Source organism: Nyctereutes procyonoides, unplaced genomic scaffold, assembly GCF_905146905.1.
Source record: "Nyctereutes procyonoides isolate TBG_1078 unplaced genomic scaffold, NYPRO_anot_genome, whole genome shotgun sequence".
Classification (NCBI taxonomy): Eukaryota; Metazoa; Chordata; class Mammalia; order Carnivora; family Canidae; genus Nyctereutes; species Nyctereutes procyonoides.
In genome coordinates this window covers 37,532,961-37,675,788 of record NW_026575043.1, presented here as the reverse complement: position 1 = coordinate 37,675,788, position 142,828 = coordinate 37,532,961, and the positions used below count along the sequence as shown (strand labels likewise).

Sequence of the window (142,828 nt, the reverse complement as noted above, 5' to 3'; positions counted from 1 at the left end):
CCACAGAGTTCTCAGGGCTCAGGTGGGGCATAACTGACAGCCCAGGAGAAGACCTGACCATCTTCTAAATGGCCCATGTCTCCAAATTGACATCCTGGCCCATCCCTGTTCTCTGATTTTCACCATAGTGAGCGAATGACTGACATGACTAGGGTGGACTCCACATCCTCCCACTCAGATCATGAGTGAGACAAGGATCTCCTAATCATCTGTAGATGGGGTCCAGCGCCAGCTGCCTTGGTGATAGAGTCCCCACAGAACAAGAAGCTGATCTGCTTCTCATCCAACTGCAGGTCTAGGTCTTCCTGAGCCCACCTCAGCTCTGCTGTGGACATAGCATGTGTAGAGCCTGTTAATGCCGCATTGTGCTTCTCCGGTCCCTATTGGGGTCCGTGTGAGATGTCCTGGTCTGTCTGCCCCACAGTTTCTCCCCTCAGTGCCACCAACCCCAGCCTTGAGGCCCCCCAGCCCTCCCCTGTCCACCCAGGCCTCCATGCTGCCCTCTGTGGTCGAGTCAGAGGATGCACACTGACTGTCAATCCCTGGGATTTAGTCTCTACACAACTATGTTCTCCTTCCTAGAACTAGGAGGTAACAAGTAGGGCCAACTCCAGTGCGACAACCAAGATGAGATGACACATAATGACAGAGTGGACCAGCATGAAGTAGTCCTGCTCTAGCTCTGCTGGGACAACCATATTGTCTTTGTCTCTGTTAGAGAACCAAGACCATGTCCCTGTCCCAAAGACCCAGCATGCAGGACAGCAGCCTGAGAGGATGTGCCCCCTGTGACCTATGCCAGAGGTGAGGGCCTCTCATGGCCTGTGGTGCTGTACATGTGTTTCTTTATGTGTCTGTGTGTGTGTGTGTGTGTGTGGGAGAGAGAGAGAGAGAGAGAGGGTAGAGATAGAGACAGAGGAGTGAGAGGGAGAGAGAGGGATTTTAGGGAAGTGAGAGGGAGAGAGAGGGTTTTCAGGAAATCTGCCAATTTTAAATGTCCCAAACCTAAGATACACTATGTTTCCATACTATCCTTCATCCTCTAAACTCCAGTGACTATTCTTTATGTTTAAGGATAAAGGACTTAAAAAGGGGAAGAAGGAGTAAAACATTTTTATGTGTTTAACACATATGAAGCACAATTGCAAGAACTTCACATTTCTTGAATTGTTTAATCGTAAATACTCTATATATAAGCATTCTGAATATCACCCCGATTTGCAGGTGCAGAAGCTGAGGCACGTAGGATGTGTAACTTGCCTGAGGTCACAACTAGCAAGTAGCCAATCCAGCAGCAAATCAAGATCTTCCTAAGCTCGAATCCCTGGTATTCACCACCACCTTGTGGCCTCTCATTGTGCTTTCAAAGCTAGGACATGGCCCATATTGAATGCTCCAGAAGGTTCTCTCACTTTTATCCAAAAAGCAAGTAACTACTACTGGGGCTTTGCAGAGCAGCTGGTCCATCAGATATAAAATTCAGGGCAGCCAGGGTGGCTCACCAGTTTAGCGCTGCCTTCCGCCCAGGGCATGATACTGGAGACCCAGGATTGAGTCCCACATTAGGCTCCCAGCATGGAGCCTGCTTCTACCTCTGCCTCTCTCTCCCCCTCTGTGTTTCTCATGAAGAAATACATAAAATATTTCTTAAAAAAGAACTAAAATTCAAAACAAATATATAGGGAAAAATTTTCTAGTAGCTATATTTTTTTAATTTTAAAAATCCTTTTTTTTATTTTGTCTAATTTTATTTAAAATCAATTAATTAACTAATAATGTATTATTAGTTTCAGAGGTAGAGCTTAGTGATTCATCAGTTGCATATAACACCCAGTGCTCATTACGTTAAGACCCCTCCTTAATGCTCATCACCCTGTTACCCCATCCCCCCACTCACCTCCCTTCCAGCAACTCTCAGCTTATTTCCTGTAGTTAAGAGTATGTTATGGTTTGCCTCCCCTCTGATTTCATCTTATTTTCCCCCGTCCCTTTCCCTATGTTCATCTGTTCTGTTTCTTAAATTCCACATATAAGTGAAACCATATGATTATTGTCTTTGACCAATTGAATTATTGCACTTAGTGTAATACCTCCAGTTCCAGCTAAGTCGTTGCAAATGGTAAGATTTCTTTTCTTTTCTTTTCTTTTCTTTTCTTTTCTTTTCTTTTCTTTTCTTTCTTTCTTTTCTTCCTTTCTTTTGATGGCAGAGGAATATTGAATTGTATGTATATACCAGATCTTCTTTATCCATTCATCTGCCAGTGGATGTTGGGCTCTTTCCATATTTTGGCTATTGTGAACATTACTGCTATAAGCATTGGGGTGCATGTGCCCCTTCATATCCCTGTTTGCATCCTTTGAATACAACATACTGAGAAAGACACATAGCCTGACTTGCAGCGCTGACATCAATCAAGATTGTACAAGTTTCTTCCTTCTTCCACTAGAATCCTTATTCTCCATTATGGAGCCCTTTCTTAAAACTTAGACATTCTACAAGGGTCTCCTTAGATGACTTCATCTATTTCCAAACTTTCCTTATATCAACTCCACTCTGATTCATGCTTTGTTAATTTTGCTGGGATACTTCATATCTTCACTGTACAATTTACTGAATACTTCCACAAGACTGTGCCACAGGAACTCTTTAAAATCTGCCCTAAGTGGAAATAATTACAAAAAAAGTACTCTCTTCTTGACTATTTTCATTGGAGGCATTCTTAACTGTCATAAAAGTTGCTCTATTCTGTTTTTTCTATTTCTTTTTTTAATAATAAATTTATTTTTATTGGTGTTCAATTTACCAACATACAGAATAACACCCAGTGCTCATCCCGTCAAGTGTCCCCCTCAGTGCCGTCACCCATCACACCCACCCCCGCCCTCCTCCCCTTCCACCATCCCTAGATCATTTCCCAGAGGTAGGAGTCTTTATGATCTGTCTCCTTTTCTTATATGTCCCACACATTTCTTCTCCCTTCCCTTATATTCTCTTTCACTATTATTTATATTCCCCAAATGAATGAGAACATATAATGTTTGTCCTTCTCTGATTCACATACTTCACTCAGCATGATACCCTCCAGTTCCATCCATGTTGAAGCAAATGGTGTGTATTTGTCGTTTCTAATGGCTGAGGAATATTCCATTGTATACATAAACCACATCTTCTTTATCCATTCATCTTTCGATGGGCACCGAGGCTCCTTCCACAGTTTGGCTATTGTGGACATTGCTGCTAGAAACATCGGGGTGCAGGTGTCCCAGCATTTCATTGCATCTGTATCTTTGGGGTAAATCCCCAACAGTGCAATTGCTGGGTCGTAGGGCAGGTCTATTTTTAACTCTTTGAGGAACCTCCACACGGTTTCCAGAGTGGCTGCACCAGTTCATATTCCCACCAACAGTGTAAGAGGGTTCCCTTTTCTCCGCATCCTCTCCAACATTTGTGGTTTCCTGCCTTGTTAATTTTCCCCATTCTCACTGGTGTGAGGTGGTATCTCATTGTGGTTTTGATTTGTATTTCCCTGATGGCAAGTGTTGCAGACCATAGCTACGTTTTAAAAGGAGAAAAAAAAATGGATAGCATTTGATTTCATAGTATAGTTTGTTTAGTTCTACTACTTGAAAATATAATGCAATATGAATTAAATGTAAAAACATTTGATGTATTTTACATTATTTTTATACTAAGTCTTTGAAATCTCATGGATCCTTCATAACTACAGCCCATATCTATTGGGACTAGGCACATTTCATTCTCAGCATCTATCTACACCTTGAGGCTGCACATTGGACAGAGCAGGTCCAATGCATGAGGTTTCCTTAGGGTAAATGTCCTTGCAGTATAGACTCACAGCCAACAAGCTGTTTTTCCCGGGGATACACTAACTCCAACGCCATGAACATCCCAGCACTCTTCTGAACAGACTCAGGGAGAACATACACTGGAAGAAAGAAGAGAGGCTTATGATTGGAGGGTCCCAAAAACGTTGGGATGAGGGGAGAAGGAGCATAGTAAGAGGGCAGGGCAGGGACGTATGGTAACTCGGGCTCTGGGTTGTGTCCTGCATTGGAAACCACTTGCTCATCACTCGGTGAGGCTGAGAAAACATTCTCTCAATGTTAGCGTCCTCATTTAAACAATTGGTGGAACATTTGTGCCTGAAGCATGCAGCTATTTATTTTTTTAAAATTCCGAATTTAGGTGGAGCATATAAACACTCATCAAGGGTCTAGCATCTCTTGGGGACTCAAAAGGAGTCATTATGAGGAACTGCCAATACATGTGGGGTGACATTCTCCCAGGGTACACCAGAGGGAACTGTGGTCTTGGTTTGTGACCCCAATTAGTCCAAATCCCCTTGTCTATGCTCAAGTGCAAACAGTGTGACTGCTGCTTCCTGTAAAGATACTTGTGTTGTGTAAAATCATCTCTCCACTCTTGAAACTCACACCTGGTCCTTCTCCTAACCTCAGGAAATTACCAGGGTGAGGCTCTTGGGTACAGGGTTCAGACAAGAGCTTATTTAGACAGACACACTGAAGGACAGAGAATAGATTTGCATCTGATGCTCCTCCTTCTCTGAACTGCACAAAGAGGATAAGATGGGTGTTGGAGACTACAGACCCGGGTGAGAAGTCTCAGAGCAGAACTCCTTGAAGCCTCTCCCCACCATGGACTGGGTCCCCTTCTACCTCCTGCCCTTCATTTTCTCTCCAGGTCTGGTTTCCCCCTCCCTGACCTTTCCCTTCAAGCACAGAACCCCTGGACCCCTGGCCAGTGTCTGCTACATTCAACATCATTCTTGTCTTTTGTATTTTCAGGTTTCTGTGCTTCGCCCGTGCTGACCCAGCCTCCAAGTGCATCTGCCTCCCTGGAAGCCTCAGTCAAGCTCACCTGCACTCTGAGCAGTGAGCACAGCAGTTACTTTATTTACTGGTATCAACAACAAGAACCAGGGAAGGCCCCTCGGTATCTGATGAAGGTCAAGAGTGATGGAAGCCACAGCAGGGGGGACGGGATCCCCAGTCGCTTCTCAGGCTCCAGCTCTGGGGCTGACCGCTATTTAACCATCTCCAACATCCAGTCTGAGGACGAGGCAGATTATTACTGTTTTACACCCGCTAGTAGCAATAGCCACAGTGACACAGACAAATGAGGAAGTGAGCACAAAACCTCTCACCCTCTCTCTTCTCTTCCCTGTGGGGATTCAGGGGGAGCTGCCACCTGTCCTTCTCCAGGGCCCTCAGACCTATGAGTCTTCCTGCAAACTCTGTCATGCTGTACCTCTGTTCCAAGAGGCAGGTCAAAATTTAGGTAATTTTGGCAGAGAGCATTCTCTTTCCTCTCCATAATTTTTGAAAAGACCTGAACTACGCAGGCAAGAAATTGAGTCTACGGGATATCTGGGCTGACATGACCCCATGAGCCGTCAGACCCAGTGCATCCATGATGGGTCCCTATTCAAGGAATGGATATAGATCTCCGGGTTGTAGTGTTGATGGAGGAGGTCTATTCAGTGAATATCTTCACTGTCACTTCATCATGAAGTATAGGACCCCTGCTAGTGTTGAACATTCAAAAGGAAACATTAGATCCCTGAGTTAGGCAGGACCAAGAACCTTGAGTCCATCATGGGTGCAAAGCTGGGACCTGATTAGGAACATAGTGTGTATGTTAGGATGTCTGTGGCAATACCACCATGGAGCATGGCATGAGTTTCTCCATCTATAGTTGACTCTTAACTTCTGGTGCCAGGAAGTGGTCCACATGCTGCCGACAGGACTTTTCCAGGTTCTCCCTGGGACCACATCAAATAGCATGGAAGGGGGAGCATTGCAATGATAAATATAATAACTCCACTGAATCTCAACCCAATGAGTGATCCACCTCTAATCATATGATCGGGGGTGGGGCAAGTTACTGGGCATATAGATTTCCCCTATCATTTGAGCATTTAAAAACCAAACATTTTCATGTACACCCACACTTGTGGGTTAATGTTGAGCAGTTGTATCAAGGAAGATAACCCTGTTCCCCGGGCAGTGACTTGAGCAGGGTTGTGAGAGTTTTTGGTGTTGGAACACAGAAATTCATGTTGGGTACACCTAGTGATGGATCTCAGCGATGGAAAATCCAGGAGCAGCCCATAATGGACAACTCCCAAGTAGGTAGGAAGAGTAGAGTTTTTCTCGAGAGAGAGTGTGGGCAGAGATGCAGGAGGAGTGGGACGAGAAGTGAACACCAGGTCTCAGAATTGTAGTGTCTCTTTCTAGCTTGTGGTTGGCTGGAGTCACAACGGATCCCAAGAGACTCCTGCTCACTCAATAAAATATTATTCTCTGCCAAGTGCTTGCAACATGTTTTCCACAGGTGACTTTAGTGGGATTTTTCTCCACGACTTCCATTGGTAGGGAAGGCAATCAAAGAGGACCGTAGGGAAATAATTTTCAAAACTTTAGTGTGAATCATGCCACTTCCCAGCCTACCTGGGCCTTCTGGTGTTCATAATGTGGGGAACAAAAGTAACCCAACAGTTTGAACGGACACACAGATGGACAAACTGTAGAAGTGATGACAGTGAATGAAAAAGAGAGGGAGGGATCTCTGGGTGGCGCAGTGGTTTGGCGCCTGCCTTTGGCCCGGGGCGCGATCCTGGAGACCCGGGATCGAATCCCACATCGGGCTCCTGGTGCATGGAGCCTGCTTCTCCTCTGCCTGTGTCTCTGCCTCTCTGCCTCTCTCTCTCTCTCTCTCTCTCTCTCTGATGTGTGTGTGACTATCATAAATAAATAAAAAATAAATAAATAAATAAATAAATAAATAAATAAATAAATAAATAAGAAAAAGAGAGGGAGAGGGATCCCTGGGTGGCGCAGCGGTTTGTCGCCTGCCTTTGGCCCAGGGCACGATCCTGGAGACCCGGGATCGAATCCCACGTCGGGCTCCCGGTGCATGGAGCCTGCTTCTCCCTCTGCCTGTGTCTCTGCCTCTCTCTCTCTCTCTCTGTGACTATCATAAATAAATAAAACAAAAAAAATTTAAAAAAAAGAAAAAGAGAGGGAGATAAAGAGCTTTCCCTGTTGTCCTTAGATGATAACCAACTAGTGAGGGAATGACAAGTAAAAAGCCTTGGTTGAAAGGGTTCAAAGGACATTAGTGGTCATTTCTGTTCGTCAAGTTTACAACAGAACCAAGGTCACAGTCAGAGACCCCTGGTCAGCTCTTCTGGTGTGAAAGTAAGTAATGAACAGCTTCAAGAATGAGTGTCACTTGCTGGATTGGACTTTTGGTGCCTGTTGGCTTCCGAGATTGACCCGAGATCTTGAGACCAGGAATGAAAATTTATGTCAAAAGATCTTGTGTAGCCTGTGACCTTAGCAGAGTGCTCCAGATTGGAAGTCCTTTAGCATCACTGTCTCATTCAGGGATCTTAAAGGTTCGTGAGCTATTTATTATTTAACAGAAGGAGCGCCTGAAACAGGTGACAAGAATAGTCAGGAGGAGAGATGGAGGTGATGCCACTGACACTGTGACACAAGAGGACAGACAGACTGAGCGACAGTGAGAGTATGTTCATGAGATCTACTCTCCCAACACCCTGACCCCTTCCTCATTCTGCATCTCCCACCCTTCTTCCCTATACCTCTCCGCCCTTCCCTCTGCCATCACTCATAAACTAAAGGTCTCACTTTCAATCTCTTTCTCTGGAGATGTCTAGAATATTATCCAATAGTCATCTCCTACTGAATTCTGCTTCATTCATTGTCCTATACTGTGTGTTCCCTTTACATGTATTCTATTCACACTTTTTTTTTCTGCCCTAGAGCATGTATGTTTGTGCATCATGTCTGCCCGCCTGACTTGATTCTCCAAGGGTCACAACAGGAAATATAATGATACTGAGTCTGTCATTGTCTAGAAGTCATGGGTGAAAACCAGAATTCCTAACCTTTATAGGATTAGAGCCCTCTTTACCCCAGAAGTGAGGCTTGTTGGAAACTGCTGCTCCATGAATTAGTTCTGCTGAAGAGAGCTGGCACAGCAGGGACATGCCCCCTTCTTGTTTGCAGCCTGTATCTGGTGACCCCTGCATGCGGGTGGCAGAGAAGCAGGACCTTTACCCACTATTCTGTATGACTCTGGAGATCACACCCAGCACCAGGGCTCCCAAAGGTTCTATAGCAGCTCTGGCTGGGACAATCTGACACCTCACTGTCCTTCTCTGCTGATGCCTGCTTCTTCATCTTTTCTTTCACTCAGGCGTGTGTTTCCTGTAGATCTAGATTTCCTGCACAGCACTCTCTAAGTGAAAGTATGCTCTTGGGAATCTACACATCTGTCTGGGGGATTGCTCTGGGTACCATAGACATTTTAGCAAAGTGTATTCTTCCAAAATGAGCATGGTAATTTTTTCCATCTCTTTGTGAATTCATCAATGTCTTTCATAAGTGTTTTGTAGATTTAAGGTACAGATCCCTTACCTCTTTGGTTAGGTTTATTCCTAGGTATCTTATGGGTTTTGGTGCATTTGAAATAAAGGGTCCAGGAATTGAGCTCTGTATCTCACTTCTTGCTCAGCAAAGAGATTGCTTTTCACTCTCTTGCTGCCTCTCCCCTCACTCATGGGGTCTCTCTCTCTCTCTCTCATTGTCTCTCTCTCTCTCTCTCTCTCACTCCCTCTCTCAAATAAATAAATAAAATCTTAGAAAGAACAGAAATACAAATGGAATTTGCACTGTTTTTCCATCTTTATTTACATATAGATATATAATACTGTGTGATTTGAAGGTATAAAACATGATGTGATACACATATATATTGTAACACGATGACCCCAAATATGGGTAGTTAAAACATCCATCACTTCACACACTTGACTTTACGTACTTTGTGTGTGTGGTGAGAACATCCAAGATCTACCATCTTCACAACTTTCAAGTATACAATACAGAATTGTTACCTATAGCCACCAAGCTGCACATTACACCCCAATAACTTACTCATCTCATAACTGGAAGTCTGTACTCTTTGATCAGCATCTTGTCATTTCACCCACCCTCTGTCCCTGGTAACTATCCATCTACTCTCTGTTCTTATGAGTTACGCCCTTTTAGATTCGACATACAAGGAGATCATAGAGTATTGATTTTCTGGCTCACTTATTTCACTTAACATATTGCACTCCCACTTCATCCAAGTTGTCACAAATGACAAGATTCCCTTTTTCCATTAGAGCTAAATAATATTCCCCTCTGCATGTGCATGTGTTTGTGTGTGTGTGTGTGTGTGTGTGTGTGTCACTTGCTTTATCCATTCATCTATGGATGAACACTTTGATTGTGTTCTTGTCTTGGTGATTGTGAGTGTTGTTACAATGAATATAGTGATGTAGATATTTCTTTGAGATATGATTTCGTTTCTTTGGATTTATATGCATAAATGGGATAACTGGGTCATAGGGTGGTTCTGTTTTTAATTTACTGAGGAACCTCTATGAGTCTTCCATAGAGTCCCACCAACGAATGTTAGATTCAGATTTGCACATGTAGAATCTCCATTGACCAGCCACCACCAGATGAATGAACATGAGGTAAATATGGGTTGATAGGGTTAGAAGTGAATAGGATGTTGAGGTTTGTGCATTCTCTACTATCATGCCTTTGGGTTATATAACACGCCCATTTACATGGTGGTCTACAAATAACTTGCTGAAACATAAGAGATCTGAAGGTGGAGATGTGTGCAGTGACCAGCTCGTCTGGAGACATATTCCATGGCATGAAACAGTAAACACACGCCACAAGTGCTGGATTTCCAGTGACAAATTCGTGGATTTAAAAGCAAAGTAACCTTTCAGGGCAACCACATTGCAAAAATGTGGCAAACCACATTTTTGCCACTTTGCCAGCTGCTTGTGCCTCAGAGAGGAAGGGATTCAACAAGACCAAGGTCATGGTGATCTTCAGTGAAATCCACATTAGAAAACGCCAGTCCTTGGGCAGCACAGGTGGTTCAGCAGTTTTGCACCACGTTCAGCCCAGGTCATGATCCTGGACTGGAGATCGAGTCCCACAACAGGCTACCTGCATGGAGCCTGCTTCTCCCTCTACCCATGTCTCTGCCTCTCTCTCTCTCTCTCTCCCTCTCTCTCTCTCTCTCTCTGTTTGTGTGTTTCTCATGAATAAATAAATAAAATCTTTAAAGAGAGAGAGAGAGAGAGAGAGAGGAGCCAGTCCTGACAGGCGCCAGAGCACAGCATGTGACAAGAGAAGGGATCGCTCTCTGACCTCCTGCTTGTGAGAAATTGGCATTGAGAGAAAAGGGAGCATTTACCAGCTCACCAGAGCCATGACGGAAATGTGACACAGATGTCCTCCTCTGCTGGCACACAATCCAACTCTGCATTCCCAGATAGAGGAGCCTCCTGCCTGGGAGCAAAGTGAGCTTCCAACAGGTGTGAGAGGACAGAGCCATCTTGTTCATGGGGAAAGATCATGTGGGCTTAGCTGAGGTGTGACCCACATGGACTCACATCCACATCGTTGCTGACCCTGTGGGAGGAAACATCTACATTTGAGAATCATCTGTCACTAAGAGAGTTATATCTTTTTCCAAGACTTGAATAAATTTGTTATAAGCTGTGTTTATATTCATGATTCTGACTTTGAAATGGATTTTTAGGACACCTACATGAAGTAAAAACAACAGAGGGAAATATGTTAGAAAGGAAAAGGAGAGGTTCAGGTTATTTCCATTTTTGGATTACATCCAACTTGATATCTCAGTAAGGATAGGGACACACAGGAGAGAAAATATTTTCTCCTCAAAAAAGCATGGACACTACAATTTGAATATTCAATCTGCAACGTAGCTATTGACCTGATCAATTATGACACATCCTATAATTTTTAGGGGAATCTCTAGGTCTAAAATTATAATCCCAGGAATTTTCCAGGTTAAAAGATCCTGAAAAGGTCTACATCATGGATTATAATTGAAAGACTCAAATCACTGGCTTTCTCAGGAACAGCACAATGAATGGGCTGCCACCATCCCTTCCAGGTAGTAGGTGTCACTGTGGCCAGGTGCAGCCGCGACCCCCATAGGCAGCTGACAGAACAGAGAGGAAGAAGCTCAGGACCTGGAACATTCTGGCTGAGATTGCCCCACCTCCCCTCTCAGCCTGGGCAGCCTTCCTCACCTGGTGCAGGGACTGCTGGTGTCCTGTCCGTGCCAGCACCTGCTCCTCTATCTTCCTCTCCAGGGACCCTGGACCAGACCTCCCTCCTCTCCTCCTTTCTCTGTCAGTCAGGTACACTCCTCCTCCTCCTGTTCCTGCTTAGCTCAGCTAGTCTGTGAGCGGTTGGTGAAAGCAGTGACAGATCACCCACCGGGACCCCAGAATAGGAGACAGGGGGTATGAGGTGTCTGTTGGTCCCTGAGACTGGAATCAGATAAGAGGGGAGGGCGAAAGCATAACCATTCTCCTGAATAGCCCCATCCCCAAGTGACTTAGAGAGAATTCAGGACCTGTCTGATCCCTCCTGGTGTCAAACATGTCCCCACCCAGCAGCTTCACAATGGGGGCCCCTACATGCTCCCAGCACCTTCCAAGAGAACTTGACTGATTACCTGGGAATGGCCTCTCCCCACACCTGACACATCACTCTGTGCCCAGAACACTCACCTTAGGAGAAAGGTCCAGACTAGACCTGAACTGGGGTGGAATCCAGGCCCCTCAGCTTGGTCCTGTTCTCCCAATCCTCTGACCACCTGTACCGTGCTTCCCAGGGGCACTGACTGGGCTTCTCCCACACACAGCTCCCTGCGTATTTCTCTTCTCATCACAGGAGCAACAGCTGAGTTCCCTGTTCAAGAGGAACTGTGGCCTGTTCATGCAGCATTCCCAGGATGGAAGGTGGGCCAGACCAATGTGGGTCTGAAGAAATGTCTTTTTGTGGGTAGCTCTTCTGTTTCTGCTTTTGGGGCATTAGTCCTTAGCCCTTTGGCCCTTCATACCTGAAGTTGAGGCAGCCAGGAGCCATGCATAGGGGTCATTCCACACCAGCACAGCATAGGGGGATGACAGTTGCAGGAGCTGAGTGGAGTTCACATCTGTTTTGTCACAATGTTAGGGCATGTTGGTGGCGATGCCCAGGTACTTGTGCACATCAGCCATGTGACCATCAATGTCCTTGGCTGAGAACTGGGGTGAGCACAGCGCCGGTCCAGCTGGAGGCTCCCATGGTGATGGCTGGCAGGGCTGCCTCGGCCCAACACACCAGCGCTACCCATCGTGATCTCCCTAATGTTCTACTTCACAGCACTTTTTTCTGGACTTACTGTTTTAAGACAATACAATGCATAATACATATAATATACAACATCAATGTGATTCCACAGATTATGTTGTCAGTAAGGTTTCTGGTCAATAGGACGTTATTAGAATACAAGGTTTGCAGGAATAAGAGTTATGCACCTTTCATGGCATGGGTGTCACCATCCCAACACCTGCTTTGTGCAAAATCAACTGTAATAGGCAGTTTTTCCTGACGTGTTCCAAAATTAGAGGACTGTGGTAGACTTCCCAACTCGTTTTATGTACCATGTGTCAATGATACCAATAGTACACACCACTAGGCAACTTCAGATCAATACATTTTATATACACCTGTACAAACATCCTCAACAAAATGCTATCCAATCAAATTCAGTAACATATAGAAAGATATTGACAACACTAGCAACTGGGATTTCTTAAAACAATACAAGGTGTTTTATCAGAGATAAAGCAATTAGTACAAAATATCTTATTGATGGAGTAAAATACTAAACTCACATGATTATCTCAATAGATGCAGAAAGAGCATTTGACCAATCCAATAATCTCTCCTTAGAAAAAAACAATAAGGAAGGCACGTAAGGCAATTTTCCTGTGTCTGATAAAGGACACTTGTCAAAGTCCTGTAGTGAAAACGCTATGTTGGTGAAACACTGCATCCTTTTTCTCTAAGATCAGAAACAACAAAGACAAGCATGTCAAGTACAGAAATCTCTGTAAACCAGTCACATATCTTCCTCTACCGCAGCTGTCACAGGCTTGTCCCCACTGGCCGTAGTTGTGCAAGACAGAGAATAGTTAATGCAGCAGGGGTTAGGGTTCTGGGTTCAGGCCTCTCACTCAAGCAACTCACCTGTGGCTTCCGGACATCATGAAGCCTGATGTTCATCTTGCTTCTGTTAGATGATGGCCGGCTGTGGTGAATGCCTGGATTCCTGGCAGGATTGAGCAGATGCCACCCAGTCTACGCAGGCAGTCAGGTCACCTGGTGATTTCGTGGCTCATAGGGAATACAGAGCATCTGTAACGTTCAGTAGCAGCTGAAGTGCTTGCCAGATGGAGCTTTCTGATGATACAGATATGAAAAAGTTAGTAAGCTGCGATGTATTCCAGTTCTAGAAACACCGTCACCAACTGACAGATCCCAACCTGCTCTGCAAATGAGTCTGCTACTGATTTGGTCTCACTGCTCATTGTGATAATGACACCCCCCTTCTCATTGGTGATAAATGGAACTGCGTGTCTCATAACAATGTGAAGGTCTCATCCACTACAGCTTTGCTACACAATTCAGAGTTCACAATCACGGGGATCCCTGGGTGGCGCAGCGGTTTGGCGCCTGCCTTTGGCCCAGGGCGCGATCCTGGAGACCTGGGATCGAATCCCACATCGGGCTCCCGGTGCATGGAGCCTGCTTCTCCCTCTGCCTATGTCTCTGCCTCTCTCTCTCTCTCTCTCTCTCTCTCTCTCTCTCTCTCTCTGTGACTATCATAAATAAATAAAAAAACAGAGTTCACAATCACTAGAAAGCGCACCACAGTATATATGTGCACATGCACACACAAGTATACTCATATATGTGTATGTGCATAAATATAAATATCAAGTGATGTGTGACAGGAGCTTGAGATCATGCAAGACACACTGGGGTGAGCCGCAGAGAAGCCACAGTGACTGTGGCTGCAAACGGGCTGCTGCTTCCCGTTGGGGGCACAGAGAGGTTCACACAGGGTCCTCTTGTGACTCACCTGTCCCGAAACATACAGCGGGAGATTTCTAACACATCACGCCTGCCCCTCAAATTTTTAACCTATGAGAAAACATCATCTTAGAACTCAACGAGTTTTGAATCACAGCCACTTGAGCTCCTCACTGTCACTACGTCGTCAGACCACCCAGACTGTGCTCCAAGGGACTGGCTCCAAACACACTTCAGGTCTGGTCCCTGATTCCCATCCTAACAGCAGCCCCACTGTCACCCCAGCAGAGAGGCGCCTGCAGCCTCTGCCCACACACGGCCTGCCTGTCATTATGTCTGATCTCACTGCTTTCTCTGCACATCCTCCAACACTACTCGTGTTCATCTGTCATTATTTTATCCATTCATTGTCTTTTATTATCCTAATTAGTCAGGAAGTTTTGACACATGAAGCCGAATGTCCAAGGACCAGGAATCAGGATGTGAGCAGTGGGTTCTGCAACCCCATTTGGACCAAATGCTTTCCTGAACCTCCAACAGCCCTCGTGGAGCGGCCACCAGGGAGCAGCAGAGATCACCTGGCAAAGCCACCTGCACAGGGGGAGGGCCTGGGCTTCAAGGATTCTGAAGAGGGAAATGGGTCACCCTCCCTCACCACTGAGACCTGAGGGAAAAAGTGTACATTTTCTGCAGTATCACCCTGACGTGGATGCAAACTTCTGATTCAGTGTGTCTGTAGAATGTGATTTTGTCTCTAGCACAGGTCTAGGAATCGTGCCTCCCCAACTCACCCTATTCCTGCTATGCTCAGCAATGGTCAAACCATTCAGAAGCACTGGGCCTGTGTCTGGCACTGAGTGCAGCCTCGGGATACTGAGGCATCGCATCTAGGACCTGCCTCAGGAACTCTCCCCAAGGAGGGCCACCGACAGCCCCTCAAGGACTCCATAAAACTCTCTGTGCACGTGCCCAGCATGACTATTGTTCACCCTTTGCCATGATGACACAACTTCACTAGTGGGGATGCAAAATGGATCGTCTGAGTCCTAAATACACAGCATCTGATGGCTTTTGGACATCACTCAGTATTGTCTGCACATTGACCCTTTTCAAATGGACTACACTGTAGCCTGCTCTCTGCTTTGTGTAAGAAGACAGTGGGCTAGGCCAGGGCATTTCAATCTGGGTCAAGCACAGGAATTGCACTCGTCCTGCTTCCTGCACCATGTATTAGAGCTGTCTCGGTTGGGTAGGGCTGGGCAGGGGAGGCAGCTGCCTGAGGGACACTGGGCTCCCTGGTCCTCACATTTCTCAGGTGGCAGGGGCTGCAGGATGACCTGCAGGAGGGAAGCTCCTGGGCTGAGTCCTCCTCCACCAGCCAGGACAGCACAGCTGCATCAAGAGCAGCAGGACAGAGGCTGGGGCTGCCCAGGGAGCACCTCCCAGGGACACCAGGCCCGGGGGTCAGCAGGGGTCCAGGGGTCAGTCCTCACAAGCAAGTTGGGATGATCCCTCCTAACTCCAAGGCTGAAATGACCTTGTTCTGAGAGTTCACACACAGTGACTCCCGAGACACTGCCCGAAGTCATGACCCACTGAATGTCTCACATGGAAATACAGCTCCCCCCCCACTGTCCCCCAGTGCCACATGGAGCTGACTGGTCCATGCTGGACACTTGAGAACACCCTGAACACTCTCCTTCTGCCTCTCCTTCTCATCTCCAGGCAGACTCTCCCCTAGGCTGTAACTTCTTTGCTCAAGAGTCTCTCAGGTGGAAGGAGGCAGACCACTCAGAGTCCCTCATGGCTTGAATGAGCATCCAGGTCTCCTGTGAGACTGTCTCCAGAGTCATGTGGATTCTCACTAGGTGGGGCCACTACTCGGGTTCCTGCCTGTCCTTGGTTCAGTGACAGGATCCAGTTCCTGCAGGGAACCTGGCTGTGGTGGCAAAGCTCACATCATATGGGAAGACAGACCCTGGGGACCCTAACAACACATGCATCTTGAGGCTGGTTTTCAAAATTTATTTTTTATTGGTGTTCAATTTGCCAACATATAGAATAACACCCAGTGCTCATTCCATCAAGTGCCCCCCTCAGTGCCCGTCACCCATTCACTCCAACCCCCCCGCCCTCCTCCCCCTCCACCACCCCTAGTTCGTTTCCCAGAGTTAGGAGTCTCTCATGTTCTGTCTACTGAGGGTGATTTTTAATTCAGGAATGATTTTTCATGAAACATGTATGATTGCATCTAATACTGATACATGAAAAAAAAGAATGAAAGAAAGAGCAAAAGGAAAAATAAAAAGAAAGACTAAAACAGAAACAAAAGAAGAAAGAAGGAAAGAAAGAAAGAAAGAAAAACAGAGAAAGAAAGAAAGAAAAGAAAAGAAAAAAAAGAGAGAAATCAAATTGTTGACAATAGCAATTGCTCCTCTGTTGTAGGATTGGGAGTGTCACAGACACAAAATCACAGTGTGTCCCTAGACTAGAAGTTGTGATGAATCTCCAAGAGCAGATGGTGATTTCACAAGTGAACTCCTGAAGACAAGATGATGCACAAACATTCTAATGAGAAAGTTCTACGTTCTTTTTATTTTAAATTTTTATTTATTTATGATAGTCACACAGAGAGAGAGAGAGGCAGGGACACAGGCAGAGGGAGAAGCAGGCTCCATGCACCGGGAGCCCGACGTGGGATTCGATCCTGGGTCTCCAGGATCGCGCCCTGGGCCAAAGGCAGAAGCCAAACTGCTGTGCCACCCAGGGATCCTGAAATTCTATGTTCTATGCAATGGAAAGCACAGGACCACAGTGCCTCTGGGGGACGCAGTGAGGACCTGATGTAGGACGAGGAGGGACTGAGGCCACAGGTCTGCCCTCTATCAAGGGTTGTCTGTGACTCTCAGAGGGCCCAGCTCAGCCCCATGGCCAGGGTTCCTAAAGACCACAGATGGAGCCCAGGACAGAAGCCCAGCATGCTGGGGCGGAGGGTCGTCATGTGGTCTGATCCCCAGGAGGTAAGTGTGATTCCAGACCTGAAGTCAAACACTACTGATCTGACCTGAGAGCTGATGAGGGAATCTGAGGATTCCCCTCTTCCTCCTCAGTCACAAGTTGTGACCTCACCACTGTTTGGTGAGTAGGAGCCCCAGAAATGGAGGACATTTGCATAACTACTAAGACTCACAGTCCCAAGGGCCTGGAAGGGAATAAGAGGGGTCAGGGTGGAGCCCAGCGGTGCTGTGCTTCTCAGGAGGCAGCGCTCTGGGCACACCCACCATGGCCTGGACCCATCTCCTGCTCCCCGTCCTCACTCTCTGCACAGGTGCTGACCCCGGGCCTGCCCACAAGCTCAGCCACAGCAGGATGGAATTGGGTCTGACCTGAACCCTGACTTCAGACCAGCACAGGATCAGTCTGGGCTCCCTGAGATGAGGCCTTGAACTCACACCAACATTTCCTCTCCTGTCTTTTCAGGCTCCATGGCCTCCAGTTTGCTGACTCAGCCTCCCTCGGTATCAGTGTCCCTGGGACAGACAGCGACCATCTCCTGCTCTGGAGAGAGTCTGAGTAAATATTTAGCATAATGGTTCCAGCAGAAGGCAGGCCAAGCCCCTGTGTTGGTCATATATAAGGACACTGAGAGGCCCTCTGGGATCCCTGACCGATTCTCCGGCTCCAGTTCAGGGAACACACACACCCTGACCATCAGCAGGGCTCAGGCTGAGGACAAGGCTGACTATTACTGCGAGTCAGCAGTCAGTACTGATACTGCTCACAGTGACACAGTGACACAGGTTGATGGGGAAGTGAGACACAAACCCACAAACCCCTTCCCTGTCTCTGTCATCTTCTGCAGTCCCAGGGCCTGTGCACAGAGCCTGAGCAGGTGTGTCCCAGGTCCTATATCTCAGGCCCCCAGTCCGCCCCTCCTAACACCCTGGATGGGGGTTCTGCACAAGGTGTATTGGCCTATGATATGGACACATTTATTATAACTATATTTCATTATGACAGTAAGCACAGCAATTTTAGGATATATTAAGAGCCTGATATAGAACATATTTTTCAAAGACCATATCTTTTAGAACCTTTGGAATGACAAACATATGTTCTGAGATGTAAAAATGCAGACATGATACTGACAGCAGATTACATGCTGCAAAAGAAGACATTAGTCACTTTCTGGTCTCGGCAATAGCAGCTGTTCATAATGAAGCACAGAGAGATATAGCTACACAATGGAATAAAGCCTCAATTCAAGGAGGACAACTACACTCCCCCTAATGAGGTGTCACTAGAGGCACGGAAGCAGAGGAGGTGAGTGGGGGTGCTGAATGAAAATATGTCTGAGGGGATCCCTGGGTGGCACAGCGGTTTAGCGCCTGCCTTTGGCCCAGGGTGCAATCCTGGAGACCCGGGATCGAATCCCACATCGGGCTCCCGGTGCATGGAGCCTGCTTCTCCCTCTGCCTGTGTCTCTGCCCCTCTCTCTCTCTCTCTCTCTCTGTGTGTGTGTGTGATTGTCATAAATAAATTAAAAAATATATATTTAAAAAAAAAAGAAAATATATCTGAGGGATGCCTGGGTGCCTCAGCAGTGAGCATCTCCCTTTGGCTCAGGGCGTGAACCCGGGGTCCCAGAATCCAGTCCCGCATTGGGCTTCCTGCACGGAGCCTGCTTCTCCATCTGCCTATGTCTCTGTCTTCTCTCTGTGTCTCTCATGAATAAATAAATAAATAAAATCTTTAAAAAATATGTCTGATGAAAAAACAGCTAACAAGTTTTAAAATTTGGAGAAAGCCATGAATAATATATCCAAGAAGCTTAATGAAGTTCAAACAGGGAACTTGAGAGACAGCACAGCACACCCCATCATGAAAGTGCCGCACACCAGCAAGGCAGACACTCTCACAGATGCAGAGGAGAGTCGTGTTCCCTACAGAGGAACCAGCATCGTGGAGGGAGCATATTTCTCATCACAAGCCACAGAAGCAAGAAAAACGCGAAGCAGTAACTTCAAAATACTAAAGAAAATACCAGTCCACCATGATGTCCACCCAGGAAAATGTCCTTGAAAATTGAAATGAAATAAAGCATTTTCTGTTGCAAACCTCACACACTTAAGACCAGCAGAGCCTCATTCCAAGGAAGCCTCTAGGACGGAGGACATGACGGTAGAGAGAAATGTGAATCTACATAATGTTACAAAACAATCACATATCATAAGTACCTGGATAAATATAAAAACATTTGTATTTGTTGATGTATACAAAAGATAGTCAGTTGCTTACATCAGAAATAACAGCCATGTGTTGTGATTTATGACAGAAATAAAAATAAAATATGTGACTGAGAGCAAAGATGACAGGGGATGCCCTTATCCTGCATGGGAATGGGGTCCTGTCCCGGGGAAGCAGTTTGATCTGTTAGGAGGTGAGGAAAAGCATGACACATAACTGTACGATCTTACTTAAAATGCTTACTTGTGTAGATAGATACACACACAGGACCTAGAAGTCAAACTGCAAACTGCTTGTGATTATGGATGACTTTGTTCTTTGCTTCTTGTGTTTTTCAGTTTCCTTTTATGCACATATTAACTTTTAAAAAATAAATTTTTAAAAAACCAAAAAAAAAAAAGGAGGTGAGGACTCAATCCTAAAGAAAACATTAAAATAAAATCTCCTCACAGCAAAGAGCGCCAGCTAATGAGGTCCATCAGCTAGGGTTCCCCAGAGAATACAAATCCAGTAGAACAAGTACCTCATATCTACCTGTATGTGTGTGTATACGTGATACACAGGGAGAGAGAGAGAGAGAGATTAGGAGAAAGAAAGACTCCCTCCTTGAGAAATGGCTCACCCCGTCCTAGGGTGACAGGTCTGGAAACTGCAGGAAAGAACAGAAGGCTGGAGATGCCAGGAAGAACCATACTGCAGTCTTAGTCCGAACTCAGTTGAACAACAGAAACCAGTAGCAGGAGAAGAAAGTGAAAGCACCCACTGTAACCCCTACAGAAGAAATCTGCACATCTCAGATCACAAATACCAGCGTTGAGATGTGGAGCAGACACGATAATATGAAAAACACACGGGGGAAAACGAACATGCAGCACAGATGCTGCAAAGTGGGAAAAAAAATTGTCTAAAACATGAACAGAGGGGGGAGGGGCAAGATGGCTGAAGAGTAGGGTCCCCAAATCACCTGTCCCCACCAAATTACCTAGATAACCTTCAAATCATCCTGAAAATCTACGAATTCGGCCTGAGATTTAAAGAGAGACCAGCTGGAATGCTACAGTGAGAAGAGTTCGCGCTTCTATCAAGGTAGGAAGACGGGGGGGGGGGGGGGGGGGGGGGGGGGGGGGACAAAAGGCCTCCGAGGGGGAGGGGCCCCGCGAGGAGCCGGGCTAAGGCCGGGGCGAGTGTCCCCAGGACAGGAGAGCCCCGTCCCGGAGGAGCAGGAGCTGCACCAACCTTCCCGGGCGGAAAGGGGCTCGCAGGGAGTTGGAGCAGGACCCAGGAGGGCGGGGATGCCCTCGGGCTCCCTGGGACACTAACAGACACCTGCGCCCCGGGAGAGTGCGCCATACCTCGCAGCTCCCTAAAGGACTGCAGCGCGCACGGCGGGACCCGGAGCAGCTCGGAGGGACTCGGGCGGCGGCTCCGCGGAGGGGGCTGCGGGGCGGGAGCGCGAATCCACCAGCGCAGGCCCCGGAGCACAGGGCGCCGGGACACAGCCCAGGATCCGGCCTCCCCCGGGACAGGCAGAGGCCGGGAGGGCCCAGGACAGCAAGGACGCTCCTGCCCCGAGCTGAGCAGATCAGCGGCCCCGCCCCGGAGCCTCCAGGCCCTGCAGACGGAGAGCTCAGTAGTTACTGCGGGAACTGACTCCAGGGCTCCAGAGCTGCCGCAGCCACTGTGGTTGTTCCTCCTGGGGCCTCACGGGGTAAACGAACCCCACTGAGCCCTGCACCAGGCAGGGGCAGAGCAGCTCCCCCAAGTGCTAACACCTGAAAATCAGCACAACAGGCCCCTCCCCCAGAAGACCAGCTAGATGGACAGGGGAAAAACAAATTATTGACCAAGCTGCACTGGATACAAAATCAGAGGATACTCCCCTTGTTTTCTTGTTTTTTGTTTTTGTTTTGTCTTTGTTTTTTGGGTTTTTTTTTTTTTTGTCTTTTGTTTTTTTTTTTTTTTTTTTGCTTTTTGTCTGCCTGCCTGCCTGTCTGTCGCCAAAACACAACGTGTCAGCTTTTTTTTGCTTTTTGATTTCCGTTTGCTTCCCCCCTTCTTTTTTCCCCCCTTTTTCTTCTCTTCTTTTTTCTTCTTTACTCTTTTTTCCTCCTTTTTTCTTTTTCTTTCCTTCTTTCTCTTCTTTCTTTTTCTCCTTTTCCCAATACAACTAGATTTTGGCCACTCTGCACTGAGCAAAATGACTAGAAAGAAAACCTCACCTCAAAAGAAAGAATCAGAAACAGTCCTCTCAACCACAGAGTTACAAAATTTGGACTACAATTCAATGTCAGAAAGCCAATTCAGAAGCACTATTATACAGCTACTGGTGGCTCTAGAAAAAAGCATAAAGGACTCAAGAGACTTCATGACTGCAGAATTTAGATCGAATCAGGCAGAAATTAAAAATCAATTGAATGAGATGCAATCCAAACTAGAAGTTCTAACGACGAGGGTTCACGAGGTGGAAGAACGAGTGAGTGACATAGAAGACAAGTTGATGGCAAAGAGGGAAACTGAGGAAAAAAGAGACAAGCAATTAAAAGATCATGAGGATAGATTAAGGCAAGTAAATGACAATCTGAGGAAGAAAAACCTACGTTTAATTGGGGTTCCCGAAGGCGCCAAAAGGGACAGAGATCCAGAATATGTATTTGAACAAATCCTAGCTGAAAACTTTCCTAATCTGGGAAGGGAAACAGGCATTCAGATGCAGGAAATAGAGAGATCCCCTCCTAAAATCAATAGAAAATGTTCAACACCTCGACATGTAATAGTTAAGCTTGCAAATTCCAAAGATAAAGAGAAGATCCTTAAAGCAGTAAGAGGCAATAAATCCCTGACTTTTATGGGGAGGAGTATTAGGGTAACAGCAGACCTCTCCACAGACACCTGGCAGGCCAGAAAGCGCTGGCAGGATATATTCAGGATCCTAAATGAGAAAAACATGCAGCCAAGAATACTTTATCCAGCCAGGCTCTCATTCAGAATGGAAGGAGAGATAAAGAGCTTCCAAGAGAGGCAGGAATTGAAAGAATATGTGACCTCCAAACCAGCTCTGCAAGAAATTTTAAGGGGGACTCTTAAAATTCCCCTTTAAGAAGTTCAGTGGAACAATCCACAAAAACAAGGACTGAATAGATATCATGATGACACTAAACTCATATCTGTCAATAGTAACTCTGAACCTGAACGGGCTTAATGACCCCATCAAAAGGCGCAGGGTGTCAGACTGGATAAAAAAGCAGGACCCATCTATTTGCTGTCTACAAGAGACTCATTTTAGACAGAAGGACACCTACAGCCTGAAAATAAAAGGATGGAGAACCATTTACCATTCAAATGGTCCTCAAAAGAAAGCAGGGGTAGCCATCCTTATATCAGATAAACCAAAATGTACTCGGAAGACTGTAGTGAGAGATGAATAGGGACACTATATCATACTTAAAGGATCTATCCAACAAGAGGACTTAACAATCCTCAATATATATGCCCCGACTGTGGGAGCTGCCAAATATATCAATCAATTAATAACCAAAGTTAAGACATACTTAGACAATAATACACTTATACTTGGTGACTTCAATTTAGTGCTTTCTACACCCGATAGGTCTTCTAAGCACAACATCTCCAAAGAAACGAGAGCTTTCAATGATACACTGGACCAGATGGATTTCACAGATATCTACAGAACTTTACATCCAAACTCAACTGAATACACATTCTTCTCAAGCGCACATGGAACTTTCTCCAGAATAGACCACATACTGGGTCACAAATCGGGTCTGAAACGATACCTAAAGATTGGGATCGACCCCTGCATATTCTCAGACCATAATGCCTTGAAATTCCTGCAGCATGTATAGGACCTGTCTGTGCTGGGCTGGGCACAGTGGGGCTGCTGCCTGTAGGAGTTTGGAAACCCTGGCACACATCTCTTCTCATAGGACAGGGGCTGTGGGGTGACCAGCAGGAGGGAAGCTCCTGGTCAGGGTCCTCCTCCACCAGCAGGGGACAGCAGAGCTGCATCATGAGCAGCAGGACAGAGGCTGGGGCTGCCTAGGGGGAGATTCCTAGTAACACCAGGCCTCAAGTCAGCAGGGGTCAGGATCAGTCCTCAGGGACTGTTGGGATGATCTTTCCTCTCTCCTCAGGCTGCAGAGACCTTATTCTGAGAAACACAGCGTCATTCAGAGTATTGATGGGAGTCCTGACACAGGAGGAGGAAATGCAGCTCCTCCCACCATCCACCAGTGATCCTGGGCACTTAACCTCTGTACTGGGCACATCCAGACACCCCAATGACTCACTGTCAGCCTCCTCATCCCTCTTCCAGGCTGACGCTGACCCTGAGCTGCAGCTTCTTGCTCAGGAACAGCCGAGGGAGGGAGAGTTGGGAACAGGGAGACCTTGGTCCCTGGAAGGGGTGTCAGCAGCCTCCCTGTGAGACTGTCTCCAGAGTGAGGTGCGTTCTCCTAGCTCAGGCCACAGCCCTGTCACTGGGCTGTCCCTGTGCAGTGACAGGATCTGCTCCCTGCAGGGACATTGTCTCAGCCCCACAGCTCACACCTGTGGGAATGTGTGACCTTGGGGACCCACACAAAGATCAGGAAGTCTAAAGACTGCTCCCAGTAGCTCTTCATGCCCTTCACTTGTTTCATGGAACACTGATGAAAAAATTAGGATGGCCAAATTCTGGTCTCTTGTGGGATGAGGGCTGTTGTAGGGATGAAAGCAGCACGTGTCTGCAGGTTAGACTTGGGAGGAATCTCCAACATCTGGGCATTGGTGAACACGTAAACTCCCCAGTAGATGAGATGAAGGAACCTCAGAAGCAGTGGGTTTCCCATTGTAATGACAGGCTAAGCTTGGTTCCACAGGGACTGTGGGGGACGCATATGGGACGTGAGAGGCAGGAGGAGGTGAGTATTGAGTCCCCAGGACCCCCATTTCCCTGAATCAGGAGTTTTCTGCATCTCTCAGCCGACCCACATCACCCCACGGACAGACTCCTGCAGGGCCCTGAGATAGCCCAGCACAGCACTCAGGCAACAGCTTCCTACAGAGTCATAAGGTCAGACTCCAGGAATTTGACTGTGATGCCAGAAATTGGAAACCAACGGGTGCTTTTCATTTTTTTTAAAGAAAAAGATTTATTTATTTAAGAGAGAGAACAAGTAGGGGGAAGGGCAGAGGGAGAGGGAGAAGACCCTGCTAAGCAGGGAGCCCAATGCAGGACTTGAGCCCAAGACCCTACCAGAAGGCAGATGTTTAACCAACTCAGCCACCTAAGTGCCCCTCAAAGGTGCCTTTTGGACCAGAAAGCTTCGTGGAGGCAGCTGGGGACTCTGCTATCCTTCTCAGTCACCTGTTCTGCCTCCCAAGTGACTAACCCAGTTAGAGCCCCACGGAAGATTACATTTGCATAACTACTAAGGATCACTGCCTCTTGGGCCTGGAGGGAGTAAAAGAAGCCTGGGTGAGCCTGCCCTGCACTGGGTCTCAGGAAGCAGAGCTCTGGGCACGCCCACCATGGCCTGGACCCCTTTCCTGCTCCCCATCCTCACCCTCTGCACAGGTGCTGTCCCTGGGCCTGCCCAGCCCCTCGGCTCCCACAGGATGGAGATGGGTCTGACCTGAACCCTGAGCTCAGCCTCAGCACAACCTCACTACTGGGTCCCTAGGATAAGCCCCTGGGCCTCACACCAAGCCCTCCTCTCCTGTCTTTCAGTCTACAGGGCCTCCACTGGGCTGAATCAGCCTCCCTCCGTGTTGGTGGCCCTGGGACAGATGGCAACAATCACCTGCTCCGGACATGTCTTAGGGAAAAGATATGCATATTGGTACCAGCAGAAGCCAAGCCAAGCCCCTGTGCTCCTAATCAATAAAAATAATAATGAGCGAGCTTCTGGGATCCCTGACCGGTTCTCTGGCTCCAACTCGGGCAACACGGCCACCCTGACCATCAGTGGGGCCCGGGCGGAGGATGAGGCTGACTATTACTGCCAGTCATATGACAGAGGGGAAATGCTCACAGTGACACAGGCAGATGGGAAAGTGAGACAAATCCCCTTCTCCGTCTGAGTCATCCACTCCTCCCGTGACAGGAGGCCCATGGACAAGCAGGGAGCAATCTGGCCCAGGCCCTCATATGTGAAGTTCCCTGGCCTCCACCCCCACCCCCTGCTTACCAGGAGCTCTGCACAGGGATGGACAATGGGGCATTTGTGCTGACAGACTCAGTTGCCCTGGTCTCTGGGCCTGGGTATGAACTGGAAATCTAGGGCCTGGGTGGGGAAAGACATGGGGAGCCTTTTCTCTAGTGCGCATTATCTCTACATTCTCCGAGTGCTATGAGCCACTGTTCACACAACTGACCAGGATCAGTGTCCAAATTTCCCAGAACAGCTGAGCTGCTAAAACCCTAGGCCATAAGTGAAGACCCCTCCACCTGCATGGAACAGATGGGGACAGTAGACACGGGAGTCACCCACACTGCTCTTCAAGACTCACAAGCCCCCCACTGCTACCTGGAGCCCCTGACAGCTCACAGGGTTGCAACTTGTGGGGAAGTGCTGTTGGCCCTGAGATCTGCTGCCCCCCGATCTGTCCCTTCTCAGAGAGCCTGAGAAGAATGATGTCCTGATGCCTGGATCCCTGTCCTGCCTCATGCTCCCAGGTCCTGAGATGTCCCAGGGATAGAGCTCTCTGCAGGAAGGAGGCCTCATCTGAAGGCTCATCTCTGTGGGTTGCTCTCCTTCTGCCATAGCTGATATCCCTTCTCCTTCCAGATTTTTTACACAGGCACTTCTCCATCTCAGAGTCTGCCTCCAGGAACCCATTCTGGGGTGGCTGGCATCACTACCACAGTCCTCAGGGAACAGAGAAGGCCCCTGATATACCCATGACCTCTCGGGTTCTCTCCCCCAATCCCCAGTGTGCATGTCCAACCTCCCTGGAGATGAGATCATTTCAACTATTTTTATACAGTGAGAAAAGGACCAGACACACCAGGTGCTCTGGGTTCTGACAGACAGTTGGAGAGTCACATCCCCCCTGACGGTAATTTGGGGTGGATGGGGACAGTGTCCTCATCCTACAGAATGGCCAGAAGATATGCCACCACAGGAGACACACAATGGGTGTGGCCACAGGTCTACCCCACATCCTGCACAAAAATATCTCTTTACACACACCTGACCCAGAAATATGGACAGAAAACAATGATGTGAAATGAGTTCAGTCTGTCAATGCAACACATAAGAAGCCACCGAGTCCCCCTTGTCCACAGGAGATCCACTCAGATCCATTTGTCTAGTCTCATTCTTTCCCTCAAAGGAGGCAATGTCCACAGGAAGGACCCCAGACAAAGACACTTCTTTGGGCAAGTGCTGCACCACAGGGTCGATCCTGACCCAGAGGAATCTCAACGTGGCAATGGTTTGGATATTGTATGAATATAGGGGAGAAGCTGGTAGAGACTGTGTGCTGTGTCACCAGAGCAAGGGTGTCCACCCTGCTCCCCCACTCACAGCATAAATCTATGAGGCAGGGCCTCTGTCTCCTTCACGCTGATCCCCAGGACAGAATGTCTCCCAGACCAAAGTGGGGCTGAATGAATGTTCACAGAGTGTTCTCAGAGCCCTATATGTTGAGCAGGAGCCACCACCACACTATTTGGGCCCAGCACCCTGAGTCTGCACCAGTAAGAGGCAGTCTCTGTGTCCTATGTCCCCCAGGCACCCAGTCCTGCACCCCACCCATGACCGCCCAACAACCCAGAAGTGTGTGCTCTGAGGCCCCAGGGGCTGTCACCTCCTCAGCTGAGCTTATACCAATGTCCAGGGAGAATCTGATCACCGCCTGCCTGGTCGAGGGGCTGTCAGGGTCCATGAAGAGAAGAGTAACTTCTGCCCTGGGTCAGCAGGGCAAGAGCAGGGAACCAGGATGTGAGCAGTGGGCTCTCCATCTCCACCTGGACCAGGGACTTCCCTGGGCCTCCAGCAGCCAGTGCGGAGCGGCCATCAGGGGGCAGCAGAGATGACCTGGTGAAGCCACCTGCACAGGGGGTGAGCCTGGTATGAGGGGTTCTAACAAGAGGGGGGCTGAGTCACTGGGCCCTGAGACCTGCGGGGAAAGGTGCAGGATTTCTGCAGTATAACCTTGGACACTGAAGTGAGTTCTGACCTGTGTCTCTCAGACTCAGGGGTTTCATAGATTTGCCTCTGTCACTAGCCCAGCTCCAGGACTTCACAGCTCTCCTGCCACCCCCTTCCTGCTACATCAGTCACTGCCAGACTTAACTGAAGGTCTGGATCTGTCTCTGGCACTGAGTGCACCCTAGGGACACTGAGGCACAGCATCTATGTCCTGCCCTAGGACAACCTGCATAGTCAGAAAGCTACAACACCTACAGGGCTCACAAGACCTCCATGTGCCCTTAGCAAGAGAGAATTTTGTTGAGGCTTGATGCTCACAAACAGGGATCTGGGTAGGACACTGCACTGCCCTCAGGCTCCTCGTGTCTCCAGGTGCAAAGGCTACAGAATCTAAGGGAAGAAACCAGACCTCATTAGACACAGAGGTTAAAGCACAGTCCCTGGGTCTGAGTCTGGGTCTGCAAGGGGCTTCCCATCCACTTCCTTGTCCCTTGGGTCTCAGCCCTGCTCTCAAAGCACAAGCTCTTCAGGAGGAGCCCCTGAGCCCTGGCTGATTTGCATGACCAGCAGGTGTCTCCAGCCAGGGGATAAGAGAGGCCTGGGGGGAACCTCTGCCCAGGCTGGGACCTGGGGAGCAGAATCAGGGCGCCTCCACCATGGCCTGGAACCCCCTCCTCCTCAGCCTCCTGGCTCTCTGCACAGGTACTGAGCCCTGGTCATTCTCAGGACAGCAGCAAGGTTCTGAGACCAGCCCAACACTGACCCTGAGTCCAGAACAGGGTGCCTGGAGAGGGTAGGACCCAAATGAAAAGGCTGGAGGAGTGGAGTCTTACCACTTGCTCACACACTCTGTGAGAGCCTGAGGGGCTGACCCGACCCAGAGAAAATTAATGTTGTCTCCTTTGTTCAAAGGCTCCATCCACCAGCTATACCCACGGTACCAGGGGTGAGATTAGGGGAGGTAGAAACAGACCCCCCAGAGACTTGTTGGGCCTGAGGTCAGGCACGTGGGGTTCTCTTTGAATTGAGACCTAGAGCTGGGAACCCACCTCTCCTTTTCTCTCTTGCAGGTTCTGTGGCCTCCTATGTGCTGACACAGCCGTCATCAGTGACTGTGACCCTGAGGCAGCTGGCCCACATCACCTGTGGGGGAGACAGCATTGGAAGTAAAAGTGTTCAATGGTACCAGCAGAAGCCGGGCCAGGCCCCCGTGCTGATTATCTATGGTGATAGCTACAGGCTGACAGGGATCCCTGAGAGATTCTCCGGCGCCAACTCGGGGAACACGGCCACCCTGACCATCAGCGGGGCCCTGGCCGAGGACGAGGCTATTACTGCCAGGTGTGGGACAGTGGCACTAAGGCTCACAGCGACACAGGCAGATGGGGAAGTGAGACACAAACCCTTTCTCCCATCTGTGTCACCCTCCCCTCCACCCTGGAGGCTGTGCACAGGCTGGAGCGGGTCTGCCCCAGGCCCCCTCATCTGAGGTCCCCAGACCCTCCCTCCTACCCAGTCCTCAGCAGGTCTGCACCTGGAGGTTCAGGAGAGTATTTACAGCTCACAGCACTAAGTTTCCCTGGTTCCCTGGCCCTGGCTGTGAACAGGGGCCTGAGGGGCTGGGGAAAAAAAGACACAGGGGGACCTGGGCCAGGGGCCATGCGCCTGCATTTCCATCGCCATCTTGGGGTAATGCTCTTCCAAATGACCAGGCTGAGCGCTCCAGTGTTTCAACTGCTGAGCTCCTGACGCCCTGGGGACCTTGGTGGAGCCTTCCCTCCCTGAGTGGACCTATCAGGAGCAGGAGACATCAAGGGTCACCCACACCTCTCTTCTGGCTCACATGGCCCCCCACTGCCTGGAGCCCCTGACAGCTCACACGGGTGCAACTCGTGGGGAAGTGCTGTTGGCCCTGAGATCTGCTGCCCCAGGCTCAGTCCCCTTCTCAGAGAGCCTCAGATGAAATGATGTCCTCTTGCCTGGATTCTGGCCCTGCCTCATGCTCCCAGGTCCTAAGAGGTCCCAGGGATGAGCTACTTTGCAGGAAGGAGGCCTCATCTGATGGCTCATCCCTGTGGGTTGCTCTCCTTCTGCCCAAGCTGATATGCCTTCTCCTTCCAGATTTTTTACACAGGCACTTCTCCATCTCAGAGTCTGCCTCCAGGAACCCATTCTGGGGTGGCTGGCATCACTACCACAGTCCTCAGGGAACAGAGAAGGCCCCTGGATATACCCATGATCTCTCAGGTTCTCTCCCCCAATCCCCAGTGTGCATGTCCAACCTCCCTGGAGATGAGATCTTTTCATCTATTTTATAGAGTGAGAAAAGGACCAGACGCTCCAGGTGCTCTAGGTTGTGACAGACAGTTGGAGAGTCACATCCACCCTGATGGTGATTGGGGGAGAATCGGGACAGTGGCCTCATCCTACAGAATGGCTGGAAGATATGCAAGGACAGGAGACACACAATGGGTGCGGCCACAGGTCTACCCCACATCCTGCACAAGAATATCTCTCTACACCCACCTGACCCAGAAATATGGACAGAAAACAATGGTATGAAATGAGTTCAGTCTGTCAGTGCAACACGTAAGAAGCCACCGAGTCCCCCTTGTCCACAGGAGATCCACTCAGATCCACACAAACCACAGTCTGCAAATAAAGGGAATATCGGGTCCTTGTTTCCACCAGATAATGTGCAACTGTCCCGACACAACCACACATAAGTTCTTTCTCCCATAGGAGGATACAAGCTACGCTTCTCTCTGCTAGGGATATTGATCTCTGCCTCACCGGATTTGTCATCCTCAACATCGATACTGAGAAAGTTTGCTCCTGTGAACACACCTGATGTTAGGTGCTGATGGGCTGACACAGGTGGAGGAAACAGAAACATCTGATGACAATGTAGCCAGGTGCATTCCTGCCACAGAAGGAGAAACACTGGATCCTTCTGTCCTGCTCATTTCAGCCACTACCCTGTGCTCAGAGGGGGTCTGTAACTACTCTCCTCACCACGAACCCCACGAGCACCTTCCTTCAGAAAACACCTGAGCTAGTGATCATCCCAGCCACTGGGTGGGACTACAGCTTCCTTGGGGAATTCTGGTCCATTATCGGACCTGCTGAACTGGAATGTGGTACAGTCATGACTTTATCACAAAACCAGGAGCCCCCGGGATCCCCTGAATTCATACATACCCTTGCCTGCCCCAGGTGTGCAGAGACACCAGTTCCCCCGCGACAGCACAACTCACCCCAGCCAGTGCCCTCTCTTATCCTGACTCATCCCAGGAGGAGCTGAAAGGAGACTGGGTACACTAGGTACCCCCATAGCCAGGCAGGTAGTGTTCCCGGGGGCATCACCCAAACACAGAACACACTCGTGTAGCTGGACACAGACTATATTTTTTTAAGATTTTCTTTATTTATTCATGAGAGCCACAGAGAGAGATGCCGAAGCGTAGCAGAGTGAGAAGCAGGCTCCCTGCGGGGAGCCGGATGCAGGACTTGATCCCAAGACCCCAGGATCAGGCCCTGAGACAAAGGTAGACACTCAGTCACTGAGTCACCAAGGCTCCGGACAGAAACTAATCTTGAACCATTCTTCCCACATCAGTACAGGCTCCGAACTGAATGAAGCTCAGGTGCCCAGAGCAGGACGTTAAGGCCCTTGTCCCAGGGGCCCCTAGGGAGATAAGCAGAGGAAGTGAGATTTTCCATGGAGCATGGACCGCCACCCTGTGAGGCTCAGTGTGCACACAGTCCCCAGAGGAGGGGGGAGCCCCAGGATGCAGGTGCAGGTGGAACAGGTGAGGGAGGGTGAGGCCAGGGCATGGGTGTGTGGAAGAGCTCCCAGTGGAGCCAGTGGCACTGATCCTCTGAGGACCACACTGTGAGCAGATTCACCTGTACGCGACCGCTCCCAGCACAGGTGACAAGACCCCAGGGAGACACAGTGTGAGGCACCAGGGTAAGCTATCCTTCCCAACAGACTCCATGGGGTCAGGGCCCTGTCGTCACCTGTGTCTACATGGCTCCCTCCTTAGGGCTGGGACAGTCACTGCAGACTGAGCCTCCCTGTCTCCCTCAGACCCTCTCTCCTCGCCCCCTCTCACTTGCAGGCCCTGCCTCCCCTGACCCGAGGCTGACATTCACTCCGTGTCCATCACCCTGGGCGGGCACAGGATCCTCTGCTCAGGGAATGAGCTCAGGCGTGAACATGCCTCTCTGCCCAGCAGTAGCCAAGCCCGTCCCCCAGCCGGTCGTACACACATGAGTGACCATCCAAGCCCGATTCTGAAGCTGTAACACGGGGCCTGGCCCCACTGAGGACGAGCAGACTGAGGGCCAGGAGAGAGCTGACCCCTGATGTGACAGTTACTGTGGCAATGGGAGCACCCATCAGTGACGGAGGTGACACAGAAGGTTGGGCGGTGGGACACACACCCTCCTCCGTGGACCTGCTCTCCCTCTCTCCTGCCCTCTGAGCAGCTGCTGGTCAGGCCTCAGGATCAGGTGTCCTCCCTGGTCCCAGACCCACCCCTGAAGGGAGGAGACTCTTGCAGGCTCTCTGCCCTCCCCCTTCCCCTCCTTTTTCACCCCTCGGCCTCTCAGGGGACAGGTTCAAAACTTATCCAGTGCAAAGCTGGCTCTCTTGTCTCTAGAGACTTTACATCATACATCATGTGGGCGCAGAGGTCACCACGTGTCACTCAGGAGGGGAGAAAGGTGTCTCAGACAGCACGGTCTGGCGGGAATCCTCTTCTCTGGGTGCAGGTGGCCTGGATGGGCCCCAGGGGCTGCGTCACCTCTGAATCTTGGGTGAAGGGTGCCCACATCATTCAGGGCTGCCTGGGGCTTCCTGAGAGGGATACACATCCCTGCCGCCCCAGGCCCTTCTCCCCTGGGGTTTTATAGAATCTGTGGAGGAAGTGCAGACACTACCTGGGGGCTACCTGGGGACTTCCTCCTGCACCACTGTCCTCCCCGGGCCCAGGGCTCATCACCTGCACCAGCTCAGGTCTGACCCACATGGACTCACACCCATGACCAGGTGACCCTACGTGGTGGCCATGCCTACATTCGGGGCACTTCTGTCCTGCTTAGGGCAAAGACCTTCTTCCAAGACTTGAATAGAACTTTTACATAAATGGAATTTCTCTTCATGATTCTTTGAATTGTTGTTTTGAAGTTGATGTGTACACAATTACTTGAGGTTCAAATGACAGTTGAGGAATTTATTAAAAGGGAAGAGCAGAAACTTCCCCTATTTCCACTCTGACTCTTCAGAGGGACACCTTCCTGGGAGTGAGAGACACAGGACAGAAAATCATTTTCCCCTCACTCATAAAAGAATGGCAGGTACAATTGGAATCCTCCCTCTAAAAATTACTTACTAACCTGATGAACTAGAAAGTCAGTCTTAGGGGCAGCTCGGGTGGCTCAGCGGTTTAGCGCCGCCTTCAGCCCAGGGCCTGATCCTGGGGACCCAGAATTGAGTCCCACATTGGGCTCCCTGAACAGAGCTTGCTTCTCCCTCTGCCTGTGTCTCTGCCTCTCTGTCTCTCATGAATAAATAAAATCTTAAAAAAAAAAGAAAGAAAGAAAGTCGGTACTAGATTGGAATCTCTTGCCAGAAATAATCATTCCAGAGATTTTTCAGGTTAAAGGATGGTGGAAAGTTTCCTCTAGAGAATTATCATCTGGGGATTCTCTCCATAGTTTCTCAACAACAGGACAGTTATTGGGTGGTGCCTCCCTGGTCCCCAGGTGGCCCTCTGACCACTTGCCAGCGTCTCCAGTAGGCAGCTGGCAGACTGAGAGGAAGAAGCTCAGGACCTGGAACATTCTGGCTGAGGTTATCCCACCTCCTCTCAGCCTGGGCAGTCATTATCACCTGGTGGAGGGACCGCGGCTGCCATGCCCGTGCCAGCACCTGCTCCTCTATCTGCCTCTCCAGGGACCTGGGACCTGCTCTCCCTCCCCTCCTCCCTTCCCTGTCAGGTGCACCCCTCTCTCCTGTTCCTGCTCAGCTCAGCCAGGCTGTAGGGGGTTGGGGAAAGAAGTGACAGGTCATCCACGAGGGACCCCACTCAGGGACACAGGAGGCACGTGGTGTCTCTGCACAAGTCCAGGATGTCACGCTTCTCCAGCCCAGCACATTCCTGCTAAAACCCAGTCACTGTCTAACCTTGCTCAGGACTGCATCTTTCCCAGGAACTGAGTGCACACTGGGGATACTGAGCCACAGAATCGATGACCTGCCCTAGAGGCTCTCCCTGGGACATCACATACAGCATCTCCATGGCTCCTTCAAAATTCCATGTATGCCTTGCCAGTGAAGAATTTTTGAGAATGGGGAAAATTAACAAAGCTGGAAACCACAAATGCTGGAGAGGATGTGGAGAAAGGGGAACCCTCCTGCACTGTTGGGAATGTGAACTGGTGCAGCCACTCTGGAAAACTGTGTGGAGGTTTCTCAAAGAGTTAAAAATAGATCTGCCCGACGACCCAGCAATTGCACTGCTGGGGATTTACCCCAAAGATACAGATGCAGTGAAACGCCGGGACACCTGCACCCTGATGTTTATAGCAGCAATGTCCACGATAGCCAAACTGTGGAAGGAGCCTCGGTGTCCATCAACAGATGAATGGATAAAGAAGATGTGGTCTGGGATGAGCACTGGGTGTTATTATGTATGTTGCAAACTGACACAATTAAAAATAATTTATTATTTAAAAAAATAAAAATAAAAAATAAATTAAAAAAAGAAGATGTGGTCTATGTATACAATGGAATATTCCTCAGCCATTAGAAATGACAAACACCCACCATTTGCTTCAACGTGGATGGAACTGGAGGGTATTATGCTGAGTGAAGTAAGTCCATCGGAGAAAGACAAACAGTGTATGTTCTCATTCATTTGGGGAATATGAATAATAGTGAAAGTGAATAAAGGGGAAAGGAGAAAAAGTGAGTGGGAAATGTCAGAAAGGGAGACAGAACATAAAGACTCCTAACTCTAGGAAACGAACAAGGGGTGGTGGAAGGGGAGATGGGCGGGGGGTGGGGGTGACTGGGTGACGGGCACTGAGGGGGGCACTTGACGGGATGAGCACTGGGGGTTATTCTATATGTTGGCAAATTGAACACCGATAAAAAATAAGAAAGAAAGAAGAAGGAAAGAAGAGAAAGAAAGAAAGAAGAAAGAAAGAAGAAAGAAAGAAAGAAAGAAAGAAGAAGAAGAAAGAAAGAACGAAAGAAAGAAAGAAAGAAAGAAAGAAAGAAAGAAAGAAAGAAAAAAGAAGAAAGAAAGAAAGAAAAATAAGAATTTTCTTCAAATTTGGATACAAACAGGGATCAGAGTGGAAACTGCATTGACCTAAGAAGCCTATGATCACCCAGAAGCAAGGATCAGACAATATCTGAAGAGGAGATTTCAGAACCATGTAGAGGATGAGCAGGTGAAGTCCAATCCCCTGAGCTGTTGTTAGGTCTGCAGGGCCCCACCTTCCTCTCCCTGTCCCCTGTGGCTGAGCCTTCTCTGAAACCACAAAGCTCCTCAGCAGTAGCCTCTGAGCCCCAGATTATTTGTATACCCTGCAGGTGCCTCCAGTAAGGGGATAAGAGAGGCCTGGGAAGGAATGCGCCCAGCCTAGGCCCTCAGGAAGCAAATCAGGGCACCTCCACCATGGCCTGGACCCTTCTTCTCCTTGGATTCCTGGCTCACTGCACAGGTGCTGAGCCCAAGCTCACACCACCCAGATCCCAGAACTGCCCCAAGCCTGGTCCTGACACTGAGCTCAGCAGCCACTGCCTGTGGGGGGCAGGATGCTCATGACCCTGCTGCAGGATGAGGGGTTGGAGGGTGAAATCCCCCCACTGTGCTCACTGACTCCATGTGAGGCTCTGAGGGACAGCATCTGGCCAGGGAAAGGGCCTCAGGGTTCTTATTTGTTCAAAGGCTCATCCACCAGCCCAGTGGCCCAGGGGCTAAGACTGATGGGAAGGGGTGTCCTGTGCCCAGAGTAGCCCTAAACCCCAATCCAGGTCAGGCAGGTGGAGACTTCCTAAGATGAGACATGAGTTTGCAAGCTCACTTCTCATTTTCTCTCTTGCAGGTTCTGTGGCCTCCTATGTGCTGACTCAGTCACCCTCAGTGTCAGTGACCCTGGGACAGACGGCCAGCATCACCTGTAGGGGAAACAGCATTGGAAGGAAAGATGTTCATTGGCACCAGCAGAAGCCGGGCCAAGCCCCCCTGCAGATTATCTATAATGATAACAGCCGGCCCTCAGGGATCCCTGAGCGATTCTCTGGGACCAACTCAGGGAGCACGGCCACCCTGTCCATCAGTGAGGCCCAAACCAACAATGCGGCTGACTATTACTGCCAGGTGTGGGAAAGTAGCGCTGATGCTCACAGTGACACAGACAGATGGGAAATGAGACACAAACCCCTTCCCCATTTGTGTCACCCTCCCCTCCAGCCTTGGAGGCCTGTGCATAGAGCATGAGCAGGTGGACCTCAAGCCCCAGGTCTGATATCCACAAGCCTCAGTGTCCTCCCTGCCTGGCAGGTCGGCTCTGCACAGATGTGTGAGGGATGACACAGAAATTCCCAAGGCCAGGAGAGTCCACCTGTTCGAAAGAGGCGGAGTCATGACTGATCATGTTCAGTGCAGACGTAGATGACACTTGAACTGGGCCACATCTCACTTCTGGAGAAGAGAACCACAATCAGCATCTGAGAGTAAAAATGCTCACGATGATGACACTGAGAACGATTAGATGGTGTAAAAGGGAAGATTAGCAAACTGCACGATGTTGAAATAATAACTATTCAAAATGAAATAAGATCTCAAAATGCCTGAAAGAAATGGGCAGAGCCCCAGTTGGTTGTGGGGCACCTCGTGCAGTAAGAGTCATCTACGAAGCACCCAGAGAGAAGGTGCATGTCACATGCAGATGAATAAATATGGTAACGGAGCTTCTTATTATGTGCACGGCAGGGAGCAAGACACTGGCAAAATACTCTTTAAAAGAAAGCTATTAAATTATGTATCTGTAACAGAGAAAAATCTCTCAACCTGAAATTCGTTCTCCAGGGAAAATATCTCTCAACAGTGAAGCAAGATAGAGTTTTCAGACTACACAGTTTTATAGAATTGGTCACCCACAGACCCTGTGACAGAGAGTGACAGACACCCCTCGGACAAAAGAAGAGTCTATCAGAGAACAATGTGACACCACACAAAGGAATGAAAAGCATCAGCTATGAGAACTCCATGGATAAACGTAGAAACATCTGTCTCATATTCTTGTCTCTGGATAATAACTGTGTGAAGCCAAACATAAGAACAAGATGCCCTGGCTGGTGATGACTCTCAAAATAACACACATGAGCAGCATAGCACACTACTGGGGGGTGGGGTGAGACGAACACATTAAAGTAATTTTATGCTCTATGTGAAGAGATATAAACTCACTGGAAGGTAGACTTTGGGAAGGTAGATTGGTTCTGTAAACCCTAAAGCAACCACTAAAATAAACCCTTTCGAGAACAAAGATGTGTATCTAATGAGGTACCTTCCTTTGGGTTCTCCAGACAGAACCAGCAGGAGATGCACACAGTTGACCCTTGATCAACACAGGTTTGAATGGCTTGAGTCCAGTTACTTCCAAAGGTTTTACACAACAGTAAATGTATTTTCTCTTCCTCATGGTTTTCCCCAAAATCTGTATGTTTTATTCCCATAAGATAGCCATGGGGTGGCGGGGGGGCAGTGCTGAGCAGCCAGACAGCTGGAGGGACATTCATAGAGGGTGCCTGCCTCTCCAAGGTCTACCCCACAGCAGAGGCCTGGTTTCAGGGAGACAGTAAGGGCCATCCATGGAATGCTCCAAGGGGCAGTGGCTTAGAGAGGGGGCACATGCCTGTGAAGCTGTGGGAAGCAGGGAAAGTCTTCCTTTACTACCAGGGACCTTCCATGGCACAGACTGTGTCACTACACAGCCTTCTGGTCAATATGGAACTTGGGAAAGGTCCATTTGATGGCATTTCTCAGCCTGCCCCATCTGTTGGCTGGGCTTCCATCCCCTTCCACAGTGGGTGGGTGACCTCCCTATTCACACAGATCTTGCTGTACTCAAGGAATTTGACCTTAGAGCCAGAGGCAAAGTCTTCCATTTGCACATGACTCCCTGGCTAGGCCTCTCTCACTGGTCACAAGGCAAGGACAGGCTCCATGATCCACACTCAGCATAGGGGGATACCAGGTGCAGGAGCTGAGTGGAGTTCACATCTGTTTTGTCACAATGTTAGGACATGTTGGTGGCGATGCCCAGGTACTTACACACATCAGCCATGTGCCCATTGATGTCCTTGCCTGAGAACTGGGGTGAGCACAGCACCCATCCTGCTGGAAACTGACATGGTGATGGCTGGGCAGGGCTGCCTTGGCCCAACACACCAACGCTATCCATCCTGATATCCCTAATGTTCTTCACAGCAATTTTTTCCTTGACTTACTGTTTTGAGACAATACAATATAAAATACATATGCAAAATCTGTGTTGATCTACTGTTTATGTTGTCAGTAAGGTTTCATGGCCTCCAATGTACTGACACAGCCACCCTTGGTGTCGGTGAACCTGGGACAGAAGGCAAGCATCACCTGTGGAAGAAACAGCATTGAAGATAAATATGTTTCATGGTCCCAGCAGGAGCCAGGCCAGGCCCCCATGCTGGTCATCTATTATAGTACACAGGAAACCCTGAGCGATTTTCTGCCTCCAGCTCCAGCTCAGGGTACACGACCACCCTGACCAACAGCGGGGCCTAGGACAAGGACGAGGCTGGCTATTACTGTCAGTCCTATGACAGTAGTGGTACTCCTCACAGTGACAGGCAGATGGGGAAGGGAGACAAAAACCCCTTCCCTGTCTGTGTCACCCTCCCCTCCAGTCCCCAGACCTCCCTAGTCACTGACCCTTCAGGCAGCACCTAGAGAGGGTATATCAGGGTTGACTGGGGCTCCCAAAATTGGGCCTGAGTATGTTTGGAAATGGAGGAACCAGGTGGAAGGGCAAACAGAAAGAAACATCCATCCATGTAAAGACGTCTTTATCCCTGCATTTCCACATGGTGGTCATAGGCTGCTCCTTTACCCCACTGACCAGGACACGAGCCCATAATTTCCAGCTCAGCTGAGCTCCAGAAGCCTTGCCACCATGGCAGCTGGGATTCTGAGTTGAGCAGACCAATACATTACTCACTGTGTTGTTACCCCTCTTCTGAGCTCACACATCTGTCCACCACTGCTGGAGACCCTGGCAGGTCACAGGGCTGCTCCTCACTGGGAAGTGCTCTTGTTTCAGAAAAATGACTCCTGAGGTTTCTGCCCCTTCTCAGAGAGATTCAATTAAATGATGGCCTGAGCCCAAGATCCCAAGGCCCTGCCTCAGGGTCAGAAGTCCAGGAAGGTCCCGGCTTTAGAGCCCCCTGCAGGAAGGAGGCCTCATCCGATGGCTCACTCTCTGTGGACCCCTGCTCCTAAAACCCAGTCTGGCCTCCCTCCACCCTCCCAGATTTCCTACACATGCGCTTCTCCATCTTGGAGTCTGCTTCCAGGAACCTGATTCAGGATGGCTGGCATCTCTGACACAGTTCTCAGGGAACTGAGGAGGCCACTGTATACACACAAACTCTGGTTTGGCCCCTCCCAAACCCCGTTACATGTGTCAAAATCAGCAACAGATCAGTTCATTCCTTGTATTTTTAAACAATGAATGGGTGACGGGCACTGAGGGGGGCACTTGACAGGGCGAGCACTGGGTGTTATTCTGTATGTTGGCAAATTGAACACCAATAAAAAAATAAATTTATTATTTAAAAAAAAGAAGCAGACACACTAGGTGCTCTGGGTTCTGACAGACAGCTGGAGAGTCACATCCATCCTGACAGCAAATGAGGGACATTGAAACAGTTGCCTCCTTCTACAAAGTGGCCTGAAGATGCACAACCACAGGAGATGCACAATGAGTGCTGCCTTACATCTACCCCCCACATCTTGCACAAGATTCTCTCTTTAAACCCACCCAACCCAGAAATGTGGACAATTCTGTGGACAATTCTGTGGATACAGCCAGCCCGTCAATATCGACACTTCATAAGCCCCCATGGTCCACCCCTCATCTACGTGAAATCCACCCTATCCAAGCTAACCTAACTAAATAGAATATTGATAACCTTGCTTCCACCTAAATGATGCATTTTATCCAATGAAAAATTACAAACATGCTCAGCCTTTCCCCACAAGAGGATACAAAATATACTGTGGTCTGTAGTGATAGTTATTTTTGACCCAACTGATTTGATATCATATGACTTCTATATTGAGACATAAAGTTAACTGTGTTAACTCATCTGATGTTGGACAATAATGGAATGAGATAGAAGAATAGAACAAAAGCATATTATTAATATATATCCTAACATATTCATGTCACCATAAGGAAAAAAACACTTGCTCCTTGCATCAGGCTCATTTCTGCTACTACATTGTGGTTACTGTGGTGTCTGTAATTACCTTCTTCACTGGCCACTCCATATGCCCTTGCCGTCAGCAGATACCTGAGCTTGTCATCATTCCTGCCAGTTGGGATCACCAAACCTTCACTCTGGAAGATCTGTCCATTATCAGACCTGCCGAATTGGCTTGTGGTGAATTTATGACTGTAATCACGGCCCCAGGTATATTAGGGGATCTCCTGAATCCATACACACACCTGCTTACCCCAGATGGGTAGTAGAAAACCAATTCCCTCTTGGTAGTCGCCATGAATCACGGCAGCCAGTGTCCCCTACTTTCCCAGTGCCCCACTGCAAGGAGGAGCCAGGAAGGGCCATGGCACACTCTTAACCAGCAGTGGGGCACAGTTAAGCAGAGCACAGAATGCCAGGGATGAGAAGGGAACATTTTGTTGGTGGCTTACTGGGGATAAGAGTGAGTCTGTCACTCCCATTTCCACTCCAATTCCTAGACCCATGAATCCTGACCAGGGAGAAGCAAAACCACACAGGTCTAATGCATGACCTACTGAAAGCATATACAGCATCCCAGAGGACATGACATGAGGCCCTCAGCGATTGCCATGGCCCAGAGGAGCAGCAGAGATCACCTGGCTGGCCATCTGGTGATGGAACGGGCCTGGCATCATGGCTTCAAACATGCAAACCGTGACCTGAGATCTGAAGGAAAAGGTATCCATCCTCCTTCTTGAGTGTCATGTTTGACACTAATGTACAAAATCTTTTGGCTCCTTCCTATTCTGATCCAGATCTTGCAGTAATTACCCATTTCTCTGGCACAGTATTGGGACTTCAATATCCTACACACACCCCAGTGGTGCCAAACCTCTTGAAAGTCTATAAAACCCACTACCTCTGAGAACACATATCCCACCCACCCCAGCTCCCCCACCTCCCACCCACCCCTCTTTGCTCTGAGAGCCTCCCAACCAGCCACAAGGAAAATTTCCTCCTTTCCTCCCTCTCTAGGGGGCTGATGCCAAACACTTTTTCTTTTTTTTTCTTTTTCTTTTCCTTTTCCTTTCTCTTTTCCCATTCCAAGGATACAGCAGTTATTCAGGAACCATTACTCAACCTCATAAATTACATTAACTATTTTTATCGCTTAATGCATTTTTGCTAGCAATGAAATTAAAAATATAATTTTAATTTCACATGAGGTATTCATATAATTCACAACCAAATTTCATTCTCTTTTACTCAAATCTTATCTTCTGAGCACAATATGTGTCCCTCCCCCAACACACATCAGAGATACTGAGAAATGATGCCTCCTACCTGACCAGGAGCTCATGGCCAAGGGCAGGTACTTGCAGCACCTCTATGGGCCTTTAATATGTGCACCTAGCAAGGGAGGAACTTTATTCAGATTCAGGTGTTCACAGTTCACAAACTGCGGTCTGCAGTAAGATGCTGCCCCTAAGTACTCAGGATTTCCCTGGAGTGGGGACATGGAGGGTGACTACCCTGGGGCCTGGGAGTGTCAGAGGAGACAAAGGTTTCTGAAGCTGAAACTAGGGGCGGACCATGTGGCTTCTATCACAACACAACATTGGGTGAGACACTTAGAAGTCCTGGATGATATTAACCACCCCCCATCTGAGCCAGAATGGAACAGAGGAAAGTCCTGGGTGCCCAGGACTATCTCAGCATTACCACAATGACTATGTGACCACCAGGAGAAGGAGGATCCCCTGAGCTGAGGGTGGAAACTACGAGGGACACTTCTCCCCTCTCTGTGCCCCTTGACGCTAAGCCGTTTCTTCTCTGAAACCACAAGTTCCTCAGCAGCAGCCCCTGAGCCCTGGCTGATTTGCATGACCAGCAGGTCTGTCCTGCAAGGGGATAAGAGAGGCCTGGGAGGAACTTTGCCCAGTCTCAGGCCTTGGGAGCAGAATCAGGGCACCTCCACAATGGCCTGGACCCCTTCCTTCTCAGCCTCCTGGCTCACCACATAGGTGCTGCACCTGGGCTCATTGGGCTTTCGGACAAGCCTGACCCTGACTCTGAGCTCCTGTTGCAGTGGGGAACAGGATCTCTTCACCTTGCCACAGGATGAGGGGCTGGAGGGGTGAAGCACCCCACTGTGCTCACTGGCTCAGTGTGAGCTCTAAGGGGCTACACCTACCCAGAGAAGAAGGCCCGGGGGTTCACATTGGCTCAAAGGCTCCATCCAGGCCCATGGGCCTCTTGGGCTGAGATTGATGGGAGGGGCCAGTTTTGAGGGCTAAGTAAGAGAATCCCTGGAGCTCAGGCCAGGCCAGGAAGGCAGAGTCCCTCAGCTGGAAACCCACCTCTCATGTCCTCTCTTGCAGGTTCCATGGCTTCCAACAAGCTGACTCAACCTCTGTCTATGTCAGTGGCCCTGGGACAGATGGCCAGGATCACCTGTGGGGGAGACAACTCTGGAAGAAAAAATGCTCACTGGTACCAGCAGAAGCCAAGCCAGGCTCCCGTGATGCTTATCGATGATGATTGCTCCCAGCCCTCAGGATTCTCTCAGCAATTCTCAGGCACTAACTCGGGGAACACAGCCACCCTGACCATTAGTGGGCCCCCAGCGAGGACGCGGCTATTACTGTGCCACCAGCCATGGCAGTTGGAGCACCTGGCAGTGACTCACAGAGACACAGGCAGATAGAGGAATGGGACCCAAACCCTCCTACCCCGGCCTGACGCTCACTCTCACCAGCTGTCTGAGCAACTGTAGGCCAGTGGGTCAGCCATCCTCTCTGGTCCTGGTCCCGGCCCTCCAGGGCTGGGGAGACTCTAGCAGGTTGCCCTCTCAGGGCCTCCATTTACCCTGCTGAGAAATGGCAGCTGGCGGGGGTACTTTTATGAGTCACAGAGGCTGTGGTCAGCACCTTGTGGGTCCAGAGGTCCCCCTACTAGCTGAACATTGTCCCCTCTCTGGTCTTAGCTCCTCACTCACTTCTCCCAGGAGTGATCCCTGGAGTTAGCTCCTAGCTGGACCCTAATTCGCGGAGGCCCTTCTGCCTGTTAGTTTATGTGATCACTCTGCACAGAGAGCCTGGACGTTTATGCATTGAGAAGAACCTCCTCAGGCGAGAAGGACGGGGTCCACAGCTGGGCGCTCGGCACCACAGCCCACCCACCCCCAAGAGAATCTGGGTTCACACTCCCTGCTGCTTTGTAAGTTGATATGTAAAGTTTCATCAGAGGTGTATCAAACATTGACGACACGCTTTACATATATAGAACGGAAGTGAGTAACATTGTGATTGGATGCCCACTCTTTTTTAAAATTCTTCTCTAACATTTAGAAATTTTCCATCCATTTATACCGTTTTAGGCCTCAAAATCTTTTATCCATTGTCCTCCCGTACATCTCAGTCCTAGAAATATACATTAAATTTACATTCTAAAACTTAGTTTAGGGGGGAGGGGCAAGATGGCGGAAGAGCAGGGTCCCCAAATCACCTGTCCCCACCAAATTACCTAGATAACCTTCAAACCATCCTGAAAATCTACGAATTCGGCCTGAGATGTAAAGAGAGACCAGCTGGAATGCTACAGTGAGAAGAGTCCGCGCTTCTATCAAGGTAGGAAGACGGGGAAAGAGAAATAAAGGAACAAAAGGCCTCCGAGGGGGAGGGGCCCGCGAGGAGCCGGGCTGAGGCCGGGGCGAGTGTCCCCAGGACAGGAGAGCCCCGTCCCGGAGGAGCAGGAGCTGCACCAACCTTCCCGGGCGGGCGGAAAGGGGCTCGCAGGGAGTTGGAGCAGGACCCAGGAGGGCGGGGATGCCCTCGGGCTCCCGGGGACACTAACAGACACCTGCGAGCGCAGGGAGAGTGCTCCGAGCTCCCTAAGGGCTGCAGCACGCACCGGAGCAGCTCGGAGGGGCTCGGGAGCGGCTCCAGGGAGGGGGCTGCGGGGCGGGAGCGCGAATCCACAGCGCAGGCCCCGGAGCACAGGGCGCCGGGACACAGCCCAGGATCCGGCCTCCCCCGGGACAGGCAGAGGCCGGGAGGGCCCAGGACAGCGAGGACGCTCCTGCCCCGAGCTGAGCAGATCAGCGGCCCCGCCCCGGAGCCTCCAGGCCCTGCGGACGGAGAACGCGAGAGCCGAGCCCCGTAGTTCCTGCGGAGGCTGAATCCAGGCTTCCAGAGTTGCCATAGCAACTGCTGCTGTTCCTCCTGGGGCCTGCCGGGGTAAACAACCCCCGCTGAGCCCTGCAGCAGGCAGGGGCAGAGCAGCTCCCCCAAGTGCTAACACCTGAAAATCAGCGCAACAGGCCCCTCCCCCAGAAGACCAGCTGGACGGACCAGTTCCAGGGGAAGTCAAGGGACTTAAAGTCTACAGAAATACTCCCCCGTGTTTTTTTTTTCTTTTTTCTTTTTTCTTTTCTTTTTGATTTCTGATTGCTTCCCCCACCCCCTTTTTTTTTCACCTTTCTTTCTTTTTCTTTCCCTTTTTCTTCTCTTCTTTCCTTTTTCTTTTCTTTTTCTTTTTTCTTTTTCTCTTTTCTTTCCTTCTCTCTCTTTCTCTCCTTTTCCCAATACAACTTGTTTTTGGCCACTCCGCACTGAGCAAAATGACTAGAAGGAAAACCTCACCTCAAAAGAAAGAATCAGAAACAGCCCTCTCTCCCACAGAGCTACAAAATCTGGATTACAATTCAATGTCAGAAAGCCAATTCAGAAGCACTATTATACAGCTACTGGTGGCTCTAGAAAAAAGCATTAAGGACTCACGAGACTTCATGACTGCAGAATTTAGATCCAATCAGGCAGAAATTAAAAATCAACTGAATGAGATGCAATCCAAACTAGAAGTCCTAACGACGAGGGTTAACGAGGTGGAAGAACGAGTGAGTGACATAGAAGACAAGTTAATGGCAAAGAGGGAAACTGAGGAAAAAAGAGACAAACAATTAAAGGACCATGAAGACAGATTAAGGGAAATAAATGACACCCTAAGGAAGAAAAACCTACGTTTAATTGGGGTTCCCGAGGGCGCCGAAAGGGACAGAGGGCCAGAATATGTATTTGAACAAATCCTAGCTGAAAACTTTCCCAATCTGGGAAGGGAAACAGGCATTCAGATCCAGGAAATAGAGAGATCCCCCCCTAAAATCAATAAAAACCGTTCAACACCTCGACATCTAATAGTGAAGCTTGCAAATTCCAAAGATAAAGAGAAGATCCTTAAAGCAGCAAGAGACAAGAAGTCCCTGACTTTCATGGGGAGGAATATTAGGGTAACAGCAGACCTCTCCACAGAGACGTGGCAGGCCAGAAAGGGCTGGCAGGATATATTCAGGGTCCTAAATGAGAAGAACATGCAACCAAGAATACTTTATCCAGCAAGGCTCTCATTCAAAATGGAAGGAGAGATAAAGAGCTTCCAAGACAGGCAGGAACTGAAAGAATATGTGACCTCCAAACCAGCTCTGCAAGAAATTTTAAGGGGGACTCTTAAAATTCCCCTTTAAGAAGAAGTTCAGTGGAACAATCCACAAAAACAAGGACTAAATAGATATCATGATGACACTAAACTCATATCTGTCAATAGTAACTCTGAACGTGAACGGGCTTAATGACCCCATCAAAAGGCGCAGGGTTTCAGACTGGATAAAAAAGCAGGACCCATCTATTTGCTGTCTACAAGAGACTCATTTTAGACAGAAGGACACCTACAACCTGAAAATAAAAGGTTGGAGAACCATTTACCATTCAAATGGTTCTCAAAAGAAAGCAGGGGTAGCCATCCTTATATCAGATAAACTAAAATTCACTCCGAAGACAGTAGTGAGAGACGAAGAGGGACACTATATCATACTTAAAGGATCTATCCAACAAGAGGACTTAACAATCCTCAATATATATGCCCCGAATGTGGGAGCTGCCAAATACTTAAACGAATTATTAACCAAAGTAAAGAAATACTTAGATAATAATACACTTATACTTGGTGACTTCAATCTAGCTCTCTCTACCCTTGATAGGTCTTCTAAACACAACATCTCCAAAGAAACGAGAGCTTTAAATGATACACTGGACCAGATAGATTTCACAGATATCTACAGAACTTTACATCCAAACTCAACTGAATACACATTCTTCTCAAGTGCACATGGAACTTTTTCCAGAATAGACCACATACTGGGTCACAAATCGGGTCTGAACCGATACCAAAAGATTGGGATCGTCCCCTGCATATTCTCAGACCATAACGCCTTGAAATTAGAACTCAATCACAAGAAGAAGTTTGGAAGGACCTCAAACACGTGGAGGTTAAGGACCATCCTGCTAAAAGATAAAAGGGTCAACCAGGAAATTAAGGAAGAATTAAAAAGATTCATGGAAACTAATGAGAATGAAGATACAACTGTTCAAAATCTTTGGGATGCAGCAAAAGCAGTCCTGAGGGGGAAATACATCGCAATACAAGCATCCATTCAAAAACTGGAAAGAACTCAAATACAAAAGCTAACCTTACACATAAAGGAGCTAGAGAAGAAGCAGCAAATCGACCCGACGCCCAGCAGAAGAAGAGAGTTAATTAAAATTCGAGCAGAAATCAACGAAATTGAGACCAGAAGAACTGTGGAACAGATCAATAGAACCAGGAGTTGGTTCTTTGAAAGAATTAATAAGATAGATAAACCATTAGCCAACCTTATTAAAAAGAAGAGAGAGAAGACTCAAATTAATAAAATCATGAATGAGAAAGGAGAGATCACTACCAACACCAAGGAAATACAAACGATTTTAAAAACATATTATGAACAGCTCTACGCCAATAAATTAGGCAATCTAGAAGAAATGGACGCATTCCTGGAAAGCCACAAACTACCAAAACTGGAGCAGGAAGAAATAGAAAACCTGAACAGGCCAATAACCAGGGAGGAAATTGAAGAAGTCATCAAAAACCTCCCAAGACACAAGAGTCCAGGGCCAGATGGCTTCCCAGGGGAATTCTATCAAACGTTTAAAGAAGAAATCATACCTATTCTACTAAAGCTGTTTGGAAAGATAGAAAGAGATGGAGTACTTCCAAATTCATTCTATGAGGCCAGCATCACCTTAATTCCAAAACCAGACAAAGACCCCACCAAAAAGGAGAATTACAGACCAATATCCCTGATGAACATGGATGCAAAAATTTCAACAAGATACTAGCCAATAGGATCCAACAACACATTAAGAAAATTATTCACCATGACCAAGTAGGATTTATCCCCGGGACACAAGGCTGGTTCAACACTCGTAAAACAATCAATGTGATTCATCATATCAGCAAGAGAAAAACCAAGAACCATATGATCCTCTCATTAGATGCAGAGAAAGCATTTGACAAAATACAGCATCCATTCCTGATCAAAACTCTTCAGAGTGTAGGGATAGAGGGAACTTTCCTCGATATCTTAAAAGCCATCTACGAAAAGCCCACAGCAAATATCATTCTCAATGGGGAAGCACTGGGAGCCTTTCCCCTAAGATCAGGAACAAGACAGGGATGTCCACTCTCACCACTGCTATTCAACATAGTATTGGAAGTCCTAGCCTCAGCAATCAGACAACAAAAAGACATTAAAGGCATTCAAATTGGCAAAGAAGAAGTCAAACTCTCCCTCTTCGCCGATGACATGATACTCTACATAGAAAACCCAAAAGCCTCCACCCCAAGATTGCTAGAACTCATACAGCAATTTGGTAGCGTGGCAGGATACAAAATCAATGCCCAGAAATCAATGGCATTCCTATACACTAACAATGAGACTGAAGAAAGAGAAATTAAGGAGTCAATCCCATTTACAATTGCACCCAAAAGCATAAGATACCTAGGAATAAACCTAACCAAAGAGGTAAAGGATCTATACCCTAAAAACTATAGAACACTTCTGAAAGAAATTGAGGAAGACACAAAGAGATGGAAAAATATTCCATGCTCATGGATTGGCAGAATTAATATTGTGAAAATGTCAATGCTACCCAGGGCAATTTACACGTTCAATGCAATCCCTATCAAAATACCATGGACTTTCTTCAGAGACTTAGAACAAATTATTTTAAGATTTGTGTGGAATCAGAAAAGACCCCGAATAGCCAGGGGAATTTTAAAAAAGAAAACCATAGCTGGGGGCATCACAATGCCAGATTTCAGGTTGTACTACAAAGCTGTGGTCATCAAGACAGTGTGGTACTGGCACAAAAACAGACACATAGATCAATGGAACAGAATAGAGAACCCAGAAGTGGACCCTGAACTTTATGGTCAACTAATATTCGACAAAGGAGGAAAGACGATCCACTGGAAGAAAGACAGTCTCTTCAATAAATGGTGCTGGGAAAATTGGACATCCACATGCAGAAGAATGAAACTAGACCACTCTCTTGCACCATACACAAAGATAAACTCAAAATGGATGAAAGATTTAAATGTGAGACAAGACTCCATCAAAATCCTAGAGGAGAACACAGGCAACACCCTTTTTGAACTTGGCCACAGTAACTTCTTGCAAGATACATCCACGAAAACAAAAGAAACAAAAGCAAAAATGAACTATTGGGACTTCATCAAGATAAGAAGCTTTTGCACAGCAAAGGATACAGTCAACAAAACTCAAAGACAACCTACAGAATGGGAGAAGATATTTGCAAATAACATATCAGATAAAGGGCTAGTTTCCAAAATCTATAAAGAACTTCTTAAACTCAACACCAAAGAAACAAACAATCCAATCATGAAATGGGCAAAAGACATGAAGAGAAATCTCACAGAGGAAGACATAGACATGGCCAACATGCACATGAGAAAATGCTCTGCATCACTTGCCATCAGGGAAATACAAATCAAAACCACAATGAGATACCACCTCACACCAGTGAGAATGGGGAAAATTAACAAGGCAGGAAACAACAAATGTTGGAGAGGATGCGGAGAAAAGGGAACCCTCTTACACTGTTGGTGGGAATGTGAACTGGTGCAGCCACTCTGGAAAACTGTGTGGAGGTTCCTCAAAGAGTTAAAAATAGACCTGCCCTACGACCCAGCAATTGCACTGTTAGGGATTTACCCCAAAGATTCAGATGCAATGAAACGCCGGGACACCTGCACCCCGATGTTTCTAGCAGCCATGTCCACAATAGCCAAACTGTGGAAGGAGCCTCGGTGTCCATCGAAAGATGAATGGATAAAGAAGATGTGGTTTATGTATACAATGGAATATTCCTCAGCCATTAGAAACGACAAATACCCACCATTTGCTTCAACGTGGATGGAACTGGAGGGTATTATGCTGAGTGAAGTAAGTCAATCGGAGAAGGACAAACAGTGTATGTTCTCACTCATTTGGGGAATATGAATAATAGTGAAGGGGAATATAAGGGAAGGGAGAAGAAATGTGTGGGAGATATCAGAAAGGGACACAGAACATAAAGACTTCTAACTCTGGGAAATGAACTAGGGGTGGTGGAAGGGGAGGAGGGCGGGGGGTGGGGGTGAATGGGTGACGGGCACGGAGGGGGACACTTGACGGGATGAGCACTGGGTGTTATTCTGTATGTTGGTAAATTGAACACCAATAAAAATTAATTTATAAAAAAAAATAAAACTTAGTTTATTTTTTCTCAAGATTTTACTTACGTATTCATGAAAGACACAGAGAGAGAAAGGCAAAAACACAGGCAGAGGGAGAAGCAGGTGCTCTGTTGGGAACCAGATGCAGGATTCGATCCCAGGACCCTGGGATTACGACCTGAGCCAAAGGCAGACGTTCAACCACTGAGCCACCCTGGTGTCCCTAAAATTTACTTTCATAGCCTGTAATCTTGAGCGTTAAATTCTTTTCTGCCACACTGGGTTTGCATCATAATTATTCATAGCAATATGTGATCAAAACAACATAAACATTAAACTTCACGTAGATAATCATTAAGTAGAGTTGATACGTGGATCCATAGATGAATATAATGTCCTGCTAAAATGAAGCAGGGCCCTGCATCTCTTCTGTTCTGGCTTCCATTTTTATATGCAACTCGAAGAAACTTTGTCCCCATAAACAGAAGATTTGTGATACAATTTCACTCACAGATCTGAGCTTCTTCCTACCTATATGCCAAAAATCATTAGTGGCTGATTGTGAAAAATTATTTTTTTCAATGACCTATCAACTGGCAGCTCTATTTCATATTCTTTTAATTTTTCTGAAAGCAGAGAATGGGAAACCACCTGACTTCAAGAGGACTTGAACTGGTAGACCGTTTGATGCACCACCAGACCCTTTCTGGAATGAAGGGCTTATTGCCCCATCTGCTGGGAAAGGTGCCCACAGACAGCCCTGACTTCATCTGTCAGCAACCTTGATGAAGAGAGCCACCTGGAGCCAAGTCATGGTCCTGCCCTGGGCAGCGGGCCTCCAAAGGTTGATCATTATGAGTCTGAAGGCCCAGCCTCTCAGCCCACCTGGAGAAGCTCAGAAGGGCCATCCCAGCAGCAAAGCTCCACTATAGCTGACTCCTTCTTCTGTCCACCCTGCTTCCCATCCATCCCTTGTACACGAGTTGGTCCCAGTCACTCTCCCCCTAAACCTCCTGCAGTCTGACCCCATCCCAGAATCAGCTTCCAGGGGAGAAGGGGCCATCTGCACAGAGCTGTCTCCCAGCCATTTGTCATCCACTTTCCTAATTTCATATCAGGGACATGCACCAAGGAACTTGACCAGAACTAACTAAAAGACACTTTGTGTGTGACAGAGTTTAAAAGACTGAGAAAAAATTAAAATGCTTGTAATCATCATGCATCTTTGCAAATACAGTATTTTTTTTTAGAAACATACTTTCATCTTCTCATGTGCTTTAAGTATATTTTTTTTCTCCAAAATCTGGGGCTGCCAATCTGAATCATTCAATCTAGGGAGAAGCCACACTGTATAATCTAATTGGTAAAGCCAGTTCTCACTATCAACGATACTATTCGATGTGCTTCTGGTAGTATCGGTCTGGATCTATTTGTCAGCACGAGTAAACCTCTGAGTGGGTAATTGGGGGAATATTATAAAATCACTTAAAACTAGAGGATGTGTCTGGAGACATGGTCAAGCAATAAAATAATGTCGATTTTATATGATCATCTATTATATTTTATTTTTTATAATAAATTTATTTTTTATTGGTGTTCAATTTGCCAACATACAGAATAACACCCAGTGCTCATCCTGTCAAGTACCCCACTCAGTGCCCGTCACCCATTCACCCCCACCCATCGCCATCCTCCGCTTCCACCACCCCTAGTTCATTTCCCAGTTAGGACTCTTTATGTTCTGTCTCCCTTTCTGATATTTCCTACACATTTCTTCTCCCTTCCCTTATATTACCTTTCACTATTATGAATATTCCCCAAATGAATGAGAACATACACTGTTTGTCCTTCTCCGATTGACTTACTTCACTCAGCATAATACCCTCCAGGTCCATCCACGTCGAAGCAAATGGTGGGTATTTGTCATTTCTAGTGGCTGAGTAATATTCCATTGTATACATAAACCACATCTTCTTTATCCATTCATCTTTCGATGGACACCGAGGCTCCTTCCACAGTTTGGCTATTGTGGACATGGCTGCCAGAAACATCGGGGTGCAGGTGTCCCGGCGTTTCATTGCATCTGTTTCTTTGGGGTAAATCCCCAACAGTGCAATTGCTGGGTCGTAGGGCAGGTCTATTTTTAACTCTTTGAAGAACCTCCACACAGTTTTCCAGAGCGGCTGCACCAGTTCACATTCCCACCAACAGTGCAGGAGGGTTCCCCTTTCTCCACATCCTCTCCAATATTTCTGGTTAATTTGCCTTGTTAATTTTCCCCATTCTCACTGGTGTGAGGTGGTACCTCATGGTGGTTTTGATTTGTATTTCCCTGATGGCAAGTGATGCAGAGCATTTTCTCATGTGCATGTTGGCCATGTCTATGTCTTCCTCTGTGAGATTTCTCTTCATGTCTTTTGCCCATTTCATGACTGGATTGTTTGTTTCTTTAGTGTTGAGTTTAAGAAGTTCTTTATAGATCTTGGAAACTAGCCCTTTATCTGATACGTCATTTGCAAATATCTTCTCCCATTCTGTAGGTTGTCTTTGAGTTTTGTTGACTGTATCCTTTGCTGTGCAAAAGCTTCTTATCTTGATGAAGTCCCAATAGTTCATTTTTGCTTTTGTTTCTTTTGCTTTCGTGGATGTATCTTGCAAGAAGTTACTGTGGCCGAGTTCAAAAAGGGTGTTGCCTGTGTTCTCCTCTAGGATTTTGATGGAATCTTGTCTCACATTTAGATCTTTCATCCATTTTGAGTTTATCTTTGTGTATGGTGCAAGAGAGTGGTCTAGTTTCATTCTTCTGCATGTGCATGTCCAATTTTCCCAGCACCATTTATTGAAGAGTCTGTCTTTCTTCCAGTGGATCGTCTTTCCTCCTTTATCGAATATTACTTAACCATAAAGTTCAGGGTCCACTTCTGGGTTCTCTATTCTGTTCCATTGATCTATGTGTCTGTTTTTGTGCCAGTACCACACTGTCTTGATGACCACAGCTTTGTAGTACAACCTGAAATCTGGCATTGTGATGCCCCCAGCTATGGTTTTCTTTTTTAAAATTCCCCTGGCTATTCGGGGTCTTTTCTGATTCCACACAAATCTTAAAATAATTTGTTCTAAGTCTCTGAAGAAAGTCCATGGTATTTTGATAGGGATTGCATTAAACATGTAAATTGCCCTGGGTAACATTGACATTTTCACAATATTAATTCTGCCAATCCATGAGCATGGAATATTTTTCCATGTCTTTGTGTCTTCCTCAATTTCTTTCAGAAGTGTTCTATAGTTTTCAGGGTATAGATCCTTTACCTCTTTGGTTAGGTTTATTCCTAGGTATCTTATGCTTTTGGGTGCAATTGTAAATGGGATTGACTCCTTAATTTCTCTTTCTTCAGTCTCATTGTTAGTGTATAGAAATGCCACTGATTTCTGGGCATTGATTGTGTATCCTGCCACGCTACCAAATTGCTATATGAGTTCTAGTAATCTTGGGGTTTTCTATGTACAGTGTCATGTCATCGGTGAAGAGGGAGTGTTTGACTTCTTCTTTGCCAATTTGAATGCCTTTAATGTCTTTTTGTTGTCCGATTGCTGAGGCGAGGACTTCCAGTACTATATTGAATAGCAGTGGTGAGAGTGGACATCCCTGTTCTGATCTTAGGGGAAAGGCTCCCAGTGCTTCCCCATTGAGAATGATATTTGCTGTGGGCTTTTTGTAGATGGCTTTTAAGATGTTGAGGAAAGTTCCCTCTATCCCTACACTCTGAAGAGTTTTGATCAGGAATGGATGCTGTATTTTGTCAAATGCTTTCTCTGCATCTAATGAGAGGATCATATGGTTCTTGGGTTTTCTCTTGCTGATATGATGAATCACATTGATTGTTTTACGAGTGTTGAACCAGCCTTGTGTCCTGAGGATAAATCGTACTTGGTCATGGTGACGATCATCTATTTTATAGTAACTTTTTATAAACAAAATAGGACATTAAGCTATTTGTTAATATGTAATTTGCAACATACAATGCAATAGCTATGATGTTATGTCACATATAATATAGTTATAAGTAAACGTGAGGATGTGTGGGCTTTAGGGAATATTGAGGTCTGAATCAAATATAAATCACATTAGTATTGGTAGCCATCAGGAGGGAGCGCTTGCTGTGGCTGTAATAAAGGAGACTGCACCACCCTCTAAGGACATGTGCTGTCCAGATGAGAACCTGCTAGGATGATTGTTCCTGGTGGAACAGTTGAGGAGCTGTGCCTGCTACCAAGCCACACTTGCCACGCAGGTCCTTGCCATGGTGGTGTTCCCCTCCCAGGTATCAATCTGACTTTGGAAAGGGCCTGGAAAACAGGGCTTCACTATGCAAAGATCAACCCATCTGGTGAGGTGAGGCCGGAACCTCAGGGTGTTGGCAAAGCCCACCAGAACTCCGTTCCCCTGTTTAACTCCCACCTGCTCCACAGTTTCCTGGAGTTCCAGGCACACAACCAGTGTGAGCAGAGTAAGACACTGTCATTGCATGTAAAATATAATGGAGGACCCCAAAACTCAGTAATCAAGATAAATAATATCTAATGCAATATTTATGGAAATCGCAATGAATGCAGAAAAATACTGTGATGATGAGAACATCAAAAATGTAAGTCAGGTCAGGATCCCACCCTACTCTGGAGTGACTCGCTTCCCTCGCCTCCCCGCAGGCGGTGATTCCAGGAATGAGGTGGACACCGAGGAAGGTGCGAACCAGAGTCGGACTCAGCATCCTCCCACCTGCTCCCTTGGCTGGAACCTTTCCCTGGCCTCCGGCCTACCCTTCCTGAGCTCCAGCCTTTTCTGGGGTTCAGCCTCCTTCTATTGCTGGTCTTTGCTGCCCCCTATTGGACTGTCCTCTTGGGGTGCACTCCAGGCGGTTGGATTGGGAACCTTAGAGGTTAAGTCACTGAAATGTTCTGAAGCACCCCACCCCCACCCCCCGGTCCCACCCATCAGTTCCAGACTGGCCACACCTCATTAGCAATAAAAAATAAAAATGAAAAAAAAGACTGATCCTCCCAGGTCTCTGACTGGTACTGGTAAGTCCCAGAACACAGTCTTTAACCAAATTGCTGTGTGTTTTAGGAAAGAAACTCTCTCTCTCTCTCTGTGCTTCAGTTTATTCATCAGTTGAGGGAGCTAGAAGGTCCCCACCAGGGCAGTGAGTCTGTGACATCTGCAGAAGCATATAATTCTCTTTCCATTTGCTGGAGGAGAGCTGGGGAGGGAAGGCTGCACCCTCAGGATCACCAGGGAGGCAGAGGTCTTCAGGGTTCATGGGAAGCCCTCAGAGGGGGACTCAGAAGCTACAGAGCCAGACCTTGACTCTGAATGTTCTGAGATTCCAGAACCTTTGTCACATCCCCAGACACACACACACACACACACACACACACACACACATCAGGCACAACAGTGAGATGAAAAGGCCCAGCTAGCTTGAGTTTAGGGTGGAGGGGAGAAAGGAGCTGGGCAGATTCCGATGCAGGCAGTCTCTATGGTCTGTGGAGTACAGAGTGGGCAGGAGACTGACCAGCAGGAGGCTGGGGACACCCTCTGACATGGGAAGCAGGGCTGAAGTAATTGGATAGAGATGCACCCCTTCCACTCCATGAGAGAAGAGCTGGGGCAGGGCACAGAGGAGATGGGGCCCCTCAGCAGGGGGCCTACCAGGACAGCTGCACTGGGGTTCCCCTGGCCGAGCCAGATTCACCCTTGGCAAATCTCAATCCAGGGAGGGGTGAAGGGCAGGACTGAGTGGGCCGGAGCTGCAGCTACACCAACTGGGAAGACCCAGCTCATCCCTCTGGGGTCCCCAGTTAACAAGCCAGACCCAGATTTCTGACCGCAGCCACCACAAGAGGATGTGGTCTGCAGCAGTGGCTGCCCAGAGGCTGTGGCAGGTGCAGCAGTAGGAAAGGGGGTACAGCTGAGATGCTGCCTTTAGGGACAGCCCCTTCTTCTTCCTAACAGCTGAGGCTATCCCCCAGAGAACCACAGCTTCTAGGCCCTAGATAGCAGGTGCATGTCACACTCACACAGGGGTGCTGGGATGGAACAGCTTCAGCCTACACCCCTGGGGCTCACCCTGCTCCAGGCCCCAAGGTACCAGGAACCCAAGGTCAGAGGCAAGCATGGGCTTCATCCCATGGAAAGGATGATCTTTGCCAAATGTAGCAGGAAAGTTAAGGAGTGCCTGACTCAAAACATGGGCCAGGGGCAGCCAGGGTGGCTCAGCAGTTTGGCGCCACCTTCAGCCCAGGGCCTGATCCTGGAGACCCAGGATCGAGTCCTAGGTAAGGCTCCCTGCATGGAGCCTGCTTCTCCCTCTGCCTATGTCTCTGCCTCTCTCTTATCTCTCTCTCTCTCTCTCTCTCTCTCCCCCCCCCCGTGTCTCTCATGAATAAATAAATAAAATCTTTAAAAAAAAAAAAAACATGGGCCAGACAGCTCTTAAATGGACGTTCCAGGAAAGTTACTTTGGCAGGCCCTTGGACGCTTCTTTTAGACACAGAAACAAGAGGCCCTATGTGACTGCAGACCTGCACTTGAGCAGGTGCATGAAAGACTTTGCACCAAAAAAGACAAGTGAAAAGCAAGAGGGGAGGTGCTGGTTGACAGGCGGGATCCTGCCACCTGTTCTGCACTGAGCGGTGACTTTGCCAGGCCTGGAGAGTGGGGTCGTCATCAACAAAGCATGTTCTGGAGCTGCGCCAGGTTCAGGTTTCTGCATAGAGCCTGCTTGAACATCAATTTTCTCATTTTCAAATGGGCAAGACAATCTCAGCCCAGCCAGCAGCCGGCCCCATTGTCTGCATCAGTCTTACTGCATTACCTATTTATTATATTCCTGGCCTTTCCAACAGACCTCAAGCCAAAGCACCTGTGCAGCCCATCTCTCCTGCATCCCTGCCTAAAAGAACCCAAACCTTGGCTCTCTTGCAAGCAAAGCACGAGCCTTCCAGGTGGACAGAGGGCTGCTGCATCCCTCCTAGATTCTCACACACCCTGACGCCCACTCCCAGAATAACGTTGGCCCCTGCATTCATTTCTCTGGACCTTAGTCTTCTCACCTGTAAAACAGGCACACTAGCCCCAGGACACACCAGCAGTTGTTCTAAAGTCCAAAGTCCGAGGAAGGTAGAAAGGGAATGGGCAATCATTCAACACCTGCTATATCCGGGTCTTAGCATTCACATGATCTCATTCATCTTCATGACAGCCCTGCTGCAGAAGAACTGTGTCCATTTTACAGATGAGGGAACTAAGGCCCAGAAGTCACCTAGATATGCAAAGTTTCAACATTCTTGAGCCTGCTTGAGTGAGGGATGTAGAATCACTCCCTGCAGGGCCCTTGCCCAGCTGAGAAGCTGAGATGACCGCAGGGGAACCAGCCAGTCTTGACCAAACTCACCAAGGAAGTGGAGCATGCAAGGACCCAGCCTGGGGGTATTGGGCAGAAGAGGAGCCCTAGCCTCTCTTGGAGCTCCACCCCAAGGAATCAGGCCGCTTCAGGCCCCAGGGAGACGCTCCACAGATCTGGGACACCCTTGGGGAATAATAGGGAAATAAGGCAGGTCAGGTATGCCCAGCCCGGGGCCCCAGGGGCGGGGACTATGGTCAGGCTTCAGGGGAAGGAGGTGGGGCCCAGGACTTGACCACAGCAGGGCAGTTGGCAGATGTCACTCTGAGGGAGCTCCCCAGGAGTAACAGCCATGGGCTCTGGAGAGGGCTGGGCACTGGGTGCAGGGACCAGAGAAGGCCCAGGCAGAGGACAGGGCCATCTGGGCCAGGCACACTGGGAAGCCACTGCCAACAAGAGGCACCGGGCCCTCTCCAGAAAGTTCAAGCCGAGCTTCCACCCTGAGAGCATATGAGGCCCTGGTGGGCTGTGAGGCCCCTGTTGGAGCAGAACCCCTATTGCAGCTGAGCCTGGCCGTGGGTGCCCATGGCCCTCTGTCCCCAACGCAGCACCACCGAGCAGAGCCCTAGCAGGGAGGAGGCGCATGTCCAGCTTTCGAAGCCTATGAGATAGGTAAGGAGCCAAGTGAGTCATGGTGGGAATATATGGAGTTCCCTGAGTGGGGAGCCAGGAGTGGGCATCCAAGAAGAGAGCAGCGGTGAAGGGAAGTAGGGGGTGAAGGAAGAATCAGCCAGAGAGAAGGGGCCTGGGCAGACACTGGCTGTGTTTAACGTGTTGATATTTGTCCTGCGTGGATATTTTTTTGCACGGATTTTTAGCTTTGAATACTGTATGAAAATATTATTTATCTTGATGATTGCATTTCTGGCATCTCTTACATTTTGCACTAGTGCCACCTTTGCCTCACCCTTGTCCTCTGGGTAAGGCCGAAACACGGAGGCAGGAGCAAGATGTGTCCAGCCAGTACTAATTGTTTTAAGGGCAGAACATTTCTCTCTGTGGCCATGCAAGTCAGATCCTGGTGTTATCCCCATCTTGCAGAGTAAGATAGAGGTCCAGAGAGGTAGGTTGACCTCCCCAAGGTCACGCAGCACAGCGGCACAGTCTCAAGACTATAAGAAGTCAGAGAACTGAACGCTGTGATCTCATCAGCATGTCCTGTGTGGGAATAAAATGGTGCAATAGTAGAGGTGGTCTGCAAGGCATTTAGAGATGGGAGCAAGGGCTTGGCTGAGACTCTCTCAAGGATGTCCTCCCTGCCACTCATTCATAAATATTTATAGGGGCCAGGTCTAGGGACCCAAAAAGGGCTGGCCTGCACCAAAGGGGTGATGTCCAGGGGCTGGGACAGATCAAACTGATCTGACTGGTGGGGCCCTGGGAGCAGCCTGGGCTAAGAGGAGCAGCCCAGGCACTTCAGGGAGATCCCTGGGGAGCTGCTGGGAGAGTGTTTGTACACGCTATGCTGTGCGCCGTGCTGTGTCTTATGTGCTATGTCCTTGATCTTGAGATCCAGAGGAGCTGTTCAGGGACTTAAGTAGCAGACTGTCAGATTTGTATTTGAAAAACCGTTTTCAAATAGGAGACTGGTGTGAGGCCAGATTAGAGGACCAAGGACAGACAATGGCCCAAAGCTTGCGCCTTGGGGATGAGGAGGAAGAACCAGATACCAAGGTCTCCTATAAAATTAGCAAGTACCAGAGTTTGACCAGAGAGGAATGGCATTCTCATAGACTGTCTATAGGAGTCTGAAATGTACAACCATCTTAAAAACATGCAGCAAATCATTTTTAAAAGTATATATATATTTTAAAGTATATTTATTTAAGTTGTGTAATTCCACATCTAGGAATTCATGGGGTGATGAGAGTAGAAGGGAATAATCAAAGATATAACCAAAGACTTACAAATAAGAATGGCTAGTTCAACATAGTTTCAACAGTATAGTAAATTCTCAACATTAGTAATGGTAGGAGAAAACTGGAAATAACCTAAATATCCAGCAGAAAGGATGTGACCAAATACAGTATAGAACATCTATCATAAGGAATCTTACACAAAACCTCCAAAACTCTATTTCTGAAATTGGGTTTTTAAAGTGTGTGTGCATTTTTCAAAACTCTTTCTGAAAATATAGAAAAATGTCAATAATGTGTCTCTGGCTGATGGGATTGCACCTAATTTAAATTTTTGCTTCCTAATTTCTAGAGTTTTGAAAATGTTTACAGGAAGATATATTTGGTTTTTATCTTCCAAAATAATTTTTAATATAAGAGTGACATGAACTTGTAAAGAAAAAAAGATTAAGCACAGAAATATATTAAAGAAAAAAATCCAGTGTTTCTGCTTACCATCCCCACACATCTTATCCTAAAGCTCAATCTCCAGAGACGACCACTGTCGCAGGTTGGTCTATATACTTCCAACCCTTCTACAATATGGGTATGTTCCTGAAAACACACACATATCAAGTTGGTGTGGGGAATTAATTTTTTAAGAAATTGAGTCATATTCTGCATATTGTCCTCGCTTTTTAAACAGTCTGTTACTGACATTTTCTATCTCAATCTATGTGAATCTTCCATGTTCTTTTTTTAATAAATTTATTTTTTATTGGTGTTCAATTTACCAACATACAGAATAACACCCAGTGCTCATCCCGTCAAGTGTCCCCTCAGTGCCCGTCACCCATTCACCCCCACCCCCCGCCCTCCTCCCCTTCCACCACCCCTAGTTCGTTTCCCAGAGTTAGGAGTCTTTATGTTCTGTCTCCCTTTCTGATATTTCCCACACATTTCTTCTCCCTTCTCTCATATTCCCTTTCACTATTATTTATATTCCCCAAATGAATGAGAACATACACTGTCCTTCTCCGATGGACTTACTTCACTCAGCATAATACCCTCCAGGTCCATCCACGTCGAAGCAAATGGTGGGTATTTTTCATTTCTAATGGCTGAGTAATATTCCATTGTATACATAAACCACATCTTCTTTATCCATTCATCTTTCGATGGACACCGAGGCTCCTTCCACAGTTTGGCTATTGTGGACATTGCTGCCAGAAACATCGGGGTGCAGGTGTCCCGGTGTTTCATTGCATCTGTTTCTTTGGGGTAAATCCCTAACAGTGCAATTGCTGGGTCGTAGGGCAGGTCTATTTTTAACTCTTTGAAGAACCTCCACACAGTTTTCCAGAGCGGCTGCACCAGTTCACATTCCCACCAACAGTGCAGGAGGGTTCCCCTTTCTCCACATCCTCTCCAATATTTCTGGTTAATTTGCCTTGTTAATTTTCCCCATTCTCACTGGTATGAGGTGGTATCTCATGGTGGTTTTGATTTGTATTTCCCTGATGGCAAGTGATGCAGAGCATTTTCTCATGTGCATGTTGGCCATGTCTATGTCTTCCTCTGTGAGATTTCTCTCCATGTCTTTTGCCCATTTCATGATTGGATTGTTTGTTTCTTTGGTGTTGAGTTTAAAAAGTTCTTTATAGATCTTGGAAACTAGCCCTTTATCTGATACGTCATTTGCAAATATCTTCTCCCATTCTGTAGGTTGTCTTTGAGTTTTGTTGACTGTATCCTTTGCTGTGCAGAAGCTTCTTATCTTGATGAAGTCCCAATAGTTCATTTTTGCTTTTGTTTCTTTTGCTTTCGTGGATGTATCTTGCAAGAAGTTACTGTGGCCGAGTTAAAAAAGGGTGTTGCCTGTGTTCTCCTCTAGGATTTTGATGGAATCTTGTCTCACATTTAGATCTTTCATCCATTTTGAGTTTATCTTTGTGTGTGGTCTAATTTCATTCTTCTGCACGTCGATATCCAATTTTCCCAGCACTCTTTATTGAAGAGACTGCCTTTTTTTTTTCAGTGGATAGTCTTTCCTCCTTTATCGAATATTAGTTGACCATAAAGTTCAGGGTCCACTTCTGGGTTCTCTATTCTGTTCCATTGGTCTATGTGTCTGTTTTTGTGCCAGTACCACACTGTCTTGATGACCACAGCTTTGTAGTACAACCTGAAATCTGGCATTGTGATGCCCCCAGCTATGGTTTTCTTTTTTAAAATTCCCCTGGCTATTCGGGGTCTTTTCTGATTCCACACAAATCTTAAAATAATTTGTTCTAAGTCTCTGAAGAAAGTCCATGGTATTTTGATAGGGATTGCATTAAACATGTAAATTGCCCTGGGTAACATTGACATTTTCACAATATTAATTCTGCCAATCCATGAGCATGGAATATTTTTCCATGTCTTTGTGTCTTCCTCAATTTCTTTCAGAAGTGTTCTATAGTTTTTAGGGTATAGATCCTTTACCTCTTTGGTTAGGTTTATTCCTAGGTATCTTATGCTTTTGGGTGCAATTGTAAATGGGATTGACTCCTTAATTTCTCTTTCTTCAGTCTCATTGTTAGTGTATAGAAATGCCATTGATTTCTGGGCATTGATTTTGTATCCTGCCACGCTACCAAATTGCTGTGTGAGTTCTAGCAATCTTGGGGTGGAAGCTTTTGGATTTTCTATGTAGAGTATCATGTCATCGGCAAAGAGGGAAAGTTTGACTTCTTCTTTGCCAATTTGAATGCCTTTAATGTCTTTTTGTTGTCCGATTTCTGAGGCGAGGACTTCCAGTACTATGTTGAATAGCAGTGGTGAGAGTGGACATCCCTGTCTTGTTCCTGATCTTAGGGGAAAGGCTCCCAGTGCTTCCCCATTGAGAATGATATTTGCTGTGGGCTTTTCGTAGATGGCTTTTAAGATGTCGAGGAAAGTTCCCTTTATCCCTACACTCTGAGGAGTTTTGATCAGGAATGGATGCTGTATTTTGTCAAATGCTTTCTCTGCATCTAATGAGAGGATCATATGGTTCTTGGGTTTTCTCTTGCTGATATGATGAATCACATTGATTGTTTTACGAGTGTTGAACCAGCCTTGTGTCCCGGGGATAAATCCTACTTGGTCATGGTGAATAATTTTCTTAATGTGTTGTTGGATCCCATTGGCTAGTATCTTGTTGAGAATTTTTGCATCCATGTTCATCAGGGATATTGGTCTGTAATTCTCCTTTTTGGTGGGGTCTTTGTCTGGTTTTGGAATTAAGGTGATGCTGGCCTTATAGAACGAATTTGGAAGTACTCCATCTCTTTCTATCTTTCAAACAGCTTTAGTAGAATAGGTATGATTTCTTCTTTAAACGTTTGATAGAATTCCCCTGGGAAGCCATCTGGCCCTGGACTTTTGTGTCTTGGGAGGTTTTTGATGACTGCTTCAATTTCCTCCCTGCTTATTGGCCTGTTCAGGTTTTCTATTTCTTCCTGTTCCAGTTTTGGTAGTTTGTGGCTTTCCAGGAATGCGTCCATTTCTTCTAGATTGCCTAATTTATTGGCATAGAGCTGTTCATAATATATTTTTAAAATTGTTTGTATTTCCTTGGTGTTGGTAGTGACCTCTCCTTTCTCATTCATGATTTTATTAATTTGAATCTTCTCCCTCTTCTTTTTAATAAGGTTGGCTAATGGTTTATCTATCTTATTAATTCTTTCAAAGAACCAACTCCTGGTTTTGTTGATCTGTTCCACAGTTCTTCTGGTCTCGATTTCATTGAGTTCTTCTTCCATGTTCTTATAATGGCTTTGTAAGACTTCAAAGTTTGGATGAACCAGACTGTATGTATCATACATGTCCATATTAATAGACACTTAGGCTGTTTCCCTTTAAAAATATAAATTACAAGTGATGCTGTCACAGAAATCTTCACATATATATTCATGTGTTATGTGTGTGTGTATAAAATGCACTTAAGAGTCTACTTCGAAAAATGGCTAAAAGTGGAATTGCTGGATCAAAAAGAATCTACTTTTGAAATGTTTTTATGTAGTCCTGAATATCCTTCTGAAAGGCAGTTACAGCTTACATTTACTACCGTGAATGATAGTACTCTTACTTTACATCCTTGCCAATAATGTGATATTATTGATCTTTTCTTATTTGGCCCATCTGATGAGTATTAATGAGCATATGTTTATTGTGTAGGGTTTATTTGACCATTGGTGAACTTTTTTTTCCTTTCATATTTTTACTGATGATTTTTATTCTACTGTCAATTTACCGGTCATCATTTTGCCATTCGGCATATTTTCCAGTCGGTTGGTTACATACTCTTATAGATCTAAAGAAACTCTTCCTATACCTGGGACATTAACCTCTGGTTAAGTAAATATGTTGTAAATATTATTTCAGGTATTTTTTGAATATGGAATAAAATTTGACCCTGTGATTGGTGGATGCATCTTCAGGTCCCTAGGGTCTGTAAGAATCGCCAAAATCTGGGCAGCCCAGGTGGGTCAGTGGTTTAGCGCCGCCTTCTGCCCAGGGCCTGATCCTGGGGACCCAGGATCAAGTCTCACGTTGGGCTCTCTGCATGGAAGTGGCTTCTCTTTCCACCTGTGTCTGTCTGTCTGTCTGTCTCTCTCTCTCTCTCCCCCCCCCAAATAAATAAATAAAAACTTAAAAAAAGAATCGAACAAATCACCCTACTTTTCCTGCACGAAAGTAGGTATGGGGGCTGAGCTGCTGGTCTTAGGTCTCTCCCATGTAGATTTGCAGCCTCCACCTCCCTGCACCCTTCAATCTCCTTCCTGTTCCTACAAAGGACTTCTGGCTTCAGAGGCTTCAGGAGGTCCAGCTGGGACTTGGCAAAACCACCACCTAGGACACTTGGCTACTGTGCATCAAAGGACACAAGTCAAGTACAACTTCTTAGGTAGCATCAGCTGCTCAGAGGTTCAGTGACTCCACCAATCTGAGGGGAAGGGTGCATCATGGCAGTATTTCTTCTCTGTCTCCTTCTCCTGTGAGGGCAGTACAGGCCCGCAAGGACAGTGCCTTCAATCTGCTCTTAATTCTCCCCATGGTGCCTGTCATATCGAGGGAAAAGAAGAAATGTAAACTGTTCCTTGTTGTTCCCCCACTACTTCTGCAATGATGGGCTGCTCCTTCCATCCTGTCCTGCTCAGTCATCACTGTGGTGACCTGGTGAACTCTGGGATGGAAGGCATCAGGTTGGGGGATCACACCAGGGTTGTCCTCTATGCATCATGGCAATGTGACTGCACATATGGACATCAGTCCAGTGGGAGCCTCTTCAGCTGGCTCCTGGGTACATGCACATGACCCAAGGGGATCTCTAAGCTCCTGCTTTCTGATTGACAACATACCCTAGCTCCTCATGCACCTAATCACCTCAGACCTGAAATGAGTCAGTGATGCCAGTTCCATTTGGTGGGAGGTGAGTTTGAAGATTCTTTGAAAGAAGCAGAACACCTAACTCTGGGAAATGAACTAGGGGTGGTGGAAGGGGAGGAGGGCGGGAGGTGGGGGTGACTGGGTGGCGGGCACTGAGGGGGGCACTTGACAGGATGAGCACTGGGTGTTATTCTGTATGTTGGCAAATTGAACACCAATAAAAAAATAAATTTATTATTAAAAAAGAAAGAAAGAAGCAGAACAGCAGTCACACACCAGACCCTCCCCAACATGACACCAGATAGGAGATTGGCTGAGGCTGCTCCCAAGGTCATCTAGACACAGGCTGCAATGTCCTATAGCACAAGCCAAGTTTTTACTTAGTGCAACCCAACTAGGACATTCCCAGGATAGGAAGCTGAGCCCTCTGGAGTGTGATTGGGGACATAGGAAGTTTCCAAAGACCCATAAGCCCAGATCAACCTGCTTTTCCCTGTAAAGGAGGGTTTGGGATGGGGAGGGGACATGCTCTGGCCTCACCTCATGATCTCATCAAGTAATGGGGATTGTTCAAACATGCAGAGAAGGGATGTCCTGTTCATTTCCATGCAAGCTAACTCCCAGTGACACAAAGATCCTCCACCAACTCATTCCAATTCCCAAGAGGTAGCAGTACAAAGAGCAGAACAGATACCAACTTCCTTGGAAGAATTGCTTCCAAGAATTCTTTTGCTAAACATGTGGAGTCATTGATCTTCTCATCTGCTACAGGACATGTTCCCCTTACCATGCTGTAATGACACCAGGGTGGAGCAGTACCCCCACTTCCTCCATCACAGCTGCACTTGGGCATCTAGAGGGTGGGGCAGATCCTCCAGGGAGGGTTTTTGTATTAGCCTGAATCACAGTGTTGGGTGTTCGGCGAAGGGACCCAGCTGACCGTCCTCGGTGAGTCTCGTCTTCTCTCTGCTTTCTTGTTCTCCTGGGAGTTTGGGCAATTTTCTGCAATATTTTTGCTTTTCCTATCTTGTTTCAGCCTTGGTTATGCTTTCAGCCTCTGGGACCCTGACCTCCTTCCTCCTTGTACAGATTTTTCTACTTATTTTTTTGGTCATCAGTAACCCCTCACCTCTGAACTGAGAGGTAGAGAATGGTTGGGATGACCTAAAAACTCATCTCTTTCTGTCTAGCAGGAACAGGCTGGGTCCTAGATGTGCTCTGTTCTGTCCTCTCTTGTTTGGCCTCTTGTCGAAACTACTTTGTCTCTAGGGATCAACAGGGGCCCCATCTCTTGGAGAAGATGGAGCAGGGAACTGACAGGGTGACCATGTGGTACCTTTAGAGGGACCCAGCACCCTCAGGGCCAAGGCTGGGGTCACACAGGTCAGAGGTTCAGAGAAGGTTCCCAGAGCTATGGGACACAGAATCCAAGGATGGTTGTGGGGTTGGAGTGGATTACCCAGGCCCCCTGGGCTACCACATAGTCCTAGCAGGTTTGGGAGCCACGCAACACTACAAGAGTCAGGAGACAAGGGAGGAAAAAGTGATCCAGTCAGGAAGCCCAGAAAAGGGTTTTGCAATGACAGGGTGGGTGGAAAGGTGGACTCCTGGCTCTTATGGGACTACCAATTGGGAAAAGAAAGCCAGATCCCATTGCAAAAAATGTCTACAGATTGGATTATTGGCTAGATGAAATACCAAGGGACAAGGTGAGGGGACAGAGAAAAAGAGTCAGATAGACTGTGATCCTGTAAGGTTCTTGCCCCATTACAGAGACTTCAAGAGAGACAGATTTGGGTAAATACAATCTCCACAGAGGAAAGACCCAGAGGCCCGCTGAGTAGAAATGTCAGATCACAAAAGACCACAAAGAATTTCTAGGAATATTGAGAGTTTATGGTATCCATTTGGGGAGAGACAGAATGTCCCAGGAGAAGGGCAAACGAGTAAGGGTCAGACATTATTGTGGGAGGCCAGGGCCCCAGGAGGACTCAGAACAGGAGATGGCAGGGTGCAGTGTGACAGCTACCCAGGGGGAAAGAGAAGAGGTTGGAGGAAGATGTTAAGCTACTTTCTTGGAATAATTTCTCAAACTCAGGCTAGTCCCTGAAGGGGAGTTATGGCCTGTGCTCAGAGACTCACACCCACCTGATGCACCAACATCAGGGTCTTCCACAAGTGGATATGGATTCAATGATCTACTGGCCCTACAACCCACAGGTCAGCCCAAGGCCTCCCCCTCGGTCACACTCTTCCCGCCCTCCTCTGAGGAGCTCGGCGCCAATAAGGCCACCCTGGTGTGCCTCATCAGCGACTTCTACCCCAGTGGCCTGAAAGTGGCTTGGAAGGCAGATGGCAGCACCATCGCCCAGGGCGTGGAGACCACCAAGCCCTCCAAGCAGAGCAACAACAAGTACGCGGCCAGCAGCTACCTGAGCCTGATGCCTGACAAGTGGAAATCTCACAGCAGCTTCAGCTGCCTGGTCACGCACGAGGGGAGCACTGTGGAGAAGAAGGTGGCCCCCGCAGAGTGCTCCTAGGTCTCTGAGAATTCCTGAGATGGAGCTTTCCTCACCCAGACACCCCTTCCCCAGTTCACCTTGTGCCCCTGAAAACCCACCCTGGACCAGCTCAGACCAGGCAGGTCACTCATCCTCCCTGTTTCTACTTGTGCTCAATAAAGACTTTATCATTTATCACTGACATGTCTGATGTGCACTCTCAGTTTGTCGTGTTCTAGGGGAAAGCCTCAGGAATTAGGGAGGAATACTTGGGAATTGAGCTCTAATTTACCCTTTCTCCCAGTATGCTAGATGGGCCATGACCAGGAGGTACAAACTGTCCTGTGGCCCAGCTCATTGGTCACAGTCTTTGCCCCAGAGGAATGTGGAAGAGATAAGTGAGAAGGACTGGGTCCCAAGGGCATCAAGTAGAAACAAGGAACAATGTCCCAGGAACAATGGGTCTCTGTTTATTTTTTCTTAATTTTTATTTATTTATGATAGTCAGAGAGAGAGAGAGAGAGAGAGAGAGAGAGAGAGAGAGGCAGAGACATAGGCAGAGGGAGAAGCAGGGGGAGCTTCTGCACCGGGAGCCCGACATGGGATTCGATCCCGGGTCTCCAGGATCGCACACTGGGCCAAAGGCAGGCGCTAAACCACTGCGCCACCCAGGGATCCCTGGGTCTCTGTTTAGATTTGTGATTGATCAGTGGGCTCAGGGTGACCCCAGCAGTCGCTGAAACCTCAGTCATGAAAGTCTGGACACCTGACACATTAGTTTAGATTGGATTATGGGTAGAGCAGGTGAGTCTGCCTGCATGAAGTGGGGGCACAGGAGAACTGGTCAATGAGAGATGCCACTGTTTCAGCCTCTGGAAGTCCATCCAGTGATTGTCCCAAAGACAGAGTCAATTTGAATTCAGAAGTAGAGCTAAGGCAGATGAGATCATCCTGAAGCCCATGCCAGGGTCAGGCTTCCTGGGGGGCTCACTGACCCCAGACATCAAGTCCTCGGGACTCTACGCACCCCCAGGACTATGGCTCTGTCATGAGTGACCTGCAGTTTCAGGTCACAGACACACTCATTCCAGGGCCTGAGGCATACATGTCAACCTCTCAGAGGGGCAAGCCTTGCTCACTCTGCCAGTCCTCCCATCTCAAGATGTGACAGATGCCCTCTATGAGTCTCCAGCTCCTCAGCAACATGGAGCTGCCTGCATCAGACCCACTGAGGGCAAAGACCTCCGGGGCATAGAGCATCCAAGGGCAGGGAACTCTGGGGTTACACTAGTCAGAGTACAGGGGCCCCCTTGAGCTTCTTCCCGACCACCAGTCCCCAAGTCTGTCTAGAAAATGGTAGAAATATAGGGATCAGCATCTTCCTGAGCCCATTTCTCAGACAGAAACTAAGACCCCAAGGGACGAGGGGACCACTCAAGTGTCCCTCATCTCAAGAGTCCTGCTGGGAAGAATAACACCTTCCACCCTACCCAGAGCTATTGTCACCCCTAGACAAACTCTTCTATTCATTGTTTTAAGTTTTTATTAGAAAAAAAAACTGAGTACACAAACCAAAGAGACAGATGACAAAGAAGAACCCCTATGTTCTTATCGACAGTTCCCAAAGTCTTAGTGACTCACTCACAGCAGAATAACTCCTCCCTTATGCAGCATTTTGAAACAAATTAAAGATCATATCATTTATTCTGAATATAATTCATTTGTAACTGCAAAAACAGGACCTGAAATATAACTACAACATCATTTTCAAGTCTAAGCAAAAACAAAATCTAAGCATCCGTAACTTATTTTTTTAATTTTTCATTTAAACTCAATTTAGTTAACATATAGTATATTATTATTAGGAGTAGAATTTAGTGATTCATCAGTTGCATATAATACCCAGTGCTCATTACAACAAATGCCCTCTTAAAGCTCGTTACCCAGCTACCCCATCCCCTTACCCACTTCCCCTCCAGCATCCCTCAGTTTGTTTCTTATAGTTAAGAGTCTTATGGTTTGCCTCCCTATTTTCATCTTTTTTACTTTTTTTATAAATTTATTTTTTATTAGTGTTCAATTTTCCAACATATAGAATAACACTCAGTGCTCATCCCATCAAGTGCCCTCCTCAGTGCCCGTTATCCAGTCACCCCCACCCTCTGCCCACCTCCCCTTCCAACACCCCTAGTTCGTTTCCCAGAGTTAGGAGTCTTTCATGTTCTGTCTCCCTTTCTGATATTTCCCACTCATTTTTTCTCCTTTCCCCTTTATTCCCTTTCACTATTTTTTATATTCCCCAAATGAATAACTTTTTTTAAAGATTTTATTTATTTATTCATGAGAGACACAGAGAGAGAAGGCAGAGGGAGAAGCAGGCTCCATGCAGGGAGCCTGATGTGGGACTTGATCCCAGGACTCCAAGATCACACCCTGGACTGAAGGCAGGCATTAAGCCACTGAGCTACCCAGGCATCCCCTCTATTTTTATCTTATTTTATTTTTCCTCCTTTCTTGTATGTTCATCTGTTTTGTTTCTTAAATTTCACATATGAGTGAAATCATATGATACTTGTCTTTCTCTGACTGACTTCTTTCACTTAGCAGAACACCCTCTAGATAGATCCACATCATTCCAAATGGCAAGATTTCATTCTTTTTGATGGCTGAGTGATATTCCACTGTGTATATATACCACATGTTCTTTATTCATTCATCTGTCCAATGACACCTGGGCTCTTTCCATATTTTAGCTATTGAGGACATTGCTGCTATCAACACTAGGGTGCATTTGCCCTTCGAATCTCTATTTTCATATCCTTTTGGATAAATACTTAGTAGTGCAATTGCTGGTTCTTAGGGTGGTACTATTTTTAACTTTTTGAGGAACCTCTATATTGTTTTCCATAGTGGCTGTACCAGCTTACATTCCCACCAACAATGCAAGAATGTTTCCCTTTCTCTGAATCCTCGCCAACATCCATTGTTTCATAAGTTGTCAATTTTAGCCATTCTGACCTGTGGAGGATGGAATGTAATTGTAGTTTTCATTTGTATTTCCCTGATACCGAGTGATGTTGAGCATTTCTTCATGTGTCTGTTGGCCATTTGTATATCTTCTTTGGAGAAATGTCTGTTCATGTCTTCTGACTGTTTCTTGACTGGACTATTTGTTTTTTGGATGTTGAGTTTGATAAGTTCTTTATAGATTTTGGATACTGGCCCTTTATCTGATATGTCATCTGCAGATATCTTCTCCCATTCCATAAGTTGCCTTTTAGTTTTGCTTTGTTTCCTTTGCTATGCAGAAGCTTTTTATCCTGATGAAGTCCTAATAGTTCATTTTTGCTGTGTTTCCCTTACCTTTGGAGACATGTCTAGTAAGTTGTTGCAGCCAAGGTCAAAGAAGTACCTCCTTGTGTTCTCCTCTAGGATTTTAATAGATTCCTGTCTCATATGTAGGTCTTTCATCCATTTTGAGTTTGTTTTTATGCATGGTGTAAGAAAGTGGCCTAGTTTCATTCTTCTGCATGTGGATGTCCAATTTTCCCAGCACCATGTATTGAAGAGACTGTCCTTTTTCCAGTGGATAGTCTTTCCTGCTTTGTTGAAAATTAGTCGACCATAAAGTTGAAGGTCCACTTCTGGATTCTCTATTCTGTTCCATTGATCTATGTGTCTATTTTTGTGCTGGTACCACACCGTCTGGATGATCACAGCTTTGTAATACAGCTTGAAATCCAGAATTATGATGCCAAGAGCTTTGGTTTTCTTTTCAATATTACTTTAGCTATTCAGGGTCTTTTCTGCTTCCATATAAATTTGAGAATTGTTTATCCCATGTCTGTGAAAAATGCTGGTATTTTCATAGGGATTGCGTTGAATGTGTAGATTGCTTTGAGTAGCATAGACATTTTAACAAGATTTATTATTCCAATCCTTGAGCATGAAATGTTTCTCCATTTCTTTGTGTCTTCCTCTATTTCTTTCATTAGCGTTCTATAGCTTTTAGAGTACATATCCTTTACCTGTTCGGTTAAGTTTATTCTTAGATACCTTTTGGGAGTTTTGGTGCAATTGTAAATGGGACTGTGCCTTGGTTTCTCTTTCATCTACTTCATCGTTAGTGTACAGATGTGCAACTGACTTCTGAGCATTGATTTTATATCCTGCAACTTTGTTGAATTCCTGTGTCAGTTCTAGCACTTTTTGGTGGAGTCTTTTGGATTTTCTACATAGAGTATCATATTGTCTTTGAAGAGTGAAAGTTTGACTTCTTCTTTGCTGATTTATGGCTTTTACTCCTTTTTGTAGTCTCATTGCTGAGGCTAGGACTTCCAAAACTATGCTGAAAATAGTGGTGAGAGTGGACATCCCTGTTGTGTTCCTGACCTTAGAGTTTTTCCTCATTCAGGATGATATTCACTGTGGCTCTTTCATATATGGCTTTTATGAATTGAGGTGTATTCCCTCTATTCCTACATGGATTTTTATCAAGAAAGGATGCTGTATTTTGTCAAATACTTTTCTGCATCAATTGAGAGGATCATATGGTTCTCATTCTTTCCTTTATTAATGTGGTGTACCAAATTGATTGATTTGCAGATGTACTTTTTAATAGCAAAATAATAGTCCATTTCCCATCAAAAAGCCTCGTAGTTGTCATAAGCGAATTCATGGAGTTATATTATTGATGCTATTGTTGTTTGGTGTAATTTACTTTTCCTTTTTTGAGTATGGAATAAGATTTGACTCTGTGATTGGTGGCTGTGTCTTCAGGTCCCTTGGGTCTGTAAGAATCTCCAAAATCACCCTACTTTTCCTGCACGAAAGTAAGTATGGGGGCTGAGCTGCTGGTCTTAGGTCTCTCCCATGTGGATTTGCAGCCTCCACCTCCCTGCACCCTTCAATCTCCTTCTTGTTCCTACAAAGGACTTCTGGCTTCAGAGGCTTCAGGAGGTCCAGCTGGGACTTGGCAAAACCACCACCTAGGACACTTGGCTACTGTGCATCAAAGGACACAAGTCAAGTACAACTTCTTAGGTAGCATCAGCTGCTCAGAGGTTCAGTGACTCCACCAATCTGAGGGGAAGGGTGCATCATGGCAGTATTTCTTCTCTGTCTCCTTCTCCTGTGAGGGCAGTACAGGCCCGCAAGGACAGTGCCTTCAATCTGCTCTTAATTCTCCCCATGGTGCCTGTCATATCGAGGGAAAAGAAGAAATGTAAACTGTTCCTTGTTGTTCCCCCACTACTTCTGCAATGATGGGCTGCTCCTTCCATCCTGTCCTGCTCAGTCATCACTGTGGTGACCTGGTGAACTCTGGGATGGAAGGCATCAGGTTGGGGGATCACACCAGGGTTGTCCTCTATGCATCATGGCAATGTGACTGCACATATGGACATCAGTCCAGTGGGAGCCTCTTCAGCTGGCTCCTGGGTACATGCACATGACCCAAGGGGATCTCTAAGCTTCTGCTTTCTGATTGACAACATACCCTAGCTCCTCATGCACCTAATCACCTCAGACCTGAAATGAGTCAGTGATGCCAGTTCCATTTGGTGGGAGGTGGGATTGAAGATTCTTTGAAAGAAGAAGAGCAGCAGTCACACACCAGACCCCCCCCCCCAACATGACACCAGATAGGAGATTGGCTGAGGCTGCTCCCAAGGTCACCTGGACACAGGCTGCAATGTCCTATAGCACAAGCCAAGGTTTTACTTAGTACAACCCAACTAGGACATTCCCAGGATAGGAAGCTGAGCCCTCTGGAGTGTGACTGGGGACATAGGAAGTTTCCAGTGACCCATAAGCCCAGATCAACCTGCTTTTCCCTGCAAGGGAGGGTTTGGGATGGGGAGGGGACATGCTCTGGCCTCACCTCATGGTCTCATCAAGGAATGGGGAATGTTCAAACATGCAGAGAAGGGATGTCCTGTTCATTTCTATGCAAGCTAACTCCCAGTGACACAAGGGTCCCCCATCAACTCATTCCAATTCCCAGGAGATAGTAGTACCAACAGCAGATCATGCTTCAACCTCTTTTGGAAGAATTCCTTGCAAGAACCCTGTTGCTGAACATGTGGAGTTATTGATCCTGTCATCTGCTAGGGGTACAGGACATGTGCCCCCCTCAAGCTTTACTCACACCAGGCTGGAGCAGTGCCCCCACTTCCTCCATCACAGTTGCAGGTGGGGGACTAGAGGGTGGGGCAGGGCCTCCAGGGAGGGTTTTTGTATGAGACTGTAACATAGTGTATGGTATTCGGCGGAGGGACCCAGCTGACCATCCTCGGTGAGTCTCATCTTCTCCCCACTTTCTTGTTCTCCCAGAGGTTTGGGCAATTTTCTCCTTTTTTTTTTTTTCTTTTCCTGTCTTGTCTCAGCTGTGTTCATGCCTTGACGTGGGATCCCAGCCTCTGGGACCCTGACCTCCTTCCTCCCTATACAGATTTCCCTGCTTCTTTCTTTGGTCATGAGCAGCTCCTCATCTCCAAACTGAGGGGCAGGGAATGGTTGTGTAGACCTAAAAACTCATCTCTCTGTCTGCCAGGGTCATGCTGGGTCCTAGATGTGCTCTATTCTATCCTCTCCTGTCTGGCATTCTGACGAACTACCTTGTGTCTGGGAGTCACTAAGGGGCCCCCATTTAAAAGAGAAGAGGGAACAGGGAGGATTGAGAGGATGACCATGTAGCCCCCTTAAAGAGACCCAGCACCCTTAGGTCCAAGGGTGAGGACTGACAGGTCAGAGGTTCAGTACATGGCCCCAGAGCTCTGGGACTCAGGATCCAGGGCCAAGAATGTTACAGGTATGGAGAGCCTTCTCTGGGCCTCCTGGGGCTCAATGCGGTGCCCTGAACTGGCCTGGGGACTCAGGGAAACGTGTAAGAGGGAGGACGTTGCAGAGAAGAGAAAATACTGGAGACAGTATCATGAAATGACAGGATGTGAAAACAAGGGTGACTCCTGAGTCTCTATGAGATATACTTCTTGCCACAAACAAAGGCAGAATCTATGACATGAAGACTCCAGTGATGCGACCAATTTGGAGGATACAGAGGGAGAGGATACCAAAAGACTTTGGAATAATAGAGACATTAGGACAGGCAGACAGACTCTGTATGATCAGCAAAGCTCCACTCTATCACAGACAGCCCAGAAGAGACAGATCCAGGTAAAAACAGAACCCTTGGGGCAAAGATCTTAACACTCTGAGCACAGCAGTGTCAGTCCAGAAATGTCCTCAGGATTATTCAGCAGGAGGTCAGAGAGCTCACATCATTACCTGGGGGACAGACAAACATATATGGAGCCCCAGGCAGACACAGTCAGAGTGTCAGAAGAAACAGAAACATGAGTGAGACTTGGAGATCTGTGTGGGAGGGAAGGTTCCAGGAGAGTCTCAGCATGGATGGTGGCAGGTGTCCAACTCAAATGTCCCAAGCACAAGTGGGGAGTTATTTGAGGAACTGATTACCCACCCACCTTCCCTGAAGAGACCTGCGTACACAGGATGGGGATTGGGGCCCCAACTGAATGCTCAGGAACCTGAGCACAAACCTGTACCCCACACAAAGACTGAGGTCAAGGGACCCCATGTGGATGCTAAGACTGACTGCTTCCCCTCCCCCTCACCACAGGTCAGCCCAAGGCCTCCCCCTCGGTCACACTCTTCCCGCCCTCCTCTGAGGAGCTCGGCGCCAACAAGGCCACCCTGGTGTGCCTCATCAGCGACTTCTACCCCAGCGGCGTGACGGTGGCCTGGAAGGCAGACGGCAGCCCCGTCACCCAGGGCGTGGAGACCACCAAGCCCTCCAAGCAGAGCAACAACAAGTACGCGGCCAGCAGCTACCTGAGCCTGACGCCTGACAAGTGGAAATCTCACAGCAGCTTCAGCTGCCTGGTCACGCACGAGGGGAGCACCGTGGAGAAGAAGGTGGCCCCCGCAGAGTGCTCTTAGGTTCCCGACGCCCCCGCCCACCTAAGGGGGCCCGGAGCCTCAGGACCTCCAGGAGGATCTTGCCTCCCATCTGGGTCATCCCAGCCTTTCCCCCTTAAACCCAGGCAACATTCAATAAAGTGTTCTTTCTTCAATCAGAAATCATGCTCTCTTTTCCTTGAGCTTATTACTTTGTGTCCTCAGCTCAACCATTTTTCGGGAGGAACGTCAGTCCTGGACTTTGAGGGAAGGACTCTAGAGGAGGGGTCCTCGTGGGATGCTAGGTTTACTCTCGACAGCCCTGGCAGGGAATACTCCAGAATAGGAAATACCATAAGGAGAAATGGAGCATAGATCATCGTCCCCAACATCTCTGTGCTTTGTATTCCTGTGGACCACATGCCCTGCCAGGCATACTTGCCCTCACTGACCTTAGGGACTCATGGTTTCTTGGTTAATTGATGACCTTCTCTCTGGACCTGGGTTCTCAAGGCTGAAAATAGCCCCCCATTAAAAAATTCCACCCTCTGTTCCTTAAGACTGCCATTCAGTGACATGGTTTCCATGGTTTCCTACCGATGTCGACCTACCTCCTTAGCCTACACAAAAACGGAACTGCGCCCCTCACACAGAATGTCCCTGTCACACTGATTACAGGACCTCTGCCTTGACACGGGTCTCTCACAATCCCACTCCCAATGGTGAAACCTCATCCCAGTGTCTCTTTCTTCCCACTAATATTCGTGTTCTCTGGGAGAAAGACAACAACTAGGTGCCTTGGCCGCTCAAAGGCCAAGCAAACCCATGAGCCCACACCTTGTGCTACAGTGACATAACTGGAACACCTACATTAAAAATCAGGGGTCAGTATCTGGGATAGGGCTGCTGACATGTCTCTCCACTCTTCATCCACTTAGTAGCCTAGCGTGGGGTCTGAGCTATAACACCAACTCACACACAGTTACAGATGACTACAAGCCTACATGGGCACACATGGTGACTACAAATCACTGTTAGAATTCCAACCACCCGAATGGTGCGCTACTCTCAGAAATGATTGGGAAAAGCTGGAGGATGGGACTCTCAGAATCCCATGGTGGCACATGAGCAAATACCTAGTCACGGCAGTCCCCACAGAGCCAGCCAGTCTCAAAGAGGTGGCCAGGGAGATTCTGATCCACCATGGAGTGAGACCGGAGACATGATGAACTCCTGACCGTGAAACTGACCACTAAATAACAGGTAGATCAGGGAGGACTGCAGGAGTGCTGGCAGGACATGCTACTGACTCAAGAAAAAAGGCTGCCAAGGCTCTCTGTCCCATGTGTGTGAGCCCTGCAGATGATCTCCCCAAACCAGGATGCGGATGAGGACCTGAGCTTCTAGGAGTTCACAATGTGAAGACCCAGTGCAGGAGCTGACTATGTGTCCAATATGGTGCGGCCACACAATACTAGTGATCCTTCCACTTTCGGGGACAAGTGTGAATCTCACTAAGTTCAAGGGGCCATCAGATGCGACATTTGAGCTCTCTGTGAATGTTCTGGAAGCAATGACTCCCCTCCGCCCACATGAACCTCTCAGGATTGCTTCTCACGCCCTTGGCTAAGATCAGGTGTAGAACCGCTCAGGACCATCCAGCTGACATTCAGCCCACACACCCCTACAGCGTGACACCTCATTCGCCGGGCTCAGATGAGAAATAAACACTCACCATCCAGTATTCTTTCCAGACAACTAGGCAAGACAGGGATTCTGGAGCTCAGGACCCTAGAGTAAAATGAAAGGGCTGAGGGAAACATGATTCTCTTCCCCTCCACTTTCCATTCTCGACAAAACACCACACATCCTACTGTGCTTGGATATGGTGGCATCCAGAACACACCCCACCAGTCCCAAGTCCACAAAGGGGCCACCGTTCTAACATCTCCGGGTGAAATGAGCCTGATCACCCCTTCCACAATGACATCCAGACACACACAAGAGACACACAGCTCGACCCTAAAGATGTATTTTGCTAAGAATTCTGATGCTATACCCAGACATCCCCTGCAACCTCACCCTGGGACTCGGGATGGAAGGAACATGAAACCTCCATAGAAATGAAATTCCTGGTCCTCAGTGGCTACGCTCTCATCACCCCGCTCCCCTTCAGCCTGACCAGCACCCGTGACAAGGAGGCTGTCCTTTGGGCCTCCCGAGCAGCTGCAGGTGGCCTGGGTCAGGGGTGGAGGGGCTGACAGAGGGTTTGTGATCGAGGCTGTGTCACAGTGTAGTGTGTTCGGCGGAGGCACCCATCTGACCGTCCTCGGTGAGTCTCCCCCTTTCTTTCCTCTTTCCCCTCCACACATAGGGGACAATTTCTGGCAATGTTTGTCTCCTTTCAATCCTGATGTGGGATGAGGCTCAAGGTCTGTGGGTCTGTTCGTTTGGTCCCCTTGCTCTGCCCCTCATTCCTCCACTGCTCCAACCATGTCAGAGGTCCATTCGGTGCCTCGGGGAAGCAGCCCCTGATCTATACTCGGGCTTCCCTGGGGGTCGAGCTCTCTCCCCATGAGGGAAACTTCTCCCCTGGACTTGGGCATCTGTGACTCCCCACTCTGGGTCTTTGACTTCAAGAATCTGAGGGAAATGATGGTGAAGGATAGGAAGAGGGATACTCAAGCTGTAAGCAGGGCCATGGGATTATGGAAGGATTCCGGGGCCTGCCTAGGTGCTTGCTCTCTCTCTGTGTGCGGCGGAAATCCCAGCCAGAGGGCTGACTGAAGCTCAGGGAGGAGACACTAGGCATGGGGACTTAGAGACAAGGAAGGCAAAGTACAGCTCAGGGTCAAGAATAAGGTGAGGACTTCAGATAAGGGAGCCCAGTGCGGTAGGACCATCCAGCACCTAGGGGGAGAGAACACACACCAAGAATGGACCGTCACGCACCCAAGGCAGCCTCGAGACACTCAGGTAGCAGGGGTCCATCCCTACACAGCTCTCCGAGGCTTAAAAGCCAATGAGCAGAAATTTGGGCCGGGTGGATGATAGGAATGCAGAACAGGGACACTGCCTACACAGCACTCAGAAATCCAAGGACAGACAGATGCACCAGCATAACTTCATGGGTCAGAGGACACCCTCAGATCAAACACAATCCCAGCTGCATAATGAAAATTCATTCATACAATCCTTCCGTCTCCTGTACCTCCTGGTTTCCAGGCACTCATTGCACTTACAACCTCAGGGGCTCTAGTGGGGGATAGGTAGGACGGCAGGGAAGGCTGCTGTGAAGGTGTGAGACAGTGTGGGGACAGGAAAACTACTGTTCACATGGTAAGAACAGAGCCCTGTCACCGAGAGAGCCAGACTCTAGGAAATCACGGGTAAGTGACACGGGTGTAGTCACCTGGAGACCAATGGCCAAGGACACTCAGGTTCAGAAGGGAAACAGGATCTCAGGGCCCCTGTACCCCTACCTGTACCGGGAGCACACTGGATGTACATGAAGGATACGTGATGTGCAGACAGCCTAAGGACATGGAAGGGACCAGAAACTAGAGAATCTAGTACTCACATTCTCACCTCAGAAGGTGAGAATGAGCCTACCCATGGCTGACTTGACCTCTAGGAGCAAGGGCCGCCTGCGGCCCAAGACATGGACAGGACACAGCTGTAGCCCCACATCAGGACTCAGGTAGGTGCTGACACAACAAACATCTGCCTTGACCCGCTGGCCTTCCGTCCCCACAGGTCAGCCCAAGGCCTCCCCCTCGGTCACACTCTTCCCGCCCTCCTCTGAGGAGCTCGGCGCCAACAAGGCCACCCTGGTGTGCCTCATCAGCGACTTCTACCCCAGCGGCGTGACGGTGGCCTGGAAGGCAGACGGCAGCCCCGTCACCCAGGGCGTGGAGACCACCAAGCCCTCCAAGCAGAGCAACAACAAGTACGCGGCCAGCAGCTACCTGAGCCTGACGCCTGACAAGTGGAAATCCCACAGCAGCTTCAGCTGCCTGGTCACGCACGAGGGGAGCACCGTGGAGAAGAAGGTGGCCCCCGCAGAGTGCTCTTAGGTTCCCCATGCCCCCCACCCACCTAAGGGGGCCCGGAGCCTCAGGACCTCCAGGAGGATCTTGCCTCCCATCTGGGTCATCCCGCCCTTCTCCCGCAACCCAGGCAGCACTCAATAAAGTGTCCTTCCTTCAATCAGAAATCGCGCTCTCTGCTCATTTGGATTTTACACTTTGTGTCTGATCTCAACTATCTTTAAGGGTGAACATCATTCCTTTGACTGTGTACAAAGGCGCCAGCAGAAGGCATTCTCATGTTTTTGTGGGGGATTAATTGGCCAAGAATTGCAGGAGAATTTTCCCGAACAGTATATGCCAGTAGCAAAACAAGATTAAAGACTCTCCTCCACAATAGGTCGGTGCATTCTTTTCTTTGTGTGGACCATGTGCCCGGCCAGTCATAGCTGCCTTCATTGACCTTAGGTCCCCATAGCTTCTGGAATATGTGCTGATCTCCTCCCTGGACCTGGGCTTTCGACAGCTGGAAGTAGCCCTCCTCTTAAGATGCCTATTAAGGTCCCCTCTCAGTAACATTTTTCCCTGGATTCCTACTCCGTGTGGACCTTCCCCATCTTCACAGCCTAGAACATCCTCCTTTCCTTAGGGGACCCTCCTTGCCAGATTCCCTAGGGACGCTGTTTGTGCCCCCTCCCACAGACTGTCCCTGTCACACTCACTAAAAGGCCCTCTGCCTGGACCCTCGTAACTCACACTCACATTCCCACTGGTGGCACCTCCTCCCAGTGTCTCTTGCTTCCCACTAGTATTGATGTTCCCTGGGAGATAGATGCCACCTATGTTTTCTAGGACCCCTCAGATTAGGCCAACCCACGATCCACCCCTTGTGCTGGCTTGACCTGCCTGGGCCTCTGTGTTAGAAATCCAGGATCAGATTCAGGGAATGAGCTGCTCACAAGTCTCTCAACTGACTCATCTGCCTAGGAACCTAGTGTGAGATCTGAGCTGTAAGACACATACATACACACACAGGTACAAATGAATACAAACAATATGCACACACATGATGATCACAAACACACTGGTCCATTTCCAAACACTGCTAAGGTAGGCATCCCTCAGGAAGGTTCAGGAAGACCTGGGGGATGGGTCTACACAGAGTCCCAGCGTGGGACATGAGCAAAGAAAACCCAGTCACTCACTGCAGTCCCCATAGAGCCATCCAGTGACAAATAAGGAGGCCAGGGAGATTCTGGTCCAGGATGGAGTGAGACAGGAGACATGATGAGCTCCTGGGAGTGAGTCTGGACAGGAAGTAGCAGACAGATCAGGGAGGACAGCAGGACTACTGGCTGGCGGGCCACTGTGTCACAGAAGGGATACCAGGCCTGTATGTACCTTGTGTGAGCTCATTAGGTGACATCCCCAGGCCATGATGCAGGCAGAGACCTGGGTGTCATAACACCCCCACAACATGAAGGTCACTTGTAAGAGTACAGTATGTGTCCTGCCTGGTGGGGCCACCGTGTGCAAATGATGCTTCCTGTACATGAGGGATGTGGGATTCTGAGGTGGTTAAAGTGTCTGTCAGACTCTCACACTTGGGCTCAGGGCAAAATTTCTGGAAGCAGTGACTGCCCCTCCACCCACCTGGGGCCTGGCAGGTCTATCCAGCTGACAAGCAGCCCACATACCTACACTCCTCCAGGTGACACCTGCCCTCCTCCAACTCAGTATGGGGACTAAACACTCACCATCTACTATACCTTCCACAAGATCCTGCCAAAGGAAGGGTGCTGGAGCTTAGGCCCTGTGGAGAGATCTATCTGCTTGGGAGAAACAGGATTCTCCTCCCATCCAGTTCCCATTCCTGACCCCAAACTCCCTCAGACTCCTGTGCTGTAGATGTGGTGGCACTCAGGACACTCCCCCACCAGTCCCAAGTCTGCAAAGGGGTCCCAGCTCCATCATATCCCTGTGTGAAACAGGCCTGCTCACCCCTTCCACAATGACATACTGACACACACTGAGGAGACACACAGCTCCTCCCTAACGATGGACTTAGCTGGGAATTTCGATGACATACCCAGACATCCTCTGCAACCCCTCCCCAGGACTGAGGATGGATGGAATCTGAACCTTCCGTGGAATTGAAATTCCTGGTCTCCAGGGGCAACCTCCTCACCACACACCCCCATCTGCCCAACCAGCACCCGTGACAAGGAGGCTGCCCTTTGGGCCTCCCGAGCAGCTGCAGGTGGGCCTGGGTCAGGGGTGGAGGGGCTGACAGAGGGTTTCTGTTCGGGGCTGTGTCACAGTGTGCTGTGTTCGGCGGAGGCACCCACCTGACCGTCCTCGGTGAGTCTACCCCTTTCTCGCCTCCTTGGCACCCACTCTACAATTTCAGGTGATGCTTCTCTCCTTTCCAACTTGATGAAGGCTGAGGCTAAAGGTCTGTGGGGTCTATGCCTTTCGTCCGCTTCGTCTGGCCCTCGTGCCTCCACTGCTCCCACCTTGTCAGATGTTGTACTGGAGCTGCAGGGGACCAGCCCCAAAATCCTTCCTGATGTACACTCAGGTCTCACTGTGTGTCCAGCCCTCTACCCACAGGACCTTCTTCTCTGGACTAGGGGGTGGTCGGTTCCCCAGTCAGGGTCTATTAGAATCATGAATGTGAGGGGAAATGAGGGGAGATGGATAAGGAAGAGGGATGCTCAGACTGCCAGCAGGGCTATAAGGTGATGGAAGGATTGTGGGGGCTGCTCAGGTGCTGGCCTCTGTCTCTGGCGGAGGGGGGTCCCGGGCAGAGGGCTGCATGGGCACAATGAGGAGAGCCTTGATATGGGGACTCGGAGACAAGGAGGGGGAAGCAGGACAAGGGGTAAAGGATAAAGCAAGGACTTGAGAGAATGGAGCCCAGGGTGATGGGACCATCCACCATGTAGGGATACTTAGACACCAAGAATAGGACCGGTCTAGGAAACTCTGGCAGCAGAGGTCCATCCCCGCAAAGCCCACTACATCTGGAGAGCCCCTGAGAAGATATTGGACCCGAGGTCCCTGATAGGGACAGGTGACGGAGATAGTACTGCTAGGTACCCGGGAATCCTAGGAGAGATAGACCGCCAGGTTTTCACAGAAGAGGGAGACCCTCAGAACAGACACAGCCCCATCCTCAGAACTGGAAATTCACTTGACACGAAAAACTTCCCCTACTGGACTCCCTGCGTTCAAGAACCAGAGTTCACAGCCCATCCCATTCAGCAACCCTAGAAGGTGGGTATCTAGGGAGGTGGGCAAGGCTGCTGTGAAGGTATGAGGTGGCCTGGAGGCAGGAAACAGACTCTTCACATGGGTAACAGAGCCCTGCAACCCAGAGATGCCAGCTCTAGGAAATCCTGGGTAAGCGACCTGGGGGATGTCACCTGAGACCTGTGTCCAAGCACACACAGAGTGAGAAAGAAAGCAGGGTCTCGGGGTCATTGACATCTAGTCTTGGGGGTAGACTGAGTAGATTAGAAGGATATATGATGTGGAGAGACCCTGGGGCCATGCAGAGGCCCAGAAACTAGAGGATCTGTCACTCAGATTCTCTCCAGCAGAAGGTGGGTGAGCCCACCCATGGCTGACTTGACCTCTAGGAGCAAGGGCCGCCTGCGGCCCAAGACATGGACAGGACACAGCTGTAGCCCCACATCAGGACTCAGGTAGGTGCTGACACAACAAACATCTGCCTTGACCCGCTGGCCTTCCGTCCCCACAGGTCAGCCCAAGGCCTCCCCCTCGGTCACACTCTTCCCGCCCTCCTCTGAGGAGCTCGGCGCCAACAAGGCCACCCTGGTGTGCCTCATCAGCGACTTCTACCCCAGCGGCGTGACGGTGGCCTGGAAGGCAGACGGCAGCCCCGTCACCCAGGGCGTGGAGACCACCAAGCCCTCCAAGCAGAGCAACAACAAGTACGCGGCCAGCAGCTACCTGAGCCTGACGCCTGACAAGTGGAAATCCCACAGCAGCTTCAGCTGCCTGGTCACGCACGAGGGGAGCACCGTGGAGAAGAAGGTGGCCCCCGCAGAGTGCTCTTAGGTTCCCGACGCCCCCGCCCACCTAAGGGGGCCCGGAGCCTCAGGACCTCCAGGAGGATCTTGCCTCCCATCTGGTTCATCCCAGCCTTTTCCCTTAAACCCAGGCAACATTCAATAAAGTGTCCTTTCTTCAATCAGAAATCGTGCTCTCTGTTCATTGGGTTTAATAATCAGTGTCCTGAACTCCACCATTTCGAGGTGAACAATTTATGATGTCAATGGGGAGGAGCCTGCTGATAAGCCCATGTGTCTTTGTGGGGTAGATCCCTCTGACCCATATTAGCAGAGATAAAAATCCATACTGGGAAGAGAAACAGCCTGATCCAAGGTCCAAACATCCACACCTTACCTTCCCTATACTTGCAGGTCTTTTGTACGCTATATCCCCTCCTAACCTTATTGGACTCACTGCCCCTCAGGTCCCATGCCTCTTGGTTAGTATCTAATCCCACCAATCCAGGTACCTCATTAATAAAGACTAGCCCACCTTCTAGGTCGTTCCATTCCCACTTCCCTGGATGCCCCCACCCAAGACCAGGACTTCTCTGGTTTCCTATCCCATATGGAAATTCCTATCATCCCACCTAGAGATCCTTCCTTCCATGGGGCTTCCAATCCCCTGCCTCCCCAGGAACATTGCCCTGCTGGCCTTCACCTGGCAAACTCACTACAGGACACTCAATCCCTGGAAGCTGGTCACTAACACTGAAACTCCCACTGGGGGCCTCTCCTCCCACATGTGTCATGGAGGATTCAGCTGCATTCATGCCCCTGGGAGACAAGACCCCTCAGAGTCAAATGCAAAACTGACCCCATCGATAGCACTAAAGCTAAAATGCCCATGTGTTTTACATGCATCCAGGAATCCAAGACCCATTTGAGATCGGACCATGGACCTCATTTCCCAGAAAGTTGAGAATAAACATTGAGAGACAGGAAGACTGCTGTGCTAGGAGCCATCTCAGGAGGCATTCAAGGAGCTGTATCCCACAGACACACTTTTGTCTGTGGGACACCCACAATCACATGATAAGCTCAGGTACATACACACTAGTAAAACACATGCCTGCTATTGTACAATGGCCATGTTGAATGTGTGTCTAGGACCGATCCGAGATTCCAGAGCCCTCCAGGGGCCTCAGCTCTGCAGGGGGCACAGGCCCCATCATATCTCTGTTGGAAACAGGACTCTCATTTTCTCCAGGTGTCTATGGCAAGCTGAGTCATCGACAGAGCTCCAACCAGGAAGCTACCTGGGATAGGATATGTCACTCAAACATTAAAGGAAATGAAAGGACAGGTGGGGAGGGGGCTGCACCCAAGCGCCCACGCGCCAGAACAGCCCCCAAGAAGAGGAGGCTGGACTTTGAGCCTCCAAAGCAGCCAGCTGCACATGGGCCTAGGGCAGGGGAGGGGCTGCAGGGGTGACAGAGGGTTTGTGTTCAAGGCTGTATCACTGTGTTACGTGTTCGGCTCAGGAACCCAACTGACCGTCCTCGGTGAGTCTCCCCCTTTCTCTCTCTTTGGGGACCAGAGTGATATTTTGGGATATTTTCCTCTGCTTTCTATCCTGACTGTGACTGGGATCTGAACCTCTCTGGGGCCCAACACCTTCTCTGTTTGGTCACTCCCAAACCCCCTTCACCCTGTTCTCTCTTCTCAGACTCTCCTGGTCAGGGCAGAACAGGATAGGAAGGTCCCAGAGACTCCTTCTGTTCGCCTTCACTCTGATCCTGAGTGGTCTCTAGGGGAGTCTCCCCGGACTCTGTTGTAGGGAGCCCACTCAGGTCTCCTGGATCCCATATATGGGGAATGAGGGACTGAAGAAGCACGGGACTGGGGGACTTGGGCTGGGGCAGCAAGGCCATGGGACATGGAAAAGGTGCTGGCAAAGCTCAACTGCCCAAGCGTGTGTCACACTTTGGTCGTTTACTCTCCGGGTTCTAGGTGAGGTCTAGTGAGGGACTACTAGGGACTCTAGGCTGTGCAAGATGTGAGGAGGACTCAGCAATGAACACAAGGACTGAAAAAGGGTACCTTATGACAAGGTGGCTTCAGAAAGCAGGGTCCCTCTTTCTCTTCCAAGACAGGCAGGATCTCCTCAGACAGGATGGGGCTCGAGCCACTCAAGCCCCAAGAATTTCTCAACCCCATACAAATGCTGGAAGACAGACTTCTGAGCATATGCTGGGGATCTGGTGATGGGTGACCCACAGAGACAGGAATTGATCCTACCTCTGCCAGGCACACTGCAATGCTTGTACAGGCTGATCCCCAGTATAGGGTCCTGGGCAAGGGGACCCCTAAGAAAAGCCCCTGCTCCAGATACACCTCTTCCACTAACCCTCTACCAACTGTACTGGAATGCATCCCGGGGCAGACTCTCTCTCCACCTCAAGCAGCCTCAGAGGGTCTCTGTGAAGAAGTGGCCAGGGGTGCATTGATGGATTCAGGGGTAATGTGGACAAGAAAAGCCCACCCAGAAAGGGTTGAGAGCCTAGGACCACGACAGACAGATGAGGTCTACATGAACAGACCCCAGACTTAGACCTAGCAAGACATGCACAGGACAGACAGATTCCACAGGGAAAGACCAAGTGTCCTGCTGATAAATCCACTAACAAGGGAACCCTTGGGGTACAAAGGTGAGTGATGAGGTCATGTGACGATGGAGAGGGAGGACATGACAGGGAGGCCCAGATCTTCCAATATTGTATATTCGGATGCACCCCAACGGAAGGTGAGTTATCCTAATGCCATAGGTGAAGTGACCTCGGGGAGCAAGGGCCGCTTGAGGCCCAAAACATGGACATGACACAGCTGTACCCCCACATCAGGACTCAGGTAGGTGCTGACACAACAGCGATCTGCATTTGACCCGCTGGCCTTCCATCCTCTCAGGTCAGCCCAAGGCCTCCCCCTCGGTCACACTCTTCCCGCCCTCCTCTGAGGAGCTCGGCGCCAACAAGGCCACCCTGGTGTGCCTCATCAGCGACTTCTACCCCAGCGGCGTGACGGTGGCCTGGAAGGCAGACGGCAGCCCCGTCACCCAGGGCGTGGAGACCACCAAGCCCTCCAAGCAGAGCAACAACAAGTACGCGGCCAGCAGCTACCTGAGCCTGACGCCTGACAAGTGGAAATCTCACAGCAGCTTCAGCTGCCTGGTCACGCACGAGGGGAGCACCGTGGAGAAGAAGGTGGCCCCCGCAGAGTGCTCTTAGGTTCCCCATGCCCCCGCCCACCTAAGGGGGCCCGGAGCCTCAGGACCTCCAGGAGGATCTTGCCTCCCATCTGGGTCATCCCAGCCTTTCCCCCTTAAACCCAGGCAACATTCAATAAAGTGTTCTTTCTTCAATCAGAAATCATGCTCTCTTTTCCTTGGGCTTATCACTTTGTGTCCTCAGCTTAACCATTTTTCGGGAGGAACGTCAGTCCTGGACTTTGAGGGAAGGACTCTAGAGGAGGGGTCCTCGTGGGATGCTAGGTTTACTCTCGACAGCCCTGGCAGGGAATACTCCAGAATAGGAAATACCATAAGGAGAAATGGAGCATAGATCATCGTCCCCAGAATCTCTGTGCTTTGTATTCCTGTGGACCACATGCCCTGCCAGGCATACTTGCCCTCACTGACCTTAGGGACTCATGGTTTCTTGGTTAATTGATGACCTTCTCTCTGGACCTGGGTTCTCAAGGCTGAAAATAGCCCCCCATTAAAAAATTCCACCGTCTGTTCCTTAAGACTGCCATTCAGTGACATGGTTTCCATGGTTTCCTACCGATGTCGACCTACCTCCTTAGCCTACACAAAAACGGAACTGTGCCCCTCACACAGAATGTCCCTGTCACACTGATTACAGGACCTCTGCCTTGACACGGGTCTCTCACAATCCCACTCCCAATGGTGAAACCTCATCCCAGTGTCTCTTTCTTCCCACTAATATTCGTGTTCTCTGGGAGAAAGACAACAACTAGGTGCCTTGGCCGCCTCAAAAGCCAAGCAAACCCATGAGCCCACACCTTGTGCTACAGTGACATAACTGGAACACCTACATTAAAAATCAGGGGTCGTGGATGGAACTGGAGGGTATTGTGGATGGAACTGGAGGGTATTATGCTGAGTGAAGTAAGGCAATCAGAGAAGGACAAACAGTGTATGTTCTCATTCATTGGGGAATATGAATAATAGTGAATGGGAATATAAGGGAAGGGAGAAGAAATGTGTGGGAAATATCAGAAAGGGAGACAGAGCATAAAGACTCCTAACTCTGGGAAACAAACTAGGGGTGGTGGAAGGGGAGGAGGGTGGGGGGTGGGGGTGAATGGGTGATGGGCACTGAGGGGGACACTTGATGGGATGAGCACTGGGTGTTATTCTGTATGTTGGTAAATTGAACACCAATAAAAATTAATTTAATAAATAAATAAATAAATAATAAAATAAAATAAAATTGAAAACTGAAAGGTGTAATATTTGTATTTGGTGAGTGCAAATTTTAGTTTATGCATGAAAAATTTTACCATATTTGAATAATATGTTTAAATCTGAAATTTAAAAAAAATAAAATAAAAAAATAAATCTGAAATTTAGATTAATTGCTAAAGAACGAATCAAGAAAATAAAGTGTGATCCTTGTGATGGCTACCTAAACTGGACCTTTAGCAGATCTTCTGGTTTTATTATATTTTATTTAATATTATTGTTTTATCAACATGACTGGGAAATGCAATAAAATAATATGTTTATTGTCTCTAAAAAAAAAAAATCAGGGGTCAGTATCTGGGATAGGGCTGCTGACATGTCTCTCCACCCTTCATCCACTTAGTAGCCTAGCATGGGGTCTGAGCTATAACACCAACTCACACACAGTTACAGATGACTACAAGCCTACATGGGCACACATGGTGACTACAAATCACTGTTAGAATTCCAACTACCCCAATGGTGGGCGACTCTCGGAAATGATTGGGAAAAGCTGGAGGATGGGACTCTCAGAATCCCAGAGTGGCACATGAGCAAATACCCAGTCACAGCAGTCCCCGTAGAGCCAGCCAGTCTCAAAGAGGTGGCCAGGGAGATTCCGATCCATGATGGAGTGAGACCGGAGACATGATGAACTCCTGACTGTGAAACTGACCACTATTTAACAGGTAGATCAGGGAGGACCGCAGGAGTGCTGGCAGGACATGGCACTGCCTCAAGAAAAAGGATGCCAAGGCAGTCTGTCCCATGTGTGTGAGCTCTGCAGGTGATGTCCCAAAACCAGGATCTGGATGAGAACCTGAGCGTCCGTGTGGTCACAATGTGAAGACCCAGTGCAGGACTTGACTATGTGTCCAATGTGGTGCCGTGACCCATTGCTACTGGCCCTTCCAGGTTGGGGACATGTGTTAATCTCAATCAGTGCACGGGGCCATCAGATACCACAATTGAGCTCTGCGTGAATGTTCTGGAAGCAATGACTCCCCTCCACCCACATGAACCTTTCAGGATCGCTTTTCAGGCTTTTGGCTAAGGTCAGGTGTAGAACCGCTCAGGACCATCCAGCTGACATTCAGCCCACACTCCCCTACAGCGTGAACCTCATTCGCCAGGCTCAGGATGAGAAATAAACACTCACCATCCACTATACTTTCGAGACTAATAGGCAAGACAGGGATTCTGGAGCTCGGGACCCTAAAGTGAAAAAAAAGGGCTGAGGGAAACATGATTCTCTTCCCCTCCGCTTTCCATTCTCGACAAAACACCACACATCCTACTGTGCTTGGATATGGTGGCATCCAGAACACACCCCACCAGTAGAAAGTCGACAAAGGGCCCCTGTTCCAACATCTCCAGAGGAAACAAGCCTGATCACCCCTTCCACAATGACATCCTGACACACACAAGAGACACACAGCTCGACCCTAAAGATGCATTCTGCTATGAAACTGATGCCATACCCAGACATCCCCTGCAACCTCTCCCTGGGACTCAGGATGGAAGGAACATGAACCTTCCATAGAAATGAAATTCCTGGTCCCCAGTGGCTACGCTCTCATCACCCCGCCCCCGTTCAGCCCGACCAGCACCCGTGACAAGGAGGCTGCCCTTTGGGCCTCCCGAGCAGCTGCAGGTGGGCCTGGGTCGGGGGTGGAGGGGCTGACAGAGGGTTTATGCTCGAGGATGTGTCACAGTGTGGTGTGTTCGGCGGAGGCACCCATCTGACCGTCCTCGGTGAGTCTCCCCCTTTCTTTCCTCTTTCCCCTCCACACTACAATTTCTGACAATGTTTGTCTCCTTTCAATCCTGATGTGGGATGAGGCTCAAGGTCTGTGGGTCTGTTCGTTTGGTCCCCTTGCTCTGCCCCTCATTCCTCCACTGCTCCAACCATGTCAGAGGTCCATTCGGTGCCTCGGGGAAGCAGCCCCTGATCTATACTCGGGCTTCCCTGGGGGTCGAGCTCTCTCCCCATGAGGGAAACTTCTCCCCTGGACTTGGGCATCTGTGACTCCCCACTCTGGGTCTTTGACTTCAAGAATCTGAGGGAAATGATGGTGAAGGATAGGAAGAGGGATACTCAAGCTGTAAGCAGGGCCATGGGATTATGGAAGGATTCCGGGGCCTGCCTAGGTGCTTGCTCTCTCTCTGTGTGCGGCGGAAATCCCAGCCAGAGGGCTGACTGAAGCTCAGGGAGGAGACACTAGGCATGGGGACTTAGAGACAAGGAAGGCAAAGTACAGCTCAGGGTCAAGAATAAGGTGAGGACTTCAGATAAGGGAGCCCAGTGCGGTAGGACCATCCAGCACCTAGGGGGAGAGAACACACACCAAGAATGGACCGTCACGCACCCAAGGCAGCCTCGAGACACTCAGGTAGCAGGGGTCCATCCCTACACAGCTCTCCGAGGCTTAAAAGCCAATGAGCAGAAATTTGGGCCAGGGTGGATGATAGGAATGCAGAACAGGGACACTGCCTACACAGCACTCAGAAATCCAAGGACAGACAGATGCACCAGCATAACTTCATGGGTCAGAGGACACCCTCAGATCAAACACAATCCCAGCTGCATAATGAAAATTCATTCATACAATCCTTCCGTCTCCTGTACCTCCTGGTTTCCAGGCACTCATTGCACTTACAACCTCAGGGGCTCTAGTGGGGGATAGGTAGGGCGGCAGGGAAGGCTGCTGTGAAGGTGTGAGACAGTGTGGGGACAGGAAAACTACTGTTCACATGGTAAGAACAGAGCCCTGTCACCGAGAGAGCCAGACTCTAGGAAATCACGGGTAAGTGACACGGGTGTAGTCACCTGGAGACCAATGGCCAAGGACACTCAGGTTCAGAAGGGAAACAGGATCTCAGGGCCCCTGTACCCCTACCTGTACCGGGAGCACACTGGATGTACATGAAGGATACGTGATGTGCAGACAGCCTAAGGACATGGAAGGGACCAGAAACTAGAGAATCTGGTACTCACATTCTCACCTCAGAAGGTGAGAATGAGCCTACCCATGGCTGACTTGACCTCTAGGAGCAAGGGCCGCCTGCGGCCCAAGACATGGACAGGACACAGCTGTAGCCCCACATCAGGACTCAGGTAGGTGCTGACACAACAAACATCTGCCTTGACCCGCTGGCCTTCCGTCCCCACAGGTCAGCCCAAGGCCTCCCCCTCGGTCACACTCTTCCCGCCCTCCTCTGAGGAGCTCGGCGCCAACAAGGCCACCCTGGTGTGCCTCATCAGCGACTTCTACCCCAGCGGCGTGACGGTGGCCTGGAAGGCAGACGGCAGCCCCGTCACCCAGGGCGTGGAGACCACCAAGCCCTCCAAGCAGAGCAACAACAAGTACGCGGCCAGCAGCTACCTGAGCCTGACGCCTGACAAGTGGAAATCCCACAGCAGCTTCAGCTGCCTGGTCACGCACGAGGGGAGCACCGTGGAGAAGAAGGTGGCCCCCGCAGAGTGCTCTTAGGTTCCCCATGCCCCCCGCCCACCTAAGGGGGCCCGGAGCCTCAGGACCTCCAGGAGGATCTTGCCTCCCATCTGGGTCATCCCGCCCTTCTCCCCGCACCCAGGCAGCACTCAATAAAGTGTCCTTCCTTCAATCAGAAATCGCGCTCTCTGCTCATTTGGATTTTACACTTTGTGTCTGATCTCAACTATCTTTAAGGGTGAACATCATTCCTTTGACTGTGTACAAAGGCGCCAGCAGAAGGCATTCTCATGTTTTTGTGGGGGATTAATTGGCCAAGAATTGCAGGAGAATTTTCCCGAACAGTATATGCCAGTAGCAAAACAAGATTAAAGACTCTCCTCCACAATAGGTCGGTGCATTCTTTTCTTTGTGTGGACCATGTGCCCGGCCAGTCATAGCTGCCTTCATTGACCTTAGGTCCCCATAGCTTCTGGAATATGTGCTGATCTCCTCCCTGGACCTGGGCTTTCGACAGCTGGAAGTAGCCCTCCTCTTAAGATGCCTATTAAGGTCCCCTCTCAGTAACATTTTTCCCTGGATTCCTACTCCGTGTGGACCTTCCCCATCTTCACAGCCTAGAACATCCTCCTTTCCTTAGGGGACCCTCCTTGCCAGGTTCCCTAGGGACGCTGTTTGTGCCCCCTCCCACAGACTGTCCCTGTCACACTCACTAAAAGGCCCTCTGCCTGGACCCTCGTAACTCACACTCACATTCCCACTGGTGGCACCTCCTCCCAGTGTCTCTTGCTTCCCACTAGTATTGATGTTCCCTGGGAGATAGATGCCACCTATGTTTTCTAGGACCCCTCAGATTAGGCCAACCCACGATCCACCCCTTGTGCTGGCTTGACCTGCCTGGGCCTCTGTGTTAGAAATCCAGGATCAGATTCAGGGAATGAGCTGCTGACAAGTCTCTCAACTGACTCATCTGCCTAGGAACCTAGTGTGAGATCTGAGCTGTAAGACACATACATACACACACAGGTACAAATGAATACAAACAATATGCACACACATGATGATCACAAACACACTGGTCCATTTCCAAACACTGCTAAGGTAGGCATCCCTCAGGAAGGTTCAGGAAGACCTGGGGGATGGGTCTACACAGAGTCCCAGCGTGGGACATGAGCAAAGAAAACCCAGTCACTCACTGCAGTCCCCATAGAGCCATCCAGTGACAAATAAGGAGGCCAGGGAGATTCTGGTCCAGGATGGAGTGAGACAGGAGACATGACATGATGAGCTCCTGGGAGTGAGTCTGGACAGGAAGTAGCAGACAGATCAGGGAGGACAGCAGGACTACTGGCTGGCGGGCCACTGTGTCACAGAAAGGATACCAGGCCTGTATGTACCTTGTGTGAGCTCATTAGGTGACATCCCCAGGCCATGATGCAGGCAGAGACCTGGGTGTCATAACACCCCCACAACATGAAGGTCACTTGTAAGAGTACAGTATGTGTCCTGCCTGGTGGGGCCACCGTGTGCAAATGATGCTTCCTGTACATGAGGGATGTGGGATTCTGAGGTGGTTAAAGTGTCTGTCAGACTCTCACACTTGGGCTCAGGGCAAAATTTCTGGAAGCAGTGACTGCCCCTCCACCCACCTGGGGCCTGGCAGGTCTATCCAGCTGACAAGCAGCCCACATACCTACACTCCTCCAGGTGACACCTGCCCTCCTCCAACTCAGTATGGGGACTAAACACTCACCATCTACTATACCTTCCACAAGATCCTGCCAAAGGAATGGTGCTGGAGCTTAGGCCCTGTGGAGAGATCTATCTGCTTGGGAGAAACAGGATTCTCCTCCCATCCAGTTCCCATTCCTGACCCCAAACTCCCTCAGACTCCTGTGCTGTAGATGTGGTGGCACTCAGGACACTCCCCCACCAGTCCCAAGTCTGCAAAGGGGTCCCAGCTCCATCATATCCCTGTGTGAAACAGGCCTGCTCACCCCTTCCACAATGACATACTGACACACACTGAGGAGACACACAGCTCCTCCCTAACGATGGACTTAGCTGGGAATTTCGATGACATACCCAGACATCCTCTGCAACCCCTCCCCAGGACTGAGGATGGATGGAATCTGAACCTTCCATGGAAATGAAATTCCTGGTCTCCAGGGGCAACCTCCTCACCACACACCCCCATCTGCCCAACCAGCACCCGTGACAAGGAGGCTGCCCTTTGGGCCTCCCGAGCAGCTGCAGGTGGGCCTGGGTCAGGGGTGGAGGGGCTGACAGAGGGTTTCTGTTCGGGGCTGTGTCACAGTGTGCTGTGTTCGGCGGAGGCACCCACCTGACCGTCCTCGGTGAGTCTACCCCTTTCTCGCCTCCTTGGCACCCACTCTACAATTTCAGGTGATGCTTCTCTCCTTTCCAACTTGATGAAGGCTGAGGCTAAAGGTCTGTGGGGTCTATGCCTTTCGTCCGCTTCGTCTGGCCCTCGTGCCTCCACTGCTCCCACCTTGTCAGATGTTGTACTGGAGCTGCAGGGGACCAGCCCCAAAATCCTTCCTGATGTACACTCAGGTCTCACTGTGTGTCCAGCCCTCTACCCACAGGACCTTCTTCTCTGGACTAGGGGGTGGTCGGTTCCCCAGTCAGGGTCTATTAGAATCATGAATGTGAGGGGAAATGAGGGGAGATGGATAAGGAAGAGGGATGCTCAGACTGCCAGCAGGGCTATAAGGTGATGGAAGGATTGTGGGGGCTGCTCAGGTGCTGGCCTCTGTCTCTGGCGGAGGGGGGTCCCGGGCAGAGGGCTGCATGGGCACAATGAGGAGAGCCTTGATATGGGGACTCGGAGACAAGGAGGGGGAAGCAGGACAAGGGGTAAAGGATAAAGCAAGGACTTGAGAGAATGGAGCCCAGGGTGATGGGACCATCCACCATGTAGGGATACTTAGACACCAAGAATAGGACCGGTCTAGGAAACTCTGGCAGCAGAGGTCCATCCCCGCAAAGCCCACTACATCTGGAGAGCCCCTGAGAAGATATTGGACCCGAGGTCCCTGATAGGGACAGGTGACGGAGATAGTACTGCTAGGTACCCGGGAATCCTAGGAGAGATAGACCGCCAGGTTTTCACAGAAGAGGGAGACCCTCAGAACAGACACAGCCCCATCCTCAGAACTGGAAATTCACTTGACACGAAAAACTTCCCCTACTGGACTCCCTGCGTTCAAGAACCAGAGTTCACAGCCCATCCCATTCAGCAACCCTAGAAGGTGGGTATCTAGGGAGGTGGGCAAGGCTGCTGTGAAGGTATGAGGTGGCCTGGAGGCAGGAAACAGACTCTTCACATGGGTAACAGAGCCCTGCAACCCAGAGATGCCAGCTCTAGGAAATCCTGGGTAAGCGACCTGGGGGATGTCACCTGAGACCTGTGTCCAAGCACACACAGAGTGAGAAAGAAAGCAGGGTCTCGGGGTCATTGACATCTAGTCTTGGGGGTAGACTGAGTAGATTAGAAGGATATATGATGTGGAGAGACCCTGGGGCCATGCAGAGGCCCAGAAACTAGAGGATCTGTCACTCAGATTCTCTCCAGCAGAAGGTGGGTGAGCCCACCCATGGCTGACTTGACCTCTAGGAGCAAGGGCCGCCTGCGGCCCAAGACATGGACAGGACACAGCTGTAGCCCCACATCAGGACTCAGGTAGGTGCTGACACAACAAACATCTGCCTTGACCCGCTGGCCTTCCGTCCCCACAGGTCAGCCCAAGGCCTCCCCCTCGGTCACACTCTTCCCGCCCTCCTCTGAGGAGCTCGGCGCCAACAAGGCCACCCTGGTGTGCCTCATCAGCGACTTCTACCCCAGCGGCGTGACGGTGGCCTGGAAGGCAGACGGCAGCCCCGTCACCCAGGGCGTGGAGACCACCAAGCCCTCCAAGCAGAGCAACAACAAGTACGCGGCCAGCAGCTACCTGAGCCTGACGCCTGACAAGTGGAAATCCCACAGCAGCTTCAGCTGCCTGGTCACGCACGAGGGGAGCACCGTGGAGAAGAAGGTGGCCCCCGCAGAGTGCTCTTAGGTTCCCCATGCCCCCCGCCCACCTAAGGGGGCCCGGAGCCTCAGGACCTCCAGGAGGATCTTGCCTCCCATCTGGGTCATCCCAGCCTTTCCCCTTGAACCCAGGCAACACTCAATAAAGTGTTCTTTGTTCAATCAGAAATAATGCTCTCTTTTCTTTTGGTTTATCATTTTGTGTCCTCAACTCAACCATTTTTACGTCGAACCTCATTTCTAGACTTTAAGGGAAGGACTCTAGAGGAGGGTCTTCAGGTGTTGGTTGTTTCACTCTCACCAGATCTGGCAGACAATATTCAATAATAAGAATTATCATAAGGACAAGCTAGATAGAAAAGTCACCACCACAAGGCTCTATGTTTCCTTTAATGTGGACCACCTACCCTGCCAATCACAGCTACCCTCACTCACCTGGGGCCCCCACCGCTTCTGGAAATATTTCTGAGCTTCTCCCTGGACCTGAGCTTTCAACCACCAAAACCAGGCCCCCTCTAAAGATGCCCAGCCTCCTTTCCTTAAGTCACCCTCTCAGTGACATGTTTTCCCTGGGTTCCGACCCCTATCCCCTTCCTCATAATCACACAGTCAAGCATCCTCCCCCTTCCCTAGAGGACACCTTATCTTTGCTCCAGAAGGACACTGTGCCGCCTCCCACAGAATTTCCTTATCACATTCACTATAAACCTTTTGCATGGATGCTGTTCTCTACAATACCACTCTCTCTGATTTAACCTCATCCCAGGGTCTCTTTCTTCACACTAGTATTCATTTCTCTTGGAGACCAACACCATCGATGTGCCCTAGGATCCATCAAGGGCCAAGCATACCCCTTAGCCCACACCTGATGCTGGGGTGACATACCTGGGCACCTACATTATAAATCAAGGGTCTGTATCTGAGATGGAGCTGCTGACATGTCTCTCAACTGATTCATCAACCTAGGAGACTAGTCTGACACCTGAGCTATAACACCAACTCACACACACAGGTATATGCATACAAACAGACATGCATACACATGATGATCACAAAGGCACTGTTATATTTCCAAATACTGCCATGGTGGGGATCTCTCAGGAGTGAACATGAAGAGCTGCAGGATGGGTCTACACAGAATCCCAGGGTGGGACATGAACCCTGGGAGCCAGTGGTCAGCCAGTGACTAATAGGTGTAGGGAGATTCCGGTCCAGGATGAAGTAAGACAAGACACATGGCAAATTCCTGGGAGTGAGTCTGGACAGGAAGTAACAGGCAGATCAGAGAGCTCAGCAAAAGCTCTAACACAGAGTACCACTGTGTTACAGAAAGGAGGAGTCCAGGCCTGTGTGTCCCCTGTGTGAGCAAAGCAGGTGCCGACATCAGGCTTGGATGCAGGAGAAGCTCTGGGTGTCAGGAGCCTTCATATGGTGAAGGTCCAGTAGTAAAAATTAAGTGAAGATCCATTCCAGGGATACACTATGTGTCCTGCATGGTTGGGACACCCTGTGCTAGACATGATTCCAGTTTATGGGACCTGTGTGAACAGAGTCAGTCCAGTGGCCCTCAGACTCCCACACTTGACCTCCTGGCAAAAGAGCTAGAAGTGGTGACTGCCCCCTTGCTGCCAGGCTGCCAGGTCTATCAGGCTGATATTCAGCCCACACACCTACAGGGTGACACCTGCCCTCACACAGCTCAGAAAGGGGAGTCAACACTCACCATCCACTTTTCCTTCCAGAAGATCCATCCAAAGGCAGGGATTTGGGAGCTCAGGGCCTTCTGTAGGGATCTATCTTTTTGGGAGAAATGGGATTCCTCCTAGCCATGTTTCATTCCTGATCCTCAACCCTCAAAGCCTTCTTCTATGTTGAGGATGGGGTGACATCCAGGACACTCCCCACCAGTCCCAAGTCTACAAAGGGGTCCCAGTTCCAATAACTCTGGGTAAAACAGGTCTATTCACCCCTTTCACAAAGGCATCTCACCACACACTGAGGAGACACACAGCTCCTCCCTAACGATGGACTTAGTTGGGAATATCGATGCCATAGCAGTCATCATCTGCAACCCCTCCCCAGGACTGAGGATGGATGGAATCTGAACCTTCCGTGGAATTGAAATTCCTGGTCTCCAGAGGCTAACCCCTGACACATCACCCATCTGCCTGACCAGTACCCGTGACAAGGAGGCTGCCCTTTGGGCCTCCCGAGCAGCTGCAGGTGGGCCTGGGTCAGGGGTGGAGGGGCTGACAGAGGGTTTGTGCTCGAGGCTGTGTCACAGTGTGTTGTGTTCGGCGGAGGCACCCACCTGACCGTCCTTGGTGAGTCTCCCCCTTTCTCTCCTCTTTCGCCTCCACACTACAATTTCTGGCAATGTTTGTCTCCTTTCAATCCTGATGCGGGATGAGGCTGAAGGTCTCTGGGTCTGTGCGTTTGGTCCCCTTTGTCTGCTTCTCATGCTTCCACTGGTTCCACCTTTCAGATATCTCTTTGGACCTTTAGGGGACCAAACCCAGAACCCATCCTGATCTACACTCAGGCCTCCCTGAGTGTCGAGCTCTCTCTCCACTAGGAAAACTTCTCCTCTGGAGTTGGGGATGGTCCTCTCCACACTCAGGGTGTCTGGGCCCCAAAAGTTGAAGAGAATGAGGAACAAAGGATGAGAGAGAGTGAGGCCCGGGCTACCTACAGGGCTATAGGATGAGGGAAGGATTGTGGGGGCTTCTCAGGCTCTGGTCTCTATCTCTGATGAAGCTCCCAGGCAGAAGGCTGTGTGAAGCCCAGGGAGGAGAGCCTTGGCATGGGGACTTGGAGACAAGGAGGGGGAAGAAGGACAAGGGGTCAAAGATGATGTGAGGACTTCAGAGGAGAAGGGAGCCGAGGGTGCTGGGGCCATCCACCTCCACAAGACACTAGAAACCTAGATAGATGCTCACCCTCCCGAGTGGGCCTCAGGGCACTCAGGCAGCAGAGATCCATCCTTTCACAGCCCACCTCAGCTGGAAAGCCCCTTGAGCAGATATTTAGCTCCTGGATCCGTGGTAGTGTCAGGTTGCCGGGATAGTGCTTGCCAGACACTCAGAAATTATAGCACAGACGGACTTCCCTGTAGAACTGCACGGAACAGCAAGACCACTCAGATCAGATGCAGAGCCAGGCACAGATTGAAAATTCATCCATCACAAAGCCCCTCCATCTGCTGGACTCCATGATACCCAGGAAGAGGAACTCACAGCCCCTATCCCTTGAGCATCCCTAGAGGGTTATCTATAGGTTGGAGGGAGAGCCGCTGTGAAGGTGTGGGGTGGCCTAGGGGCATAAATCTACTTCTCACATGGGTAACAGAGCCTTGTAGCCAGGTTTGACCAGCTCAAGAATATCACAAGTAAGTGGCATGTCACATTGAGGCCATGCCCAGGTTCTCGGGGCCATGGACTGCAGGTCTCAGAGGAAGACTGGGAGAGTTAGAAGGATATGTGACCTGGAGAGCCTCAGGCCATGGAGAGGCCCAGAAACTAGAGGATCTGTCACTCAGATTCTCTCCAGCAGAAGGTGGGTGAGCCTACCCATGGCTGACTTGACCTCTAGGAGCAAGGGCCGCCTGAGGCCCAAGACATGGACAGGACACAGCTGTAGCCCCACATCAGGACTCAGGTAGGTGCTGACACAACAAACATCTGCCTTGACCCGCTGGCCTTCCGTCCCCACAGGTCAGCCCAAGGCCTCCCCCTCGGTCACACTCTTCCCGCCCTCCTCTGAGGAGCTCGGCGCCAACAAGGCCACCCTGGTGTGCCTCATCAGCGACTTCTACCCCAGCGGCGTGACGGTGGCCTGGAAGGCAGACGGCAGCCCCGTCACCCAGGGCGTGGAGACCACCAAGCCCTCCAAGCAGAGCAACAACAAGTACGCGGCCAGCAGCTACCTGAGCCTGACGCCTGACAAGTGGAAATCCCACAGCAGCTTCAGCTGCCTGGTCACGCACGAGGGGAGCACCGTGGAGAAGAAGGTGGCCCCCGCAGAGTGCTCTTAGGTTCCCCATGCCCCCCGCCCACCTAAGGGGGCCCGGAGCCTCAGGACCTCCAGGAGGATCTTGCCTCCCATCTGGGTCATCCCGCCCTTCTCCCCGCACCCAGGCAGCACTCAATAAAGTGTCCTTCCTTCAATCAGAAATCACGGTCTCTGCTCATTTGGATTTTACACTTTGTGTCTGATCTCAACTATCTTTAAGGGTGAACATCATTCCTTTGACTGTGTACAAAGGCGCCAGCAGAAGGCATTCTCATGTTTTTGTGGGGGATTAATTGGCCAAGAATTGCAGGAGAATTTTCCCGAACAGTATATGCCAGTAGCAAAACAAGATTAAAGACTCTCCTCCACAATAGGTCGCTGCATTCTTTTCTTTGTGTGGACCATGTGCCCGGCCAGTCATAGCTGCCTTCATTGACCTTAGGTCCCCATAGCTTCTGGAATATGTGCTGATCTCCTCCCTGGACCTGGGCTTTCGACAGCTGGAAGTAGCCCTCCTCTTAAGATGCCTATTAAGGTCCCCTCTCCCTCTCAGTAACATTTTTCCCTGGATTCCTACTCCGTGTGGACCTTCCCCATCTTCACAGCCTAGAACATCCTCCTTTCCTTAGGGGACCCTCCTTGCCAGGTTCCCTAGGGACGCTGTTTGTGCCCCCTCCCACAGACTGTCCCTGTCACACTCACTAAAAGGCCCTCTGCCTGGACCCTCGTAACTCACACTCACATTCCCACTGGTGGCACCTCCTCCCAGTGTCTCTTGCTTCCCACTAGTATTGATGTTCCCTGGGAGATAGATGCCACCTATGTTTTCTAGGACCCCTCAGATTAGGCCAACCCACGATCCACCCCTTGTGCTGGCTTGACCTGCCTGGGCCTCTGTGTTAGAAATCCAGGATCAGATTCAGGGAATGAGCTGCTGACAAGTCTCTCAACTGACTCATCTGCCTAGGAACCTAGTGTGAGATCTGAGCTGTAAGACACATACATACACACACAGGTACAAATGAATACAAACAATATGCACACACATGATGATCACAAACACACTGGTCCATTTCCAAACACTGCTAAGGTAGGCATCCCTCAGGAAGGTTCAGGAAGACCTGGGGGATGGGTCTACACAGAGTCCCAGCGTGGGACATGAGCAAAGAAAACCCAGTCACTCACTGCAGTCCCCATAGAGCCATCCAGTGACAAATAAGGAGGCCAGGGAGATTCTGGTCCAGGATGGAGTGAGACAGGAGACATGACATGATGAGCTCCTGGGAGTGAGTCTGGACAGGAAGTAGCAGACAGATCAGGGAGGACAGCAGGACTACTGGCTGGCGGGCCACTGTGTCACAGAAAGGATACCAGGCCTGTATGTACCTTGTGTGAGCTCATTAGGTGACATCCCCAGGCCATGATGCAGGCAGAGACCTGGGTGTCATAACACCCCCACAACATGAAGGTCACTTGTAAGAGTACAGTATGTGTCCTGCCTGGTGGGGCCACCGTGTGCAAATGATGCTTCCTGTACATGAGGGATGTGGGATTCTGAGGTGGTTAAAGTGTCTGTCAGACTCTCACACTTGGGCTCAGGGCAAAATTTCTGGAAGCAGTGACTGCCCCTCCACCCACCTGGGGCCTGGCAGGTCTATCCAGCTGACAAGCAGCCCACATACCTACACTCCTCCAGGTGACACCTGCCCTCCTCCAACTCAGTATGGGGACTAAACACTCACCATCTACTATACCTTCCACAAGATCCTGCCAAAGGAAGGGTGCTGGAGCTTAGGCCCTGTGGAGAGATCTATCTGCTTGGGAGAAACAGGATTCTCCTCCCATCCAGTTCCCATTCCTGACCCCAAACTCCCTCAGACTCCTGTGCTGTAGATGTGGTGGCACTCAGGACACTCCCCCACCAGTCCCAAGTCTGCAAAGGGGTCCCAGCTCCATCATATCCCTGTGTGAAACAGGCCTGCTCACCCCTTCCACAATGACATACTGACACACACTGAGGAGACACACAGCTCCTCCCTAACGATGGACTTAGCTGGGAATTTCGATGACATACCCAGACATCCTCTGCAACCCCTCCCCAGGACTGAGGATGGATGGAATCTGAACCTTCCATGGAAATGAAATTCCTGGTCTCCAGGGGCAACCTCCTCACCACACACCCCCATCTGCCCAACCAGCACCCGTGACAAGGAGGCTGCCCTTTGGGCCTCCCGAGCAGCTGCAGGTGGGCCTGGGTCAGGGGTGGAGGGGCTGACAGAGGGTTTCTGTTCGGGGCTGTGTCACAGTGTGCTGTGTTCGGCGGAGGCACCCACCTGACCGTCCTCGGTGAGTCTACCCCTTTCTCGCCTCCTTGGCACCCACTCTACAATTTCAGGTGATGCTTCTCTCCTTTCCAACTTGATGAAGGCTGAGGCTAAAGGTCTGTGGGGTCTATGCCTTTCGTCCGCTTCGTCTGGCCCTCGTGCCTCCACTGCTCCCACCTTGTCAGATGTTGTACTGGAGCTGCAGGGGACCAGCCCCAAAATCCTTCCTGATGTACACTCAGGTCTCACTGTGTGTCCAGCCCTCTACCCACAGGACCTTCTTCTCTGGACTAGGGGGTGGTCGGTTCCCCAGTCAGGGTCTATTAGAATCATGAATGTGAGGGGAAATGAGGGGAGATGGATAAGGAAGAGGGATGCTCAGACTGCCAGCAGGGCTATAAGGTGATGGAAGGATTGTGGGGGCTGCTCAGGTGCTGGCCTCTGTCTCTGGCGGAGGGGGGTCCCGGGCAGAGGGCTGCATGGGCACAATGAGGAGAGCCTTGATATGGGGACTCGGAGACAAGGAGGGGGAAGCAGGACAAGGGGTAAAGGATAAAGCAAGGACTTGAGAGAATGGAGCCCAGGGTGATGGGACCATCCACCATGTAGGGATACTTAGACACCAAGAATAGGACCGGTCTAGGAAACTCTGGCAGCAGAGGTCCATCCCCGCAAAGCCCACTACATCTGGAGAGCCCCTGAGAAGATATTGGACCCGAGGTCCCTGATAGGGACAGGTGACGGAGATAGTACTGCTAGGTACCCGGGAATCCTAGGAGAGATAGACCGCCAGGTTTTCACAGAAGAGGGAGACCCTCAGAACAGACACAGCCCCATCCTCAGAACTGGAAATTCACTTGACACGAAAAACTTCCCCTACTGGACTCCCTGCGTTCAAGAACCAGAGTTCACAGCCCATCCCATTCAGCAACCCTAGAAGGTGGGTATCTAGGGAGGTGGGCAAGGCTGCTGTGAAGGTATGAGGTGGCCTGGAGGCAGGAAACAGACTCTTCACATGGGTAACAGAGCCCTGCAACCCAGAGATGCCAGCTCTAGGAAATCCTGGGTAAGCGACCTGGGGGATGTCACCTGAGACCTGTGTCCAAGCACACACAGAGTGAGAAAGAAAGCAGGGTCTCGGGGTCATTGACATCTAGTCTTGGGGGTAGACTGAGTAGATTAGAAGGATATATGATGTGGAGAGACCCTGGGGCCATGCAGAGGCCCAGAAACTAGAGGATCTGTCACTCAGATTCTCTCCAGCAGAAGGTGGGTGAGCCCACCCATGGCTGACTTGACCTCTAGGAGCAAGGGCCGCCTGCGGCCCAAGACATGGACAGGACACAGCTGTAGCCCCACATCAGGACTCAGGTAGGTGCTGACACAACAAACATCTGCCTTGACCCGCTGGCCTTCCGTCCCCACAGGTCAGCCCAAGGCCTCCCCCTCGGTCACACTCTTCCCGCCCTCCTCTGAGGAGCTCGGCGCCAACAAGGCCACCCTGGTGTGCCTCATCAGCGACTTCTACCCCAGCGGCGTGACGGTGGCCTGGAAGGCAGACGGCAGCCCCGTCACCCAGGGCGTGGAGACCACCAAGCCCTCCAAGCAGAGCAACAACAAGTACGCGGCCAGCAGCTACCTGAGCCTGACGCCTGACAAGTGGAAATCCCACAGCAGCTTCAGCTGCCTGGTCACGCACGAGGGGAGCACCGTGGAGAAGAAGGTGGCCCCCGCAGAGTGCTCTTAGGTTCCCCATGCCCCCCGCCCACCTAAGGGGGCCCGGAGCCTCAGGACCTCCAGGAGGATCTTGCCTCCCATCTGGGTCATCCCAGCCTTTCCCCTTGAACCCAGGCAACACTCAATAAAGTGTTCTTTGTTCAATCAGAAATAATGCTCTCTTTTCTTTTGGTTTATCATTTTGTGTCCTCAACTCAACCATTTTTACGTCGAACCTCATTTCTAGACTTTAAGGGAAGGACTCTAGAGGAGGGTCTTCAGGTGTTGGTTGTTTCACTCTCACCAGATCTGGCAGACAATATTCAATAATAAGAATTATCATAAGGACAAGCTAGATAGAAAAGTCACCACCACAAGGCTCTATGTTTCCTTTAATGTGGACCACCTACCCTGCCAATCACAGCTACCCTCACTCACCTGGGGCCCCCACCGCTTCTGGAAATATTTCTGAGCTTCTCCCTGGACCTGAGCTTTCAACCACCAAAACCAGGCCCCCTCTAAAGATGCCCAGCCTCCTTTCCTTAAGTCACCCTCTCAGTGACATGTTTTCCCTGGGTTCCGACCCCTATCCCCTTCCTCATAATCACACAGTCAAGCATCCTCCCCCTTCCCTAGAGGACACCTTATCTTTGCTCCAGAAGGACACTGTGCCGCCTCCCACAGAATTTCCTTATCACATTCACTATAAACCTTTTGCATGGATGCTGTTCTCTACAATACCACTCTCTCTGATTTAACCTCATCCCAGGGTCTCTTTCTTCACACTAGTATTCATTTCTCTTGGAGACCAACACCATCGATGTGCCCTAGGATCCATCAAGGGCCAAGCATACCCCTTAGCCCACACCTGATGCTGGGGTGACATACCTGGGCACCTACATTATAAATCAAGGGTCTGTATCTGAGATGGAGCTGCTGACATGTCTCTCAACTGATTCATCAACCTAGGAGACTAGTCTGACACCTGAGCTATAACACCAACTCACACACACAGGTATATGCATACAAACAGACATGCATACACATGATGATCACAAAGGCACTGTTATATTTCCAAATACTGCCATGGTGGGGATCTCTCAGGAGTGAACATGAAGAGCTGCAGGATGGGTCTACACAGAATCCCAGGGTGGGACATGAACCCTGGGAGCCAGTGGTCAGCCAGTGACTAATAGGTGTAGGGAGATTCCGGTCCAGGATGAAGTAAGACAAGACACATGGCAAATTCCTGGGAGTGAGTCTGGACAGGAAGTAACAGGCAGATCAGAGAGCTCAGCAAAAGCTCTAACACAGAGTACCACTGTGTTACAGAAAGGAGGAGTCCAGGCCTGTGTGTCCCCTGTGTGAGCAAAGCAGGTGCCGACATCAGGCTTGGATGCAGGAGAAGCTCTGGGTGTCAGGAGCCTTCATATGGTGAAGGTCCAGTAGTAAAAATTAAGTGAAGATCCATTCCAGGGATACACTATGTGTCCTGCATGGTTGGGACACCCTGTGCTAGACATGATTCCAGTTTATGGGACCTGTGTGAACAGAGTCAGTCCAGTGGCCCTCAGACTCCCACACTTGACCTCCTGGCAAAAGAGCTAGAAGTGGTGACTGCCCCCTTGCTGCCAGGCTGCCAGGTCTATCAGGCTGATATTCAGCCCACACACCTACAGGGTGACACCTGCCCTCACACAGCTCAGAAAGGGGAGTCAACACTCACCATCCACTTTTCCTTCCAGAAGATCCATCCAAAGGCAGGGATTTGGGAGCTCAGGGCCTTCTGTAGGGATCTATCTTTTTGGGAGAAATGGGATTCCTCCTAGCCATGTTTCATTCCTGATCCTCAACCCTCAAAGCCTTCTTCTATGTTGAGGATGGGGTGACATCCAGGACACTCCCCACCAGTCCCAAGTCTACAAAGGGGTCCCAGTTCCAATAACTCTGGGTAAAACAGGTCTATTCACCCCTTTCACAAAGGCATCTCACCACACACTGAGGAGACACACAGCTCCTCCCTAACGATGGACTTAGTTGGGAATATCGATGCCATAGCAGTCATCATCTGCAACCCCTCCCCAGGACTGAGGATGGATGGAATCTGAACCTTCCGTGGAATTGAAATTCCTGGTCTCCAGAGGCTAACCCCTGACACATCACCCATCTGCCTGACCAGTACCCGTGACAAGGAGGCTGCCCTTTGGGCCTCCCGAGCAGCTGCAGGTGGGCCTGGGTCAGGGGTGGAGGGGCTGACAGAGGGTTTGTGCTCGAGGCTGTGTCACAGTGTGTTGTGTTCGGCGGAGGCACCCACCTGACCGTCCTTGGTGAGTCTCCCCCTTTCTCTCCTCTTTCGCCTCCACACTACAATTTCTGGCAATGTTTGTCTCCTTTCAATCCTGATGCGGGATGAGGCTGAAGGTCTCTGGGTCTGTGCGTTTGGTCCCCTTTGTCTGCTTCTCATGCTTCCACTGGTTCCACCTTTCAGATATCTCTTTGGACCTTTAGGGGACCAAACCCAGAACCCATCCTGATCTACACTCAGGCCTCCCTGAGTGTCGAGCTCTCTCTCCACTAGGAAAACTTCTCCTCTGGAGTTGGGGATGGTCCTCTCCACACTCAGGGTGTCTGGGCCCCAAAAGTTGAAGAGAATGAGGAACAAAGGATGAGAGAGAGTGAGGCCCGGGCTACCTACAGGGCTATAGGATGAGGGAAGGATTGTGGGGGCTTCTCAGGCTCTGGTCTCTATCTCTGATGAAGCTCCCAGGCAGAAGGCTGTGTGAAGCCCAGGGAGGAGAGCCTTGGCATGGGGACTTGGAGACAAGGAGGGGGAAGAAGGACAAGGGGTCAAAGATGATGTGAGGACTTCAGAGGAGAAGGGAGCCGAGGGTGCTGGGGCCATCCACCTCCACAAGACACTAGAAACCTAGATAGATGCTCACCCTCCCGAGTGGGCCTCAGGGCACTCAGGCAGCAGAGATCCATCCTTTCACAGCCCACCTCAGCTGGAAAGCCCCTTGAGCAGATATTTAGCTCCTGGATCCGTGGTAGTGTCAGGTTGCCGGGATAGTGCTTGCCAGACACTCAGAAATTATAGCACAGACGGACTTCCCTGTAGAACTGCACGGAACAGCAAGACCACTCAGATCAGATGCAGAGCCAGGCACAGATTGAAAATTCATCCATCACAAAGCCCCTCCATCTGCTGGACTCCATGATACCCAGGAAGAGGAACTCACAGCCCCTATCCCTTGAGCATCCCTAGAGGGTTATCTATAGGTTGGAGGGAGAGCCGCTGTGAAGGTGTGGGGTGGCCTAGGGGCATAAATCTACTTCTCACATGGGTAACAGAGCCTTGTAGCCAGGTTTGACCAGCTCAAGAATATCACAAGTAAGTGGCATGTCACATTGAGGCCATGCCCAGGTTCTCGGGGCCATGGACTGCAGGTCTCAGAGGAAGACTGGGAGAGTTAGAAGGATATGTGACCTGGAGAGCCTCAGGCCATGGAGAGGCCCAGAAACTAGAGGATCTGTCACTCAGATTCTCTCCAGCAGAAGGTGGGTGAGCCCACCCATGGCTGACTTGACCTCTAGGAGCAAGGGCCGCCTGCGGCCCAAGACATGGACAGGACACAGCTGTAGCCCCACATCAGGACTCAGGTAGGTGCTGACACAACAAACATCTGCCTTGACCCGCTGGCCTTCCGTCCCCACAGGTCAGCCCAAGGCCTCCCCCTCGGTCACACTCTTCCCGCCCTCCTCTGAGGAGCTCGGCGCCAACAAGGCCACCCTGGTGTGCCTCATCAGCGACTTCTACCCCAGCGGCGTGACGGTGGCCTGGAAGGCAGACGGCAGCCCCGTCACCCAGGGCGTGGAGACCACCAAGCCCTCCAAGCAGAGCAACAACAAGTACGCGGCCAGCAGCTACCTGAGCCTGACGCCTGACAAGTGGAAATCCCACAGCAGCTTCAGCTGCCTGGTCACGCACGAGGGGAGCACCGTGGAGAAGAAGGTGGCCCCCGCAGAGTGCTCTTAGGTTCCCCATGCCCCCCGCCCACCTAAGGGGGCCCGGAGCCTCAGGACCTCCAGGAGGATCTTGCCTCCCATCTGGGTCATCCCAGCCTTTCCCCTGAACCCAGGCAACACTCAATAAAGTGTTCTTCGTTCAATCAGAAATAATGCTCTCTTTTCTTTTGGTTTATCATTTTGTGTCCTCAACTCAACCATTTTTAGGTCGAACCTCATTTCTAGACTTTAAGGGAAGGACTCTAGAGGAGGGTCTTCAGGTGTTGGTTGTTTCACTCTCACCAGATCTGGCAGACAATATTCAATAATAAGAATTATCATAAGGACAAGCTAGATAGAAAAGTCACCACCACAAGGCTCTATGTTTCCTTTAATGTGGACCACCTACCCTGCCAATCACAGCTACCCTCACTCACCTGGGGCCCCCACCGCTTCTGGAAATATTTCTGAGCTTCTCCCTGGACCTGAGCTTTCAACCACCAAAACCAGGCCCCCTCTAAAGATGCCCAGCCTCCTTTCCTTAAGTCACCCTCTCAGTGACATGTTTTCCCTGGGTTCCGACCCCTATCCCCTTCCTCATAATCACACAGTCAAGCATCCTCCCCCTTCCCTAGAGGACACCTTATCTTTGCTCCAGAAGGACACTGTGCCGCCTCCCACAGAATTTCCTTATCACATTCACTATAAACCTTTTGCATGGATGCTGTTCTCTACAATACCACTCTCTCTGATTTAACCTCATCCCAGGGTCTCTTTCTTCACACTAGTATTCATTTCTCTTGGAGACCAACACCATCGATGTGCCCTAGGATCCATCAAGGGCCAAGCATACCCCTTAGCCCACACCTGATGCTGGGGTGACATACCTGGGCACCTACATTATAAATCAAGGGTCTGTATCTGAGATGGAGCTGCTGACATGTCTCTCAACTGATTCATCAACCTAGGAGACTAGTCTGACACCTGAGCTATAACACCAACTCACACACACAGGTATATGCATACAAACAGACATGCATACACATGATGATCACAAAGGCACTGTTATATTTCCAAATACTGCCATGGTGGGGATCTCTCAGGAGTGAACATGAAGAGCTGCAGGATGGGTCTACACAGAATCCCAGGGTGGGACATGAACCCTGGGAGCCAGTGGTCAGCCAGTGACTAATAGGTGTAGGGAGATTCCGGTCCAGGATGAAGTAAGACAAGACACATGGCAAATTCCTGGGAGTGAGTCTGGACAGGAAGTAACAGGCAGATCAGAGAGCTCAGCAAAAGCTCTAACACAGAGTACCACTGTGTTACAGAAAGGAGGAGTCCAGGCCTGTGTGTCCCCTGTGTGAGCAAAGCAGGTGCCGACATCAGGCTTGGATGCAGGAGAAGCTCTGGGTGTCAGGAGCCTTCATATGGTGAAGGTCCAGTAGTAAAAATTAAGTGAAGATCCATTCCAGGGATACACTATGTGTCCTGCATGGTTGGGACACCCTGTGCTAGACATGATTCCAGTTTATGGGACCTGTGTGAACAGAGTCAGTCCAGTGGCCCTCAGACTCCCACACTTGACCTCCTGGCAAAAGAGCTAGAAGTGGTGACTGCCCCCTTGCTGCCAGGCTGCCAGGTCTATCAGGCTGATATTCAGCCCACACACCTACAGGGTGACACCTGCCCTCACACAGCTCAGAAAGGGGAGTCAACACTCACCATCCACTTTTCCTTCCAGAAGATCCATCCAAAGGCAGGGATTTGGGAGCTCAGGGCCTTCTGTAGGGATCTATCTTTTTGGGAGAAATGGGATTCCTCCTAGCCATGTTTCATTCCTGATCCTCAACCCTCAAAGCCTTCTTCTATGTTGAGGATGGGGTGACATCCAGGACACTCCCCACCAGTCCCAAGTCTACAAAGGGGTCCCAGTTCCAACAACTCTGGGTAAAACAGGTCTATTCACCCCTTTCACAAAGGCATCTCACCACACACTGAGGAGACACACAGCTCCTCCCTAACGATGGACTTAGTTGGGAATATCGATGCCATAGCAGTCATCATCTGCAACCCCTCCCCAGGACTGAGGATGGATGGAATCTGAACCTTCCGTGGAATTGAAATTCCTGGTCTCCAGAGGCTAACCCCTGACACATCACCCATCTGCCTGACCAGTACCCGTGACAAGGAGGCTGCCCTTTGGGCCTCCCGAGCAGCTGCAGGTGGGCCTGGGTCAGGGGTGGAGGGGCTGACAGAGGGTTTGTGCTCGAGGCTGTGTCACAGTGTGTTGTGTTCGGCGGAGGCACCCACCTGACCGTCCTTGGTGAGTCTCCCCCTTTCTCTCCTCTTTCGCCTCCACACTACAATTTCTGGCAATGTTTGTCTCCTTTCAATCCTGATGCGGGATGAGGCTGAAGGTCTCTGGGTCTGTGCGTTTGGTCCCCTTTGTCTGCTTCTCATGCTTCCACTGGTTCCACCTTTCAGATATCTCTTTGGACCTTTAGGGGACCAAACCCAGAACCCATCCTGATCTACACTCAGGCCTCCCTGAGTGTCGAGCTCTCTCTCCACTAGGAAAACTTCTCCTCTGGAGTTGGGGATGGTCCTCTCCACACTCAGGGTGTCTGGGCCCCAAAAGTTGAAGAGAATGAGGAACAAAGGATGAGAGAGAGTGAGGCCCGGGCTACCTACAGGGCTATAGGATGAGGGAAGGATTGTGGGGGCTTCTCAGGCTCTGGTCTCTATCTCTGATGAAGCTCCCAGGCAGAAGGCTGTGTGAAGCCCAGGGAGGAGAGCCTTGGCATGGGGACTTGGAGACAAGGAGGGGGAAGAAGGACAAGGGGTCAAAGATGATGTGAGGACTTCAGAGGAGAAGGGAGCCGAGGGTGCTGGGGCCATCCACCTCCACAAGACACTAGAAACCTAGATAGATGCTCACCCTCCCGAGTGGGCCTCAGGGCACTCAGGCAGCAGAGATCCATCCTTTCACAGCCCACCTCAGCTGGAAAGCCCCTTGAGCAGATATTTAGCTCCTGGATCCGTGGTAGTGTCAGGTTGCCGGGATAGTGCTTGCCAGACACTCAGAAATTATAGCACAGACGGACTTCCCTGTAGAACTGCACGGAACAGCAAGACCACTCAGATCAGATGCAGAGCCAGGCACAGATTGAAAATTCATCCATCACAAAGCCCCTCCATCTGCTGGACTCCATGATACCCAGGAAGAGGAACTCACAGCCCCTATCCCTTGAGCATCCCTAGAGGGTTATCTATAGGTTGGAGGGAGAGCCGCTGTGAAGGTGTGAGGTGGCCTAGGGGCATAAATCTACTTCTCACATGGGTAACAGAGCCTTGTAGCCAGGTTTGACCAGCTCAAGAATATCCCAAGTAAGTGGCATGTCACATTGAGGCCATGCCCAGGTTCTCGGGGCCATGGACTGCAGGTCTCAGAGGAAGACTGGGAGAGTTAGAAGGATATGTGACCTGGAGAGCCTCAGGCCATGGAGAGGCCCAGAAACTAGAGGATCTGTCACTCAGATTCTCTCCAGCAGAAGGTGGGTGAGCCTACCCATGGCTGACTTGACCTCTAGGAGCAAGGGCCGCCTGCGGCCCAAGACATGGACAGGACACAGCTGTAGCCCCACATCAGGACTCAGGTAGGTGCTGACACAACAAACATCTGCCTTGACCCGCTGGCCTTCCGTCCCCACAGGTCAGCCCAAGGCCTCCCCCTCGGTCACACTCTTCCCGCCCTCCTCTGAGGAGCTCGGCGCCAACAAGGCCACCCTGGTGTGCCTCATCAGCGACTTCTACCCCAGCGGCGTGACGGTGGCCTGGAAGGCAGACGGCAGCCCCGTCACCCAGGGCGTGGAGACCACCAAGCCCTCCAAGCAGAGCAACAACAAGTACGCGGCCAGCAGCTACCTGAGCCTGACGCCTGACAAGTGGAAATCCCACAGCAGCTTCAGCTGCCTGGTCACGCACGAGGGGAGCACCGTGGAGAAGAAGGTGGCCCCCGCAGAGTGCTCTTAGGTTCCCCATGCCCCCCGCCCACCTAAGGGGGCCCGGAGCCTCAGGACCTCCAGGAGGATCTTGCCTCCCATCTGGGTCATCCCGCCCTTCTCCCCGCACCCAGGCAGCACTCAATAAAGTGTCCTTCCTTCAATCAGAAATCGCGCTCTCTGCTCATTTGGATTTTACACTTTGTGTCTGATCTCAACTATCTTTAAGGGTGAACATCATTCCTTTGACTGTGTACAAAGGCGCCAGCAGAAGGCATTCTCATGTTTTTGTGGGGGATTAATTGGCCAAGAATTGCAGGAGAATTTTCCCGAACAGTATATGCCAGTAGCAAAACAAGATTAAAGACTCTCCTCCACAATAGGTCGGTGCATTCTTTTCTTTGTGTGGACCATGTGCCCGGCCAGTCATAGCTGCCTTCATTGACCTTAGGTCCCCATAGCTTCTGGAATATGTGCTGATCTCCTCCCTGGACCTGGGCTTTCGACAGCTGGAAGTAGCCCTCCTCTTAAGATGCCTATTAAGGTCCCCTCTCAGTAACATTTTTCCCTGGATTCCTACTCCGTGTGGACCTTCCCCATCTTCACAGCCTAGAACATCCTCCTTTCCTTAGGGGACCCTCCTTGCCAGGTTCCCTAGGGACGCTGTTTGTGCCCCCTCCCACAGACTGTCCCTGTCACACTCACTAAAAGGCCCTCTGCCTGGACCCTCGTAACTCACACTCACATTCCCACTGGTGGCACCTCCTCCCAGTGTCTCTTGCTTCCCACTAGTATTGATGTTCCCTGGGAGATAGATGCCACCTATGTTTTCTAGGACCCCTCAGATTAGGCCAACCCACGATCCACCCCTTGTGCTGGCTTGACCTGCCTGGGCCTCTGTGTTAGAAATCCAGGATCAGATTCAGGGAATGAGCTGCTGACAAGTCTCTCAACTGACTCATCTGCCTAGGAACCTAGTGTGAGATCTGAGCTGTAAGACACATACATACACACACAGGTACAAATGAATACAAACAATATGCACACACATGATGATCACAAACACACTGGTCCATTTCCAAACACTGCTAAGGTAGGCATCCCTCAGGAAGGTTCAGGAAGACCTGGGGGATGGGTCTACACAGAGTCCCAGCGTGGGACATGAGCAAAGAAAACCCAGTCACTCACTGCAGTCCCCATAGAGCCATCCAGTGACAAATAAGGAGGCCAGGGAGATTCTGGTCCAGGATGGAGTGAGACAGGAGACATGACATGATGAGCTCCTGGGAGTGAGTCTGGACAGGAAGTAGCAGACAGATCAGGGAGGACAGCAGGACTACTGGCTGGCGGGCCACTGTGTCACAGAAAGGATACCAGGCCTGTATGTACCTTGTGTGAGCTCATTAGGTGACATCCCCAGGCCATGATGCAGGCAGAGACCTGGGTGTCATAACACCCCCACAACATGAAGGTCACTTGTAAGAGTACAGTATGTGTCCTGCCTGGTGGGGCCACCGTGTGCAAATGATGCTTCCTGTACATGAGGGATGTGGGATTCTGAGGTGGTTAAAGTGTCTGTCAGACTCTCACACTTGGGCTCAGGGCAAAATTTCTGGAAGCAGTGACTGCCCCTCCACCCACCTGGGGCCTGGCAGGTCTATCCAGCTGACAAGCAGCCCACATACCTACACTCCTCCAGGTGACACCTGCCCTCCTCCAACTCAGTATGGGGACTAAACACTCACCATCTACTATACCTTCCACAAGATCCTGCCAAAGGAATGGTGCTGGAGCTTAGGCCCTGTGGAGAGATCTATCTGCTTGGGAGAAACAGGATTCTCCTCCCATCCAGTTCCCATTCCTGACCCCAAACTCCCTCAGACTCCTGTGCTGTAGATGTGGTGGCACTCAGGACACTCCCCCACCAGTCCCAAGTCTGCAAAGGGGTCCCAGCTCCATCATATCCCTGTGTGAAACAGGCCTGCTCACCCCTTCCACAATGACATACTGACACACACTGAGGAGACACACAGCTCCTCCCTAACGATGGACTTAGCTGGGAATTTCGATGACATACCCAGACATCCTCTGCAACCCCTCCCCAGGACTGAGGATGGATGGAATCTGAACCTTCCATGGAAATGAAATTCCTGGTCTCCAGGGGCAACCTCCTCACCACACACCCCCATCTGCCCAACCAGCACCCGTGACAAGGAGGCTGCCCTTTGGGCCTCCCGAGCAGCTGCAGGTGGGCCTGGGTCAGGGGTGGAGGGGCTGACAGAGGGTTTCTGTTCGGGGCTGTGTCACAGTGTGCTGTGTTCGGCGGAGGCACCCACCTGACCGTCCTCGGTGAGTCTACCCCTTTCTCGCCTCCTTGGCACCCACTCTACAATTTCAGGTGATGCTTCTCTCCTTTCCAACTTGATGAAGGCTGAGGCTAAAGGTCTGTGGGGTCTATGCCTTTCGTCCGCTTCGTCTGGCCCTCGTGCCTCCACTGCTCCCACCTTGTCAGATGTTGTACTGGAGCTGCAGGGGACCAGCCCCAAAATCCTTCCTGATGTACACTCAGGTCTCACTGTGTGTCCAGCCCTCTACCCACAGGACCTTCTTCTCTGGACTAGGGGGTGGTCGGTTCCCCAGTCAGGGTCTATTAGAATCATGAATGTGAGGGGAAATGAGGGGAGATGGATAAGGAAGAGGGATGCTCAGACTGCCAGCAGGGCTATAAGGTGATGGAAGGATTGTGGGGGCTGCTCAGGTGCTGGCCTCTGTCTCTGGCGGAGGGGGGTCCCGGGCAGAGGGCTGCATGGGCACAATGAGGAGAGCCTTGATATGGGGACTCGGAGACAAGGAGGGGGAAGCAGGACAAGGGGTAAAGGATAAAGCAAGGACTTGAGAGAATGGAGCCCAGGGTGATGGGACCATCCACCATGTAGGGATACTTAGACACCAAGAATAGGACCGGTCTAGGAAACTCTGGCAGCAGAGGTCCATCCCCGCAAAGCCCACTACATCTGGAGAGCCCCTGAGAAGATATTGGACCCGAGGTCCCTGATAGGGACAGGTGACGGAGATAGTACTGCTAGGTACCCGGGAATGCTAGGAGAGATAGACCGCCAGGTTTTCACAGAAGAGGGAGACCCTCAGAACAGACACAGCCCCATCCTCAGAACTGGAAATTCACTTGACACGAAAAACTTCCCCTACTGGACTCCCTGCGTTCAAGAACCAGAGTTCACAGCCCATCCCATTCAGCAACCCTAGAAGGTGGGTATCTAGGGAGGTGGGCAAGGCTGCTGTGAAGGTATGAGGTGGCCTGGAGGCAGGAAACAGACTCTTCACATGGGTAACAGAGCCCTGCAACCCAGAGATGCCAGCTCTAGGAAATCCTGGGTAAGCGACCTGGGGGATGTCACCTGAGACCTGTGTCCAAGCACACACAGAGTGAGAAAGAAAGCAGGGTCTCGGGGTCATTGACATCTAGTCTTGGGGGTAGACTGAGTAGATTAGAAGGATATATGATGTGGAGAGACCCTGGGGCCATGCAGAGGCCCAGAAACTAGAGGATCTGTCACTCAGATTCTCTCCAGCAGAAGGTGGGTGAGCCCACCCATGGCTGACTTGACCTCTAGGAGCAAGGGCCGCCTGCGGCCCAAGACATGGACAGGACACAGCTGTAGCCCCACATCAGGACTCAGGTAGGTGCTGACACAACAAACATCTGCCTTGACCCGCTGGCCTTCCGTCCCCACAGGTCAGCCCAAGGCCTCCCCCTCGGTCACACTCTTCCCGCCCTCCTCTGAGGAGCTCGGCGCCAACAAGGCCACCCTGGTGTGCCTCATCAGCGACTTCTACCCCAGCGGCGTGACGGTGGCCTGGAAGGCAGACGGCAGCCCCGTCACCCAGGGCGTGGAGACCACCAAGCCCTCCAAGCAGAGCAACAACAAGTACGCGGCCAGCAGCTACCTGAGCCTGACGCCTGACAAGTGGAAATCCCACAGCAGCTTCAGCTGCCTGGTCACGCACGAGGGGAGCACCGTGGAGAAGAAGGTGGCCCCCGCAGAGTGCTCTTAGGTTCCCCATGCCCCCCGCCCACCTAAGGGGGCCCGGAGCCTCAGGACCTCCAGGAGGATCTTGCCTCCCATCTGAGTCATCCCAGCCTTTCCCCTTGAACCCAGGCAACACTCAATAAAGTGTTCTTTGTTCAATCAGAAATAATGCTCTCTTTTCTTTTGGTTTATCATTTTGTGTCCTCAACTCAACCATTTTTACGTCGAACCTCATTTCTAGACTTTAAGGGAAGGACTCTAGAGGAGGGTCTTCAGGTGTTGGTTGTTTCACTCTCACCAGATCTGGCAGACAATATTCAATAATAAGAATTATCATAAGGACAAGCTAGATAGAAAAGTCACCACCACAAGGCTCTATGTTTCCTTTAATGTGGACCACCTACCCTGCCAATCACAGCTACCCTCACTCACCTGGGGCCCCCACCGCTTCTGGAAATATTTCTGAGCTTCTCCCTGGACCTGAGCTTTCAACCACCAAAACCAGGCCCCCTCTAAAGATGCCCAGCCTCCTTTCCTTAAGTCACCCTCTCAGTGACATGTTTTCCCTGGGTTCCGACCCCTATCCCCTTCCTCATAATCACACAGTCAAGCATCCTCCCCCTTCCCTAGAGGACACCTTATCTTTGCTCCAGAAGGACACTGTGCCGCCTCCCACAGAATTTCCTTATCACATTCACTATAAACCTTTTGCATGGATGCTGTTCTCTACAATACCACTCTCTCTGATTTAACCTCATCCCAGGGTCTCTTTCTTCACACTAGTATTCATTTCTCTTGGAGACCAACACCATCGATGTGCCCTAGGATCCATCAAGGGCCAAGCATACCCCTTAGCCCACACCTGATGCTGGGGTGACATACCTGGGCACCTACATTATAAATCAAGGGTCTGTATCTGAGATGGAGCTGCTGACATGTCTCTCAACTGATTCATCAACCTAGGAGACTAGTCTGACACCTGAGCTATAACACCAACTCACACACACAGGTATATGCATACAAACAGACATGCATACACATGATGATCACAAAGGCACTGTTATATTTCCAAATACTGCCATGGTGGGGATCTCTCAGGAGTGAACATGAAGAGCTGCAGGATGGGTCTACACAGAATCCCAGGGTGGGACATGAACCCTGGGAGCCAGTGGTCAGCCAGTGACTAATAGGTGTAGGGAGATTCCGGTCCAGGATGAAGTAAGACAAGACACATGGCAAATTCCTGGGAGTGAGTCTGGACAGGAAGTAACAGGCAGATCAGAGAGCTCAGCAAAAGCTCTAACACAGAGTACCACTGTGTTACAGAAAGGAGGAGTCCAGGCCTGTGTGTCCCCTGTGTGAGCAAAGCAGGTGCCGACATCAGGCTTGGATGCAGGAGAAGCTCTGGGTGTCAGGAGCCTTCATATGGTGAAGGTCCAGTAGTAAAAATTAAGTGAAGATCCATTCCAGGGATACACTATGTGTCCTGCATGGTTGGGACACCCTGTGCTAGACATGATTCCAGTTTATGGGACCTGTGTGAACAGAGTCAGTCCAGTGGCCCTCAGACTCCCACACTTGACCTCCTGGCAAAAGAGCTAGAAGTGGTGACTGCCCCCTTGCTGCCAGGCTGCCAGGTCTATCAGGCTGATATTCAGCCCACACACCTACAGGGTGACACCTGCCCTCACACAGCTCAGAAAGGGGAGTCAACACTCACCATCCACTTTTCCTTCCAGAAGATCCATCCAAAGGCAGGGATTTGGGAGCTCAGGGCCTTCTGTAGGGATCTATCTTTTTGGGAGAAATGGGATTCCTCCTAGCCATGTTTCATTCCTGATCCTCAACCCTCAAAGCCTTCTTCTATGTTGAGGATGGGGTGACATCCAGGACACTCCCCACCAGTCCCAAGTCTACAAAGGGGTCCCAGTTCCAATAACTCTGGGTAAAACAGGTCTATTCACCCCTTTCACAAAGGCATCTCACCACACACTGAGGAGACACACAGCTCCTCCCTAACGATGGACTTAGTTGGGAATATCGATGCCATAGCAGTCATCATCTGCAACCCCTCCCCAGGACTGAGGATGGATGGAATCTGAACCTTCCGTGGAATTGAAATTCCTGGTCTCCAGAGGCTAACCCCTGACACATCACCCATCTGCCTGACCAGTACCCGTGACAAGGAGGCTGCCCTTTGGGCCTCCCGAGCAGCTGCAGGTGGGCCTGGGTCAGGGGTGGAGGGGCTGACAGAGGGTTTGTGCTCGAGGCTGTGTCACAGTGTGTTGTGTTCGGCGGAGGCACCCACCTGACCGTCCTTGGTGAGTCTCCCCCTTTCTCTCCTCTTTCGCCTCCACACTACAATTTCTGGCAATGTTTGTCTCCTTTCAATCCTGATGCGGGATGAGGCTGAAGGTCTCTGGGTCTGTGCGTTTGGTCCCCTTTGTCTGCTTCTCATGCTTCCACTGGTTCCACCTTTCAGATATCTCTTTGGACCTTTAGGGGACCAAACCCAGAACCCATCCTGATCTACACTCAGGCCTCCCTGAGTGTCGAGCTCTCTCTCCACTAGGAAAACTTCTCCTCTGGAGTTGGGGATGGTCCTCTCCACACTCAGGGTGTCTGGGCCCCAAAAGTTGAAGAGAATGAGGAACAAAGGATGAGAGAGAGTGAGGCCCGGGCTACCTACAGGGCTATAGGATGAGGGAAGGATTGTGGGGGCTTCTCAGGCTCTGGTCTCTATCTCTGATGAAGCTCCCAGGCAGAAGGCTGTGTGAAGCCCAGGGAGGAGAGCCTTGGCATGGGGACTTGGAGACAAGGAGGGGGAAGAAGGACAAGGGGTCAAAGATGATGTGAGGACTTCAGAGGAGAAGGGAGCCGAGGGTGCTGGGGCCATCCACCTCCACAAGACACTAGAAACCTAGATAGATGCTCACCCTCCCGAGTGGGCCTCAGGGCACTCAGGCAGCAGAGATCCATCCTTTCACAGCCCACCTCAGCTGGAAAGCCCCTTGAGCAGATATTTAGCTCCTGGATCCGTGGTAGTGTCAGGTTGCCGGGATAGTGCTTGCCAGACACTCAGAAATTATAGCACAGACGGACTTCCCTGTAGAACTGCACGGAACAGCAAGACCACTCAGATCAGATGCAGAGCCAGGCACAGATTGAAAATTCATCCATCACAAAGCCCCTCCATCTGCTGGACTCCATGATACCCAGGAAGAGGAACTCACAGCCCCTATCCCTTGAGCATCCCTAGAGGGTTATCTATAGGTTGGAGGGAGAGCCGCTGTGAAGGTGTGGGGTGGCCTAGGGGCATAAATCTACTTCTCACATGGGTAACAGAGCCTTGTAGCCAGGTTTGACCAGCTCAAGAATATCCCAAGTAAGTGGCATGTCACATTGAGGCCATGCCCAGGTTCTCGGGGCCATGGACTGCAGGTCTCAGAGGAAGACTGGGAGAGTTAGAAGGATATGTGACCTGGAGAGCCTCAGGCCATGGAGAGGCCCAGAAACTAGAGGATCTGTCACTCAGATTCTCTCCAGCAGAAGGTGGGTGAGCCTACCCATGGCTGACTTGACCTCTAGGAGCAAGGGCCGCCTGAGGCCCAAGACATGGACAGGACACAGCTGTAGCCCCACATCAGGACTCAGGTAGGTGCTGACACAACAAACATCTGCCTTGACCCGCTGGCCTTCCGTCCCCACAGGTCAGCCCAAGGCCTCCCCCTCGGTCACACTCTTCCCGCCCTCCTCTGAGGAGCTCGGCGCCAACAAGGCCACCCTGGTGTGCCTCATCAGCGACTTCTACCCCAGCGGCGTGACGGTGGCCTGGAAGGCAGACGGCAGCCCCGTCACCCAGGGCGTGGAGACCACCAAGCCCTCCAAGCAGAGCAACAACAAGTACGCGGCCAGCAGCTACCTGAGCCTGACGCCTGACAAGTGGAAATCCCACAGCAGCTTCAGCTGCCTGGTCACGCACGAGGGGAGCACCGTGGAGAAGAAGGTGGCCCCCGCAGAGTGCTCTTAGGTTCCCCATGCCCCCCGCCCACCTAAGGGGGCCCGGAGCCTCAGGACCTCCAGGAGGATCTTGCCTCCCATCTGGGTCATCCCGCCCTTCTCCCCGCACCCAGGCAGCACTCAATAAAGTGTCCTTCCTTCAATCAGAAATCGCGCTCTCTGCTCATTTGGATTTTACACTTTGTGTCTGATCTCAACTATCTTTAAGGGTGAACATCATTCCTTTGACTGTGTACAAAGGCGCCAGCAGAAGGCATTCTCATGTTTTTGTGGGGGATTAATTGGCCAAGAATTGCAGGAGAATTTTCCCGAACAGTATATGCCAGTAGCAAAACAAGATTAAAGACTCTCCTCCACAATAGGTCGGTGCATTCTTTTCTTTGTGTGGACCATGTGCCCGGCCAGTCATAGCTGCCTTCATTGACCTTAGGTCCCCATAGCTTCTGGAATATGTGCTGATCTCCTCCCTGGACCTGGGCTTTCGACAGCTGGAAGTAGCCCTCCTCTTAAGATGCCTATTAAGGTCCCCTCTCCCTCTCAGTAACATTTTTCCCTGGATTCCTACTCCGTGTGGACCTTCCCCATCTTCACAGCCTAGAACATCCTCCTTTCCTTAGGGGACCCTCCTTGCCAGGTTCCCTAGGGACGCTGTTTGTGCCCCCTCCCACAGACTGTCCCTGTCACACTCACTAAAAGGCCCTCTGCCTGGACCCTCGTAACTCACACTCACATTCCCACTGGTGGCACCTCCTCCCAGTGTCTCTTGCTTCCCACTAGTATTGATGTTCCCTGGGAGATAGATGCCACCTATGTTTTCTAGGACCCCTCAGATTAGGCCAACCCACGATCCACCCCTTGTGCTGGCTTGACCTGCCTGGGCCTCTGTGTTAGAAATCCAGGATCAGATTCAGGGAATGAGCTGCTGACAAGTCTCTCAACTGACTCATCTGCCTAGGAACCTAGTGTGAGATCTGAGCTGTAAGACACATACATACACACACAGGTACAAATGAATACAAACAATATGCACACACATGATGATCACAAACACACTGGTCCATTTCCAAACACTGCTAAGGTAGGCATCCCTCAGGAAGGTTCAGGAAGACCTGGGGGATGGGTCTACACAGAGTCCCAGCGTGGGACATGAGCAAAGAAAACCCAGTCACTCACTGCAGTCCCCATAGAGCCATCCAGTGACAAATAAGGAGGCCAGGGAGATTCTGGTCCAGGATGGAGTGAGACAGGAGACATGACATGATGAGCTCCTGGGAGTGAGTCTGGACAGGAAGTAGCAGACAGATCAGGGAGGACAGCAGGACTACTGGCTGGCGGGCCACTGTGTCACAGAAAGGATACCAGGCCTGTATGTACCTTGTGTGAGCTCATTAGGTGACATCCCCAGGCCATGATGCAGGCAGAGACCTGGGTGTCATAACACCCCCACAACATGAAGGTCACTTGTAAGAGTACAGTATGTGTCCTGCCTGGTGGGGCCACCGTGTGCAAATGATGCTTCCTGTACATGAGGGATGTGGGATTCTGAGGTGGTTAAAGTGTCTGTCAGACTCTCACACTTGGGCTCAGGGCAAAATTTCTGGAAGCAGTGACTGCCCCTCCACCCACCTGGGGCCTGGCAGGTCTATCCAGCTGACAAGCAGCCCACATACCTACACTCCTCCAGGTGACACCTGCCCTCCTCCAACTCAGTATGGGGACTAAACACTCACCATCTACTATACCTTCCACAAGATCCTGCCAAAGGAAGGGTGCTGGAGCTTAGGCCCTGTGGAGAGATCTATCTGCTTGGGAGAAACAGGATTCTCCTCCCATCCAGTTCCCATTCCTGACCCCAAACTCCCTCAGACTCCTGTGCTGTAGATGTGGTGGCACTCAGGACACTCCCCCACCAGTCCCAAGTCTGCAAAGGGGTCCCAGCTCCATCATATCCCTGTGTGAAACAGGCCTGCTCACCCCTTCCACAATGACATACTGACACACACTGAGGAGACACACAGCTCCTCCCTAACGATGGACTTAGCTGGGAATTTCGATGACATACCCAGACATCCTCTGCAACCCCTCCCCAGGACTGAGGATGGATGGAATCTGAACCTTCCATGGAAATGAAATTCCTGGTCTCCAGGGGCAACCTCCTCACCACACACCCCCATCTGCCCAACCAGCACCCGTGACAAGGAGGCTGCCCTTTGGGCCTCCCGAGCAGCTGCAGGTGGGCCTGGGTCAGGGGTGGAGGGGCTGACAGAGGGTTTCTGTTCGGGGCTGTGTCACAGTGTGCTGTGTTCGGCGGAGGCACCCACCTGACCGTCCTCGGTGAGTCTACCCCTTTCTCGCCTCCTTGGCACCCACTCTACAATTTCAGGTGATGCTTCTCTCCTTTCCAACTTGATGAAGGCTGAGGCTAAAGGTCTGTGGGGTCTATGCCTTTCGTCCGCTTCGTCTGGCCCTCGTGCCTCCACTGCTCCCACCTTGTCAGATGTTGTACTGGAGCTGCAGGGGACCAGCCCCAAAATCCTTCCTGATGTACACTCAGGTCTCACTGTGTGTCCAGCCCTCTACCCACAGGACCTTCTTCTCTGGACTAGGGGGTGGTCGGTTCCCCAGTCAGGGTCTATTAGAATCATGAATGTGAGGGGAAATGAGGGGAGATGGATAAGGAAGAGGGATGCTCAGACTGCCAGCAGGGCTATAAGGTGATGGAAGGATTGTGGGGGCTGCTCAGGTGCTGGCCTCTGTCTCTGGCGGAGGGGGGTCCCGGGCAGAGGGCTGCATGGGCACAATGAGGAGAGCCTTGATATGGGGACTCGGAGACAAGGAGGGGGAAGCAGGACAAGGGGTAAAGGATAAAGCAAGGACTTGAGAGAATGGAGCCCAGGGTGATGGGACCATCCACCATGTAGGGATACTTAGACACCAAGAATAGGACCGGTCTAGGAAACTCTGGCAGCAGAGGTCCATCCCCGCAAAGCCCACTACATCTGGAGAGCCCCTGAGAAGATATTGGACCCGAGGTCCCTGATAGGGACAGGTGACGGAGATAGTACTGCTAGGTACCCGGGAATCCTAGGAGAGATAGACCCCAGGTTTTCACAGAAGAGGGAGACCCTCAGAACAGACACAGCCCCATCCTCAGAACTGGAAATTCACTTGACACGAAAAACTTCCCCTACTGGACTCCCTGCGTTCAAGAACCAGAGTTCACAGCCCATCCCATTCAGCAACCCTAGAAGGTGGGTATCTAGGGAGGTGGGCAAGGCTGCTGTGAAGGTATGAGGTGGCCTGGAGGCAGGAAACAGACTCTTCACATGGGTAACAGAGCCCTGCAACCCAGAGATGCCAGCTCTAGGAAATCCTGGGTAAGCGACCTGGGGGATGTCACCTGAGACCTGTGTCCAAGCACACACAGAGTGAGAAAGAAAGCAGGGTCTCGGGGTCATTGACATCTAGTCTTGGGGGTAGACTGAGTAGATTAGAAGGATATATGATGTGGAGAGACCCTGGGGCCATGCAGAGGCCCAGAAACTAGAGGATCTGTCACTCAGATTCTCTCCAGCAGAAGGTGGGTGAGCCCACCCATGGCTGACTTGACCTCTAGGAGCAAGGGCCGCCTGCGGCCCAAGACATGGACAGGACACAGCTGTAGCCCCACATCAGGACTCAGGTAGGTGCTGACACAACAAACATCTGCCTTGACCCGCTGGCCTTCCGTCCCCACAGGTCAGCCCAAGGCCTCCCCCTCGGTCACACTCTTCCCGCCCTCCTCTGAGGAGCTCGGCGCCAACAAGGCCACCCTGGTGTGCCTCATCAGCGACTTCTACCCCAGCGGCGTGACGGTGGCCTGGAAGGCAGACGGCAGCCCCGTCACCCAGGGCGTGGAGACCACCAAGCCCTCCAAGCAGAGCAACAACAAGTACGCGGCCAGCAGCTACCTGAGCCTGACGCCTGACAAGTGGAAATCCCACAGCAGCTTCAGCTGCCTGGTCACGCACGAGGGGAGCACCGTGGAGAAGAAGGTGGCCCCCGCAGAGTGCTCTTAGGTTCCCCATGCCCCCCGCCCACCTAAGGGGGCCCGGAGCCTCAGGACCTCCAGGAGGATCTTGCCTCCCATCTGGGTCATCCCAGCCTTTCCCCTTGAACCCAGGCAACACTCAATAAAGTGTTCTTTGTTCAATCAGAAATAATGCTCTCTTTTCTTTTGGTTTATCATTTTGTGTCCTCAACTCAACCATTTTTACGTCGAACCTCATTTCTAGACTTTAAGGGAAGGACTCTAGAGGAGGGTCTTCAGGTGTTGGTTGTTTCACTCTCACCAGATCTGGCAGACAATATTCAATAATAAGAATTATCATAAGGACAAGCTAGATAGAAAAGTCACCACCACAAGGCTCTATGTTTCCTTTAATGTGGACCACCTACCCTGCCAATCACAGCTACCCTCACTCACCTGGGGCCCCCACCGCTTCTGGAAATATTTCTGAGCTTCTCCCTGGACCTGAGCTTTCAACCACCAAAACCAGGCCCCCTCTAAAGATGCCCAGCCTCCTTTCCTTAAGTCACCCTCTCAGTGACATGTTTTCCCTGGGTTCCGACCCCTATCCCCTTCCTCATAATCACACAGTCAAGCATCCTCCCCCTTCCCTAGAGGACACCTTATCTTTGCTCCAGAAGGACACTGTGCCGCCTCCCACAGAATTTCCTTATCACATTCACTATAAACCTTTTGCATGGATGCTGTTCTCTACAATACCACTCTCTCTGATTTAACCTCATCCCAGGGTCTCTTTCTTCACACTAGTATTCATTTCTCTTGGAGACCAACACCATCGATGTGCCCTAGGATCCATCAAGGGCCAAGCATACCCCTTAGCCCACACCTGATGCTGGGGTGACATACCTGGGCACCTACATTATAAATCAAGGGTCTGTATCTGAGATGGAGCTGCTGACATGTCTCTCAACTGATTCATCAACCTAGGAGACTAGTCTGACACCTGAGCTATAACACCAACTCACACACACAGGTATATGCATACAAACAGACATGCATACACATGATGATCACAAAGGCACTGTTATATTTCCAAATACTGCCATGGTGGGGATCTCTCAGGAGTGAACATGAAGAGCTGCAGGATGGGTCTACACAGAATCCCAGGGTGGGACATGAACCCTGGGAGCCAGTGGTCAGCCAGTGACTAATAGGTGTAGGGAGATTCCGGTCCAGGATGAAGTAAGACAAGACACATGGCAAATTCCTGGGAGTGAGTCTGGACAGGAAGTAACAGGCAGATCAGAGAGCTCAGCAAAAGCTCTAACACAGAGTACCACTGTGTTACAGAAAGGAGGAGTCCAGGCCTGTGTGTCCCCTGTGTGAGCAAAGCAGGTGCCGACATCAGGCTTGGATGCAGGAGAAGCTCTGGGTGTCAGGAGCCTTCATATGGTGAAGGTCCAGTAGTAAAAATTAAGTGAAGATCCATTCCAGGGATACACTATGTGTCCTGCATGGTTGGGACACCCTGTGCTAGACATGATTCCAGTTTATGGGACCTGTGTGAACAGAGTCAGTCCAGTGGCCCTCAGACTCCCACACTTGACCTCCTGGCAAAAGAGCTAGAAGTGGTGACTGCCCCCTTGCTGCCAGGCTGCCAGGTCTATCAGGCTGATATTCAGCCCACACACCTACAGGGTGACACCTGCCCTCACACAGCTCAGAAAGGGGAGTCAACACTCACCATCCACTTTTCCTTCCAGAAGATCCATCCAAAGGCAGGGATTTGGGAGCTCAGGGCCTTCTGTAGGGATCTATCTTTTTGGGAGAAATGGGATTCCTCCTAGCCATGTTTCATTCCTGATCCTCAACCCTCAAAGCCTTCTTCTATGTTGAGGATGGGGTGACATCCAGGACACTCCCCACCAGTCCCAAGTCTACAAAGGGGTCCCAGTTCCAACAACTCTGGGTAAAACAGGTCTATTCACCCCTTTCACAAAGGCATCTCACCACACACTGAGGAGACACACAGCTCCTCCCTAACGATGGACTTAGTTGGGAATATCGATGCCATAGCAGTCATCCTCTGCAACCCCTCCCCAGGACTGAGGATGGATGGAATCTGAACCTTCCGTGGAATTGAAATTCCTGGTCTCCAGAGGCTAACCCCTGACACATCACCCATCTGCCTGACCAGTACCCGTGACAAGGAGGCTGCCCTTTGGGCCTCCCGAGCAGCTGCAGGTGGGCCTGGGTCAGGGGTGGAGGGGCTGACAGAGGGTTTGTGCTCGAGGCTGTGTCACAGTGTGTTGTGTTCGGCGGAGGCACCCACCTGACCGTCCTTGGTGAGTCTCCCCCTTTCTCTCCTCTTTCGCCTCCACACTACAATTTCTGGCAATGTTTGTCTCCTTTCAATCCTGATGCGGGATGAGGCTGAAGGTCTCTGGGTCTGTGCGTTTGGTCCCCTTTGTCTGCTTCTCATGCTTCCACTGGTTCCACCTTTCAGATATCTCTTTGGACCTTTAGGGGACCAAACCCAGAACCCATCCTGATCTACACTCAGGCCTCCCTGAGTGTCGAGCTCTCTCTCCACTAGGAAAACTTCTCCTCTGGAGTTGGGGATGGTCCTCTCCACACTCAGGGTGTCTGGGCCCCAAAAGTTGAAGAGAATGAGGAACAAAGGATGAGAGAGAGTGAGGCCCGGGCTACCTACAGGGCTATAGGATGAGGGAAGGATTGTGGGGGCTTCTCAGGCTCTGGTCTCTATCTCTGATGAAGCTCCCAGGCAGAAGGCTGTGTGAAGCCCAGGGAGGAGAGCCTTGGCATGGGGACTTGGAGACAAGGAGGGGGAAGAAGGACAAGGGGTCAAAGATGATGTGAGGACTTCAGAGGAGAAGGGAGCCGAGGGTGCTGGGGCCATCCACCTCCACAAGACACTAGAAACCTAGATAGATGCTCACCCTCCCGAGTGGGCCTCAGGGCACTCAGGCAGCAGAGATCCATCCTTTCACAGCCCACCTCAGCTGGAAAGCCCCTTGAGCAGATATTTAGCTCCTGGATCCGTGGTAGTGTCAGGTTGCCGGGATAGTGCTTGCCAGACACTCAGAAATTATAGCACAGACGGACTTCCCTGTAGAACTGCACGGAACAGCAAGACCACTCAGATCAGATGCAGAGCCAGGCACAGATTGAAAATTCATCCATCACAAAGCCCCTCCATCTGCTGGACTCCATGATACCCAGGAAGAGGAACTCACAGCCCCTATCCCTTGAGCATCCCTAGAGGGTTATCTATAGGTTGGAGGGAGAGCCGCTGTGAAGGTGTGAGGTGGCCTAGGGGCATAAATCTACTTCTCACATGGGTAACAGAGCCTTGTAGCCAGGTTTGACCAGCTCAAGAATATCCCAAGTAAGTGGCATGTCACATTGAGGCCATGCCCAGGTTCTCGGGGCCATGGACTGCAGGTCTCAGAGGAAGACTGGGAGAGTTAGAAGGATATGTGACCTGGAGAGCCTCAGGCCATGGAGAGGCCCAGAAACTAGAGGATCTGTCACTCAGATTCTCTCCAGCAGAAGGTGGGTGAGCCTACCCATGGCTGACTTGACCTCTAGGAGCAAGGGCCGCCTGCGGCCCAAGACATGGACAGGACACAGCTGTAGCCCCACATCAGGACTCAGGTAGGTGCTGACACAACAAACATCTGCCTTGACCCGCTGGCCTTCCGTCCCCACAGGTCAGCCCAAGGCCTCCCCCTCGGTCACACTCTTCCCGCCCTCCTCTGAGGAGCTCGGCGCCAACAAGGCCACCCTGGTGTGCCTCATCAGCGACTTCTACCCCAGCGGCGTGACGGTGGCCTGGAAGGCAGACGGCAGCCCCGTCACCCAGGGCGTGGAGACCACCAAGCCCTCCAAGCAGAGCAACAACAAGTACGCGGCCAGCAGCTACCTGAGCCTGACGCCTGACAAGTGGAAATCCCACAGCAGCTTCAGCTGCCTGGTCACGCACGAGGGGAGCACCGTGGAGAAGAAGGTGGCCCCCGCAGAGTGCTCTTAGGTTCCCCATGCCCCCCGCCCACCTAAGGGGGCCCGGAGCCTCAGGACCTCCAGGAGGATCTTGCCTCCCATCTGGGTCATCCCGCCCTTCTCCCCGCACCCAGGCAGCACTCAATAAAGTGTCCTTCCTTCAATCAGAAATCGCGCTCTCTGCTCATTTGGATTTTACACTTTGTGTCTGATCTCAACTATCTTTAAGGGTGAACATCATTCCTTTGACTGTGTACAAAGGCGCCAGCAGAAGGCATTCTCATGTTTTTGTGGGGGATTAATTGGCCAAGAATTGCAGGAGAATTTTCCCGAACAGTATATGCCAGTAGCAAAACAAGATTAAAGACTCTCCTCCACAATAGGTCGGTGCATTCTTTTCTTTGTGTGGACCATGTGCCCGGCCAGTCATAGCTGCCTTCATTGACCTTAGGTCCCCATAGCTTCTGGAATATGTGCTGATCTCCTCCCTGGACCTGGGCTTTCGACAGCTGGAAGTAGCCCTCCTCTTAAGATGCCTATTAAGGTCCCTCCCTCTCAGTAACATTTTTCCCTGGATTCCTACTCCGTGTGGACCTTCCCCATCTTCACAGCCTAGAACATCCTCCTTTCCTTAGGGGACCCTCCTTGCCAGGTTCCCTAGGGACGCTGTTTGTGCCCCCTCCCACAGACTGTCCCTGTCACACTCACTAAAAGGCCCTCTGCCTGGACCCTCGTAACTCACACTCACATTCCCACTGGTGGCACCTCCTCCCAGTGTCTCTTGCTTCCCACTAGTATTGATGTTCCCTGGGAGATAGATGCCACCTATGTTTTCTAGGACCCCTCAGATTAGGCCAACCCACGATCCACCCCTTGTGCTGGCTTGACCTGCCTGGGCCTCTGTGTTAGAAATCCAGGATCAGATTCAGGGAATGAGCTGCTGACAAGTCTCTCAACTGACTCATCTGCCTAGGAACCTAGTGTGAGATCTGAGCTGTAAGACACATACATACACACACAGGTACAAATGAATACAAACAATATGCACACACATGATGATCACAAACACACTGGTCCATTTCCAAACACTGCTAAGGTAGGCATCCCTCAGGAAGGTTCAGGAAGACCTGGGGGATGGGTCTACACAGAGTCCCAGCGTGGGACATGAGCAAAGAAAACCCAGTCACTCACTGCAGTCCCCATAGAGCCATCCAGTGACAAATAAGGAGGCCAGGGAGATTCTGGTCCAGGATGGAGTGAGACAGGAGACATGACATGATGAGCTCCTGGGAGTGAGTCTGGACAGGAAGTAGCAGACAGATCAGGGAGGACAGCAGGACTACTGGCTGGCGGGCCACTGTGTCACAGAAAGGATACCAGGCCTGTATGTACCTTGTGTGAGCTCATTAGGTGACATCCCCAGGCCATGATGCAGGCAGAGACCTGGGTGTCATAACACCCCCACAACATGAAGGTCACTCGTAAGAGTACAGTATGTGTCCTGCCTGGTGGGGCCACCGTGTGCAAATGATGCTTCCTGTACATGAGGGATGTGGGATTCTGAGGTGGTTAAAGTGTCTGTCAGACTCTCACACTTGGGCTCAGGGCAAAATTTCTGGAAGCAGTGACTGCCCCTCCACCCACCTGGGGCCTGGCAGGTCTATCCAGCTGACAAGCAGCCCACATACCTACACTCCTCCAGGTGACACCTGCCCTCCTCCAACTCAGTATGGGGACTAAACACTCACCATCTACTATACCTTCCACAAGATCCTGCCAAAGGAAGGGTGCTGGAGCTTAGGCCCTGTGGAGAGATCTATCTGCTTGGGAGAAACAGGATTCTCCTCCCATCCAGTTCCCATTCCTGACCCCAAACTCCCTCAGACTCCTGTGCTGTAGATGTGGTGGCACTCAGGACACTCCCCCACCAGTCCCAAGTCTGCAAAGGGGTCCCAGCTCCATCATATCCCTGTGTGAAACAGGCCTGCTCACCCCTTCCACAATGACATACTGACACACACTGAGGAGACACACAGCTCCTCCCTAACGATGGACTTAGCTGGGAATTTCGATGACATACCCAGACATCCTCTGCAACCCCTCCCCAGGACTGAGGATGGATGGAATCTGAACCTTCCATGGAAATGAAATTCCTGGTCTCCAGGGGCAACCTCCTCACCACACACCCCCATCTGCCCAACCAGCACCCGTGACAAGGAGGCTGCCCTTTGGGCCTCCCGAGCAGCTGCAGGTGGGCCTGGGTCAGGGGTGGAGGGGCTGACAGAGGGTTTCTGTTCGGGGCTGTGTCACAGTGTGCTGTGTTCGGCGGAGGCACCCACCTGACCGTCCTCGGTGAGTCTACCCCTTTCTCGCCTCCTTGGCACCCACTCTACAATTTCAGGTGATGCTTCTCTCCTTTCCAACTTGATGAAGGCTGAGGCTAAAGGTCTGTGGGGTCTATGCCTTTCGTCCGCTTCGTCTGGCCCTCGTGCCTCCACTGCTCCCACCTTGTCAGATGTTGTACTGGAGCTGCAGGGGACCAGCCCCAAAATCCTTCCTGATGTACACTCAGGTCTCACTGTGTGTCCAGCCCTCTACCCACAGGACCTTCTTCTCTGGACTAGGGGGTGGTCGGTTCCCCAGTCAGGGTCTATTAGAATCATGAATGTGAGGGGAAATGAGGGGAGATGGATAAGGAAGAGGGATGCTCAGACTGCCAGCAGGGCTATAAGGTGATGGAAGGATTGTGGGGGCTGCTCAGGTGCTGGCCTCTGTCTCTGGCGGAGGGGGGTCCCGGGCAGAGGGCTGCATGGGCACAATGAGGAGAGCCTTGATATGGGGACTCGGAGACAAGGAGGGGGAAGCAGGACAAGGGGTAAAGGATAAAGCAAGGACTTGAGAGAATGGAGCCCAGGGTGATGGGACCATCCACCATGTAGGGATACTTAGACACCAAGAATAGGACCGGTCTAGGAAACTCTGGCAGCAGAGGTCCATCCCCGCAAAGCCCACTACATCTGGAGAGCCCCTGAGAAGATATTGGACCCGAGGTCCCTGATAGGGACAGGTGACGGAGATAGTACTGCTAGGTACCCGGGAATCCTAGGAGAGATAGACCCCAGGTTTTCACAGAAGAGGGAGACCCTCAGAACAGACACAGCCCCATCCTCAGAACTGGAAATTCACTTGACACGAAAAACTTCCCCTACTGGACTCCCTGCGTTCAAGAACCAGAGTTCACAGCCCATCCCATTCAGCAACCCTAGAAGGTGGGTATCTAGGGAGGTGGGCAAGGCTGCTGTGAAGGTATGAGGTGGCCTGGAGGCAGGAAACAGACTCTTCACATGGGTAACAGAGCCCTGCAACCCAGAGATGCCAGCTCTAGGAAATCCTGGGTAAGCGACCTGGGGGATGTCACCTGAGACCTGTGTCCAAGCACACACAGAGTGAGAAAGAAAGCAGGGTCTCGGGGTCATTGACATCTAGTCTTGGGGGTAGACTGAGTAGATTAGAAGGATATATGATGTGGAGAGACCCTGGGGCCATGCAGAGGCCCAGAAACTAGAGGATCTGTCACTCAGATTCTCTCCAGCAGAAGGTGGGTGAGCCCACCCATGGCTGACTTGACCTCTAGGAGCAAGGGCCGCCTGCGGCCCAAGACATGGACAGGACACAGCTGTAGCCCCACATCAGGACTCAGGTAGGTGCTGACACAACAAACATCTGCCTTGACCCGCTGGCCTTCCGTCCCCACAGGTCAGCCCAAGGCCTCCCCCTCGGTCACACTCTTCCCGCCCTCCTCTGAGGAGCTCGGCGCCAACAAGGCCACCCTGGTGTGCCTCATCAGCGACTTCTACCCCAGCGGCGTGACGGTGGCCTGGAAGGCAGACGGCAGCCCCGTCACCCAGGGCGTGGAGACCACCAAGCCCTCCAAGCAGAGCAACAACAAGTACGCGGCCAGCAGCTACCTGAGCCTGACGCCTGACAAGTGGAAATCCCACAGCAGCTTCAGCTGCCTGGTCACGCACGAGGGGAGCACCGTGGAGAAGAAGGTGGCCCCCGCAGAGTGCTCTTAGGTTCCCCATGCCCCCCGCCCACCTAAGGGGGCCCGGAGCCTCAGGACCTCCAGGAGGATCTTGCCTCCCATCTGGGTCATCCCAGCCTTTCCCCTTGAACCCAGGCAACACTCAATAAAGTGTTCTTTGTTCAATCAGAAATAATGCTCTCTTTTCTTTTGGTTTATCATTTTGTGTCCTCAACTCAACCATTTTTACGTCGAACCTCATTTCTAGACTTTAAGGGAAGGACTCTAGAGGAGGGTCTTCAGGTGTTGGTTGTTTCACTCTCACCAGATCTGGCAGACAATATTCAATAATAAGAATTATCATAAGGACAAGCTAGATAGAAAAGTCACCACCACAAGGCTCTATGTTTCCTTTAATGTGGACCACCTACCCTGCCAATCACAGCTACCCTCACTCACCTGGGGCCCCCACCGCTTCTGGAAATATTTCTGAGCTTCTCCCTGGACCTGAGCTTTCAACCACCAAAACCAGGCCCCCTCTAAAGATGCCCAGCCTCCTTTCCTTAAGTCACCCTCTCAGTGACATGTTTTCCCTGGGTTCCGACCCCTATCCCCTTCCTCATAATCACACAGTCAAGCATCCTCCCCCTTCCCTAGAGGACACCTTATCTTTGCTCCAGAAGGACACTGTGCCGCCTCCCACAGAATTTCCTTATCACATTCACTATAAACCTTTTGCATGGATGCTGTTCTCTACAATACCACTCTCTCTGATTTAACCTCATCCCAGGGTCTCTTTCTTCACACTAGTATTCATTTCTCTTGGAGACCAACACCATCGATGTGCCCTAGGATCCATCAAGGGCCAAGCATACCCCTTAGCCCACACCTGATGCTGGGGTGACATACCTGGGCACCTACATTATAAATCAAGGGTCTGTATCTGAGATGGAGCTGCTGACATGTCTCTCAACTGATTCATCAACCTAGGAGACTAGTCTGACACCTGAGCTATAACACCAACTCACACACACAGGTATATGCATACAAACAGACATGCATACACATGATGATCACAAAGGCACTGTTATATTTCCAAATACTGCCATGGTGGGGATCTCTCAGGAGTGAACATGAAGAGCTGCAGGATGGGTCTACACAGAATCCCAGGGTGGGACATGAACCCTGGGAGCCAGTGGTCAGCCAGTGACTAATAGGTGTAGGGAGATTCCGGTCCAGGATGAAGTAAGACAAGACACATGGCAAATTCCTGGGAGTGAGTCTGGACAGGAAGTAACAGGCAGATCAGAGAGCTCAGCAAAAGCTCTAACACAGAGTACCACTGTGTTACAGAAAGGAGGAGTCCAGGCCTGTGTGTCCCCTGTGTGAGCAAAGCAGGTGCCGACATCAGGCTTGGATGCAGGAGAAGCTCTGGGTGTCAGGAGCCTTCATATGGTGAAGGTCCAGTAGTAAAAATTAAGTGAAGATCCATTCCAGGGATACACTATGTGTCCTGCATGGTTGGGACACCCTGTGCTAGACATGATTCCAGTTTATGGGACCTGTGTGAACAGAGTCAGTCCAGTGGCCCTCAGACTCCCACACTTGACCTCCTGGCAAAAGAGCTAGAAGTGGTGACTGCCCCCTTGCTGCCAGGCTGCCAGGTCTATCAGGCTGATATTCAGCCCACACACCTACAGGGTGACACCTGCCCTCACACAGCTCAGAAAGGGGAGTCAACACTCACCATCCACTTTTCCTTCCAGAAGATCCATCCAAAGGCAGGGATTTGGGAGCTCAGGGCCTTCTGTAGGGATCTATCTTTTTGGGAGAAATGGGATTCCTCCTAGCCATGTTTCATTCCTGATCCTCAACCCTCAAAGCCTTCTTCTATGTTGAGGATGGGGTGACATCCAGGACACTCCCCACCAGTCCCAAGTCTACAAAGGGGTCCCAGTTCCAATAACTCTGGGTAAAACAGGTCTATTCACCCCTTTCACAAAGGCATCTCACCACACACTGAGGAGACACACAGCTCCTCCCTAACGATGGACTTAGTTGGGAATATCGATGCCATAGCAGTCATCATCTGCAACCCCTCCCCAGGACTGAGGATGGATGGAATCTGAACCTTCCGTGGAATTGAAATTCCTGGTCTCCAGAGGCTAACCCCTGACACATCACCCATCTGCCTGACCAGTACCCGTGACAAGGAGGCTGCCCTTTGGGCCTCCCGAGCAGCTGCAGGTGGGCCTGGGTCAGGGGTGGAGGGGCTGACAGAGGGTTTGTGCTCGAGGCTGTGTCACAGTGTGTTGTGTTCGGCGGAGGCACCCACCTGACCGTCCTTGGTGAGTCTCCCCCTTTCTCTCCTCTTTCGCCTCCACACTACAATTTCTGGCAATGTTTGTCTCCTTTCAATCCTGATGCGGGATGAGGCTGAAGGTCTCTGGGTCTGTGCGTTTGGTCCCCTTTGTCTGCTTCTCATGCTTCCACTGGTTCCACCTTTCAGATATCTCTTTGGACCTTTAGGGGACCAAACCCAGAACCCATCCTGATCTACACTCAGGCCTCCCTGAGTGTCGAGCTCTCTCTCCACTAGGAAAACTTCTCCTCTGGAGTTGGGGATGGTCCTCTCCACACTCAGGGTGTCTGGGCCCCAAAAGTTGAAGAGAATGAGGAACAAAGGATGAGAGAGAGTGAGGCCCGGGCTACCTACAGGGCTATAGGATGAGGGAAGGATTGTGGGGGCTTCTCAGGCTCTGGTCTCTATCTCTGATGAAGCTCCCAGGCAGAAGGCTGTGTGAAGCCCAGGGAGGAGAGCCTTGGCATGGGGACTTGGAGACAAGGAGGGGGAAGAAGGACAAGGGGTCAAAGATGATGTGAGGACTTCAGAGGAGAAGGGAGCCGAGGGTGCTGGGGCCATCCACCTCCACAAGACACTAGAAACCTAGATAGATGCTCACCCTCCCGAGTGGGCCTCAGGGCACTCAGGCAGCAGAGATCCATCCTTTCACAGCCCACCTCAGCTGGAAAGCCCCTTGAGCAGATATTTAGCTCCTGGATCCGTGGTAGTGTCAGGTTGCCGGGATAGTGCTTGCCAGACACTCAGAAATTATAGCACAGACGGACTTCCCTGTAGAACTGCACGGAACAGCAAGACCACTCAGATCAGATGCAGAGCCAGGCACAGATTGAAAATTCATCCATCACAAAGCCCCTCCATCTGCTGGACTCCATGATACCCAGGAAGAGGAACTCACAGCCCCTATCCCTTGAGCATCCCTAGAGGGTTATCTATAGGTTGGAGGGAGAGCCGCTGTGAAGGTGTGGGGTGGCCTAGGGGCATAAATCTACTTCTCACATGGGTAACAGAGCCTTGTAGCCAGGTTTGACCAGCTCAAGAATATCCCAAGTAAGTGGCATGTCACATTGAGGCCATGCCCAGGTTCTCGGGGCCATGGACTGCAGGTCTCAGAGGAAGACTGGGAGAGTTAGAAGGATATGTGACCTGGAGAGCCTCAGGCCATGGAGAGGCCCAGAAACTAGAGGATCTGTCACTCAGATTCTCTCCAGCAGAAGGTGGGTGAGCCTACCCATGGCTGACTTGACCTCTAGGAGCAAGGGCCGCCTGAGGCCCAAGACATGGACAGGACACAGCTGTAGCCCCACATCAGGACTCAGGTAGGTGCTGACACAACAAACATCTGCCTTGACCCGCTGGCCTTCCGTCCCCACAGGTCAGCCCAAGGCCTCCCCCTCGGTCACACTCTTCCCGCCCTCCTCTGAGGAGCTCGGCGCCAACAAGGCCACCCTGGTGTGCCTCATCAGCGACTTCTACCCCAGCGGCGTGACGGTGGCCTGGAAGGCAGACGGCAGCCCCGTCACCCAGGGCGTGGAGACCACCAAGCCCTCCAAGCAGAGCAACAACAAGTACGCGGCCAGCAGCTACCTGAGCCTGACGCCTGACAAGTGGAAATCCCACAGCAGCTTCAGCTGCCTGGTCACGCACGAGGGGAGCACCGTGGAGAAGAAGGTGGCCCCCGCAGAGTGCTCTTAGGTTCCCCATGCCCCCCGCCCACCTAAGGGGGCCCGGAGCCTCAGGACCTCCAGGAGGATCTTGCCTCCCATCTGGGTCATCCCGCCCTTCTCCCCGCACCCAGGCAGCACTCAATAAAGTGTCCTTCCTTCAATCAGAAATCACGGTCTCTGCTCATTTGGATTTTACACTTTGTGTCTGATCTCAACTATCTTTAAGGGTGAACATCATTCCTTTGACTGTGTACAAAGGCGCCAGCAGAAGGCATTCTCATGTTTTTGTGGGGGATTAATTGGCCAAGAATTGCAGGAGAATTTTCCCGAACAGTATATGCCAGTAGCAAAACAAGATTAAAGACTCTCCTCCACAATAGGTCGCTGCATTCTTTTCTTTGTGTGGACCATGTGCCCGGCCAGTCATAGCTGCCTTCATTGACCTTAGGTCCCCATAGCTTCTGGAATATGTGCTGATCTCCTCCCTGGACCTGGGCTTTCGACAGCTGGAAGTAGCCCTCCTCTTAAGATGCCTATTAAGGTCCCCTCTCCCTCTCAGTAACATTTTTCCCTGGATTCCTACTCCGTGTGGACCTTCCCCATCTTCACAGCCTAGAACATCCTCCTTTCCTTAGGGGACCCTCCTTGCCAGGTTCCCTAGGGACGCTGTTTGTGCCCCCTCCCACAGACTGTCCCTGTCACACTCACTAAAAGGCCCTCTGCCTGGACCCTCGTAACTCACACTCACATTCCCACTGGTGGCACCTCCTCCCAGTGTCTCTTGCTTCCCACTAGTATTGATGTTCCCTGGGAGATAGATGCCACCTATGTTTTCTAGGACCCCTCAGATTAGGCCAACCCACGATCCACCCCTTGTGCTGGCTTGACCTGCCTGGGCCTCTGTGTTAGAAATCCAGGATCAGATTCAGGGAATGAGCTGCTGACAAGTCTCTCAACTGACTCATCTGCCTAGGAACCTAGTGTGAGATCTGAGCTGTAAGACACATACATACACACACAGGTACAAATGAATACAAACAATATGCACACACATGATGATCACAAACACACTGGTCCATTTCCAAACACTGCTAAGGTAGGCATCCCTCAGGAAGGTTCAGGAAGACCTGGGGGATGGGTCTACACAGAGTCCCAGCGTGGGACATGAGCAAAGAAAACCCAGTCACTCACTGCAGTCCCCATAGAGCCATCCAGTGACAAATAAGGAGGCCAGGGAGATTCTGGTCCAGGATGGAGTGAGACAGGAGACATGACATGATGAGCTCCTGGGAGTGAGTCTGGACAGGAAGTAGCAGACAGATCAGGGAGGACAGCAGGACTACTGGCTGGCGGGCCACTGTGTCACAGAAAGGATACCAGGCCTGTATGTACCTTGTGTGAGCTCATTAGGTGACATCCCCAGGCCATGATGCAGGCAGAGACCTGGGTGTCATAACACCCCCACAACATGAAGGTCACTCGTAAGAGTACAGTATGTGTCCTGCCTGGTGGGGCCACCGTGTGCAAATGATGCTTCCTGTACATGAGGGATGTGGGATTCTGAGGTGGTTAAAGTGTCTGTCAGACTCTCACACTTGGGCTCAGGGCAAAATTTCTGGAAGCAGTGACTGCCCCTCCACCCACCTGGGGCCTGGCAGGTCTATCCAGCTGACAAGCAGCCCACATACCTACACTCCTCCAGGTGACACCTGCCCTCCTCCAACTCAGTATGGGGACTAAACACTCACCATCTACTATACCTTCCACAAGATCCTGCCAAAGGAAGGGTGCTGGAGCTTAGGCCCTGTGGAGAGATCTATCTGCTTGGGAGAAACAGGATTCTCCTCCCATCCAGTTCCCATTCCTGACCCCAAACTCCCTCAGACTCCTGTGCTGTAGATGTGGTGGCACTCAGGACACTCCCCCACCAGTCCCAAGTCTGCAAAGGGGTCCCAGCTCCATCATATCCCTGTGTGAAACAGGCCTGCTCACCCCTTCCACAATGACATACTGACACACACTGAGGAGACACACAGCTCCTCCCTAACGATGGACTTAGCTGGGAATTTCGATGACATACCCAGACATCCTCTGCAACCCCTCCCCAGGACTGAGGATGGATGGAATCTGAACCTTCCATGGAAATGAAATTCCTGGTCTCCAGGGACAACCTCCTCACCACACACCCCCATCTGCCCAACCAGCACCCGTGACAAGGAGGCTGCCCTTTGGGCCTCCCGAGCAGCTGCAGGTGGGCCTGGGTCAGGGGTGGAGGGGCTGACAGAGGGTTTCTGTTCGGGGCTGTGTCACAGTGTGCTGTGTTCGGCGGAGGCACCCACCTGACCGTCCTCGGTGAGTCTACCCCTTTCTCGCCTCCTTGGCACCCACTCTACAATTTCAGGTGATGCTTCTCTCCTTTCCAACTTGATGAAGGCTGAGGCTAAAGGTCTGTGGGGTCTATGCCTTTCGTCCGCTTCGTCTGGCCCTCGTGCCTCCACTGCTCCCACCTTGTCAGATGTTGTACTGGAGCTGCAGGGGACCAGCCCCAAAATCCTTCCTGATGTACACTCAGGTCTCACTGTGTGTCCAGCCCTCTACCCACAGGACCTTCTTCTCTGGACTAGGGGGTGGTCGGTTCCCCAGTCAGGGTCTATTAGAATCATGAATGTGAGGGGAAATGAGGGGAGATGGATAAGGAAGAGGGATGCTCAGACTGCCAGCAGGGCTATAAGGTGATGGAAGGATTGTGGGGGCTGCTCAGGTGCTGGCCTCTGTCTCTGGCGGAGGGGGGTCCCGGGCAGAGGGCTGCATGGGCACAATGAGGAGAGCCTTGATATGGGGACTCGGAGACAAGGAGGGGGAAGCAGGACAAGGGGTAAAGGATAAAGCAAGGACTTGAGAGAATGGAGCCCAGGGTGATGGGACCATCCACCATGTAGGGATACTTAGACACCAAGAATAGGACCGGTCTAGGAAACTCTGGCAGCAGAGGTCCATCCCCGCAAAGCCCACTACATCTGGAGAGCCCCTGAGAAGATATTGGACCCGAGGTCCCTGATAGGGACAGGTGACGGAGATAGTACTGCTAGGTACCCGGGAATCCTAGGAGAGATAGACCCCCAGGTTTTCACAGAAGAGGGAGACCCTCAGAACAGACACAGCCCCATCCTCAGAACTGGAAATTCACTTGACACGAAAAACTTCCCCTACTGGACTCCCTGCGTTAAAGAACCAGAGTTCACAGCCCGTCCCATTCAGCAACCCTAGAAGGTGGGTATCTAGGGAGGTGGGCAAGGCTGCTGTGAAGGTATGAGGTGGCCTGGAGGCAGGAAACAGACTCTTCACATGGGTAACAGAGCCCTGCAACCCAGAGATGCCAGCTCTAGGAAATCCTGGGTAAGCGACCTGGGGGATGTCACCTGAGACCTGTGTCCAAGCACACACAGAGTGAGAAAGAAAGCAGGGTCTCGGGGTCATTGACATCTAGTCTTGGGGGTAGACTGAGTAGATTAGAAGGATATATGATGTGGAGAGACCCTGGGGCCATGCAGAGGCCCAGAAACTAGAGGATCTGTCACTCAGATTCTCTCCAGCAGAAGGTGGGTGAGCCCACCCATGGCTGACTTGACCTCTAGGAGCAAGGGCCGCCTGCGGCCCAAGACATGGACAGGACACAGCTGTAGCCCCACATCAGGACTCAGGTAGGTGCTGACACAACAAACATCTGCCTTGACCCGCTGGCCTTCCGTCCCCACAGGTCAGCCCAAGGCCTCCCCCTCGGTCACACTCTTCCCGCCCTCCTCTGAGGAGCTCGGCGCCAACAAGGCCACCCTGGTGTGCCTCATCAGCGACTTCTACCCCAGCGGCGTGACGGTGGCCTGGAAGGCAGACGGCAGCCCCGTCACCCAGGGCGTGGAGACCACCAAGCCCTCCAAGCAGAGCAACAACAAGTACGCGGCCAGCAGCTACCTGAGCCTGACGCCTGACAAGTGGAAATCCCACAGCAGCTTCAGCTGCCTGGTCACGCACGAGGGGAGCACCGTGGAGAAGAAGGTGGCCCCCGCAGAGTGCTCTTAGGTTCCCCATGCCCCCCGCCCACCTAAGGGGGCCCGGAGCCTCAGGACCTCCAGGAGGATCTTGCCTCCCATCTGGGTCATCCCGCCCTCTCCCCGCACCCAGGCAACACTCAATAAAGTGTCCTTCCTTCAATCAGAAATCGTGCTCTCTGCTCATTTGGATTTTACACTTTGTGTCCTGAACTCAACCATCCTCAGGGTGAACAGTGTTGCTGGTCCAATGGGGAGGCGACCACCCTTCCCAACAGGTCTTTTTGGGGAAGATCCCTTTGGTCCATTTTTGCAGAGCAAGATCCCATACCGGGAAGAGGGAAACAGCCTGATCCAGGTTCCAAACGTCCACACCTTACGTTCCCTATACTTGTAGGTCTCCTGTAGGCCATATCCCCTCCTAGCCCTATCTGAATTCAGTGCCCTTGAGGTCTCTGGCTTCTTGGTGAGTGTCAAATCCCTCCAGACCTGGTACCTCTCCAATAAAGACTAGCCCACCTCCAGTGATGTGCCATTCTCCCTTCCCTGAAGGCCCTTACCCATGGCCAGGCCTTCTCTGGGTTCCTATCCCATCTGGAAATTCCCACCAGCCCATCTTAGAGAATCATCACTCTATCAGGGCCCCCAAACCCCTGTCTCCCTAAGAACCTTGCCCTGTTCCCCTTCTCCTGCCACACTCACTACAAGACACTCAGTCCCTGGAAGCTGGTCTCCAGCTTCCGCCTGGGGGCTTCTGGGGGCCCCTCTTTCCACATGTGTCATGGAGGATCCAGTTGCGCTCATCCCCCTGGATGACAGAGACCCCTCAGAATCAAGCACACAACTGACTCCATCAATAGCACTAAAGCTAAAATGCTCATGTGTTTTCTGTGCGCCCACGAATCCAAGTAAAGACCCATTCTGATTCATACCATGGACCTATGTGTGAACTCACTCATTTCCTGGAAAGCTGAGAATGGACTCTGAGAGACAGGAAGACTGCACTGCTAGGAGCCAGCTCAGAATGTTGAGTCCTGGTGCTGTGTCCCATAGACAGACTGGACACACACAACCATGATAAACTCATGTGCGCACACTAGTACACACTCATGCCTGTTCTAGCATACATGACCATGATGAGCATGTGTCTAGGACTGATCCTAGATTCCAGAGCCCTCCATGGGCCTCAGCTCTGCAGGAGGCACAGGCCCCATCATGTCTCTGTTGGAAACAGGACTCCCAAAAAAAAAAAAAAAAAAAAGGAAACAGGACTCTCATTTTCTCCAGGTGTCTATGGCAAGCTGAGTCATCGACAGAGCTCCAACCAAGAAGCTACCTGGGATAGGATATGTCACTCAAACATTGAAGGAAATGAAAGGACAGGTGGGGAGGGGGCTGCACCAAGCACCCATGCACCAGAGCAGCCCCCAAGAAGAGGAGGCTGGACTTTGAGCCTCCAAAGCAGCCAGCTGCACATGGGCCTGGGGCAGGGGAGGGGCTGCAGGGGTGACAGAGGGTTTGTGTTCAAGGCTGTATCACTGTGTTACGTGTTCGGCTCAGGAACCCAACTGACCGTCCTTGGTGAGTCTCCCCTTTCTCTCTCTTTGGGGACCAGAGTGATATTTTGGGACATTTTCCTCTCCTTTCTTTCCTGACTGTGGCTGGGGTCTGAACCTCTCTGGGGCCCAGCACCTTCTCTGTTGGGTCACTCCCAAACCCCCTTCACCCTGTTCTCTCTTCTCAGACTCCTGGTCAGGGCAGGATAGGATGGTCCCAGAGACCCCTTCCTGTTTGCCCTCCCTTTGACCCTGACTGGGCACTCTCTGGGGGCCTCTCCCTGGTGTCCAGGGTGTTCAGTAACCTGAGTTCTCCCCGAACCCACAAATGGGAAATGAGGGATGAAGGAGCATGGGACTGGGGGTCTTAGGCTGGGGCACAAAGACCATGGGTTGTGGAAAAGGTGCTGGCACAGCTCAACTGTCCAAATGTGTGTGACACTTGGGTTCTGTGCTTGCCGGGTTCTAGGTGGGGTCTCGTGAGGACTCGTGGTTGGCACGAGATGGTAGAGGACTCGGGCAAAAGAAACAAGGACCAAGGGAGGATTTCCTATGACAAGGTGGCCTCAGAGGACGGGGTCCCTTGTCTTCCTCCAGGACAGGCAGGATCTCCTCAGACTGGGCAGGGCTTAGGCCACTCAGGTCCCAAGGGTTCCCCAGTCCCATAGAAATGCTGGAAGACAGACCCCTGAGCAGATGCTGGGGCATCTGGTGACGGGTGACCCACAGGGACAGGGATGGATCCTACCTCTGCCAGGCATACTGCAGTGCTGAGACAGGCAGATCCCCAGTATAGGGTCCTGGGCAAGGTGACCCCTAAGAAAAGCCCCTGCTCCAGATACACCTCTTCCACTAACCCTCCACCGACTGTACTGGAACGCATCCTGCGGCAGACTCTCTCTCCCCCTCAGGCAGCCTCAGAGGGTCTCTGTCAGGAAGTGACCAGGGGTGCATTGATAGATTCAGGGGGAACATGGGCAAGAAAATCCCGCCCAGAAAGTGTTGAGAGCCTAGCACCATGACAGACAGATGAGGTCTACATGACCAGACCCCAGACTTGGACCTGGCAGGACATGCCATAGGACAGACAGATTCCACAGGGAAAGACGAAGTGTCCTGCTGATAAATCCACTAACAAGGGAACCCATGGGGGACAAAGGTGAGGGATGAGGACATGTGACAATGGAGAGGGAGGACACAACAGTGGGGCTCAGCTCTTCCAAAACTGGACATTCGGATGCTCCCCCAACGGAAGGTGAGTTATCCTAAATACCATAGCTGACGTGACCTCAAGGAGCAAGGACCGCCTGAGGCCCAAGACATGGACATGACACAGTTGTAGCCCCACATCAGGACTCAGGTAGGTGCTGACACAACAAACATCTGCCTTGACCCGCTGGCCTTCCGTCCCCACAGGTCAGCCCAAGGCCTCCCCCTCGGTCACACTCTTCCCGCCCTCCTCTGAGGAGCTCGGCGCCAACAAGGCCACCCTGGTGTGCCTCATCAGCGACTTCTACCCCAGCGGCGTGACGGTGGCCTGGAAGGCAGACGGCAGCCCCGTCACCCAGGGCGTGGAGACCACCAAGCCCTCCAAGCAGAGCAACAACAAGTACGCGGCCAGCAGCTACCTGAGCCTGACGCCTGACAAGTGGAAATCCACAGCAGCTTCAGCTGCCTGGTCACACACGAGGGGAGCACCGTGGAGAAGAAGGTGGCCCCCGCAGAGTGCTCTTAGGTTCCCCATGCCCCCCGCCCACCTAAGGGGGCCCGGAGCCTCAGGACCTCCAGGAGGATCTTGCCTCCCATCTGGGTCATCCCAGCCCTTCTCCCCACACCCAGGCAACACTCAATAAAGTGTCCTTCCTTCAATCAGAAATCACGGTCTCTGCTTATTTGGATTTTACACTTTGTGTCCTGAACTCAATAGTTTTTAGGGATTAACATCATTCCTTGGGCATTGTGGGAAAGGAGTCTGCAGAAGGCAACGTCATGTTTTTTGAGGGCTAGTTTTACTCTCACCTATAATTGCTAGAATATTCCAGTACAGGAGAAACACAATAGACCATCATCCCCAATGTCTCTTTACTTGCTCTTCTAATGGACCTCATCAGTCACCAGCAATCCTGAAGCCCACTTGACTTCGGTCCCCTGTAGACTCCTGGATAATGTCTGAGCTCTTCCCTGGACTTGGGGCCTCTCCATCAGGGATG

At 50.5% G+C, this 142,828-nt stretch overlaps 1 protein-coding gene, 1 pseudogene and 13 gene segments (V, D, J or C); all 15 read left to right on the top strand.

The window, feature by feature from the left end:
* Window positions 1-28,105: 28,105 nt before the first annotated feature.
* On the top strand, window positions 28,106-90,925 carry LOC129507641 (immunoglobulin lambda-1 light chain-like). The gene is made up of 5 exons (XM_055322173.1): window positions 28,106-28,151; window positions 35,574-35,876; window positions 52,629-52,633; window positions 89,009-89,048; window positions 90,468-90,925. The coding sequence occupies exons 1-5, from the start codon at window positions 28,106-28,108 to the stop codon at window positions 90,785-90,787; spliced, it is 714 nt and encodes a 237-aa protein (XP_055178148.1). The 3' UTR covers window positions 90,788-90,925.
* On the top strand, window positions 84,228-86,189 carry LOC129507820 (immunoglobulin lambda constant 7-like). The segment is given in 2 exon segments: window positions 84,228-84,333; window positions 85,736-86,189. Coding segments are annotated over 2 exon segments (426 nt in total).
* A 1,106-nt stretch (window positions 90,926-92,031) lies between the features above and the next one.
* Window positions 92,032-94,964, top strand: LOC129508262 (immunoglobulin lambda constant 7-like). The segment is given in 3 exon segments: window positions 92,032-92,045; window positions 92,999-93,105; window positions 94,511-94,964. Coding segments are annotated over 3 exon segments (441 nt in total).
* A 1,862-nt stretch (window positions 94,965-96,826) lies between these two features.
* LOC129508261 (immunoglobulin lambda constant 7-like) lies at window positions 96,827-98,973 on the top strand. The segment is given in 4 exon segments: window positions 96,827-96,869; window positions 96,979-97,025; window positions 97,087-97,126; window positions 98,516-98,973. Coding segments are annotated over 4 exon segments (450 nt in total).
* A 1,085-nt stretch (window positions 98,974-100,058) lies between these two features.
* LOC129508259 (immunoglobulin lambda constant 7-like) lies at window positions 100,059-103,018 on the top strand. The segment is given in 3 exon segments: window positions 100,059-100,063; window positions 101,053-101,159; window positions 102,565-103,018. Coding segments are annotated over 3 exon segments (432 nt in total).
* A 1,862-nt stretch (window positions 103,019-104,880) lies between these two features.
* Window positions 104,881-106,984, top strand: LOC129508258 (immunoglobulin lambda constant 7-like). The segment is given in 4 exon segments: window positions 104,881-104,923; window positions 105,033-105,079; window positions 105,141-105,180; window positions 106,570-106,984. Coding segments are annotated over 4 exon segments (450 nt in total).
* Window positions 106,985-108,884: 1,900 nt separating this feature from the next.
* LOC129508257 (immunoglobulin lambda constant 7-like) lies at window positions 108,885-111,031 on the top strand. The segment is given in 4 exon segments: window positions 108,885-108,927; window positions 109,037-109,083; window positions 109,145-109,184; window positions 110,574-111,031. Coding segments are annotated over 4 exon segments (450 nt in total).
* A 1,106-nt stretch (window positions 111,032-112,137) lies between these two features.
* LOC129508256 (immunoglobulin lambda constant 7-like) lies at window positions 112,138-115,033 on the top strand. The segment is given in 3 exon segments: window positions 112,138-112,151; window positions 113,105-113,211; window positions 114,617-115,033. Coding segments are annotated over 3 exon segments (441 nt in total).
* Window positions 115,034-116,932: 1,899 nt separating this feature from the next.
* On the top strand, window positions 116,933-119,079 carry LOC129508255 (immunoglobulin lambda constant 7-like). The segment is given in 4 exon segments: window positions 116,933-116,975; window positions 117,085-117,131; window positions 117,193-117,232; window positions 118,622-119,079. Coding segments are annotated over 4 exon segments (450 nt in total).
* Window positions 119,080-120,164: 1,085 nt separating this feature from the next.
* LOC129508254 (immunoglobulin lambda constant 7-like) lies at window positions 120,165-123,123 on the top strand. The segment is given in 3 exon segments: window positions 120,165-120,169; window positions 121,159-121,265; window positions 122,670-123,123. Coding segments are annotated over 3 exon segments (432 nt in total).
* A 1,862-nt stretch (window positions 123,124-124,985) lies between these two features.
* On the top strand, window positions 124,986-127,132 carry LOC129508253 (immunoglobulin lambda constant 7-like). The segment is given in 4 exon segments: window positions 124,986-125,028; window positions 125,138-125,184; window positions 125,246-125,285; window positions 126,675-127,132. Coding segments are annotated over 4 exon segments (450 nt in total).
* A 1,082-nt stretch (window positions 127,133-128,214) lies between these two features.
* LOC129508252 (immunoglobulin lambda constant 7-like) lies at window positions 128,215-131,173 on the top strand. The segment is given in 3 exon segments: window positions 128,215-128,219; window positions 129,209-129,315; window positions 130,720-131,173. Coding segments are annotated over 3 exon segments (432 nt in total).
* A 1,862-nt stretch (window positions 131,174-133,035) lies between these two features.
* LOC129508251 (immunoglobulin lambda constant 7-like) lies at window positions 133,036-135,182 on the top strand. The segment is given in 4 exon segments: window positions 133,036-133,078; window positions 133,188-133,234; window positions 133,296-133,335; window positions 134,725-135,182. Coding segments are annotated over 4 exon segments (450 nt in total).
* Window positions 135,183-136,267: 1,085 nt separating this feature from the next.
* LOC129508250 (immunoglobulin lambda constant 7-like) lies at window positions 136,268-139,207 on the top strand. The segment is given in 3 exon segments: window positions 136,268-136,272; window positions 137,262-137,368; window positions 138,774-139,207. Coding segments are annotated over 3 exon segments (432 nt in total).
* A 1,330-nt stretch (window positions 139,208-140,537) lies between these two features.
* Window positions 140,538-142,479, top strand: LOC129508248 (immunoglobulin lambda constant 7-like; annotated as a pseudogene).
* The last annotated feature ends 349 nt before the right edge of the window (window positions 142,480-142,828 follow it).

Coding starts and splice junctions, on each gene's coding strand:
- LOC129507641 (XM_055322173.1), top strand. CDS start 28,106: ATGGCCTGGAACCCCCTCCTCCTCAGCCTCCTGGCTCTCTGCACAG. Junction 28,152..35,573: donor CCTCCTGGCTCTCTGCACAG/GTACTGAGCCCT, acceptor TCTCTCTTGCAG/GTTCTGTGGCCTCCTATGTG. Junction 89,049..90,467: donor CACCCATCTGACCGTCCTCG/GTGAGTCTCCCC, acceptor CCGTCCCCACAG/GTCAGCCCAAGGCCTCCCCC.